We start from the raw sequence: 143,436 nt of genomic DNA on the forward strand, positions 1-143,436 counted from the left end.
CCCAGGCCCCACCTGTGTGGCTTCACCCAACTTGAATCCAACACATTGTGGAAATGTAGCATCGGCAGTGAACACGCATGTCACCCAGACCAGCAGGCCCTGCAGCTGTCGACCCTGCCATCACTTTGAATCAGACACGGTAACCAACTCTGGGAGGTTTTGAAATGCACAGCAGGGGGTCTGTCTGTAGGTGCCACGCAAACATGGCTAACGAGGGGCCAGAGCTCGGTGGACGTGGTGTCCTTGGGGGTCCTGCAGTCTGATCCCCCAGGGATACCGAGGGTGAAGGTCTCACAAAATTAAAATGTCCATTGGAGAACCATTTCTGTATCTCAGGTTTTGCTCCAAACCTCGGAGCTGTCTTCCGTGTTCACCCTCCATAGAGAGGAGACTGAGATGTACACGTTGTCACCTTTTCAAAGGGGCCACATTTGGTGATGCCCTGAGGAGCCCCCCAGTGTCCCTGGCAGGTGATGGCAACAGAACTCAGGCACAGGTTTGTGGCATCTGGGTCCTGCTTCCCTCCCCAAGGAGTATTCCAGAAGGACTGTTCTAAAGTAGCCAGGGTTTGGCCAGCCTTCACATCTGTTTCTCTCTGAAGTTCTGGGCACGAGGCTGGGGGTGAGCAAGCCCCTCCCGGAGTCTGGAGGGGCTCTGCCCTCCCCTGCTTGGTCACGGGCTCTTGGCCTCAGTTACTGGTCTCGGAGGCACATTGTTTTGCTCGGCGAGACCCAAAACTTCACCAAGATGAATGCTTGCCTCTTCTCACCTAACCACACACAGGCAGGTGGCCTCATTCTGTGAGCTCAATGAGACCAGGGTTTCTCCCATGCTGCTTTTTGTAGTGTCCCATCACCGGGAACTGTCCCCTCTGCATGGTGGAGGCCAGCCCGCCATGTCCTCCTCACAATCCAGAGAATGGAGGGCAAGGGGGGGAGTAGAGGGTCTCGAGAACTCACATCCCCTTTCCAGAAGGGTTGGTGACCACTTAGTCCAGCAGCCACTTCCACCAGCAAGGGAGACTGGGACAAGGGTCTCTGACCAGCACAGGCACTGTCCACACACAACAAGGCTGGGCTCTGCTGGGCAAGGCAGGCAGAAGGGACAGGCGGTCTGTGTTGAAGGCCATTCTGCCACCCCCCTGCTTCCTGGGAGGAGCAAATGAGGAGCACAGTAAAGTGCTGAGCGTGTCAGGCTGCCTTACTGTCCACACAGATGTACTGCCATCACCACCACCTTCATCATCGTCACCATCTTACTCTCAGATAATCCCCTCTGGACTCTGGCTAACCTGTGAGTCCTGCTGCTGGTTTGTTTTACCACCTGCTGTACCCTCCATTTGTGTTCAGAATTCCAGTGTGAATAGAACCTAACTCCTTGTTCCACGGGGGTTGGCAAATGGTATTTTGATACATTCATTCTCACAGGTTTTAAAAACAGTTTTGATCATCGAAATTCACAAATTCACATTTGCAAATGTGTGTATAGTTTTAAAATGGCAAACTCTGTGGTCCAACCACGTTGCTTTTGAGATTTTTCTGCAGAGGAAATAACCACAGAGAAGGAAGGAGATTTATCTGTGAGGGTGCTTCTCGCAGTGATATTTATAACCATTGAAAAATTGGAAACAACCTAAATGTTGAAGAATGGAGACCTGGTAAGATGAATTACACTCCATCCGTGCCATGAAATACTATATGGCTTAAAAATTATGTTGTCGAAGAATATTCAAATATATGGAAAAGTAGTCGTGATGTATCTGTTAAATGAAAACGCAAATTTCAGAACCGTGTGTGAAATTGTAACCGTGGTCTGTGGGGGGATCACCACTGTCGGTGAAGAACGTGTCTCTGAAGCCAAGATTCCACCCCTGCTCAGCCTGGCTCCCCGCCTAGGGCCCTGGCCACAGGACTTCCTGCCTCCATTTGTGCCTTTGCAGAGCATGGACTCTGACACTGCCCTCCTCAGGGGCTCCAGGCCAAACCCCGCCCCCTGCTCACACATGGCACAACTGCCGGGGTGCAGGACCTCCACCCCCACACCTCCTGCATGGGGCCTGGGCGCCTCCTGTGGCTCTCCATGAGGGGGCGCCTCTGAGGCACACCGGGCTTTAAGTGCACTGAGCCCTTTGGGATGAGCAGAGCAGGGGCGGTGGTGATGGGGCCCGTGTGCGGTGGTGGTGGACTGGGTTTCTTGTCTGGATTTCTAGAAGATTCCTGTTCATTGTTTGTGGAGCCCTGCAGGAGGCAGGTGTCTGTCCCAGGATGCAGGGGGCTGGGGGAAATGGGCTCTGCTCGTGCAACAGGTGATCTCTGAGCACCTACTGCAGCTGCTGGGCCGACTCCACGCTGCACACTGGGGCTTCAGAGGGGAGGAGAGTCACCTGAGGCCAGGTGTAGCCTAACTGCAGAATGAGGTTATCCCAGAGCCACTTCCTGGGGATCCCTGAGCAGAGCTGGGGCGTCCCTGAGGGGCGGGCTTCCCACAGGGCTACCTGCCAGGCTGCCACTTGAAGGAGGGCAGAGCCCTCGCCGCCCACCTCGTCCAAGTCATCCACACCAAGACATGAGGGGAAGGGCCCCTTGTCCTTCCCTAGCCCTCAATCCACATGTGGGTGAAGGCCCTGAGCTGGAGAGTGGACACTGGGGAGCCGGAAGCCAGCACTGGAGCTCTCGCAGGTCTATGCCACCCGCTGGAGTTCTCCAGGAGACCAGTGAGGAGTGGAGCCCGCAGGCCAGGCCAGCCTCTGCCCCCAGCCGCCATGTCCCTGCTGCATGCCATGGGCCTTTCAAGAGGAGCCAAGGTGCCACCAGGAAGACAGGGCAGTCACCTGACCAGGTTGTGCTTCAGGGGGATCCCCCACCCACAGCTGGGTGACAAGTCTGGAGGGGAGGGGTCTGGGCAGAGAGAGCAGCAGCCCCAGAAAGGTGATTTGGGTTTCTGAACAGTGAGAGGCAGGGGCAAGGGGCTGTGGTCAGGAGATACTTGGGAGGAGGGGTCAGTAGGGCCCGGGGTTGGATGGCCTGGCTGGGGGAGGCCTGGGAGGGAGGAAGGGGACTTGCCCTGGGCAGGGGACAGGTGGCAAGCTTCTTACTGCGCCATGGACTCCGAGGCTCAGCAGTGTGGCTGAAGGTGCAAAGACCAGTCCGCTCGTGGAGGGAGAGTTCCGACCCACTCAGTGCCCAGGTCACTAGCTGCACCCTCTGTGGCAAGCAGCCTCCAGCAGCCGGGGCGTCCTCATCGCTGACACCTGCCCCTTTGTTCCTGCTTCCAACTCAGGAACCCCAGAGACAGTCATGCTCCCAGCCAGCCCCTCAGGACACCCTGTCTCCCTGTGTCACCTCCAGTGGCCCAGGGCAGCAGTCTCCCACGGGGCTCCTCCCCTGCCACCCCTGGGTGTCTCCAAATGTCAGTGAGGCCAGTGGCCCCTCCCTGCAAGCTCTGAGCAAGTGGCCTCTGCCTCACTCAGTCTGTCAACGTCCACACGGGGCCGTGTCCGAGGTAGGACTGAAGCCTGGGAGTGGTGGGGGCCATGGGCAGCGTGTCATGGAGAATCCTGTAGGTCAGAGCCCCAGGCTGGAACTCCGGGGACCCCTGACCCTGAGCAGGTGGTGAAGGTCCAAGGGAAGGAAGGTCAGACTCTGGGGGGAGGCCTGGGCCATGGAGGGCGTGTGGCTGGGGCCCTCCCACTCTGCACCTCGGAGGCCTTGTCAAGCCACATGGCAGCTGGTGGAGGTTGCTGGCAGCTCCAGGGTCAGTGCCCAGCTGGGCACTGACCTGAGGGAGCCCCCATTCTCTGCCCACACCCGTCCCCACTGCACACTGATGACGTGAACCTAATTTAATAATCGCCCTGCAAGCATGTGCTTGGTGCCCAGATAGACAGGGTCCAGGCACAAACACAGGACTAAAGACCATGTCCTCCCCTCACCAAGGGCCAGTGGCCTCTCTCTGTACTCTGGACAGCTGGGAACAATGAGAGTCTTTCTTGATTGAAACAAACGTGCCCAGGGAGCATCCATTTCAGTCTTTGGAGGGTTCAGAGTCAGGGCCGCCTGTGCCAGTTGAGGTTGGAGGGTGGTGGGGAGTGTGGGTCATTGTAGTTAGAAGAGCAGGTTCAACAGCATGTGGGGACCACAATGTGTCCTTAACTGAAGCCTCAGATGCAGAGTCAACGCTGCTCACCACCATGCACCTGGTCATCAGCTCACTGGGCCGTCCCTCATATTTCAAACTCGGCTCCACGTACCATAAACATATATAATTTTTATTTGTCACTTTACAAAAGAAATTTAGGAAAGAGAAATAATGCCACTTGGATTCACAGGAACCAACCAGTGCCTCTCAAAGCCACTTTGATCCCGTGGAGACGTAGGATAAAAGCAAATGACCAGAAGGCCAATAGGGTGGCCGGCCCAACAGCGGCACTGCAAGGTCATCACCGAGCTTCCTGAAGGCCTGCGGGGGTGAGGGTGAGGGCTCCAGGGACCCAGGCTGCAGGGCGCCCCCCCGCCCCCCACACCCTCTCATGTTGTGCGAGGGAGGGAACAGGCACAGGGCAGCTGGTAACTCACAAAGCTCTCGTTACCAGGAAGTGGGTTCAAGTCCATGTCGGGCACCCCTAGTCGGGCACCCCTAGTCGGGCACACCGGTTCACCCATGGCGCTGGCCCTCGGGGGCCATGGGAGGGAAGTGTAGTCCACGGGCTTCAAAGAACCTGTCGAGGAGGAGCCGCAAGACCCGGCTGAAGGGAGGCGATGTTCTGTGTGGCTCCACTCTGCGAGTGATCGAGGAACCCCACAGCTGCTCCTGGGCAGGAACCATGGCTGCCGTGCGGACAGGGGTCCAGGCCTCAGTGACAGTGCAGGACCCCAGGTGCCCCAGCAGGACTACCGGGATCAGCATCCAAGCAGGGCTCCCGGCCACCCACCGGAGCAGGAATCCCGGCACGATTCCCACACAGGACACCCGCCACTGCCCCTGTGCAGGAACCCTGGCTGCCACCCCCATGTGGACCCCCATCCACCAAAGTGGGGCTCCTCCGGTCACCTCCATCTTGGGACTCTGCAGCCACTACCATATTCCCCTACACGCTATAGGTTGCCTACAACTGAGGACATCGCACAGGCACCCACATCTGGAGACAGCCGACAGTCACAACACTGCATGCCACAGAGCCACGTCTATGACACATTGCCCAACACCATGTCCACCACAACCCTCTCCTCATCGCTGAAAGCAGCCACCTCCATCTTGGGACACCTTCATCACCATCTTTAGTTGGGACAACTCCCAGCTTGGAACTCTGGCTGGGCAGGTCCTGACAGTATCCGGCCTCCCCGTCTGCCCAGCACCTGCCACCTGGCACAGTGACTGCCCGATACAAAACAGCTCTCCGGTGACAGGTGCGCAGTCCCCAGGGCTCAGCCCACAAGACCTCTAGGAGAGAAAGGTCCCCAGTTAGGAAGTAGAGAGGGAGGGGTGAGTGGGATACAGATTAGAGACTAAACTGGAGACCGGGAACCGTGAGGTCTACAGGTGATATAAGGAGAAAGACCAGGTGCCCACATCAGACCAGCGGGCCCCAGAGGAGATCCTTGGGGTGCTGTCTCCATCAGGAAGGGCAAGTGCCATCCCCCACCTCCAGGAGCCCCGCACCTGAGACCGGCTCTCCCACCCGAATAACCTGCACCATCCTGAGGGTGGAGAAACCAGCTAAGGACAGACAACTCCCCTGTAGGATGAGAAGGGAAGCAGGAGAGATACTGATTTCCAACAAAAATAATCCTAGTTTCCTCATTCGAGGTTTATCCTCTTGCTCTCTCTTCTCCTGCCCTCACGTCCCCAACATTTGTGAAACCAACTGCTTTTCATGAACCAGGCTACCGAGGACTGGGAGGTCTGAATAGTGCATTCCGGTGGTGTTGTCTCTTCTTTTATCTCCTATTTTTACATTTTTATTCTTCTTGATATTGGTGTGTGTTTGTTTCATGTGGTCTACTGTCCTCCTGCTCACTTGTCTACCCCAATCACTTCCGTTCTCTTCTCCTGCTACTAACCAACTCCCTTAGATTCCTTTTTCAGGCTTTCTAAGATGTAATAACTATCCTCACCTCCTTCCCCCTCAACATCTCATCCTAACCCCCACCCCTGGTTCTTTGTTCACATCAGAAACTGTAGACCCTTTTGCAAACCTACTGTTTATATTGAAGATAATAATTGAACTATTTCCAAACATTGTGACCAAACTGTATACGTCTTCATAGCAGCTATTTGGTTTCAGGTTGTACTGGTTGTATTGGGGTCTGTTAAGATTATCCTCCCCCTCAAAGGACAGGTATTAAACCCTGCAAGGACACTATAAGCCTGTAGTGTGAAAATGATAAACCCTCAGATTGCAGTACTAGAAGGGAAGGCACACAAACAACATAAAAAAAAAACAAGGGAAGAAAGTGTCCCCAAACCAACCAAGGTTCTACATTATTAGACTCCAGGCCACTACAGCAGAAGAAATTACAGAGAAGGAGTGCAGGGTTACGTGATTAAAATGTTCTGTGAATTAAAGGATGACATAAGAGAGCGAATCCAGGCAGCAAAAGACCATTTTAATAAAGAGCTACATAAGCAAATACAGGAAGCAAAAGATTACTTCAATAAGGAGACGAAGGTTCTGAAAAAACAAAAAACAGACAAATCCTTGAAATGAAAGAAACAATAAACCAAATTAAAAGCTCAATAGACAACACCACCAACAGGTTAGATCACTTGGAAGACAGGAGCTCAGACAATTCTTGTCAAAATATATCATCTTGACAAGAACGTTGACCACACAGAGAGGACGGTAAGAAACCATGAGCAGAACACTCAAGAATTGTGGGGTAACATGAAAAGACCAAAGTTAAGAATCATTGGGATAGAGGAAGGCATAGAGATCCAAACCAAAGGAAGGAGCCATCTATTCGATGAAATAATATTAGAAAATTTCCAAACATGAAGAATAAATTGGAAAATCCAATACAAGACGCTTATAGGATGCCAAATGTACAAAATCACAACAGATCTCTCCTCATACTGTATGTCTTGCATTTTCATTATGATATGCCTTGGGGTGGATCTGTTAGTTCCAAAAACAGCATGGTATTGGCACCAAAATAGACTTATAGACCAGGGGTACAGAATAGAGGACACAGAGACTAACCAATATAATTACAGTTATCTTACATTAGACAAAGGAGCCAAAAACATACATTGGGGAAAAGACAACCTCTTCAACAAATGGTGCTGGGAAAACTGGAAATCCACATGTAATAAAATGAAATTAAACCCCTGTCTCTCACCGTGCACAAAACTCAACTCAAAGTGGATCAAGGACCTAGGAATTAGACCAGAGACCCTGCACCTAACAAAGGAAAAGTAGGCCTAAGTCTCCATTAGGTAGGATTAGACCCTGACTTCCTTAATAAGACTCCTATAGCTCAAGAATTAAAAACAAAAATCAATAAATGGGATGGATTCAAACTTAAAAATCTTCTTCTCAGCAAAAGAAACCACCAGTGAGGTGAATAGAGAGCCTAAGGATGGGAGCAAAGTTTTACCAACACACATCACACAGAGCACCAATCTCCAGGGTCTATAAAGAACTCAAAAATCTTAACGCCACAAAAACAAACAACCCAATCAACAAATGGACCAAGGACCTGAACAGACACTTCTCAGAAGAGGATATACAATCAACCAACAAATACATGAAAAAATGTTTATCATCTGTGGCAATTAGAGAAATGCAAATCAAAACTACTCTAAGACATCATCTCACTCCAGTCAGAACGGCAGCTATTGTGAGGACAAACAAGAGTAAGTGTTGGCGAGGGTGTGGTGGGACCGCAAATTGGTGCAGCCAATATTGAAAGCAGTAAGGAGATTCCTTGGAAAACTGGGAATGGAACCACCATCTGAACCAGCTATCCCTCTCCTCGGTTTATACCCAAAGGACTTAAGAACAGCATCCTACAGGGACACAGCCACATCAATGTTTATAGCAGCACCATTCACAATAGCTAACCTGTGGAACCAACCTAGATACACCTCAATAGTTGAATGCATAAAGAAAATGTGGTACATATACACAATGGGAAATTACTCAGCATTTAAAGAGAATAAAATCCAGGCATTCGCAGGTAAATGGATGGAGTTGGAGAATATTATGCTAAGAGAAGAAAGTCAATCCCCAAAAAACCAAAGGATGCTGATCCATTAAGGGGATGGGTGGAGAGCATGGGGGGGATGGAGGAGCTTCAGATAGGGCAAAGGGTAGGGAGGGTAAGGGAGAGGACAGGGTGGTAGGAAAGATGGTGGAATGAGATGGCCATCATTACCCCGAGTACATGCATGAAGACATGGACGGTGACTCTGCGATGTGTACAACCAGAGACGTGAAAAGTTGTGCTTTATATGGGTAATATGAATTATAATGCACTCTGCTGTCAGGTATAACAAATTACAATAAATAAAAAACAACAACAACAACAAAAGAACTTGTGAGGCCCGATTATGTCATGGCCCAGGCTATGTGGGCAGTGACCAAACAGACTCCATTTTGCCCTGAGCCTCCACGTCATGTTAGAAAGCCTTCTCCCAGGGAAAACCCTGCCTCTGCGCCTGTCAACAGTTGCCTAGCATAGCATGTTTGCCAACACAAAATGGCGATTCTTACACAATGTAAATGTGTTCTCTCTTGGGTTCCCGTCTTCCCTGGACCATGTGCCCTGGCAGAGACTGACTCTCTAGACGTTGGTGACCATTTTGTAACTTGTACACAACTAGGGACCTTTTGGCCACTCCCTTTTCTGCTTATGATTTTAGATCTCATGACGTTTGTTTATGGTTTTGAATCATATCAACAGCCACTTCTACTTTAAGATGGTTTTGGACTATAAAAGGTGTATTCAGACCCCGAGAGGGTCGAAGGGTGTAGACCTGCAGCCTGCCCTTGGCCTGCCCGCTGGTGGATCTGGACCACAGGCTGGTGAATAAAGTTTCCATTCCCGGCTTAGAGATTGACTGAGTGATTTATTGCAATCCCACCTCAACATTTACAGGTCCCTTTGAAAGGATAAAAGAAACTGAAGTTAAAATGTAAAGGACCAGGTATTGTAGAGTTTCTAAGCTGCAAAGCCTGAGTTAAAATGTAAAGGACCAGGTATTGTTAAGTTTCTATGCTACACTCAAAGCCTGAAATTCCTGTAGCTGTTAGGACAATTCCCGGGACTGCCCATTAAATAATCCTCCTTGACCACTTAGTTGTTTAACAACTTGGACCCTGTGTAGCTAGGCACGTAGGCACCTCAGGGCCCAAACCAATCAGTTTGAATGTATCCCCCTCCTTAGGAGTGACCTATCACTCCTGCCCGACCTGTTCCCGCCAATGAATGTACTAATCATGTTTGAGAGTCGTTGTTTGATTTTCCCGCACCTCATGATGATTTGCTCTGATGTATGCAAAGCCCCCACCCTCCCCAAAAAGTGTACTTAAGCACTGCTCAACCCCTGCTCCGGGCTCTTGGCCGCTGTCCCTTCTTGAGTGAGCCTGGAGCCCCAATGCACTGGATCCTCAATAAACCCCCTTTTGCTGCTGCATGAGTCGGTCTCTTGGTGGTCTCTTCCTCCATCGTTCGCCAGACCCTTACACCTTTGTAGGAGTGGGAGTGGGTCACACCTGGTTATGGAAGGGGACAAAGCACCCCACCAGCCAGTGCTTCATTCCAAGGTTCCGAGGTGCTCCACCTTAAACAGAGCTGATGACTTTTAAAAAATCGAATAAATTAAAAGAGATGGACCAAGGCTTAATCAAGCAACTCATTTCAACCTCTCCAGAAATGGAAGGCATGAGAGTATGCAAATCCAGTGTTAATCTGCGCTCGGCTAAAGCATCATCGGGCAGCTTGCTTTCTATGCAAATAGGACCCAGAGTGAACAGAACCGGTGACTTTCTGTGGCTGGGCTTGTTTTCTTCGTAAATTGATTTTTACCTCAAAAGACTTGAAATTTCTCACAAATAGCTCACGTGCACACCCCCGCACTGCAGTATTTTTGGTCTGGATTTATTTCATCCATTTCTGAATCAAGAATTCCCTTTAGACCTGCCCAGGACCCTGGGATGCCAGACATGGCGTCCCCCGAGCCCCAGCATGACCACGGTGGCAGGGTGGGAAATTGCGGGAGATGGCACCAAGAGCCACGGAGGCTTAAAAGCCACCTCCCCAAGAGTGCTCAAGCACGAGACTGTACATTTCATATGCAGATCTGCCTCGTCTTTGAGAGTAAGTGGACACTTAACTCCAGAGCCTTTTTGCAATTCCCTGTTACCCGCAGGGAATCAGCCATCAGTAAAGTCAAACCCACTTCCTGAACAAAGAGTTCCGGAAAACTTTCCTTTTAGCGAGGCAGCAGACTCACCAGGCTCCTAAGCGCTGCTGAAAGATTCCAGTTTGGACCCAACTCTTGGGAGGCTGAGCGCCCCCTCCCAGGGCCCCGCAGGGCTGTGCTGCAGAACCTGAGAAAGCAGGCACACCCTGGCCTCCAGCTCAGCGGCCAGGGGCTTGTGGTGTGAAGGAGGAAAGAACCGGAGGAAAAGGGGGCCATGCTTCCTGACGCCGGTGCAGAAAGAGACCTTCTGGGTAGGACCCAAAGCACAGGCAACAAGCAAAACTCGACAAATGGTGCTACGTCCAACTAAAAGGCTCCCGCACCACACAGGACACAGTCAGCAGTGAGAAGAAATGACCTGGAAAACGAGAGGAAGTCTTGCCTGCCATGATCGGCCAGCGGGTCAGTGACAGAATCTGCAAGGAACCCAGGGCCTCGTGACAGAAACCCAGGAAGTCCCATTTTAAAAAAGGGGAAATGATCTGAGTGGACCTCTTCTCCAAAGAAGAAACACAAACAGCGACTTGTGCACAGAAAAGTGATGGGTTTGGTTGTCCACAGGGAATGCAAAATGAAATTCCAACCAGGACAGGGCCATGGAAATACAGCACCCGAAAAGCCCCTGGGTCCAGGTATGAAGGCATGAATGGTGTGACTGGACTTCGTGTCCAACCAGAGAAATGAAAACTTGGGCTCCGTTTGTGTACTACGAGTTGAAAGACATCCTGTCCTCATGTAGAACCAGCTGGAACAAGTAAATGAATACATTTTAAAATGTGAATTAAAAAAAAAACACAAAAAACAACAAATACTGGCAAGGGTGTGGAGAAGAGGGACCCTCGGGCACTGCTGATAGGAGTGGCAGTCGGCACAGCCTGGAGTTTCCTGGAAACTCTAAGACAGCCTGCCTCCTGGTCCAGCCAACCCACGCCTGGGTGGGAATCTAAAGGAAAGAAAAATCAGAATGCAAAAGAAACACTTGCCTGTGTTTATGGCAGCCTCATCCGCGGTTGCTAAGTTAAGGAACTGGTCCAGGTCCCCGTCAACAGATGGATAGACAGGAAAATTAAGGGGATACATGCACAATGGAGTACTATTCAGCCACAAAGAAGAACAAAGTCCTGTCATTTACAGCAAACTCGATGGAGTTGGAGGACATTAAGTGAAGTGAGCCAGAACAGAAAGGTGAACACTGAAGAAGCGTCGGCCTCCAAGTGGGAAAGTGGTGGCCAGGGCCTGGGAAGGGTGCTGGGGTGGGGTGGAAAGAGTGTGGCTGGCTTTGATCAGTGCACACTGTACACATGTCTGGAATTGTCACCCAGAGCCCCAGTCACCAGAACTCAGTCATCCAGAACCCAGAACCCAGCCATGTAGAACCCCAGTCACCAGAACCCAGTCACCCAGAACCCCAGTCCACAGAACCCAGTCACCTAGAACCCAGTCACCCAGAACCCAGAATCCAGCCACCAGAACCCAGTCACCCGGAACCCAGAACAAGCCACGTAGAACCCCAGTCACCCAGAACCCAGTCACCCAGAACCTCAGTCACCAGAACCCAGTCACCCAGAACCCCAGTCACCCAGAACCCAGAACCCAGTCACCCAGAACCCAGAACCCAGTCACCCAGTCACCAGAACCCAGTCACACAGAACCCAGAACCTAGCCATGTAGAACCCCAGTCACCAGAACCCAGTCACCCAGAACCCAGTCACCCAGAACCCAGCCACCTAGAACCCCAGTCACCAGAACCCAGAACCCAGTCACCCAGAACCCAGAACCCAGTCACCAGAACCCAGTCACCCAGAACCCAGTCACCCAGAACCCCAGTCACCCAGAACCCAGAACCCCAGTCACCCAGAACCCAGAACCCAGTCACCCAGAACCTAGAACCCAGTCACCCAGAACCCAGTCACCAGAACCCAGAACCCAGTCACCCAGTCACCCAGTCACCCAGAACCCAGAACCCAGTCACCAGAACCCAGTCACACAGAACCCAGAACCCAGTCACCAGAACCCAGTCACCCAGAACCCAGTCACCCAAAACCCAGTAACACAGAACCTAGAACCCAGCACCCAGAACCCAGGCACCCAGAACCCAGTCACCCAGAACCCAGAACCTAGAACCCAGTCACCCAGAATCCCAGTCACCCAGAATCCAGTAACCAGAACCCAGAACCCAGAACCCAGTCACCCAGAATCCCAGTCACCCAGAACCCAGTCACCCAGAACCCAGAACCCAGTCACCAGAACCCAGTCACCCAGAACCCAGTCACCCAGAATTCCAGTCCACAGAACCCAGTCACAAGAACCCAGTCACCCAGAATCCCAGTCCACAGAACCCAGAACCCAGTCACCCAGAACCCAGTCACCAGAACCCAGTCACCCAGAACCCAGTCACCCAGAACCCAGAACCCAGAACCCAGTCACCCAGAACCCAGAACCCAGCCACGTAGAACCCCAGTCACCCAGAACCCAGTCACCCAGAACCCAGCCACGTAGAACCCTAGTCACCAGAACCTAGTCACCCAGTCACCAGAACCTAGTCACCCAGAACCCAGAACCCAGTCACACAGAACCCAGAACCCAGAACCCAGAACCCAGTCACATAGCGCCCAAGTTGTGGACACCGCACCGCCCAGCTTCCCGTGCCAGCCTCTGCGCTGTGTGCCACCCGCAGCGCCAGGCTCCGGAGACGCAGGGCCAGGCAGAGGTGCACCGTGCGGGGTGCGGTTGTCTCTGCCTCTGGCCCAGAGTGGAGGTCACAGCCCTGGGCAGGAAGGCTCCTGGGGCAGGAGAGCGGGTCATTGGAGGAGGCAGCCCCTGGGCAGAGCCTTACGGGTGCCAAAGAGGCGGTGAGGAGAGGGAACAGGTCAGGACAGCCCTTGCCGGCAGGGGACGGCAGTGACAGTGTGGGAAGCAGCGCGCACACAGTGCCAGCTTGCCCGGGCGCTGGGGAGCAGGGCCCCTCCAGGGAGAAATATGCATCATACAGCCCTTCCTCCTGCTCCCGGACTCCTCACAAAGGCCCGACCTGGGCCCTGGGGACGTGGAGGCCAGGAGCTGGACTTTGTAAGACAACAGCAGGCGTGACAGAACCCACCCAGTGGATAGAGTGTGGCCCTGACGTGGCGCACCTGGGGTGGGAGGAGGATGCCCAGCACCATGCTGGGTCTGGGAGAGAAGCATCTGCCTTGGCAACAGGCGCCCACAGCGCACCTCACGTCCTGCAGGTGCACAGCGGGGCCCCTGCTGTCCTCCTGGCCGAGGGACTCCTCTGGATGTGATGGCCACAGACCCAGACCTGCCCTACCCATCAGGGCCCTCCCAGGGAGCAGGAGTGTCCAGTCATCCCCACCAAGGCAGGAGAGGACGAGGACCGTGAGGGCTCAGGACAGACGGGACCAGCGGAGCCACGGGAGGCGCCAGGCAGCCCAGCGGGTTAAAGTCACAGCTGATGGGAAGGAGCTGATCTGGGCCTCTCCCACACCCCCCAGGGGCCTGGCGGGAATCTCAAGCTCTGGAGCCCCCAACCCCAACCCAGGGACCAGGAGTCCCCCACCCAGCCTCCCAGTCTTCCCAGCGGGTCCACTCGTGACTGAATCACAACACACTCCCTGGCAGAAGGACTTCCCCAGACCGCGAAGCCCCGTTGCTGTGTCCTCAGATCCCGCACCTGGGGCCAAGAGAGGGGACCTCACAGAACTCAGCACATTTCGCAGCAGAGCCGGCGGGCTGGGGCGGGGGGGAGGGCAGTCGGCCAGACACGTCTCCTGTGGCTCCTGTCAGGACACGCGGCAGCGTCTGCTGCTGTCATGCGGCACCGTGTCTTGCTGCGGTGAAGGCCACTGTGGTCATGTCTCTGCTCAGAACACGCGTCAAGCACGACGTTCTGGGGGCCATGGTCATGGTCGAGTCAGGACGGAGAGGGACATGCTTTCATCCCCAGCCCCGGCTGGAGGTCTGCCCAGACTGCACACGGAGAAGCAGACCACCAATGCAGCGTTGGAGAGGCAGCAGCGAAGGTCAGCGCTGTCCATGGTGGCCTGGCAGCCACAGGGAAAGCCCAGGGAAACGGCAGTCAACTCTGGCCCAGATGAGAGGGCCTGTCCAGGCAGTGACCCGAGCCCAGCACCGATGCCTTCTGTCCAGAGATGAAGGACACCAAACCCAGCTCTTGGAACACCCATCCTTGGCAACAGGGGACAAGCCCAGGTGCGGACAGTAAGCCCCCAGAGACCGCGACGGGGCCATGCACAGAGCTCAACAGAGACAAAGGCGCGGTCTCTGGGCATCGCCCGCCGCGTGCATGGCCAGAGCCCACGCACTTCAGTAAAGACCCAAACAGGGCTCTTCACGGAATCAACGATCCTGCTCTGAGAGCCACGAGGAAGAAGAGAGAGTTGGGAACACGGAGGGCCTCCGAACACCAGGCAACGAAGAGGGGTGCTCCCTGGGACAGGTGGACAGGTGGTCCAGTCCTCAGGCACAGAAGGAACGCAGACCGCCACCCCCAGGACAGGGACTGCCACGGAGCAGCGAGGAGGCCACGGACCCACCAGGTCAGGGTGAATGGCGACAATGGAGAAAATGATGGAATTTCATTGACAGGTCACTGCTGCATGTCACCTCCTGGGGACAGAACGAGACAGCGAGCCCTTCACTGCCCTGACTCACGTGGATCAGGAAAACAGCCGCAGAACAAAGCTCTGCAAAAGCCAAACGTCACTTTATTTCTGGGGAGCACGGAGCTGGAGGGCCGGCTGGCGTGGCCTGAGGGTGTCCCCAGGACCCCAGGTCCTGGACTCTGGCTTCCTCTCGTGCCATGGGATGTCCCTCTGACACACGCTACCCCCATGAAGTCACGCACTCCTAAGCCACCTGATGGACTGCCCAGCCTTGGGCTTTCCTCCTCCAAACCTGAGAACGGAATAGACTTTCTTCTCTGATACTTTGTTACAGCTGCAGGAAATGGGCTAAGCCAGCGCAGGAATGAGCAATCCTCTAACGGCCTCCTCGAGGTGGCCGGGCCTCTTGTCCAGTCCCAGATACGCTGGCAGGCAGCCTCCCTCTGGTAGAGCATGGACCACCCTGGAGGACCAGGGAGTGCTCAGAGAGCCGCTCCTGAGAGCAGAGGAAGTTACCAGACAGGGCTGCTCTCCAAACCTGCGATCGGACGGCCCCAAACTTACAGAGGGGACAGGGGTGGCAAAGCGACCCAACCCAGGGGGCAGGGGCCAGAAACAGTGGGAGAAGAGCCCCTCTGTCACATGCACATGTGAGCGCACACACACACACGTGCGCACACACACACACACACACACACCCCTCAGGCAGACCCCAGAGGTATGAGAGTTGGTAGCAGAATCTCTAGTGAAACACAGAGGGTCATGCCACACAGAGAAGAAGTGTTTTTAAATGAGACGCAAGAGGAAAATCATTGAGAAGAAATGGATACGTTGACGACGTTAGAATATGAGGCTTCTGGAAAGATTCTCTTACAAAACGAGACAGTGTAATAAAAAAACCACAGCTTGACCTTTGTCTCTGTCTGTCCACTCCAGCTGCCATGACCGGGGCTGCGGACCCATGCCCAGACCTCAGGCGGTCACAGTCCTGTCTCTTCTCTGTGCTTGACCTGGGGAGACAGGAAGTCCCTCTCGTAAGGACACAGTGCTGTCACGCAGGCCCACTGTCACATCCTCATTCCACTTCAGTCTTCCCTCAGAGGCCTCATCTCCAAACATGGCCATCCTGGAGGTCCCAGCTTCACCATGTGGCCTTGGGGACAGGGGCACTCAGTCCATGACACAGGTAACCATCTCCCAGCCAATATCCAGGCTGAGTAGGAGGCCACGTTGGCAAGGCCTGAGAGGGGTCCACTCTGGGGCAAGGGAGATACGGGGTCAAGGGAAACCCCAGGTCTCTGGCACAAGCCACCGTGGATGGAGGTGCCCTTCCCCCCACGTGTGCAGTCACACGCTCTTACACACCATGTATATTAAAACACACGTTTACACTCACATGTGCACCACATGTGCACACCTAGATAACACGTGGGTTTCACGCACACCGATATGTGCGTACATGTCACACATGTGCATTCACTCACAGTGCGTGTCCACACACTCATAAGGCCTGTTTATACTCGCCCTCCACACACCCCACGTTGACCCACAGTCCACATGTACATACATGTATGTCCTGCACATGGCCACACACACCTTTCCCCTCCCTAGGGACAGAGGCAGGCCTCCTGTGGGGGCAGGGGACGCTGACTGTTTTGGACGTGGTGACATGTTGAGACACAGAGTATCTGTGGGTCACCCTGGAGAGGTTAGGGACAGGCCACAGAGAGGCTGGGGGCCAGAAGCCCACCCAGTGCTTTGGAGCTGAGGACGGGGATGGTCGGCCTCCGGGTATATGACACCGTCCAGGAAAGAGGTGGAGGGACTCTGAGGCCCAGGCAGCTGGCAGGGATTCCTTTGTCCCTCAGCCATGTGACCGCTGGCCAGGAGTCCCTGTGGGCTGGAGCCCCGGGCAGTGGCTCTTGTTCCCTGTGCTTCCCTGGCTCCAGGCTCCAGGTGCACCCCCTAGGACTCAGCCTCGGCCCACTTGGCTCTGTTCTGGGTGACGTTGGGCACAGTTGGTCACAGGCCTTCCCCCTCTGCTCCCTGCCCCTCGGACCTCCCGAGGCTGCTGTGAAACACGGGAGGACACGGGCAGTGAAAGGCTGACCCTGTCCCGGGCTCAGCCTCCGTATGAGCGCCTGCTGGGGGCAGGGATCTCCCTGGGCCTGAGAGGGGAGGCCCTGGGTGAGGATGGCACTCCAGGCCTCACAGCCCTAAGGGACTGAGGCAGAGCTCTTGGCATCTGTCTACACCTGGGCCAGCGAGTGCCTTGTAAAATGCAGACCCGCGAGCTGTTGTGGTGATTTTATCCCGGGGCTCTCAGATTTCTGACCTCTTTCTCACACCATTCTGTGGACACCATCCTTTGCTCCTCCCTCGGTGTGCAGACCCCACGGTCACTGGATTCTGTATTCCACCAGAGCTCTCATACCGTCCATCATCCCGCAGACGGTGTGGGTATTAGACTGGGGCTTGGTGGAGGATCCCGGAGCTTCTGAGCAAATGAGTGGTGGGATCCAGGACAATACAGCAGAACGGGGGGGGCACTGACGCGTCCCCCTCAGTCTCCAGCTGGCTGGATGCCTGGCAAAGAAGCCGACTCCCACGGGGGCCAGCTGCTCAGGACCCTCCCATCATCGGGGCCTTACAAAACCACGGCGGCCCAGCTGGCCCCGGGCTGGGCTGGCTGAAGGCTGGACTCACCAGGACGTCCATGGAAATGAAGCTGGGCGTCCTCACAGCTGGCCTTTTCCACTGAGTCTTCTGTCAACAGAACCTTGACCCTGGGCCTGGGGGTTGGTGGAGGAGGCCACTGGGCCTGGGGGTTGGTGGAGAGGCCACAGGCCCTGGGGACCCGGCCAGAAGGAAGCTGAGCCTGGGCTCACTCTTGTGTTAATGGGCGATTCCACAATCACAGCCACTTCTCCACCTGGTTTGGTTACGGCTGGTGCCACAGAAGCCACAGTCCAGGGGACTTCGACCACGCATCTGGGGGCTGGAGGTTTGGTATCGAGGTGCAGCAGACGGGCGTCTCCGGGGTCCCTCCTGGGCTTGCGGTGCCATCTTCTTCCTGGGTCCTCACATGGTCTTTCCCGTGTGTGCTAATCCCGTCTTTTAAGGTCATCGGTCCTGCAGGAGAGGGCCACACCACAGACCTCCTTACCGTTTGTGGCCCTGGCCTCCAAACACAGTCACGTTCTGAGGACAAGGAGAGGGCGCTATGGGGACCAGCTGCCCGGGTCAGAGCTGCTCTCAGAACCAGGGACTCGAGCCTCTCGTCCTCCTCCCCATACCCTGCCCGGCCCTTCCATGTCAATGACTGAAGACACTCTGCGGTGGGGCCGGCCTGCGTGCGCCTCTCCCGGGGCTGGGGCTAAGGGGCAGCTCGGCCATTTCTCTTCCCCTCCGTCCTCTAACCCCAGAGACTGCAGATGCAGCAAGTCTGAAGGTGCTTGGAATATTTGAAAAATGGCCCCCTGGAAGCCAGAGGGGGGGAAAGGCCAGGGAGTGGCGGGTAGAAGGAGCACAAATTTCGATAGGTCACCCTTCATGCGCTCTGAGTTATTGGGCTGCTCCTTCTGTAATTTCCTCCCTGGCGACAGCCAGAGCCTTTCCCGGGGTGAGGCTTTCCCATAAATCTGGGTGGCGCAGACTCTGGTCCCATCACGCCAGGACCTGGGGCACCACCCTTACTGGCCACCTGGAGTCCCGGAGACCTGTCCTAAGACAGGACCCTTGGGGGAGAAGGCAGGAACTGGCCTGCCCCCCAGTTCTCCCAAAGTGAGCCGAGCGCCTGTCACCACCTCAGCCTGGAAACCCACACGTCACCCGCCAGCGACCTGGGAACCCACCAGAATGTTCCTTCCCCTTGATCCAGTGGGCCCCGATGGCTCCAGGCTTCTAGCCATGGCTGGGCTCTTGTGGTGGCTGGCTACGCCCGGGAGGGCCAGCCAAATCCCAGGAGCCCAGGAGCCCTGTTTCACGGGGATGGAAAATGTTCCCTGCACTCGGCAACCAGCACGGGGTCGGGAGCTCTGCTGCAGGAACCAGGGCAGAGACCAACTATCCAACAAAAGGCTCGCCTGGCCCCTGACACTCAGGGAGTGACAAGTGAGGTGCAGTGTGACAGGAACTGGGGACAGAGATGTATGCACAGATGCATTTCTTATTTCACAGAGATCTTGTGAGATTAAAAGCTGAAAACCCAACTCGACACCAGACTGCAAAGCTCCCAGTCCCTTCCTGGCTGGTGTCACAATTCTCTGCCAGAGATGAGCCCTGGAACGTCCTCAGCCGTCCCCAGGCTGCACGATACAGGCAGGACCTGCTCCTCTAAAGGGTGCACCCAGCACAGAGGGCACAGAGGGCTCAGAGGACTCAGAGGGCTCAGAGGGCACAGAGGGTGCAGAGGTGGCCCTGTCTGCAGAGCCGCGCCGTGCACATCCTGACTGCAGAGAGCACAGCATGTCAAAGGGCAGCCCCTGCTCTGCAGCGTGGGGACCGGGCAAGGACCACAGGGCACTCGGCAGTGCACCAGTGCAAAAGGCTGGACTTTTTCAACATAACTAAATAGTACCGAATGTGGACAGTTGGTTTTGCTCACAAGGCACAATTGCTGTGTCTACGGTGAAGTTCCTGGAAACAAAGGCACACGACAGCCCGCGCCTCTCTCAGCAGCCAGAGAAGTCACATCAGGACTGCCCAGCCCACCCCGCCACGGGCCCAGCACAGGGCACACAGCACGGAACTCCAGGCACAAGGCTCTCCGGCACCACTGCTCCTCTGCAGGGGCAGGAGTGAGACTTCTGTGCATCGAGCAGCAGGGTCTCCCGCACACACCAGGTGTGTGCACAAGTGTATCATGTGGTGTTTACACGTGTGCAGTCACACATACTTACACACCATGTGTATTAAAATACAAGTTTATGCTCATACACACCACGTGTGCACACCTAGATAACACGTGGGTTGCACACACACTGATATGTGCACACATGTCACACATGTACATTCACACACAGCATGTGCCCACACATGCATAAGGCATATTTATACTCACACTGCACATACACCCCACGTTTATCCACAGACCACATATGCATACCTGTATATCCTACCCATGGCCACATGCACTGTACGCACCTGTGCACACACGTGTAACACAATGCACACACATCGACACCCACACCATGTGCACACTCACACTGCAGGGTATTGTTTTACACACACACATCATGACAGGATGCACACCATGCTGGGTGAACACTCACCGTGCACGTTGGCACAGAGCACACACCCACCTTACACGCACTTTCACACCTTCCTCACACCTCCGTCATCACACCCAGCATCTCTCACTCCTACCGACACACCAGGCTGTCACACACACATACACTGCCTCACACCCACCCACACTTCACTCCACACACGCCCTCATCGACACTTCCCGAGACTGCCGAGACCCAGAGGGCCCGCACACCCGCCTGCTCACCCACAGCCCTCACACCTGGCACTCTCCTCTCCTCCCATTCCTGCTGCACACACTCACGCCGGCTCTCACACATGCTCACGGCCTCTCACCATCACACGTGCAGAGCTGAGCCGTGTGTGCAGATCAAAGGAGTGATCATGGCTGATGGACGGGGTCAGGTGAACAGGGTCACCCTGAGCAGGGGACACGCACTGTCTAGGCTTCGGTTTGGGGGGACAATGATGCCAGAGGCCAATTGGGTAGAGGCCTTTTGGTTCAGGAGCCCAGAGTGTCGATCCCTGTGCCCTCGTTCCTAGGGCTGGTCAGGGGACAGACCTGGGACCAGAGCGGGCCGGCTGCCCTTCTGATAGCAGGGCATCTGCTCTTCTCGTGGACGAAGCTTAGGGCTCTTGGTAAGACCTAAGTCCTCCGGAGCAGCCAGGTCACATTGTCACAGGGTCCTGTCCTCCACTGAGGCCCCCAGGATGGCTTTGCCTGCAGAGGACCTATGAGCGGCTCCCGTGGGTGCCAGCCCTGCTCCAGTCCTTGACCCAGGGCCAAGTCCCCCCACCCCTCCAGGGTGTTCCAGCATGTGCAGGAAATCAGTGCACAGGAGACGGGTGCAAACCACCTCTGGGGTGACTCCCGACAGCAGAGAGCTGTGGGATGGAGCTCAGGGAGGCTGCCTCTGAGGGACAATGGACACTGACCAAGCCAACAAGGGAGGAGCCATGGAGCCTTCCGGGGATGGTGCACAGGGAGGAGGGTAGAGCAAGGGCAAAGGCCCAGGGGCAGACCTCAGGAGATACCGCGCTGGAAGGGGGCAGGTGAAGCCTCTGGCCGGCTGGGGGCAACTCGGGTGATCACCGGGGGATTGGTAACTACTAGAGGCTCTAGTCACGGTCACCAGCACAGCCCAACACTGGAGCGGACGGCTCTGGAGGGGAAGGTGTGGGGTCTGCTCAGCAAGGGGTCCCTGCAGGGGTTGGGAGGGGTCCACGGAGCCTTCAGTGGGTTCCTGGCTTGGGACACACAGGAAATGGGGGGTAGACGCACACGTTGAAATATTCTCACTACACAGGACACTCCTGGCTGGGCTTGAGTCCCTGCGGCCAACCGCTGATGTCTGAGCGCCACTTCTCCGTTTTCCTGTGACTTCCCGTAACCCTCTTCCAGAGGCACCCTGCCCAGGACCGTGGCCCCTCAGCCGTGAGTCTTGACGCTGAGGTGGCCAGACGTCCAACGGCCCGCGCTGTCCACTTCTTGCCCAATCCTGGGCCAGCAGCATGGAAACAATTCCCCCAACAAAGATCAAATATTCAAAACCAGAGCGAAGGAGGAAAGGCAGGCTTTATTAAAACGCCTCCATCATCCAAACAGGCGCCTGCAGGACCTTTTTAGTAACTCATCCTCCTAGATGGAAATTATCACCCAAGGAAGAAGGCTAATAAAACTGGCGTCCCCATCAGTCAGCTTAATTCACAGCGTAGTGCTTTCCCCGGCCCATCACGGGCCGCGACTGACAGCCAGCTGAGCATCGCTGCGGTTCCCCTGGAGAAGTGCCTCCAAGGGCGGGCAGCACGGTGCAGCACTGGGCGCTGTCTCTTTCAAGTCGGGGAAGTGCCTTGAGGAGCAGTCGGCGGGGAAGGCACCCTCCCGCCCTTCCTTCCAGACAGACTCGGGCTGCACATGGCTTCTCAAGGTCTCCCCAGGTGAGTGCTCCTCGCACACCTGCAGAGGGGGAGATGGGCTTTATAACGAGGCCCCTCTGCACACAGCCGGCAGCCCCTTCTTCCCAGTGGAGCCCTCCACCAGCCTGGGCTCCCTGAGCACCCTGCTGCCCCCCATCCACATCCTGCGGGGATGCAGCTCTGGGCACTGATGACCCGGGGCTCAGAGTTACCCAAGAAGGGCCAAGGTTGGGGGCCAGGCACAATGCCCGGGATGCACAGGCCAGATGAAAGACACAGTCCCAGGCTCGAGCTAGAAACGGCAACGTCGACGCCCAGAGAAGCGTCTTCAGGACCAGACTCAGACCCAGGCCTGGCCTGGGGTGACGTGAGAGTTGGGTGGAACCTGAGGTCTCTGACGAATGGGACCCGAGGCCAGAGCGCGGGTCCCTGGAGGGGATAAGAAGGGGGTGTCGTCAACAGCTGCAGAGGGACCCTAAGTAGCCCCAGTCCCACCACAATGGCACTCTGGGCACCGACCTCCTGCTGCGGGGATGGACGGCTCCCAGGACTCCTGTTCAAACCACTCACTCCCCTCCCCATGTGTCAGTTCCTCCACCACCAGCCGAGGGGGAGGCGGCCCCAGTGTGCCCCCCTCCTGGGTCAGCCTTCAATGAAAGTGCTTTCTTTGTGCAGAACCGAGTGCTGCAGGTGTCCTGCAGGCGTCTGGTGCCTTGGGCAGCAGGCAAGCCCTGCTCCATATCAAAAGTACCCCAGGCTGGGGGCTTCACCAGCAGAATGGGTCCTCGCCAGGCTCTGGAGCCCTGTGGTCCCTGGTCAAGGTGTAGGCAGGCTGGGCCCTGTGAGCCCACGAGAAAGAGCCTGTCCCCGAGCCCCCCAGCTCTGCGTGTTGCTGGCCCTGCTGCCTGTAGGGCCGCCACCCGGCCATGGCTGTCTTTACATGGTGTCTTCCCCGGGTGTGTGAGGGTCCTTCTCCCTCTGTGCCCTTTCCGTGTCAGAGAAGAATTGTGGACAGGAGAGAAGAGGACCCCAGGTGCCCACACAGAGGGGCTGCGCCCCACCTAGGGCAGCAGAGCCCTTCAGGGAGGGGGAGCGAGAGGCTCAGGGGGTTGGTGGATGGAGACTTCTAGAAAGCACACGGCAGGGTGGGCGGGCAGGCTGCAGGCAAGGCAGAGCCACGGTCAAGGTCAGGGTGACCAGGACTCAGGGAAGGAGTGTGACTGGCAGCTGGTGGAGGATGGAGGCCTTGACCAAGACACCGGGTCCTCCTGGGCTGAGGCCGCCCTGGACGGGCCCAACCTGACATTACCAAGACCCTGTTTCCTTCTCCGAACAGCTGCAGGTCCAGGGAGCCAGGACTTCCCCCTCACGGGGGCTGCAAGCCACCCCACCCAAGAGAGAGCTCCTTTACCTTTAAAATACCCATGGGGAGGACCTCTGCAGGTCAGGGCTGGACTCAGTCAGGGGCTGCTGTCCAGGGAAGCCATGCCCTTGTCCTGGGCCAGGGGGACTCAGAGGAGCGTGGCCCTGGCCTGGTCCCAGGGCGAAGCCAGAGCACACCTCTGCAGGGCTGTCCTCCCTGCAAGGAGAGGCTTCCACCAGTGACGGCTGGGCCTGGAGGGACGACCTCATGGCCTGGCTGCTGGGCTCTGCTCCTGTCTGCCGGCCCGGCCCCCCACGCCTGTGCCAAGCACGAGCTCCAAGGAAACCAAGGGACAGGGACGAAAGCCCTGGCTCCACGTCTTCCTGACCCTCCAGCTCGACGCCCTGAAGAGGCCTCCGCTGACCAAGCGCAGTTGACCTCAACTGAACTAGGCTACGCAAGGCAGGGTGCCCCGGGCCGTGAGGGGCCCTGCTTCTCCATGTCACCTGCCTCCCACGACCCGTTCAGAGCTGGAGGCCAGGTTCCCTTCCTTGATGGACAGTTTCCCAGTGACCTAACCCGGGCGAGGCCAAGCTCTGAAACGGGAGGAGTGACGCATCTCTTCCCATTCTGCCTTCCGAGTCTGGGGAGGGAGAGTTCTATCTCAAAAGGGCTTTTTTCCCAGCTCCTGAGGGGTGAGTTGGAAACCTCAGGAAGTGACATTTTGTGGCTCCTCTAAAATGGAACAAAACCAGTGTGTGAGAGTGCAGGAGGAACAGAGAGGACGAGGGCACTTTATCAATTCCTTTTTAAAGACCTTCTGTAAGCAGCCAAGGGTTCTTCCAAATTGTGAGACAGAATGACCCTGAATCTTTGGAGGATAAAATTTTGGGCTCACTTGAGAAAAAATCCTCCACATGTTTGCACTGCCCGGTTTCTATGGGAACCTGCGAGGAGCCCCACGATGCCCGGGAGGGCTATTTTTATATGAAGCCCGCCCTTCACGAAGGAAACAGACAGGGCAGGCGGGAGGCCGGGACGACCCTGGGATGAGGCTGAAAGATGGCGCATCTGCACTCCAACGAGAGGCCAGCGTCGCGGATCCCGCATGGGCAGGCAGACGGGGCATCCCTTCTGTTTGCAAGAAGACTCTGAGCTGTGGTCACTGTGTGCCATTGCCCCTCAGGGAGGACCGCAGTCCCTAAGCTGCACCTCCAAACTGGGATCTGCAGGTGGACAGGGACCCTGACCGTGGACAGGGACAGGTGAGGGCAGGAGGTTAGTTGTGGGCTCAGAGCCCTCAGGGAGGGTGCCCAGCTGACTGGGAACAGAGGGTCCCATTTTAGGAACTGGTGCAACCCCCCCACACACAGCAGCCTGCCCTGGGCCTGCCCTGGTCACCTGACCTGGAGATGTCAACACAGGCCCTTCCCTCTGAGAAAGGAAGAGAAGGAACTTGTGCAGACAGACAAAGGACACCAGCGGCGGCCAGTGTGTGTGGCCAGCTGCAGCTGGCTCCCTGGTTCCTCCTACCCCCGCCGGGAACACGCCCTCCCGCAGCAGCCCAGCAGCCGCCAGAGTGAATACTGTGGGTCTCTTCCAGGTCACATTTCCTCCAAAATAGACCTATTTTAAAAATAATAAGTGAATCAAACAGTAACAGGAAGCTGATGAGGCTAAATGTGAGCACCTGTTTTTTTCTCTCCTACACAAGAAACGAAAATAAACTCACTGTAATGAGAATCAAGTGCAGAAAATGGTGCCTCATTAATGGAGTGCCTGGCTGATTAGCCGCGCTCCCTAGATGTCCCTGTGTCTTCTCTACTGATTGACAGCGCAGGGAGAAGAAGGAAGGGGTTCCAGTCAGGGACGACCGGCCAGGTGCTGGGCTCCATGGAGCACTGCCCCTGCTCAGCTCCCAGCACCCGGGACCTGTGGCCTCCAGCCCCGACTCTGCCCACCTGCTGTGGCCAGCAAGGGAAGGTGGCCGGGTGGGCCGCAGTGTCTCAGTGACCGCTGCATGGCTGGGACCACAGAAGACTCCCCACGCCCTAATCCAGCACACATCCCTCCCAGATGTCCCACTACGTGCTGGACACGGTCTTCCCGTGGCACCGTGAGCTCCACACAAGCGGGGGCTCAGAGCCTGGCCTCGGCCCCTTCCTCCCACGAATTCAGCAGCTGCTACGGCGGCTGCTATAGCAAGCACTTGGCCAGTTTGGGCTGGACATAGGGAACTTGTGTCAGATTCCCAGTGGGTTCGTGTCTATGGCTGCTGTAACCAAGTGCCCCAAAACAGTGGCACAAAGCAGCCCAAAGCTCTGGAGGTCAGAGGTCAGAGGTGGGTCCTGGTGGGCTACATTAGGGTGGGGCAGGCAGCCTCTCCTGGGGGCTCCGGGGCAGGACACAGCCACCAGCCCTTGCAACGTCCAGTGGTGCCCACACCCTGGGCTCAGGGCCCTTCCTCCATCCAAAGGCAGCACACCCGCCTGTCTCTCCTGCCGCCCTCTTTCTGAGACTTTCCCCGGTTCCCTATTTCACTGTGAGCACCCTGAGGTTCCGCCAAACCACCCAGAGAATCCTGGATCATCTCCAGTTGCCGCATGAGGCAAGGTAGTCCTAGAATTAGGACTTGGGCGTCTTTGGAGGATCATTATCTACCGAGCAAATTTCTATCATCAGACCCAACTGGAGATTTTTGAGAGAAAGAAGAAGAGGACAATGTTGGCTTGGTGGCGTGGGCACCCTGTGCTGTCCCCACGAAGCAGGTATTTTATCAATAAATGTTTGTGATGGAGCCTTCCTCACCAACAGGACCTGCACAAAGTGACAGCACTGTGTCATCCCAGTGACCCCCCGTGGTAGCAGCCACCAGAGCTGCCATCGCCGGCCAGCATTCAGGGACACTGTCAAACCCGCAAGGTGCTCTGCAACCGTGAGCTTCGGGGTCTGTGTTCCCTTTTGCAGAAGAGGAAATGGAAGGTCAAAGACCTGAGGCACACAGTCGAGCTCTACCCTCAATTGCCACGGTGTGTCACATGATCTACAGGGAAAGCCGCTCCCGCTGGGCCAGAAGCTCCCGGGGCTCCGAGAGGAGGTCAGCCACCTCGTGCTGCCTGACCCGGACTCAAAGTCTGCAGGTAAGAGCAGCAGCTCTGGCGCATTGGCGGCCCATAGAAGGGCATCGTGCAAAGAAGGGCCAAAGGAGTTACCCATGGGGACAGAGGGTTCGGACTCAAGAATTCCCACCCTCTGTCCCCTGTGCTGTCTCTAAGTCACTCCTTGACACGGCCCGCAGCTGCCGCACGCTCTGTCTCACGTCTACTGATGAGACCCCGTCTACTGGAAAGTGCTGTAGAAAGTCCCTCCAGGCCTGGGGCCCTGACTTGCCAGTGGAGGTCAGTGACTGCAGGTACAGGTGGAGGTCAGAGTGCAACCTGGGGCGTCCTCTCCTGCATTGTTCCATCGGGGGCTGATCATCCCCCGGGGGGGAGGGGGAAGGAGAGGGCTGAGCAGGAGCTGCACCGCGCCTTTGGGTCCTGTTCTTCTGAGCCTGATGAGAACAACGGCTGGGCTTCCTGGGAGACGGAGAGAAGCCTTCTCCTCCTGCTTTCCCAGGGGCCCAGATTTTCTGATGGCACCTGCAGGAGGGAGAGCAGGGAGGGAACCCCAGATGAGGAAGCGGCCTGGCTTGCCCACCCCGACCCGAGGTGGCACTGCCCGGGGCTGGGGGTTTCAGGCACCCACACGGAAGCCGCTATCTCACTGCAGAGGGATCAACGCACTTCCAAGACAACGGCAGCCTGTGCTGACGTGGGCGTCCAGGGCATCGCAGTGGACGGTGACCCACAAGACAGCCCGCCCTCGGGAAGTGGCCCCCGCGGGGCAGGTCCCCAGGGTACATGAAAGGAGCAGGGGACATTGCAGGTCGATTCCCCAGGGTAATGGCTGAGGTCATTTCAAAGTCACCACCAAACCAGGCAGTTGACAACCCCCTGATTCATCGATTTGCTCATTTGCAGATGTGACCTGCTGGGGCCAGGCTTGATGCCAAGTGACCAGAGCACCAGTGCGTCAGGCCTGTCCAGCATATCTTAAAACACAGAACCCAGGTTCAGCATCATTTCCTGAGAGGATGAGCTCCAGCTGCAGGTATGCTCCAGGGGACGGGTCCTTGTCCTCCAGAGTCGGTGCAGGTAGGACTTCACAGGGGGCAAGTGGCTGGGCTTTGGCTGAGGCAGCCTCTACCTTTTTCCCTAAGTCAGATTCGCGGCTCAGCACAGCCTAACGCCGTTCAGTTGCCTGCAGATCCTCCCAGGATGGGGTTTGGGTTAAATGAGATTAAACTGATGGGATTTTTAGAAGGCCAAGGTGTGGCCACTGTTTCACTGGCCACTGATTCAGCCTCCGCTTGCTGCAAGTATGCCCGTCAGTCCCCTTGGCATGGAGAACGGATGTCACACTGTGCTGAGCATGCATGGTGCAGGTACCTGGTGCCCGTGCTGCTATCCCCCCTCCCACGTCCCCTGAAGTCAGGGCAGCACTGCCCCATGGCAGACTGTCTCCATAGGGCACTCAGCAGGGGCCCCTTGGCACAAATATTTCACCAATTTCCACGAAGTCCTGGGTTTGGCTCTAAGTAGGTGGGACACGCTGATCTGTAACTGCAACCTCTACCAAGAGGGGCAGCATGCCCGGCTTGGGGATCCACCTCTCCCTGCCATGGCGGACACCCTCAGCAGTCCGGCCGCTTCTGGCCAGCCCACAGCACTGACAGATCAAGTGTTTCTTTACCAGGCAGCAGCTGATTCGTGGACTTCAAGACGGGAATTGGCTGACCACCTCTTCAGGTCAGTGCAGTAGGTCTGGTCAGCTTCACTGTGCCCCATGGGAAAGGCGGCCTGGCTGGCCTGTCCATGCAGCCTCGCTGGGTCCCACTGCAGCAGAGCCTCGCACCCCATCTTCATTAGGCTGCCCAGCAGCCTGCTCTCAAGACACAGGCAGGAAACCCCGTCCTGTACTCATGATGGCCTCGGGGTTGGACATGCACCATGCCCTGGTCCCCTCTGGCACCGGAGGCTGGCTCTCTGCAGCCTCAACCTCAGAGGGAGTCGACCCAGAGCCCCTGGAGTCAGGGGCTTGGAGAAGTGGCTCCTCCGCATTCATTCAGCCCAGACACCTCCAGTGAGCAGGCCTAGGGTCATGGGGCTGGACTCCAGGACACTCGGCATCCAGTTCAGACTTGGAACTGAGCCTCCTCTCCAACGCTGCTCCCTCCTCGTCCGCACACCCGTCGCTGCTCTTTGGAACACCTTTCCTTTGCCATATGTTACATGTATATCATTTACACATATCAGGGATTATCGACACTCAGACGGCGAAGACGGCCCTCCCCGGACCGGAAGAAGAAGCACGTGGTGGAGAGGAGACAAGGGCTCCGACAAAAGTCCACCTGAAGCCGAGAGTGACCCAGCACCAAGAGTGAGGGCCAGGGACTGACCGCCCAGTGCGCTTTCTGGATCTCTTCACCCCCCCCACGTCTTGAGGTTTGCCTCCAGGTATTTTATTCAGAATGAGCTTCAGGGGCCGCTTTCCAGTTCACAAATTCTTTCACTTCCACTTGGGGTTTAAAAAATGATTTTCCAATGATTCTATTTTTTATTCCTAGGATCCTTAATTTGGCTTCTTAAAATAATGGATCTATGTTTAGTTCATATCTAATTGATGATTTTTTTTTTTACTTCAAATAGAGAAGAGATAGAGAAAATGAAATGAGCTTCCAACGTACACACGGAAAAGAATAAGAACATAGCAAAGGAGCGACATTTGAAGACAGGTGGCCAGAAATCCTCGAGGTTGGACAAAGAATCAGGAGCTCTGAGTTAATGAGCAGACCAAGTGCTAGGCAGGAAGTGTGTCGGTCACGATGACAGTTACAGTGCAGAAAGGAGGAAGAAAAGGCATTCCAAAAGAAGAGCAACGAGACTGCAACGCAGCGTCCTCAGCTGCGATGTGTGTGTGAGGACAAGGAGTGAGCAGCCTCGACGTGCCAGGAGGACTGTGGATATGGTCCTCGGAGTTCCCTGAAACTGCTGTTCAGGGGCAAGGGCAGAGGAGGTCCTCAGAGTTCAGAGAGGGGAACAAGCTTCCCCCTTGGAGATCATTAAGGAGAAAGCTGCTAGGGGACATAGTCCAGCCAGAAGATAAGTGACCGCAGGGGACAGAGCAGCCCGCTACAGACAATCCCAGGCAGAGGAATGGAGAAAAGGGTTGTGGCCAATCTATTGAACCCCTGACGAGAATTATTTATTTAAGAAAATTGAATCAAAATATGGGGTGAGAGCAGCGAGAGAAGGAGGTAAAGATGAAATAACTTGAGACTGAATTAGGAAAATAAAACATTGTCATATCAACAGCTTGTGTTTATTGTGGTTTAGGGAAGAGGTGCCCCCCAAAAGCTCATGGAAGAGACAGTGAGGCCGGTTCCCAGGTGAGATGACTGGGTCAGGAGAGCCTTAACCCATCAGTGGTTGATCCCCCATAGGATGGACCGGGTGTGGCTGAGCGAGGTGGGTCCCTGGAGGTGGCTTTGGGGTTTCTATATGGGTGAGCTGAGCTCAGTCTGTTTCCCCATCACCCTGGGAGCACTTCCCTCCGCCCCGCTCTCCGTCATGACGTGCCCAAGCCCTGAGGAGCAGAGCCGGCCACCTGTGGGCGGAACCTCTGAAAAGGCGAGCCTCAAATAGGTGTTTCCTCCTCTAAAATGGCCCTTGTCAGGATTCTCAGTCACAGTCGTGAAAACGCTGGGTAGAACCCTGTGTTGTAGTTGACTGAATACACGGGGAGAGGTAGTTCAATGGCTCCCAAACCAGAGCCAGACAGGATCACTAAAACTGCATCCCCGCGGCCAGAGCCATGGCAGGGAGACAACATGAGCAAGTACTGGGTAGAGCAGGGTCAATGCGGCCAAATGACCTTCCAAAGCCTCTGGAGTCTGTGTTACCTACTTAGATAATGCACGAACCTTCTATGTGCCCCTGGAGGGAGAAATGCTGGAATCCAAGTAGCCGAGAAAGTTGACAATAATTAGAAAAAGATTCACTAAACCATACTTCATGGATCACAGAACCAATCAGGGTGTCAATAACCAAATATCTAAAACTGCTGGGATGAAGTGCCACTTGGCATTAGAACTCCTGAGACAGAGCTAAAGCAGCCCTTAAAAGTAAACTCATAGCTCTTGATGCATTTTTAAAATAAGGCTATAAAGCCGACCAGTTAATTATTTGATTTCAGAACCTTCTAAAACAGTGTGATCCATTAGAGAGAAAAAGGAAATAATAAATAAGGGCAGAAATTAACAAAACAAAAAGTCAGACAAACTGTGGACGATCCATAAAATCAAAGCTATTTCTTTGGAAACAAATGGAAAAAAAAATCGACTGAGTAGGAAGGTCAAGGTCAAGGGAATAAAATAGGAAGCGCAGGAACAGGAGGAGTATAGAAAGGGTTCACAGACGCATCAGGAACGCTAGGCATCGAGAACGTCATCAGTAGCTGTTTCTGGTAGTAAAATTGAAAACTTACACAGCATTGTAAGCAAAACCAAATTTATAAAAATCATTCGGACGCCAGGTTCTGGTGATTTTTTCAAAGAGAATTTTACGAAAGCTTCAATGAACAGAGAATTGTTTCCCTTACACAGCTTGTACCTGAGAATAGATAAAACAAACAAAATATCTGACTCGGTTCGACACTGGCATGATTTGAGATCAGGATTGAACAAGGACACTGTGAGACTAGAAAATCCCAGACCAACCTCACCAATAATCTAGGTGCAAAAAGACAAAAAAAGGTAAACCCTATTTCACAACGTAGTAACAAGTCCGGAGTCAAGCTTGTTTCTCCAGGTAGGTGACAGAGAACTGAGGGCACTGGGACTCTTGTTGATGAGGAGGATCTGCCTTTAGGAGGATACAGGTGGCAAGTCCTCTGCAGGATTCAGTGTCCAGCACATGTAAGAAGCCAAGCAGGACAACATGCAGGAACCAGAATCCGCTGGAAAACCCGTAACAGAAGAGTGAAACCCTTCACTTAATAAAAAGGAACCAAACTGGCAAAGATGAGCTTGGTGATGGGACGTACATAATTTCTTCTCCTTACTGGATTCTACCTCTCGCCCTGTACAAAAGTAAACTCAAAATGGATCAAAGACCTGACACTTTGAAATTGCTGAAAGAAAACAGGGGTAGCCTTTCAAGATGTAGGCACAGTAAACAATTTCCTGACTAGGACTCCAACAGCTCAGGATCTAAAAGCAAGAATTGACAAATGGAATCGCGTCAAATTAAAAAGCTTCTGCAGAGCCAGGGAGACAGTCCACAGAGTACAGAGAGAGCCTGCACAGGGAGGAAATCTCGCCAGCCCTTCGTCTGACAGAGGGTTGCTATCCAGAGGATACAAAGGATTCAAAAAGGCTGAAAAGAATGAGAGTGTGTAAGTGATCTGAGCGCCCATCTCAAAGGAGTACAAATGGCCAATAAATATAAATCAATCAATCAATCAATTAATCGTGTCCATCTACAACTAAAAAAAAGTTTACAAAAGAGACACTTACACACCCATGTCCATTGCAGCACAATTCACAATAGCCAAGATATGGAATCAGCCTAATGCCCATCAACAGATGGATGGCTTTAAAAAAATATGGTATGCCGAGCACAGTGACCCACACCTGTAATCCCAGAGGCTCAGGAGGCTGATGCAGGAGGATCGAAAGTTCAAAGCCAGCCTCAGCAACTTAGCGAGGCCCTAAGCAGCTCAGCAAGACCTTGTCTGTAAATAGAATTTTAAAAAGGGTTATGGATGCCACTCCATGGCTAAGCATACCTGGCATCAACTCCCAGTATCATATGTATATGTATATGATGGGAATTGAACGAATACACACACACACACACAGTCACACACACACTCACATTTATATATATATGGAAACCTGCTGTTCGGGTCCCCTCTCACCCTGCGAGAGTCTTGCTCCTATTTCTATTCTTAAATAAATCTTACTCCTTTAACTCTTGCAAAAAAAATGGTAAATGTACAAAATAGAGTATGATTCAGCCACAAAGAATGAAATCCTGTCATTTTTTCAGAAAAACAGATAGGACTGGAGGAAGTCATATTAAGAAAAATTAACCTGAAACAGACAAATATCACATATTTTCTCTCATATGTGGGGAAAACAACAGGAAAATAGAAGAGAGAGTCTTGGGGAAGAGCGAGTGGAAGCCACTGATTTGTGCAATCAATATGGCTGAATAATTGTAAGAAAAATAAGTGTCTGTAAGGGAAAATGCTACTGTGTTTATTTATATTTAAAATCGGATTCACACTGAATCTAATTAAAACTGATTTGTATGGAGAGTTAAATCTTGATAGAAAAATTGTGTGAGAATCGTCGGCTCTAGATATACTAAAGGTTATATTTTGAAATAAAATATCAGAAACAATGTTGTCACAGTGCCAGTAACAGTTGTACCACTAGGAAAATCCATCCTAAAATGAAAAATTATCAGAAATCATTGTGAACTTCTGACTGATGGTGCTTTTTGTTTTATCAGCTAAAATTTTAAATTTAAATTTAAACAGTAGTTAAATTTGAAGAAAAGTGAGCCAGAAAAATCTTAGAATTGAGATCACGTATCTAATATGTTGTGTAAGATCATGACCAAATAGTATTCTGCAGTCTTCAGGGGTATGTCAGTATCAGGCATCATTATTACCCCAGTATGTCATATATGCAATGAAATATTTTAAAAAAGAAAAACTGAAGGATATTTGTTTTGTGAAGATGTTTTCTTAACTTATTTTTTTAAGTCAGACAAATTTAGTTATTTCATATAGAACAGCAATTTCTTATGCAAAGTATTTTATTATATGATCAAATTAAATTCACTATAATATATTGCATAATATATTAATGTTATTAATATATTAATATATTGCATAATATCTTAAATGTGTTGCATATAGATATTAAGTGTTAAGTATTTATTTTATGTGTTCTAACAGATCATCATTTGTAGCAATATTGAAGGTCATTCCTAACCACAGATCTAATAACTGTTTATCATTGTGAAGTTCTTTATTTGCACTTTTTTGATACGTTTATGTACAACTTAATTGTTTTGCCTCTTTTATCCAAAGCAGAGTTGGGGCTTCAGCTTTGCCAGCTTCCTTTCACTTGGACTCCAACTGCACTAAACTAACGTAAAGCACTAACAGCCCGGCACCCAGCAGCCTGCAGTGGGGAGCAGGCCGGCTGTGGCAGACGGCAACCCGGGGACTGGGCTTGGATTGGCAGGAGGCTGAAAGGCAGGAAGGAGCTGGCTGCTGTGGCCAAGGCCCTGGGCAGGGTCTCCACCCGTGGGAAACTCCCTGGAGAGCACCCTTCTAGTCTGGGGGCAGAGCAGCGGGAATTGGGACCTGAGCTGTGGGTCCCCACCGGGGCCAGGGCTCTGTGTCCTCCGGCTCTGCAGAGTCCTGACGTGGTCCAGTAGGTGTGGCCAGTGGGGGCGTCCACTGCGCGGTGTGAGCCAGGGCTCCCTGGTCTCCTGGGCTGCTCTCTGCACGCAGCGGGGACTCCAAGCCTGTGGTTCTGACGGCGGCCAGCACCACTCCGTCTCCACTCTCGGCTCTCGCCTCCTATCCAGTGGCCCTCTCCTCTTGTCCAAACCCTACCCACCCTGGGCCAGCGTGTGCCCTGTGCTGGCAGTGCCAGGAGCCTCTGCTCATCCCCGAGAGCCACCTGGGCCTGCCCTCATCCCTGCAGGGGCTTCCCTTGGCTGACGGTGGAGACAGCCCAGCAACAGCCACCCCTGATGGGAGAGTGAGGGCAGAGGCCACGTCCCGACCCACTTCTGGGGTCTTCAAACCCCACCTACAAAGTGGAGCCAAGTGTCCAAACCTCAGGCCACTTGCCTGTTACAGTGCGGAGCACTGAGTAGCCTCTCCATTAACAGCCGGCTCGTCTCTGGTGTGCTTTAATGGCCTCCGGTCTTCTGCGCACAGACGTGGAGCGAGGCAGGACTGTGCTCACCTCCTTCCACGCCCACCGTGTGCACAACAGGGGCTGGTAGTGTGAACCACATCACCACGCCCCGTGAGCTCCAATGACTGGATACCTGAGTGGATCCCACAGCCTCCACCAATGCCCTTGATGGGGAGGCAGAAGGGCCCGTGTCCAGGCCAAGCTGGGCCAGCTGGGGTGCTACAGAAATGACCCCATCCATTACTGACTCCAAGAGCTGTGTTCTGGATGCTGGCTCGTCTCTGCGGGATGGAAGCCCTGTGCCCGCAGCCACGTCAAAGGAGGTCCCAAAGATCCCGCAGAAGAAAGCAGCCTGACTGGAGGCAGCACTTACGGTGTCAGAGGTGGCTGACCTGACCTCGTTTGGGCTACCAGTCTGCACATCTGCTCTACATGGAGGTGGGTGCCCAGGGCGGCTGACATCCAGACGCTCAGCTTGTGTGGTGAAGGGGGAAATCTCAGCAATTGCCAGATCGAAGCCCCCAGGGAGCCCTGCAACGTGGGCCTGGCTGACTTTGATGTCTGTTTTCTCTCAGGGCAGTGTGGACAGAGATCGGCCACTCAGGACCTGGACTTCAGGTCCCTCGTTAGCTGAAATGCCCTGAAAGGGCCTTTTGTGTCAACTGCTGGGGATTTTTAAAGTCCCAGGTCCTTTCCTGACTCCGGGGACAGATGGGATCGATGGGCCACTGCTGTGGCCTCAAGCAGGACGCAGCTGGCCCAGGGTCCTGCACAGGCCAGAGGCAGGGCCACAAAGATGAGGACTTGCGGCCCTGCCTGCCCTAGAAGCAGCCCAGCAGCCTCTGTCCACCGTCTCTATTCGGGGTTCTGTTTGGAGCTTGCGTGTCCCTCTGAGTCCTATGAGGGGGAAGGAAGCCAGGGCTCAGCGCCCCCCCAGGGAGATGGACTTGTGCAGCCCGCAGCCCTGGGTGACGAGGCAGTCCTTAGTGCCAGAGACTGGGCAGTGGCTCCACTGAGCCATCTCGGATGGGCCGTGCCCAGGGGGACGACACTTCTGCAGCTCCTGATGTCCAAGGCCAGGAGAGGACGAGGGCCCCAACTCTGCCATTCCCTTCTATCCTGACCCCAGCGATGGCAGGGCGAGACCCAGGCCCTGCTCAGGGCACAACTTCCGGGCCACCCTCCTGGGGACGCGCCCTCACTGAGGCTTCTGGAAGCAGTGTTCCACCAGCTCTCTGGGTGTCCTCGTGCCCCGAGATGGCCTGCCGTCAACCCCTACAGCCCGCTGGAGCTCCCCTCCTCTTCCCCCCACGCCCACCCCATCCCCTTCCCCCACCCTGCCCTCTCTGGACGCTCTGAGGACCTCAGGTCCCACCTCGAGCCTGCCCCCGGCAGCCCTCTCTGCCACTCACCCCGGGAAGGCCCGGCTGGCGGACTGCTGAAGCCTCTGCTGGCCCCACCCCAGCAGGGCTCATCCTGGACCCCAGAGTGGACAGGTGTGGGCTGCAGGGCCAGGAGGGACCTGGGTGTGCTGCCCTGCCAGGTCCTCCTCTGTATCCAGGCCCAGGGAGGACTGGGAGGGGAGAGGAGTTGGACGGGCACAGGAATCGGGCAGAGCTTGCACTTTCTCCTTCCCCTCCCATGTCTGGTGAGACAGGAGAGAGCTTGTTGTCCCTTGCTGAGGGGGACAAGATGGGGAGCAGCTGACAGCCAGGCACCTGAGAAGGGAGATGAGCTTGACCGCCCCAGGTCGCTGCCCTGTGACCTCACCTGGCTGCCCTTGGTGACCCTGCCTTTCAAGCCACAGATCCTGGCAGTCCCGCCCCCCACCCCAAGCACCTGCCCCAGAGCAGAGGAGACCAAGACCTGGACGTGGGTTTTGTGAACATTCCCTGGGAACTTAGGGGCGCCACGCCCAGTCACCACAGGTACACAGTCAGGGACAGAAAGAGCAGTCCTTGCCCCTCAGTGGCTGGGTGAGCCCTGTGTCCTAGGCCACCCCCGAGGCAGCTCCCACCCCTCCCAGTGCACCCAGCCCCAGCCCCGCCTGCCCCCAGGCACTGCCCCTGCTCACTGAAGGCTTCTTGTCACTGGGCTGTTTGTTTAAAGGCACAGAACCCCTGATCACCACCAGCAACATCTCAGGTCTTCATGGCCCTCTAGGGACCAGTCTGAGTGTCCTTTCACTGTTTGGCTGGTTTTTATTGGCTGTGGGGCTGTTGGAAAGACAATGAGGACGACTTATCACGCCCGGAGGAAGCCTGCCACCAGCAGTGAATGGCTGTCACCAGAGGGGAGGGGACGTTGGGTGGGAAAGACACCGTGAAAGCAGGAAAGGGAAACTGTGAGGAAAACGGTCTCCGCACTCTGTGGCAGGGACGGAGAGGCCCAGAGCAGAGTCCCACAGCAGAGTCCCCCCATGAAGGTCCTGAAGAAGCCACCATCAACCACAGGCGGCCACATACCTACCTATTGGATGCTCCGCAGGACACTGGGAGGCTGTGAAGCTGTGGCCAGCAGCAGTGCAGCACCAGGCTGGGTCCACGGGGTGCTGACCTGCAGACAGGGGTGCAGATGCCTGGCCGGCACGTGCCTTCCCAGCACAAGACAGCACTGGGTGTAGACGCTCGTTCCTGAGCTGGGCACCCCAAGGACCCCAGGGCTTGGAGGACAGATGCCAGCCAGCGGGTTTCCAGAATAGCCCATAACACAGGGTGGGGCTGCAACAGCGGGAGGAAGGAGGGAATTAAAAACCATCAATCACGGCACACACACACACACACACACACACACACACACACACACACACACACACGAGTGCAGCAGGCCACCTCGGCCAAGGCTGCCTGCACCGCTCAGCGGCATCCAGCAGGCCCAGCTGCTGTGCCCCGTCCCCACACTCCACCCACAGCACTCCTCCGTCCCCATCAGACACGAGCTCCCGGTGCCCCTTCCCCAGCCCCTGGCAGCCACTGCCCTACGTCTGCGTCTATGAATTTGAACACTCTAGATAAACGGAGGGAGATTTGTAAGAAACGCTTTATTTCGGAGCAGTCATGAACTTACAGAAAATCTGCACAGTGACCAGCGGTCCCCCTGCACCTCACAGCCTGTGTCCCCTGCCGTTAGCATCAGGAGTCGGCTGCCGATCTGCGATACAGAAGGGGCCCTTCAGATGGGATACCATCCACTGAGGCCCAGGCTGAACCGGGACCTCCTCAGGCCTCACCTGATCCTCTCAGGTCCCACGTGACCTTCGGCTCTCAGACCTCCTTAGGATTCTTGAGGCTGGGACAGTTTCTCAGAGTTTCCTTGTCTCTTGTGACCTTGACAATGTTGAGGAGGGCTGGTCAGGTCCTTGCCGGGCACTGATTTTCCCACCTCAAAAAAAGAATCTCATTTTATTCCTTCCAATTGTTGGCTCTGTTGACACCTTGTCCCTCGCCCCCCACATTTACAGAACCCCCCATCTCAAGCACATGTCCAGGGTTCCCCAGAGGAGCAGTGAGTGGACACAAGGAGCAGGCCTGAGGACTGCCCCATGTGTCCACCCTTTCAGCATCCCAGCTACTGGGTTCTGCCCTCTGGCTGCCCTCGAGGGTGCTGTGACTGGACATCTTCGCCTCCACATCTCTTCTCGAGAAGGTGCCCTGAGCCACCAGCGTCCCCTCCCTTCCATTGACCATTCCTACATTCACCTCAGAGGGGCCAGCATCTCTTTTGGGGCTGAGCTCCCGGATTCAACCAGGGACGGGAAGTCACACCAACCTCTCAAGAGCTTGTCAATCCTGCCCGCCTTCTCCCTGCTTAGCCCTCCCATGAGCAAGAGCTGGGTTTTCCCCCTGAGTCCACACAGTTCACACTTCTAAGCTTCCAGTTGGCTATGGCAAAGTGGATGGCTAATTAACTGTGCTGCCCAGCATGCCCTGTCCATGAGCCTGGCTACTGGTGAGCCAAGCCGTGCCTCACCTCACCTACTAAGCAGCAGTAGCCAGTTCTTCGCCTCTGCTCTGCTGAGACTTCAAGAACCAGCATTCTGCAGGAAGCCTTGACTCTAGAATGGTTTTGAGATCAGACACAAGAGGGGGGGGATTCCCCTTCTCACATCTTCTGTAACATCACATGGGAGGCCTACACACTGCAAGGAAACAAAAAAGGGATTAAAGGTACACAGTTTGGAAAGGGAGAAATAAAACTGTCCTTGTGTACAGAAGATATGATCATTTATGTAGAAAACCCCAAAGAATTGACAAAAGTTCCTGGAGTGAATACCTGATTATATAGAGACATTGCACAACACAAAGTTAATTTGCAAAAGCCAATTGGTTTTCTATATTCCAGCAAAGAACAAATGGATTTTAAAATTAAAAACACATTACCATGTATATGAGCACTCGCAAAGGGAAATATTTTGTGATAAAGCTAAGCCCATTTTTACATGAGCCGTATGAGGAACGCTATGTGACTCTAGAGAAGGACATCTCCTGAGAACTAAATCAGTGGACATCCGATGTTCATGGATAGGAAGATTCGATGTGGCCAAGACATCAGTTCTTCCCAACTTGATCTACGGATTTGAACAATCACAATTCAAATCTCAGTGTTGTGGCTTGAATCTCTAATGACTCCCAAAGGCTTGGTCCCCAGTGCAGCAGAGTTCAGAAGAGGGGCTTTGGGGAATGATGACATCGTGAGGGTTCTAACATCATCAATGAATCGACCCATTGATGGACCCATAACCTGATGGGATACAGGGAGGTGATGGAAGCTACAGGAGGTGGGGCTCAGTGGAGGGGAGAGAGTCCTGGGGACTGTGCCCTTGGGAACCACACTTTGTCCCCGGACACTCCCTTAATCTCTCCTTCTTTTCCTCTCTGTTTCCTAGCTGCTGGGAGGTGAGCTCATCTCTTCTGCTGCACACTCCCCACCATGAAGTGCCGCTTCCCCAAAGGCCCGCAGCATGGAGCCAAGTGTGGGCTGAGACCTCTGGAGCTGTGAGCCAACAAACCTTTCTCCTTTAAGTTGGTTTTCTCCCATATTTTTGTCACAGTCATGGAAATGTGATGGCACACTCAGCAAGTTATTTTGTAGTCATCAACACACTGATCCTAGAGTTTAGCTGGAGAGGCAAAAGGGACACAGTCTGAGGACTGTCCATACCTAGCTCCAAGGTTGACCATAAAGCTACAAGACGGTGTGGGATTGGAAAAACAAAAGACAAATGATAAATGTAACAGAATAGAGAGTCCACAGTGGACCCCCCATAGATACAGTTAGCTCATCTTTGACAAAAGGGTAGAGTTGAAATAGGAGCAAAGATTGTCTTTTCAAAATGGTGCTGGCACAGCTGGATGTGAACACAGACCTTCCCCCCACTGAAATCAACCCCAAATGGATCAGGGGTCGAGGTGTGCAATGTAAAACTACAGAATTCCCCGCAGATAACAGGAGGAGACCCAGGTGATTTGGGTCTGGTGGTAACTTTTTAAACAGCAATATCAAAGTTACGATCCATGGAAGAGAGAACCGATAAGCTGACTTCATCAAGATTAAAAACCTGTGCAAGATTAAAAACATGTCAAAAAACGAGAAAACCATCTATAGACCAGGAGAAAATGTTTGCAAAAAAATGCATCTGATAAAAGACCGTTACCCACGTCGTGCCCAGGACTCTAATTCAGCAGTAAGAAAATGAGGAGAGAACAAGAAAACCTCACAACGCCTCGCCAGACATGCAGGGCACCAGGGAAGTGCTGATGCGATGCCAGCACAGCCCCATCAGGGCGACCAGATCCAAGACACCGCTGCTCCAGGGCCAGCGAGGATGTGGAGTGGCAGGACCCTCACGCACTGCAAGAGAGAGTGGGAAAGGGGCGGACCCTTGCGTCAGCAGGTACCAATCACAAGGCCAGGAGCAGGGCCTGGGAGGCTCACCCTCTGCTCATCTCAGGCTGGGCCAGTGGACCTGGGTTCCTGGGTCATGGCTGAGCCCAGCTACGCAGACCCTGTGCCCAGGCCTGCGGGAGGGGAATGAGAACCCACTGAGGGATGAGAACCCTCCCAAGGGCGTATGTGGTCTGTGAGTGAACAACTGCAGCAGTGATCTGTACCCGGGAGCCCCTTTCAGCCTCTGTGCTTGGGGTGTGGAGACGGTGGCTGGACGTCTCACCAGGGAGCTCCCGTCGGTGGCACCGCTAAAGACCGTAACTGGGTCTAGACGTTGGGCAGCGTATCATCAGCGTTTGTTGCTATAACTAAATACTTGAGGCAGGCTGCTGATAAAAGGAGATTGTTCAGCTCACAGTTTGGGAGGTTCAAATGGGGTTCCTGCGTGGGCCCAGCTCTGGGAGGGCCTTCTTGGCTGTGCCACCTCTCGGCAATGGCAATGGCGGAGCCATCACATCTGGAAATGGGAGGCCTGGGAGGCTGGGTAGGGCCAGGCACAGGCTTCTACCAGTAACCTGGTCTCGCAAGGGTTGGGCACACCACAGCGACCTGAGGACCCCCCACCAGTTCCACATCCACCCGGGGGGCCACCCCATCCAACCCCAGCAGGCAGGTTTCACAGGTGACGATACGGGAAGAGCAGACCAGGAGAACAGCAGTGGGCGCGGTGTGAGGGCCGCTACGGCCCCTCAGCATGTGCAGCCCTGACCTCACGCAGGGGTGAAGCAGGTGGGGCTCCGGGGGTGGCTCACGAGTCTCACAGGAGGGCTCAGCACCCTGATAAAAGAGGCCCGAGAGACCCTCGTCCTTGCACCATGTGAGGAGGCAGCGGGAGCGGAGGAAGAAGAAAGGGGGCCGCTTGCATGTGGGGTGGACGTGGAGGGCCCCGTGGGGAAAGCCAGGAGGTGCCAGAGGGGGAAGAGGGAGCCCTGGGGTGCAGGGCCCCTGCACAGGCCACACGGTGTCCAGAGGCAAGACTGGATGCCAGGGCAGGGGAGCCAAGGCAGCTGGACTGGGGGAAGTGGTCACCCTGCTGCTGAGCTGCCCTCTGGAAAGCAGGACCACCTTATTGTGCTTTGGGTCTTCAACCCTCTCGGCTGATGGACTGACGACGGTTGTGCATGGTTGGCAAGGAGAGGCCTGGCTCTCGGGAGCTGAGGTGGCTCCCTGTCTCTGTGGGACCTGGGTTCTCGACTCTTTCACAGGAGTAGAAGATGCCGGCCCGAGACGTTCCGAGGCAGTGGGCCATCCCCCACCGTGAGCCTTCTCTGCGGGTCCGTGGAGGGCACCCACCCTCGGTCTCTGTTGTCCTGACGAAAGCAGGGCTTGCCTTGCCCCAGGCCCCGGGGCCAGCGCAGGGCAGGTGGCAGGCAGCCCGCAGCCCCCACCCCTGCACCTGGGCTCCTGGCGCTCCCTCCTTCCCTGTGCAGCGGCGGATGATACTTGACTAGTTGCCAAACATTCTATTTTGGTCTCTGAGCTCATGTGACTGAGCCGTGACAAGGAGGCCGTCTTTCACACCAGCCGAGTCACGGGTAAGGCTCTGATGTGGGTATTTTTGGTGTGGGTCAGAACTGTGCTGTTTCTAAATGTTCTCTTTCTCCTCCCCTAAAACCAGCAGGAGGCCCGGAGGGGAGGCAGCTGAACTTCGGAAAGGGGGTCACAGAGGAGCCTGAGGCAGGGTCTGGGGGCCCCCTGCAGGGTCGGGGCGTCCCGGCTTCCCTCCAGCCCTCCTCCAACACGGGCTCTTCACACACTGACTTTGTGAGCTAAGCGTTCCTCATGCTGCAGTCCCTGGTCTTCTAAGTGACATTGATTGAGAAACCTGAATGGGCGGTGTTTATGAAGGACACTCAGCACTGACCGGGCACTGAGGTTGGGGCTTGCATATTGAGGAGGAGCATCCTGGATAATTAACCTCTGAGGCCTGGGGACCCCAAAATAGTCGGCAGGGAGGCCTCCAGGAAGAGCAGCGAAGTCAATGCGGTCAATTATTTGTCATTTACAATTTAAATAAACCCCCGTGATCCCATTAACATCTCAGTCAGAATCGGGTAAGCCGCTGTGTGAGGTGTGAGGTGTGCAGTTGTTTTTCTGGGACCAGGCCAGCTCCTTCCTGGACTTCACCCGGAAGGACTGGGAGGACTGGGGCTTCTCAGCTGTGGGCTGTGTCCGGAGTGGACTGGACCCGGGAAAAGAATCCAGGAAGTGAGGGTGGAGCGGAGGGTGCCAGGGGGTGCAGACAGGGAGGAGGCAGCTCAGGGGGGCAGCTGCAGGGCAGGTGGGGCAGCAGGTGAGGAGGAGGGTGTTAGAGGACCCCCCTCCCCCCAGCCGGCCAAGCACAGGCCCCAGCAGGAGCGCGTAGGACTCTCCTTTTACCACAGTCCAACCTCCACCTTCTGTCAGCTGCCTGGAGTAAGGTGATGAGCCCTGAAGGTGCACTTTGGGCAGGGCGTGGTGAGAGAGGAGTGGCCCCTCTTGGGCCACTGATCGGCTTGGGCTGTCCAGGGAAAACTTTCTGAAAAGTCTCATGTGCTTTTTTTTCATTTTTTTTTTCAGTATTATTTTCAAAGGACCAGCTGGCAGTTGACAGCTATTGAAAGGAGAAAAGATGATTACCAAATCAAAGTGGGACGCCAGCCGTGTGCTGTGGGGACTGGAAGAAGGAATCGGAGCCTTTCCACCTCTGTGAGTTGGGATTCCACCCCTCTGTGTGTGTGCATATGGGCGTGTGCATCCGTGTGTGTACGTGTGGGTGTGTGCGTGTGCTCTGGGGACCCACAGCCTCAGGGGTCGAGGAAGGCCTGTTCACACAGAGAGGCTGCTGAGAGGGGCCCCCACATGGACCCCCTGGGTGGTTTGCACCCCGAGAGGAAAGCCCTGGACAGCGTTTGTGAGTGCTGATGGGGCCGCCCACTGTGCCTCCTGCCCCACCGCCTCTTGGCTGAGCATGTGAGGTTTCAGCTCCATCTGTGGCATCTCCTGACCTCACGTCCAGCTTAGCAGCAGCCTGTGCTCCAGGCAGACCTTCACCCAGCCCGACCTCAAGAGCTTGATAAGCTCTCCATTATTGGACTTCCGGAGCTCTCTTCTGGTGGAGAGGGAAGAGAGAGGCTTACCCCACACAGGGGCCTCTGCTCCCCAACACCTGGGCTGTATTTCTCCCAGGAAGGCTGTGGGACCAGGAGACACCCCTTCAAGTCCACCAAGAGTTGGCAAGAAAGACCCTTGATCACCAAGGGACATAGGGGACTCCCCTCCAGGCTCCCCTGGCCTTCCATCAGGAGTCTGACCTCTTTGTCAGGAGTCAGGACTTTTCCAAAGCCTTGCTCTCGTTCTCCATGGTGAGAGTCAGAGATGGCCCAGTAGCTTGGTGCTGACACCCAGGTGTCCCCAGGAGAGTCCTTCCCGGCCTGCCTCCGGGTCACACAGCATGGGGCCAGCTCTGATGGTGCTGGATCTTCCACCTGGGGATGCCCTTGGGTAGCTGGAGATGACCGTGGACTCCCTGGATGGCTACCCAGGAGGGCTACCCCATGCACACTCACAGAATTCTGCAGCTAAGTCAGTGGCACCGTTGGGCCATCCAGGGCTGGGCTGACCAGTGGAACTTCCTGTGGTGTGGAACCACCTAGGTGGCCACTGTCCAACATGGCGGCACCAGCCACACATGGTTGTGAACACTTGAAGTACAGCCAGTGCAGGTGACCAAAGGCACCCCGAGAAGTCCACTTGGGGAGTCACAGCACATCTGTTAGGACCACAGCATCACGGAGCCTTGTGGCTCCTGGGTGCAGGACACACCCTCTTGTGAGGATTTGTTAGACAACCACCCCCCAGAGAGGGCCAAGCACAGGCCCCAGCAGAAGCGCTGGCGACTCTCCTTTTTCCACAGTCTGTCACCTGCCTGGAGTGAGGTGCTGAGCCCCCTGAAGGCACACTTCGGGAAGGGGGTGGTGAGAGAGAAGTGGCCCTCATGGGCCCATGGGGAACCCTAAGCTCTAGCTGACCACACAGCTGGAGAGGGGTGGGCTTGGGGGCAGCAGGTGTAGCATGGAATGTTCTGGACGAGCTTTGGTCATGGGGAGAAGGAGGCCAGAAGGAGAAAGCAGTCAGGGCGGGTCCCAGGCCGGGGCAGCTGGCACTGGGAGGTGATGGGGAAGGCCACCACCCTCTCCTCCTCCTCCCAGGCACCCACCTTCAGCCCCAGAGCCACCAGATCACGTGGCCTTTCCAGCGTCGGCAGGGGATGGCCTCTTCTGAAGCCAGTCAACTGCCCAGCCTTGCTGTTGGCACTGAGTTCCAGGCTGTACCGGTGACCTGCCCAGCCCAGGTGCAAAGCCATGACCAGCTGGTGGCTCCAGGTGGCCTGCTGGTGGCTGGGCAGGAGGGGCTTCTAGCTGGGGGAGTGAGGAAGCCAAAGCCAACCCCAGCTTTCTCAGAGGCAGGTCCACTTGGAGAGGCCAGGAGCGGCCCCCAGCCCCAGTGAAGGGGAGCACCGCAGCCTGGAGCAGGTGGCTTGTGGGCAGCTTGACTCGCATGGTCAACACAGCAAGCCCACGGGGACAAGGACACCAAGGCCCAGGAGGCTCAAGGGAAGGTGGGGCTCACAGCCTCACTCCTGGGACAGAGGATCCAGGCTCCGACCAGGCTCCAGCCCACACAGCCAGTGACCCAGGCGAGTCCCTAACCTCACCGTGCCTCAGTTTCCACGGCTGTAAATTGCTCAAGCCTGGGCCTCGTCAGACCCTGGGGATGGCCCTCCTGGGCCGGACCAGCCTTCCCGGGTCAGTCTAAGCACAGGCGCTCAGGCGGCTGCTCCACAGCACAGCAGGGAAGATCCGCTGCCCAAGGGCCTTGACCCAGAGGGGGCTGTCCCTCCTCTCTCCCCAAGGGCAGGGTCGAGGCCAAGGGGCTGGGCACGGGGCTTCCAGCCTCCTGTTTGAGGTCACCAGCTGAGTCAGTGGGTGTTCACCAACTTCATCAGGACCCCAGGTGACATCCTTGTTCAGAGAAGAAAAGCCAGGAGCCATGAGGGAGGGGGGACCCCCCTCCAGGCCAGAACCCCAGTGCTCTCAGGGGACAAAGCCAAAATGCATCCAGGAGAGCCCTGCCTGCCAACCAGAAGGCCCAGGGGACTGTCCACGGGAGTCCTGGCTTCTCCGAGTGGAAGGGGGTTCTCCCTACAGAGGCGTGGGGCAAAGTGCCTGCTGTCCCCTCCCACTGCGTGTTCAAGTCCTGGGGCCTGGTGACCAGGGCGAGCCATCATGTCAGTTGGAGTTCTTCCTGGGATCTGGCCTGTGGTAGGGACTGAGCTGCATTCCCCCAAAGTCCACCATTGACGTCCTCTCCCGCCCTTGCCGCCTCTGAATGTTCCTCTGTTTGGAAATAGGGTCCTCATAGATGTCACTGACCAGGACAAGGTCACAGAGGAGTGATGCAGACTTCCTTCCTCAAAGGCTCACGGAACACAGCCCGTCACCCAGGAGAAGCCGGGGGAAGACCAAGGCGAGGCCAGGCTGCTTGTCCCTCCAGCCAGGCATCCTGGGGACTGCAGCCAACCGCCAGAAGCTGGGAGAGAAGCTGGGAGAGAAGCCGGGACGCACTCTCCTCCCACCGAGGGAACGCGCCCTGCAGACACCTCCGCTCACACCTCTGCCCTCCAGACAGTGAGAGCAGACGCTGCCTGTGAGCCACCATCTGGCATGGAGCAGGCACAGCTTCCTGCAGCTCAGGCAGAGCCAAAGCTCCAGGGCCCGGGGGCCGCCAGGGACAGTTGTGCAGCTCAAGCTGGAGCACTGAGCAGCCAGCTGTGCTGAGGGGGAGCCCGGGCACCCTGGTGGCCCCCAAATCCTGTCCCCTTCCCCACAGCTCCAGGGACCAGCACTGCCCTCCCCTGGACTCTCTCATGTCCGGCCAGCTCCCTTCTCCATCTGCTGGGCGTGGGCACCCTCTGAGGGTGGAAGTGGCAGGGGACAGCAGGAGCTCACTGTGGGAGCGTTTTGATGAGGCTCGTCTTCAACGGTGGACTCCTGAAGGCCAGGGCAGGCTCCCAGAGCTGAGCACTTTCCCTGGGTTTCTGGCCCCAGGCAGCCCCCAAGATGTCCACCAGGGCAGACACACTGCCGTGTCCTGTCCCCAGGCCACTCCCATTTCCTCCTGGGCAGAAGCTCTGCAGCTAGGGCACAGGACTGCGCCCCGGTGGAATGGACGTGGACCCAGGTCTGCCTGGGAACACCACAGGTGGCCTCTGTCCCTGGATGGTGACATTCCTGCTGTGCAGTTGGTGGAAGAAGGAAAATGGAAGCCTGCGGGCCTTAGACCACACAATGGTGATGCTGAAACGGCAGACCCTGGACCCGGCCTTGACTGCTGGCTCCTGGGACGTGACGCGCCTGTCCTGGGTGCTCCCCCAGTGGGTCTCCCGCGAGGAGTGAGAGCCTCCCAGCCTCCAGGTGCACAAAGGGGACAGGCCTGCCCTGAGGGAGCTGCTGGGACGCTCTCCATGGTCCTGACCTACGGGCAAGGGAGAGCCCACAGCAGACCCTAAGGAGGGGCAGGAGGAAAACAGGAAGTCACCTCCCTCGTCACCCCGAGTCCTGTTCTGCAGCTCCCCACCCCAAGCCTGGCCCGGCAGTTCTGGGGAACCTGGCCCCCGGGGTGCAGAGCCCACCACTCCACCTCGCAACCCTGGAGTGAGTCTGTTAGAACTCTCAGCCACGCAGAAGTGACAGTGAGGTGGTGACCGTGCCTGCTACGTCATCTTTCTTGGTCACCTAGGAACAGCCTGAGCCATGGCTTCCCCCTCTGGCTGGGGAGGCTCCTGGTCTTCCATGGTGGGGAGATGGACCACAGTGCTGCCCAGCAGGGACACCTCAGGGGTCCAGCTCTTGGTGCCAGCAGGACCTGGGAGTCACCTGAAGGGTGGGAGGTTTTCAGAAGACACACACCCACTCCTTCACCCCTGTAGGGATGCCCCGGCAAACACGGCAGAGTGGGTGGCTTAGGTGACAGAAGGTATTGTCCCATGGCTCTGGAGACAAGGAGTCCAAGACAAAGGGCCAGCAGGCAACAGCTCTAGGGATCGTCTGACCCAGGCCCCTCCCCATCTCCTGGTGGTGACTGGTGATTTGGTAGCAGAACCCTCACCCCCACCTCTGCCCTTGGCTTCACACAGCCTGGTCCCTGCGTGGGTCTGGGTCCAAATTCCCCTTTTCATAAGGACAGTCACATGGGATGAAGGCCCACCCTGATGACTTTAATTCATCTTGACTTCCTCTCCAGGGAAGGTTTTGGGGGGTCAGGAACAACCTGTCTTACTGGGGACACCCTCCCACCCACCCCCAACTTAGGAACAAGTGGATGGTTTGGCAGGAAAATACGAGTCAGAGAGAAAGAACAGAACGGGAGCCCTGGCAGCTGGGGGGTTCCACCAGGATCCTGACTTAGAGCCACAGCCAAGGTGGGGCCCGAGTTGAACACGCCCCCAGGCCCCCGGGAAACCCACAGCCTGATGGCCTCACTGGTGGTCAGGCAGGTGCAGGGACAGCAGCCACCTGGCCCTCGGAGAATCCCTAACCCTGGGGCTCCTGCTGGCAGCCCTCAAGACCCACCTGCCCCTCCTCCATTCGCTCCTTCCCCCCAGCCCCCAGCCGCCCAGCAAGGCCGGGACAGGGAGGGGCGCCTCAGCTCGGAGAGGAGCCTGGTCCCCCCGCCCCCCACACATCTGAGCACAGCACCATAAATTGGGAGCCCATGACAGATGGCTAAAGCCGTGCAGCTCAAAATAAATGACACCATAATGTCTGTTCAGAGACTGAGTGACAGAAACGTGCTCTCAAGTCCCCCGCGGGGCCCTGCCTCCTGCCCACTGGCCTTGACCCCCACCTACCGACCAGCGTGCCTGAGTAGGCACCTGCTGAATACTGTTGGATGACACAGGTGGATCAGAGGCCAGTCTGGCCTTGAAATTAAACATTCTTTTCTTATGTTTCATAATTAAAATGTTTTTGGTTTTATGAACCTGAGTATGAATGGTAACAAGTGTGTGAATAAATTTTTTAAAATGAATTCTGTGAAGAGGCATCTCAAGGGACTGAGGCCAGCTGCGCAGTCTGAGGGAAGAGTCCTCCGTGGCCACCTTGCTTCATGGGCCAGCTACAAAGCAGGGGTCCCTGGGCACCCTCACTGCAGACCCCTGGCTGAAGATGTGAAAGTGTTCCCAAAAGTACTATCACGTAACTCCCCAGAACACTCAAAGCACAGGACAGCAACGCCTGCATTTAGGGTTTTGTGACAGCAAGAAATACCGTCTAGAAGCACTTGGGGGAGAGGTGGTGGAGAGGGAGGGTGGGAGAGTGCCCAGTGCGAAGCCCTGTGTCCCCCGGCCTTCTCGCCCCAGTACCAAGGTGTGACCCTCCACACCAGTGCCACCCATCGGGGAAGCCTGCCTGAGCATCACAGAGTTCCCGAGCACTCAATGGGCTGGTCACCAGCCACGTGGACACTCTGACTCCTGCCATTCCCCTCCAGGAAGTCAGCTGAAGCCCCTGTCCCCTACCCCCAGCCTCCATCCTGGTCTTTCTGGCCTGACCAGCGGCCTTCCTGAGTCTTTTCATAAGCATGGAGTAGCCAGGGGCCTGCCACAGGTCAGGCTGTCAGCACAGGACATGACAAGGGGCCGAGGCCACTTCCCAGGACTAGGACAACGGGCAGACCTGTGTTCAGGTGGGTCGCAGTCTTCGCGACACTGTGACCTCAGCTTGCGATCCCCGTGTGAAGGGTGCGTGTGTTCTGGACACCTAAGGAGACGCGTGGGAGAATTTGTGGCAGAGTTATTGGACATCATGGAGGTGTGGACATGGGTGACCACACACGGCTGCCTGAGACATTCTGTCTCCAACAGTCTCCTTCGACAGAGAGCTACCCCTGCAGTGTCGGGCCTCTCAGTCCCGGTGAGTGGCAGCCGCAGGCTGCAGGGAGGGGCGAGCCTCATGAGGACCCCTTCCCTTCAGAATCCAGGGTCAGTTATCAAACATTGCTCCCGATGAGAGCTCCTCCTCCCCAGCCTTGTGCAGGAACCTGAAGATTCACAAATCCATTTTTAAATATTCAAAAGGCGCTGTTATCTACCTAAGTAGATGGGCTGAAGCGCCAGGAGCCGTTGCTGAACAATCAAAACTCGCTCAGCGGGGGTTACAGGTTGAATTGTGCCCCCCCCCAATTCTTAGGCTGAGTTCCCGACCCCCAGGCCCTGCTGGGTGTAGGGTCATGTAGAGGAGATTAGTTTAGGCGAGGTCATGTGGACTAGGGTGGCCCCCACCAGTCCGCCTGGAGCCCTTATCAGAAGAGGAGACCAGGACCCAGGCTCACGGAGGGACGGCCCTGGGGTTCAGGGTGAGCCCCTGTCTGTGGCTGAGGAGAGAGGCCCAGGGATGAAGCACCCCCCACTTCCTGGACTTGGCCTCCAGGTGGTAGGAAGCAAACGGTACTGCCCAGGCCGCCCCCCAGTGTGCCAGGGCAGCGGGGTCAGGGGCACTGGCCTCGGGTGGAGGGAAAACACGTCCCACAAACACACCACGCCCTGTTGGCACGAACCTGGCTTCTCCCAGAGAGATTGGCAGAAAGAGCACTGAGCCCCCATCCAGGGTGAGCCCCCAGAGGCCCTGGCCCGACCCTCTCTGCTCCACCTGTTGATTTAGGAGATGGGGCATCACTCACCAGAGTTCTGCCCGCAGCCTCATCTTGGCATTTTGACCAATGCCAACTCCGGGGTGTACCTGGGCAGCCCACCCCACCCCAAGTCCTAGAGGCCATGATGAAATCACTACACCCAGCCCAGGGACCACCCAGAGAAGAGGGTTCTGAAAAGTGGGAAAAGAGAGGAATTGACCATCCGTCACTTGGAGAATCAGGCACCGAGGCGATCGCATCCATTCCAAGGATCATTGTTTCAACTGACCGTGTGGTTCCAGCCCTCAAACAGGGAGGCCGGAGAGGCCAGCAGGGAGACCGGGCAGCCCGGCCTGATGGGTGGCACCCCACAGTGTCTCTGACTACAGAAGCAGCGCGCAGGCTCACAGGAGACAGGCGGGTGCTGGGAAGTCCATCCACCCTCACGGAGATGAGCTTAGGGCACTAGTGCAGGACGGTGAGCTAGACATGCTGTGGGGAGGTCTCTCTGCCAGGAAGAGGAGGAAGGAGCCGGTTGACAAAATCAGCTTCTCACTTCTGCCCTTGGTTTAAGGGACGCTGCTCTGACCCTGTTCCCACCCAAAGCTTGGTTTGCCTCTAGGTTCATGTCAGCGGGAGAGATCCCCAGAAGGGGAGTCACCAATCTCAGGCCAGTCGCTCAGCGGGAAGACTGCCCTGCTCCCGGAGAGCAGCAGTGCCCAGGAGGGCCCCCCACTGACCCAGGCTAGAGCAAGGTAACAGTAGACCAGAGAGTTTCCCACTCGTCTCTGAAAGTAGTCACACCTGGGCGGCTGCCAAGGGCCGGAGCTGGGGATCGGCTCAGGACGCCCTCAGTCCTCGTCTGCACCTCTGGAGGTCATCTGAAGGGTCTGTGCACTTGACAGCCCATTCACTGGCCTGTGCTGGCCCTTCAGCTGAAGCCTGGTCAGTGCCCACCTGGACCCAGCCCTGGGAAGAGACCCCTCGGCCCCCGTGCTGTCCAGAGCTGTGTGTAAGCGCGATCCGGGCGAACAGAAACGCGTTTCCTCTCTCCACTGGCTCCTCTCCTCTTTGCCAGGAGACAGACTTTGCTCTCCGCAGGCAAATGCATTTGGCTCCTGAGTAAAGACGGGAGATTCCAGGTGTTTCCAGGCATGCGGGCACCCCCGACAATGGCCCCATTCGCTGCCGTTGCGGCCTCTTGCCTGGCTCCACGTCCTTGGTCACACATGGTGGGGATCGAGTCTCTCTGCTCTTTGTCCAACAGCAGGGCTCTGCTGAGCTTCCAGAAACCAACCCTGGTTGTGAGACTCAAAAGAGGCTGGGCACAGGGGACGGTCAGCCTGGCCAGAGCTTCAGGTGCTTTCAAAGGAGCAGGTTTTCCTCCAGGAGGCCACCGTCCATTAGAAGGAAAGATGGGCAGGTGTCATTCATATAGCCAGGGGCACGGCCAGCTCAGTGGTCTCCTGGGGCAGCCTCCAGGGACACCACTATGTCCACACGGTTTCTCATGCCCATGATTTTGGGCCAGGATAAAACACAGTGTCTGAGACAGACCTGGGCCTTGTGTGATCTGGATTTATGTTCCAGCCCTGCCACTTGCTGCAGTGTGACCTCACGGTGTCCTTGAGCATATGAACTCACAGCTTCCCATCAGGTTGAGGAACAAATGAGACGCATAGCCCACAGATGTCTCCAGTGGCCCCGCCACACACAGCCCTTGGTCCACCAGATCCCACTCACTGAGGACCTCACCCACTGGGGACCTCCTCTGGACTGGGCCCTGTTCTAGGTGCTGTGGTCACTGCAGTGAATAAGAGACCAACATCCCTCCAGCAGTGGTCAGCAGCACCCATCATTCCTCAGGTCAAAGGCCTGAGGATCATGAGGATCATCTGCTGTCCCTTCGTCCTGGCACCAGGGCTGACTAGTCATTTGGGGAACATTAGGTAAGACCTGCAGACAATTTTTGTTGTCATAACTGGGGAGGAAAGGATGCTACTGGTTGGGAAAGGGTAGATGCCAGGGTTTCTAGACAGCCCACAGGGCACAGGACAGACCCCCACGACAGAGATCCAGCCCCGAGTGTGGACAGTGCCGAGGCTGAGAGCCCTGCCTACTCCAGACCATCAACACAACCACAGGTCACCTCCAGCATGTACCCCAGCCCCACAACTCATCCCCAAACCATAGTCACCACCATCATTACTGTCACCACCATCATTATCACCATTGTCATCATCACCAACATCACTGTCACCACCATCATCATTACCACCACCACCATCATCATCACTGTCACCACCAGCATCACCATCATCATCTTATCACCATAAACATCACCGCCATCATCACTGTCAGCATCGTCATCATCACCATCATCATCACCATCACCACCATCATCATCACTGTCATCATCAGCATCACCATCACTATCATCACCATCATTGCCATCAATGTCACCACCATCATCACTGTCACCACCATCATCATCACCACCATCACCACAACCATCATTACCACTACCACCATCATCATTACTGTCACCACCAGCATCACCATCATCACCATTATCACCATAAACATCACCACCATCATCACTGTCACCATCACCACCATCACCACCATCATCATCACCACCATCACCAGCATCATCACTGTCACCACCAGCATCACCATCATCACCTTATCACCATAAACATCACCGCCATCATCACTATCACCACCGTCATCATCACCATCACCACCATCATCATCACTGTCACCACCAGCATCATCACTGTCACCACCAGCATCACCATCATCACCTTACCACCATAAACATCACCGCCATCATCACTATCACCATCACCACCATCACCACCATCATCATCACCACCACCACCAGCATCATCACTGTCACCACCAGCATCACCATCATCACCTTACCACCATAAACATCACCGCCATCATCACTATCACCATCACCACCATCACCACCATCATCATCACCACCACCACCAGCATCATCACTGTCACTACCAGCATCACCATCATCACCTTATCACCGTAAACATCACCGCCATCATCACTGTCACCATCACAACCATCATCATTACCATCACCACCAGCATCATTACTGTCACCACCAGCATCACTGTAAACATCCCACCATCACCACCATGTCTCAAGGGGTGACCCTGCCCCAGACTCTGGGCTGGGTACTGCTTTAGTCAGCTTTTTTGCTGCTGGGACTAGGAGACCCGACCAGCCCAGCTGCAGAGGAGGAACAGTTCATTTGAGGGCTCATGGTTTCCACGACCTCAATCCACGGATAGCAGGCTTCATTCCTCGGGGCTCCAGGTGAGGCTGCACATCATGGCAGAAGAGTGTGGTGGAGAGGAGTGGCTCCCATGGTGACCAGGACACAAGCAGAGAGGGGACCCACTCACCAGATAAAAGTCAGACACCCCCCAGCCGCAGCCCAGTGCCCGCCTCCTCCAGCCACACCCGCCAGCCTTAGGCGACCACTCAGCTCATCCCTGTCGGGGATGAGGTCACCGACTGGGGCAAGGCTCCCACAGCCCAGTGATGTCTCCTGAACCTTCTTGCGTTGTGTCACCCGTGAGCTTGGGAGGACACCTCAGATCCAAACCATAACAGGTGCTTTCCACACATCCCCCCATCGCATGTAAATCCCCCACTCCCGGCCACACACACACACACACACATACACACACGCACACGCGCACACACACGCACACACACACACGCACACACACGCACACGCACATAAACATGCACACGCACGCACACGCACATGCACACGCACGCACACGCACACGTGCACATGCACACGCGCACGCGCACATGCACACGCAAGCACCCCTCTGTGAGGAGGACATTGCTGCCCTGACTGCACAACCCACGTCCCACCAGCTCCGAGTGAACCTGCCTAAACTCTGCAATAGGCTTCCTGGCCGTCAGAGGACCTGTGGGACCTGAGGGTGAGTCACTGGCCTCCTGTCCCCCAGCTTGCCTCCCTGTACGTGGGGACATAATGGCCGTCAGAGGACCCGTGGGACCTGAGGGTGAGTCACTGGCCTCCCTGTCCCCCAGCTTCCCCCCCTGTACATGGGGACATAATGGCACCAGCTTCGCTGATTCGGAAGGACCCCATGAGTGGGCCCATGAAGCAACTGGAGTAGAACCCGGCAGAGTGAGTCCTGGACACGGGTCAGCCAGGCCCTGGGCTGGTTTTAACGAGGACACTGAGGCCTTCAGGGGCGAGCACCTCCCTCCGGGTCCTCTGGGAAGGGCTCGGCCCCCGCCCACCACTGCACGAGGCACGGCTGCTCTCAGGACAAGAGACGCTCGTCTTCCAAACGACCAAGACCTGGCTCCCGGCTCTTGTTCCAGGCGACCTCAGAGAGGAGGATGTCCTTCTGGTTTCTGTCCATGCTCTAGAAGCGGCAGACGCCCTACGCGAGGCTCCTGTGATCCCCACGGCTTGACCTTTCGGGAACCCCATCCTCCTCTCCAGCCTGCCGAGGCCATGTCCAGGAAATGTGAGACTTCTCGCCACCCCTCCCCGCCCGCCTCCCGGCCGGTATCCTAATCACCGCCCCCCGGCCAGCTTGCTGCTTGCCCAGCGAGTGTGGTCTACGTGGTCTACGAGACCAGCCTTCCAAGAGCAGCCATCGAGGCTCTGGTGGCATTTGCTCCTCTGTAAATCAGCCTGTCTGCAGGCTGGGAAGTGCTCTGAAGTAGTTCAGATTAAAGTTCTGATTACAGTGGAGAGGCAGTGCAGCCAGGGCCTGGGCGGCTGAGGGAGACGGAGAGAGAGAAAGCCATTATCCCCCATCGAGGGGATCCCCAGCCCTGAGGAGGGAGGGAGCCCGAAGTCTTTCCTCCACCCTGGAGGCAGGGGCTGGCCTCGGAGGTGCTCAGAAACCTCCGGCACAGAGCCCTGGGAACCGGCTACAGGGAGACAGACTCCCGCCTCCCGCGGCCCTCCCACCCCCCAGAGCCCAGCATGGGCTGTCTCACCACGCTGGCCCTGGACCGCTCTTCCCTCCTCCCCCTCACGCCTGTGGCCCTCAGCTGTGGCAGAGCCGCCCCCTCAGGAACCCTTCCCTGGACGGGGCAGCCAAGCGGCCACCTCTATATGGGCCTTTGTGTCCACTCACATCCTCCCGGGGATCACCCTGCTGGTTCCCTGGGGCATGCCATGCCTGTGTCCTGGACACAGCTCTGGGCATCTGGGGTCCCTGGAACACCCCAAAGAACCCCAGGAGAACAGCTGAGTCCTCGGTGCCTTCAAGCCCAGAGGTGGGGAGGCCAGAGCACTCCCTGGCCCTTTGGAGAAGCCCCAGGGACACAGCCATCCTCAGGGACTAAGCAGGAGGAGGAATGTGATGTCCCAGAATCTCAGGGACAGATGGGTGGGTCCTGCCCACCGCCCAGCTCTCCTCTTTCTCTCCTGCTTTGGGTCCTCCTCGCCTGGCGTGGGGTGATGGCCACTCCCACCTGGATTCTTGGAATGGTCCCTGGTTTATTCTTAAATTCTTCCACAGGGCAAAGCCAGACACGTTTGCCAAAACTGACCCTGAACCTGGCACCAGCTGGGCAGGGCCTCGTACTGTGGGTCACCCTGTGGGCCGTCCCAGCAGGCCCTGAGTTGAGAACTGCTGGCCACTTGTACCTGGGAGGGGACGGAACCCGCTGGGCCCTCCTCTTATCTGTGTGCCAGCCCCTGGCCAGCACCTGGCCACAAGGAGAAAGCTGCTAGAACCTCACTTTACAAAGTCCTCAGCCTGAGCCGCACTGGCCAAGCGGGCCCTCCTGGCCTGGGCAGGCACAGATGGTTCCAGAACTCAATTTGCAGAAACCAGACCCTGAAGACCCCAGCTACGTCCAGCGCAGCATCAGCGTGGAGCGGAACCCAGAGCTGGACAGCAACGCCTGCCCTGCCCAGGGCCTCTGTCAACAGGGCGTGTGGCAAGAGGCGTCCCTAGCTGAGGGGAAGCCATGTCCCATGGAGAACTGGCGTCATCTTCCAGACCTGTCACCTGACGGTGCCATATGGCGGGGGGAGGGGACGTTCCTTCTGCCAGTGGTGCTCCAGGTGACTCCTGTGCTTGGAAAAGATGAGCAGGGCTCCCAGAGTGTCCCAGACACAGCTGCCCACATTGGCCAGTAGCCCAGAGACCGCAGATGGCCTCAGCAGCCACTGGAGGTGGGGACAGGGACACGTGGGCCATGGAGCCCCTCTCCCTCACCAAGGGCAGCTTCCGCTGTGTCCTGTCATTCACCTTGAACTAAAGGCTGTGACGGGGGAAGCCCAGAGCGGCCTGTCCTGCATTTCCTGACGTCCTGCGGGCTCCTGGCTGGCTGAGGATGGAACCCTCCCAGGTGTCCCTGTGAGTTTCCAGGGCCACAGAAACCAGTGCCACCGACCAGGGGCTTGACCTCAGGAACTTCTCCTGTCCTAGCCTGGAGGGCAGAGGTCCAAGGCCAAGATGCAGGGGGAGGTCCATCTGGGGCCGTAGTGGCCTGGGCCCTGACAGTGGCCATGGCTGAAGTCCTTCTTCCCCAGTCGTCTGTGTCCAAATGTCCCTTTGTATTGGCACTTGTTCATGTGGGAGGAGGGCCACCCTCACGGGCCTGATGAGTTTCCCACAGAGGGGACTGGCTGACCTCTGTATGGTGTCCCCAGTAGGACAGAGTCACAGGGACTTCCAGATGCGGAATCCCCGGGGGACACTGTCTCTTAGGGTCTGATCTGGAACCGCTTGGTCCCCAGTGTGGTGCTGCTGGAGGCCAGAACCTTCAGGGGGGACCTGGTGGGAGGAAGAAGGTCACAGGGGTCATGGGGCCCCAGCCTTGGCTAACACCGTCCAGCCACAGCACAGCCCATGGGACGCCCAGCGGATGCCCCCAGAGCAGCTCAGAGGAGGGAGCTATCCCAGGACCTGGAGATCGGGACAGGCCAGCTGATGGGCTGGTGGGAGGGGCCAGGAGATACCCCCATTCCCCAGTGGCCAGGGAGCTGCATCCCAGAGTCCAGAATGCGTCCTGACCAGAGCCGCCCTGGACGGACCTGTGAGGTCAGTTCCCCTCTCAGGGCCACAAGCCAGCCTCACGATGCTCACGGGGATCCAGCTTCCGTGACCCGGTGTTTGTCTGACACACACAGATGCAAAATGAGCCCAGTGGAAAGATCCCCGGTGGTTAGACGGCAGCACCTGACGCTGTGCACTCCTTCACTGATCCAAGAAGTATTCTGAGACCCTACTGCATGCAGCCTAGCTCTGAGGGCTGAGGACGCTCATGATTTTAGGTCCTGGGAGCCCCCGATGTCCAGCACAAACAGCAGAGGCTGCACAGGGACAGCTTTACTTCTGCTGCCCAGGTTGTTTGGCAGCCTTGCTGCATGAAGTCCCAGGGGTGACCCTCCTTGCCTGCTGCTGCTCTGCTCACCACAGTCTTGTCTCCCAAGAGAGCCCTGTGGTTCAAGATGGCTGCTCTAGCTCGAGCCATTTCAGCTGCATCTAAGCCAGCATGAAGAAGGCACAAAGGAAGAATGTGTGCCTCTCCCTTAGAGTCACTTCCTGGGAGGTTCCACCCACATGCACTAATGTTCCACAGGCTCTAACACAGCCCTGGGGCCACATCAGCTGCAAGGGGAGCTGGCACCCAAGTCACCCCCTAACTAAGCAAAACCCCACGGGAGCAGGGCCAGCTCACATGGCCAGAGGGCAGCTCTCCACAGCCTGAGAGACACCCAGGCTCACAAGCCCCCACCCATGCTTGTTCCGAAGCATGGCAGGGTCCAAGTCCAGAGCTCACAGTGTCACCGCCCCATGACGAGAAAGGCGGGACAGGTGGTCACCTCCGTTCAGACCTCTCTCCTGTCCCGTCCTGTGATGTTAGGGGCAGCTGAAATGCCTCTCCAGGCCCTCTCCAGAGCCTCCTCTGAAACCTGCCCCTCCCAGCGTCACTCAGGGCTTGTCCTGGCCAAAGCAGCACAGAGCCCCGTCAGCGTCCTGGGGGCTGCTGCACCACATCACACCAACCTGTCGCCTTTGGACGGCACAGAGCCCTCCTCTGGTGCCTGGAGGCCGGAAGTCTGAAATCAAGGTGTCACAGGGCCATGCTCCCTCCAGACACTCCAGGGACACGTCCCCTGCCTCTTCCAGCTCCTGGGGGTCCAGGCCTGGCGTAGCCTGTGGCCACCTCACTCTGTCTCCGCCTCCATCTTCTTGGCCTTTCCTCTGTGTCTGTGTCCCTTCTGTCTCTTTAAGGACACCCGCCATCCACTGTGCCCTCTGCTCACTTCCACCCAGACTCGGTTCTGCAGGGGAAGCAGGGGTGGAGACTCGGGGGAGCCGGAGGGACCCCCCACAGCAGGGCACATGGTGGTCTGAGCTGAGAGCAATGGAGAGCTCGCAGGAGCTGGGACACAGCTCTGACGAGGCCAGCCGGGGGCCGGCTAAGGCCCTGACGAACACAATTACGAGAAAGTTCTAGATGAGCCCAAACTGGGATTAAGCAGGAGGGGTCAGCTTGTCTCTGAGGGGCCCCGGGAGGAGCCACAGCCCATCCAGGCACTGCCCAGAGCCCTTCTCAGCCGTGGCTACCAGCCCAGGTCATGTCCAGGGCCCTGACTCTGATGTGTCCCCATGACCTTGTGGCGTTGGCAGGAAGAGCCCGCACACCTGGTCCAGGTGTGTCTAGAACAGGTGAGGAGAGTCCCGCCACTCGATCCCTGCAGGAGCACTCCGACCCAGGGCTTGGACAGGGCAGGCCTGGGAGCCTGCATTGCTCCCCCGTCCCTGAGAGAACCAAGCCGCTGGGCCCCAGAACGACACCAGGAGAGGACTGCAGAGGGCAGTGAGCACGCGGAGCCTGCTGGGAAGGTGCTGGGCTCGCCCTCTGGCCCCGGCCCTGGGCCGCAGGGTCGGAGGGCAGCCGGGTTCCAGGGCCCTCCACCGCCCACCCTTGTCCAGCGCCCACCAGAGGCCCCAGGCCTGAGTCTCCTGGGTGGACCTTGCCCTGTCGGTCCTCCAACCCATATGGAGTCGTCCCTCCAGGTTGCCAGGAAGACCCTCAGACTGGAGCAGGGGTGCAGGAACCTCCTCCAAGCCCCGCGGTTGTCCTGGGCAGGCACCTCCCGCCCCGCGTGCTGACTGACGGCCCCATGTGTTTTCTTTACAGTGGGGCCGTGTCCAACCACCAAGTACACAGTGCTATTTCAATGATAATCACAGGCTCCCGAGCCTGCGCAAGCTCCACTATCAGCGGGTGCCTGTGCCACCTGGCAGGGGAGGACGCGACCCCCCACCTTGGGGCACCTCACAGGGCATCCCTGCAAAACAGACTGTGACTCTGTAGACCCACCCGATCCTCACGGACAGTCGACTCACAGCCCTGCCTGTGACCCGTGGCAGTGGGGGACTCGCAGCCGACGATCCAACAGCTCCCCGCAGCCTGTGTGCCAAGCCAAGCTGGTGGCCAGGGTGGATGGCCGGGGCCCGCCTGCACCTCCCTGCGTCTCCTCAGCCTCGAAGCAGATGAGAAAACAGCCTGCAGACTGCGCACAGGACCCAGCGAGGTCCAAGGAGACGAAGAGCCCGACAGCAGTACCCAAAGCACAGGGCAGGGTCCTCCAGTGGCTATGACCAGCCAGGTGGCCCTGTCAGTGCCTGCACTGGGCGGGTGGGGGGTCTGAAAACAGCGAAGCTCCGCCCTGCATCCTGGGGGGCCTCTGACGTCCAGGGCCAGCAGGGCCGGCTCCCCTGACAGCTCTGGGCAGGACCCTTCCCGCCCTGTCCATGGGCCTCACTGCAGCCCCTGCCCTCGTCTCTATACCGCCTTCTCCCTCTGCGCCCCTTCCTCTCTCTTAAAGGGGCACCAGTCGCTGGATTAGGGCCCCTCTCATCCAGTGTGACCCCCCTTCCTAAGGACATTTGCAAAGACACAGAGTAGCCAGCAAACTCAGGTGTCCAAGAAACGCCTCCAGAGTCCTCCTCCAGGTCCAGGCAGCGATGCTGGGCAGGCAGAGGTGGTGGCTGCCATGGTGCGTGGAATGGGGCTTTCTGTTACTTGCCAGCCTCCCGGTGTCACCTGGGCGCAGGTTTGAGAGCCTCTATCCAGGCCATCTCAACAGCTCATGGCCAGGTTTCTGACTCCTTTGTCACCTAAAAGCATAGCTCTGCTCTTCCCCTGCTCCATCACTTCCCACAGCTCCCTACTGCCTGTACCAGCCACTAGCATTAGCTCTCCCTGCTTCTCTGGACACCGTCCACTCCCACCAGGTCCAAGCACACCTGTAGCAGCACAGCTTGGCCTGTGGGGGCGGCTTGTCACTCCCCTTCTCCACCCATTTGTTGGCTTGGTCAGCTGACATTTAGGATGATTCACCACGCGTGTCCCAGGTGCTGTTCTAGGTTCTGGACACAGAGTAGCCAGTAAACCATCCCTGCCTCCCTGTCCTTGTGGAGTTCTGGGGAACCACCCACCCCTCCAGACCCACCGCTCTCAGCATCGGCCCCAAGGCCCTGGCCCACACTGGCTGCCCTGCTGAGGCCCACCTCCCCTAATCTGTCCAGCGCCCACACACACCTGGACCCCAGTTCCAGCCAGGGCCTTGGTCCTGCTCACCTCTGACCCCAGGTGCTTAAACTCTCCTGAGACTGGAGGAAGTTGATCAACGTGTCCAAGGGAGCACTTGGTGGCTGGCCCAGACTGTACCCCAGCTCAGGGGGCCCTGGAGAAAGGAACAGGACCCAAAAATGTCATGGACACGGAGAGGGAGGGTGCGACAGACTGAGAGGAGCCTCCTGTGGGAGAGGCCAGGGGCTGGCCGGTCGGCTCCTCCCGAGCCTGACCCAACCTGCTGCAGGGGGCTCCTGTGTGGAGCTCCCAACCTGGCCCCTCGGCCAGCGCTGAGCCGTCCCTCCCCTTCCCTCCCATTCTCTCCCTCCCATTCTCTCCCTCCCTCCCCTTCCCTCCCTCCCTCCCTCCCTCCCTCCCCTTCCCTCCCTCCCTCCTCATCTCCTTGCTCTCTAGCTGCTCTCTGCTCTCCACACCCCTTGTCCTTCTCAAGAGCTGGCCAAGAGGACCCGAAGGACAGCTAAGTCACCTCCGGGTTCCGTGAGCCCCTCCCTGCTCTGCACACTTGGGTCATTTCTGGGCAGATGAAGGATCCACAAGACTCAGACCCACAGGGAAGAGGCCCAGGGAAGAGGCCCTGCACAGGACAGAGGAGGCAGAGAGCAGAGCGGCGCAGCTCCTCACCAAGAGCAGCAGGGACTGGCCACTGAAGCTGGGCAGGGCAGGAGGACCCTCCAGTGCCTGCAGCGGGAGCTGGCCCTGCACACCTGGACTCCGGACTTCTGGGCCTCTGAAAGAAGAGCCTTCTGTGGTTCAGAGTCCCCTGGTGTGGACGTTGGTTCCAGCAGCTGCAGGACACGAGCAGAATAAACCCTAAAATGCCAATCTCCCCCTGGCCCTTGTGCTCAGGCTCCTCCCGTTTTCATCACACACAAAATAAAGATCAAATCCTCAAGGCGCTGAGTCTCCAGGGCCCTGAGTGGCTGCCGTCCACAGCCTGGTCCCTCTCCCGCTGGCCCCAGCCATGGAGGCAGTGCCGACTCGGCCCCTCTGCTGGATGGCTCTCCCCTCCCCGCTGCCCACAAACTCCCCTTCAACTCTGTCCCTTTCTCTCTAACAGGGTTTCAGCTTGGAAAGACTTAAACACATGAAAGAGAACCCCCTGCCTCAGACCCCGCCCGGGACCCCAGTGTAGCACAGGGAGCCCCGAGGCCCTACGGCCAGCCTCTGCCCCCCTGCCTCCTTCCTGCCCCTGTTTCCACCTCTCACTCTCCGCCTACCTCTTCCCTCTGCCCCGTGGGGTATCAGGAGTACTCAGCAAGTTTCACAAACAGCACCCTATCCTGCCACTACTCAGCAAGCTGCTTTGTTGTCAGGGTCTGACTGTGGCCCATCCACGTTGATAAACATCCATGGGTCCCTGTGTTTTCCCGGGCGGGCGCTGTCTCTCCTGTCTCTCGTGCCCCTCCCTCTCCTCGCCCAGCCCCCAGCCCCCACCGTCTCCACTCCCCGCCTGCAGAGGTGCAGCCCGGCCTGGCACCCCGGCTCTCCCTAGACGGGGCTGCCAGGCTGCTCTTTGCGGGTCTCTAAGCAGGCGTGTGGATGTGCCTCTGGTCACTGTCCCAGGAGAGAGGCCAAGGGTGGCAGTAAGTGAGCGGTTTCAGTTTTACTGCCCATAATCCAGTTACTCTCCTGGGGGCTGCATCAACTCCACGCCCCACAGTGGAGAGTCCGCCCGCCTTCCGGCCTCCGCTCGTCCAGCAAGTGCTTACTTAACTCCTACCAGCAGGAGATGACCCGCAGGTGCTGAGCAGCCCAGCACAGGACAGGCAGAGTGGACACCGGGCTGTCCTCCTGGACCACAGGCCCACAGCTGACCAGTTTGCCCTGGGGAGAGCCAGGCACAGCTCTGTGCCTCAGTGTCCCCATCTAAGGTATTTGATAAATTCTAAAACACACATGTAAGTAGAGATACCTGCACAGGTGTGCATACACCTGCACAGGTACGAACACAGACGTGGACACTGGAACAGACACACAACCCAAGGAAGGTGAGAACACAGGTGCAGACACAGGTGACCCAGCACAGATACAGACAGCCATGTAGATGTGGGCACGCGTGGCCCAGGTGGCCTTGAGCACACACAGGCCCTGTGTGAGTGGCCCCTGTGCCTCGGGTTCCCACCTACAGCACCCACCAGAAGCCCGAGGAGGAGGATCCCGCAAGATGGTGATGCACGGCACGGGTCAGCGTCGAGGCAGTGCAGGGCCCACATGGCCGTCTCCCCAGGTCTAGGTCCTGCCAGCACAGACCAGCAGGAACTCACCGTGGTCAGCGTGGGCTTATGGATCCTGGCAACAGAAGGATCACACACCGTGGGGAGCCCTGGGGCAAGTCCCTGAGAGTCAGGAGAGCGCCTTCTAGATTTAAGGTCACATTAGGAGATCTGAGGGTTTGGGGGACGCAGGGCTTTGCTCTGGATTGGGTGCTGCCAGAGAGTGGGGGTAATTTGGTGTCTGCTGTCTTCATTGTTTGAATGTAGAAGGTTGGGACAGTGGGTGAGGGTGGAGCTTTGATTGGTGAAGAATGTGCTGTCACTCCTACTGGTCAGGCTGGGGCAACTGGTCCTTCTGTGACCTGTGTTCAAAGTGGTCATGGAGTGACCGTTTACGCATTAGAGCAGGAGAACTCTGAGGCCCCTCCCTCCCATAGACCCTGCTGCTGTAGTCACTGGGGTCTCTGGAGGGTCCCCCACCCACTAAACAGGCTTCTGACTTGGATCCTTGCTCAGCGACCCTGTGGTCCCAGGGGTGGCTGGCCAGCCTCCCCCCCACCAGCCTGTGTGTCCCCCCACAGGGCAGACCCTGTGGTCCCAGGGGTGGCTGGCCAGCCTCTCCCCTCCCCAGCCTGTGTGTCTGGTCTTCCCAGAAATCCTCAAGGGAGGAGGTTCCCAGCCTCCTCAAAATCCAGAAGACCTGGACTCAGGCAAGAGGGACGGACACTGGGAGGGCCTCCCTCCACTATGTGCACCCCGTGTGACAAACAGAGCAAACCACCAGCTCATGTGGCCGGCAATGGTGCCCACGTGGACAGGTGAACGTCTTTTAACTCAGTGATGGTAGTGGGCAGCGCAGTGTCCCACAAAATCATGTCCACCCATATCCCAGGATGTGGCTTTATTTGAAAACAGGGTCTTTGTGGATGTCATCAAGCTGAGTCCATAAAGGATTTTGTGGCCCTTGGCCCAATGACTGGCATCCTCAGAAGAAGAAAGGACACAGAGACCCAGGAAAGCAGGCCACACGAGGACAGAAGCAGAGGAGGAGTGACACTCTTCAAGCCCAGGTCTCCAAGATGTCAGCAGCCACCTGAAACCCGGAGAGAGGCTGGGAAAGGGCTCGATCCTCCCTCCCAGCCTCGGCAGCACCACCCCAGCCCACACCGGGGCTTCAGGTCCTGAGAATGGGTTCTGCTGGTGTGAGCTGCCCAGTGCACGGGGACTTGACATGGCAGCTCAGGAAACCTGCATAGGGACCTTGGTGGCCGTTCCCCTGCCTACTCCCCGTCTGTCCCCGAGGGTGGAGGACAGGGACCCTCCCTGGCATGGCCAAGCCCCCTTGTCCCCGGGCTCTTGCTCAGGCACCCATCCTGCCTTGGCTAGGTGGCGGCTCCTGCTGCTTGGCCCATGGAGCCACCCTTGGGTAATGACCGTCATCATGTGACTGTGGTGTTGCTGGCACTGGTGATCTGTCATTGTTAACGTTTATGAAGTGACTGGTCCATCTGCAGCAAATGATAATAATAAAAAATAGGAATTGCTCCCCTCTGATGGCCACAACCCGCAGGGAACCAAGCGTCTGGAAAGGAAGAAGGGCCCCAATGCCCGGGTAGTGCTGGGACAGGACCAGCAGGTCACTAAAGACCCCAGGCTCCTCTTCTCAGCCCTAAGAGCCCCTGGAAGTTGTTGGCTGATGCTGACCTCTAGCCGTTCTAGGGAGGCAGGAGAAGGTGGCCATCCATTGGCCATCGGTCAGTGCCCGTGACAAGCCCAGATGGGTCAGGCAGACCCAGAAGGAGGAAGGAGTTGAACTCAGACCTGTGTCTGCCTCAAGTAAGACCAGGGCTCGGGGCCAGATACTCACGACTTCTACGTGGGGTCCTGGAGCCAGGGAAGGGGTAGGGTGACCGCATCCCCCAAGGCAGGCACAGGGAAATCACAAGTGCACGTCACTCCTGGATGACCAGTCCACCGCCATCTTCACTGCCTCCATGCTATGAGAGAGTCAAAATGACCAGTGTCAACAGGGAGCCTCACCCACTGCTGTTGGGTGACAGAAGCCCTGTCCCCCCACCCCCCTGGGGACCCCTCACAGGATGCGCAAGTCTCCATATGGGTTTCAGAGGAGACCTGCACAGACTGCCCTTCTGGGAAGCAGCAGGTGGCCTCTGCAGCGCTCCACTGTTGGGGTCAGGGCAGTGTCCCTCAGCTGTCCCTCATCTCAGGAAGCACCTCCTGCCAGCCCCTGAGGCTTCAGAGGCCTGCCCCTGTCCCAGGCCAGCCTCCATCACAGCGGAGGCCATCCCCTGTCCCAGGCCAGCCCCCGTCACAGCGGAGACCCTGATGGAATCCACACAGACTGGATTTGGGCTGGAGACAGTGGGTCAGGAGGTAACAGGGGGCTGGGGACAGGGCAGCTGAGGAGGCCAGGCCAAGGCCTGCAGGACGAACCGCCCAGGACCGTGCACACATTGGGTGGCTAATTCAAGGACATGCTGCCCTCAGTGTCTTTGATCAGGACCTAAAAGTTCCTGTGATGACCAGGTCCCTCCAGGGGCCAGGCCCTGGGGACAAGCTTCTGTGTTCACATTTGAGATCAAGACTCGGACAGCAGGTGCCGTTCCCGGTTTGACAGGTTCCAGTTGGATGGGGAGAGCCCCTGGCCCAACCCCTCCATCCGGCCAGCTGCTGTCCCAGTGTGGACCTCCCAGGGGGCCGGGCCTGGCTGAGGGAGGGCACACCTGGAGGTACAGCATAAACAGCGACCAGGCGGGGCCAGCAGCCTAGGACACACCTGCCGTGACACACCTGCCCAGGGAAACCATCTTTGCCTGGAAGGAGCAATTCACTTCAGAGGATGATTGTAAGAGAGAAAGGGGCAACTTTGCAGTGGGAGGGGCCGTTGCCATGGGAGGGACCATGCAAGAGGGAGGGGCCGTTGCCATGGGGAGGAGAAAAATCTGGGTGACTGTGACCAAGTCCCTCTCTCAGGGGAAGGGGCGCTGCAAGGGGCCTGAGCAGGAAGAGGCCGTGACTGGAGGCTGGAGTGGGAGCTGCCCACACTGGCCACACCAGAAAGCAATAAATCAAGCCACAGCTCCCTCTCAGCTTGGTACGATGACACTGGCACCACAAATTTTGGTCCCAGAACCCAGTTCTGCATATGCCAGGTCTCTCAGCAGCAGCTCAGGGCTGACAGCAAGTGGGAAGGCAAAATTTGCAAGACTGGGTCCATGGGGCGGGGAGGGGGGGGTGTCAGGGAGAGAAAGACACGCCTCTCCCCCATCACACCCTTCCTTGCTCACAGAGGTGCTTCTAGAGGAAGAGAAACCCCAGCTCCTGTCCTCAGCTGCATGGCTCACCCTTTGCCCCAGGAGAGAGCAGTTTCCTGGCTCCCTTAACCCCTCCCCCGCCCCAGACAAGACCCTCGTCTCCACGTGCTCCATGGCTGCCCCTGGGAGCCTCCGCTACTCAGCCTCCCCATCTTCTTGGGTCTTTTCAGCTTCCCCAAACTCCTGCACGTGGTCACACAAGTCCCAAGCTTGGGGGAGAGAAACAATGGGCCAGCTGACCACACGAGCAGACCCACACTCACCACCAGTGAGTTCAGGACTGAGGCCAGAATTTCATCCTCATTCGCTAGAGTCTCCTCTGGGGTGGGTTTCCTGGATCTACCCCCTCAGTTTACCCCAGGCCGGGGGGGCAGGAGGTGGGCATATCAGGGCCCACCTTTGACTTGAGGGTCCCTGTCAGTCATCTTTCTATCACAGGATGTCTGAGATAATCCACTTAAAGGAAGAAAGAGTCATTCTGGCCCCTGGTCCCTGAGGTTCACACCCCGGTGGCTTGTCTGTCACCCTGGGCCTCGGGTGAACCAGAACAGCATGGCAGGGAGCAAGTGGTAGAACAAAGTCACCTCGTGGTGACCAGGAAGCAAAGAGAATGAAAAGAAGGATCCAGGGTCCCTTCAAGGGCACACCTCCAGTGACGACTTCTGCCACTAAGTTCCCCTCCTAAAATTACCAGCACGTCCCAAGAACATCATTGGCTGGAGGCCAAGTCTAATTCATGAGCCTTTGGGTGACATTTAAAATCCAACCCATAACTTCCCAGCCCTGGTCCCCCAAAGATTCATGTCTATTTCAAAATGCAAAAGGCATTCCGTCCACCTCCAAGAGTTCCCACGTTATTAACTGTTCCAGCATTCTCTGAAGTTCAAACTCAATTTCTCTTCTGAGACTCAAGGAAAACTCTGAGCTACAAGCCTCAATAAATATTAAAAAAAAAAAACAAGTTACATGCCCAATGGGACAAAGTGAACATTCCCATTCCAAAGAGAGGAATGGGGCATAGAGAGAAAGGGTGGGACTGAAACCCAGCGGGCGAACGTTGAATCCTGTCGCTCCACATCTGTCACCCATGGCACACAGTGGTGTCATGTGAGCGCCAAGGGGCTTAGAGACCCCCACCACAACCTGATGGCTCTTTCTCAGGTTGCTCTGCTCGTGCCCACTGTCTCCCTTGGCAGATGTCACATGTTCCTGCATCTCTAACTTCTCGTGGTCCCTGCTTCGGCCTCACTCCCATGGCTGCATGCATGTCCCTGCCTGGAACTGCCCACAGGCACTCCAACCCCATCACATACTGCCTGGTTTTCCAGAATTGCCTTTGAAATCTCGGTGGAAATCTCCATGACCCTACAACTCCTGCATTCCTCATTCATGCAAAACAATTATCAAATAGATGACACGAATGTCCAGCACCAGTGGGAGCAGTAGCCAGGTCTCTGTGGATCACAGGTGCAGCAAACACTGAATGCCCAGGTGGCTGAGCAAAGCCAAGCACACCAGAGTCACAAGGGCTTCCTAGTAACCTTATGCACGCAGGGTGCCCCAGAGCTCTCTGTTCAAACAAGTTTTTGAGCCTGCTGTTTGTCTCGCTAATTCCTGAGACACCCTCCAAGCTTCTTTCCTATTGTCCTGATGTAAATTAATCACTTTCCTTTTAATGGTGCTAATATACTTAGTACCACATTCTCCTTATCTGCAACTATATATACACTTTGTGTGTGTGTGTGTGTGCACACGTGTGCAAAAATGAAAGTTTTTCAAATCTTTCTGCTTTTCTTTTTGTTCCTGATTCTCATTGTAAATATGGCCAAATGATATCATCAATATCCATGTCACTGCCTGAATGCCGGGCTGCCTTGAAATTTCATCCAGCAAATAAACTAGTCCATCACCTTTAAATTTAGCTTCACCCAAAGTCTCAGGGTTTGGACGACATGTAGACAAGTTCTTTGCCAGAAGGTAATGAAGATGGCCTCTAATCTAATTCTTAGTAGATTCTGCCTTTCCATAGGAGACCTCATGAGCACAGTCTTTACTGTCCACATTTCGGTCAGCATCCTGGTCTTCTGAGCTCCCACAGATATGACCATTAAGCTCTGCTTCCAGCATCTAAGACTTTTCCTAGGACACTTTCCAATATTTCCTAATTCCTCCTGAGAACCACTTCCAACGCTTTCTGAAACGCATGATCAGGCCACAGACCCACTCCTGGCACTGATTTTCTGTTAGTCGGCTTCCAACACTCGGATAAAATATCAGAGAAAATTAACTTACAAAGAGGAAATGTTTATTTTGGCTCATGATTTCCAAAGTTTTAGTCCAGTGGGTTACTTGGCCCCATTGCCTTGGGTCTCTAGAGAATCAGGACATCATTGTGGGGAGCATGTGGTGGGGAAAGGCTTCTCATCTCATGGCGGGCAGGAAGAAAAGAGAGCAGGAGAGGAAGAGGGACTGGCACACAATACCCCCTTCAAGTGCACTCTCCCAATGGCCTAATTTCCTCAAGTTTCCAACATGTGAACAGCACCTTCTGTTGAGGACCAAGCCTTCTACACATGCACTTTGGGATACATGTGAGATGCAAACCCCAACAGTCATCTATTTCAATAAAGGCCCCTGAGCATTTTCTGGCTCCACACGTCTCTACTTTCAACCTGGCTACTTACTGAAGACAATGTGTTGGTTTTTCTTTGCATCAAAATTTATCAACAGGATTCCTGTCAGAGCCAACCCATGAGGTGTTTTCTACTCCAAGGAGAAGACTCGAGAAGAACAAGGGATCTTGTGGGGGTTTTCAGGTACCCTGCCCGAGTCCCAGATTTATCAAAAGTGAAACATGATGAATAATTCCTGAGGCACAAGGTGAAACAATGGGCGGGGGGGTACTCTTGCTAAGTCTGAGATAGCCCACTGAGCATTGTACATAGATTTAAAAAAAATCTGTTTAACCCTCAAAATGACTCAGTGATATGGATCCTGCATCTCACAGGCAGGAAGTGAGACACAGAGTTAGGGTTGGGTATCCTTCTAGAGAGAAGCACAGCTCGTACGCAGTGTACCCCAAGTAGGATGCTGGCCATCCTCGGCGCCCTGTGCTATAGGCACAGCACCTCCACCTCTGCTTTCATCTCTCATGCCTTCCGCTGTGGTCTCTTCTCTAGCTTTTATGGGGACACTAGTTATTGGATTTAAGGACCACTTAATCTGGCATGATGTCATCTCAAGCCTTGCCGTAATTGCCTCCGCAAAGACCTTCTTTCCAAATAAAACCGCATTCTGAGGTTCCAGTGTCTAGGGGGACACCCTTCAGTCTAATACAAACCCTGTTTCTTCTGCCCTAACAAAATCCTGTAATCTAGGTAGTTATTTCTCAGAGTTCTGGAATTTAAAAGCCCAAGATCAAGACATGATTCCTACGTCTGCTGAGGGCTGCTCTCCTTCACGGTGGCCCCTCTGCTGCGTGCTCACGTGGCAGGAGGCGCAAACGCTGTTCCTCACATGGAGAGTTAGAAGGGCCAAGTGCCTCTCTGAGCCGCTTCAGTGAGGGCATAAATCCCCTTCACAAAGGCAGGACCCACCTCTTAACACCAGCTCAGTGGGCATTAGGCTCTGCATGAGCTTGGAGAGAGAAACATTCAAACCCCAGCACGTGCTAAGAGCAAAGCCTCTGGACTCTGGAGACGGTTAGCGGCACTCAATCCCTTCCCCTCCCCTCCGGCTCCCGTGGCACAGTTTCCTCCACAGTCACTGGCACGGGCTCCTCCTCTCTTACCTGCTCTCCCAAATTCTGTCCCCCCATACCTCTCTCAACAGGCACCCTCTCATCCCCTGCCAGCCCCAGGTCCCTACTAAGGGAGCCCCCTGGACAGCTACCTACCCGTCCCACTGCCCATCTGCCCAGAGTCTCCTTACCCTTGCCACCAGCCCCAACAAGCACTCCCCCTGCAGGCAGAGGTAGAAGCCTCGGGAGAACCTTCAGGATGAGGGCAGAGAAGAGATGGAGAGAGGAGGGGGCAACGTGGCTCAGGAGAATCACAGTTCTGCCTGCCAGTGCCTGACCACAGTTGGGGGGAGACAAGGATGTCAAGCTCCAAGGCCCTGTGGCCCCCAGCCCAGAGTCTCTGGAGACCCATCCTACTGACCTCACCCAGGAGACAGCCCCTGGCATGTGGCCTCAGAGGAACAGCAGGAGTGTCTGGAGGTCAGGAGTGGCCAGTCTCTGCCCTACCCTCCCTGAGCACACGCTCTGAGCTTCCTGTCTCCATTCCCAGGAGGAGACCCCAGGCCCAGGCTTCTCTCTGCAGGGCTGCCTGGTTTCGGCTCCTGCAGGACCAGCTGGTGGCTCTGCTTTCCTGACCTGGACAGCTGGCTGGCACCAACCATCCCCCGTAGCTTGTCCTTCAGGACTCCCCTTGTGTTTTAAGGTGTGGTCCCTCCAGTTAGAGGTAGGAGTCCCTGTGCCTGGATTCAGGCACTTCGGAGAGGAATGGTGGGGGGCACATCTTCAGAGGAGCCCGCCCCGACAGCTCTGTGGCCCTGGGAAGCTGCTGAAGCTCTCTGGGCCCAGCGTCCTCTTCTGGAGGGCGGACGTGACGCTCATGTCCCTCACAGGATTGCTCTGAGGCACCAGGAGTAGTCTGACGCAGCAGGGCTCTCCAAGCCAGTGAACTCAGGTGAGGAATAAATTAAAACGAGTGCTTTTCTGGTGGTGACAGTTTCAAGTGAGTTTTTCCCGAAATCGGTGAGGCTTCTAGTGTCCGGGGGCAGCCCCTCCCCTCCCTCCTCCCTGCCCAGCACTGTTGTGATGCTTACCTTGACACATGCTTGTCAACGTGGGCACGGGAAGGTGCCCATGGCATTTAGCAAAGCAAAATAAATGGTTCCTCCTGTCCGACTCAGAAGTCCTCCTGTCCCCAGGGACGGAGAGGCTAAAGCGTCCCTCAGTCACCTCTCCAGGACACAGGAAGATAAATACAAACCAGAGGCCCTCGTCTGGGAGCCCCAGGAAGGCTGGCAGGGTGGGCCGGGCCTACTGGGGTAAAGGTGCCCCTGGTGAAGTTCACTACTGCTGCCGCCGTGCCACCCAGGGAGCCCTCCCCTCCCTGGGTTCCCGCGTGTGCACTCGCCCTTCCCGCTGCCCCAGCCTCGCGGTCTGCCCTCTTGTACAGGCACAAGCCACCATCTTCTGCTCCCCAACGCCCCCCTTCTGCTCCACCCCTCTGGTCAAGATCGCCCCTGTTCCTGTGACACATATGCAGGAAGGCACCCCCACAGCCTGGCGGGGTGCAAGAGTGGGCGGGACACTGGCAGCCCAGATGAGCAGAAAGAAGATCTGGCCACCAAAGATACACATCATGCTTCCCGGTGTCAGAAGGTGGACAGGGTCAGCCTGAGTAAGTGCCCGTGGTGACAGACCATCAGAGCAGGGAGTCAGATGAATATGGGCAGTCACCTCTACAGGTCTCTGTGTCCTCACCTGTAAAACAGGAATAATATGAGGATTAAGTGAGGTCTTACACAGAACGCCTGGTAAGCACAGTGTCAGGGATTTAGTAGTGTAATGATTATCATCTTCTTCACCATCACCACCATCATCATCTTCATCACCACCACCACCATCACCACCTCCTTCATCACCACCACCACCACCACCATCATCATTACCAGCACCATCATCACCACCATCATCTTCATCATCAGCATCACCACCACCACCATCATCATCACCACCACCACCACCTCCTTCATCACCACCACCACCACCATCATCATTACCAGCACCATCATCACCACCATCATCTTCATCATCAGCATCACCACCACCACCATCATCATCACCACCATCATCTTCATCACCACCACCACCACCATTATCACCACCATCATCTTCATCATCACCATCACCATCATCACCACCATCACCACCATCATCTTCATCACCACCACCACCATCATCATCATCACCATCATCTTCATGACCACCACTTTGATCGACATCATCACCACCATCATCTTCATCACCACCACCACCATCATCACCACCATCATCTTTATCATCAGCATCACCACCACCACCATCATCACCACCATCATCTTCATGACCACCACTTTGATCGACATCATCACCACCATCATCTTCATCATCACCATCACCACCACCACCATCACCACCACCATCATCTTCATGACCACCACTTTGATTGACATCATCACCTCCATCACTATCATCTTCAGCATTATCATAATTGCTGTATCCTGGAAGATAGAAATTGAGCTAGTCTCTGGGAGACGGGCTACACTGGGATTGGAGAGAGGGATGGGGAGGCCCATGAGGCAGGTGGAGAGAGACGTGGAGAAGAGTAGCAGTCAGAGGACTCTGGGGACCAACTGGATAAAGACCCTGGGGTCAAGGTGAGCTGAAGTCGACTTGCCCTTAGAGGAGAACAGAGGCCCCTCCTCCCCGCTCAGGCTCCCTGCCTCCACCCTGCTCTTCCTCAGACCCCACACTCCCGCCATGCCACCCTCTACCTCCAGGGCCCCCCACCACCACCTGGAAATGACGTGTGGGACACCACAGCAGAGGTCCCAACCTCTGCACCGGGCACCCCAATGACCCTCCCTTTCAGAGGCACATGCCCCCCAAGGACTTCCGGCCTCACCCTCTGGCTTGGCAGAGAGTCATCCTGGGCTTCTGGAGAGTGACGACAAAGCCCTCCAGGGCTGGAAATGAGAGTCGTGTGATAATGAGCTGGCAGGGCGCAGCTGCCAGGCCACCAGCTTTGGACGGCCGCAGTCGGAACAGCCTGGGAGTTGATTTGTTCTCCCCAAATGAGCCATTATGGTGAGATTTCCCACAGGCTCGCTTTGGCAATAGCCATTTATGTCTCCTTCCCACCTGGGGGACTCCTGATCCTGTCCCGGGAGGGGGCCCTGCTTCGCGGGCTGGGCTGTAATTGCCTCGTCGCGGCTCTCGGCCGCACATTTGGTCTTGTTTCTCACTCTGGGTCACATTTCATTTTGGTTTAAATAATGAAACCAATAGACTGGAGATTAGAGCCGTTAGATGATTCTGCTCCTAGGAAGTGGACGTCGTCTGTCCAAGATCAAAACTCACCCACAGCTCAGTGGACCCTCTGTGCCAGCGAGGCAGAAGACCACGGCCCCTCACTGCCAGGCTGCGTGGGGGACAGACCTGGGAGGCACATCGGGGTGAGCTCCATATGAAGCCAGCAGGAAGTGGGGCTCTTGGGGAGGAGAGGCCTTTGGCCTTGGAGGGATGACCTATGCCGTGGTCAGAGATTCCTGGGGATGGTCACACTGCAGCCAGTCTGCCCTCCCCCGCCCCCTCAAAGCCCTTTCCCTCTTCCTGCAGGGAAACCAGGAGTCCAGGGAGGCCGGTGACAAGTCCCCAGCTGAGTGCACCCCCTCCCTGAAGGCATGGATCTTCTGCGGGAAGCCATGGAAGTGAAACTCAGGCACAGTCTGGACCCTTGAGCCTCAATTTCCTAATCTAAAATGACCTCGGCCCTACAGGACTGCTGCTGTGCCCGGGCAGAAGCCCCCAGGCCTGGCTGTGCGCAGGGCGGCAGTGGGCGGGGCAGCCAGGCCTGTCTCTCCTTTAGCGCTCTTGGGAGCTTGTCCAATCAACTGGGCTCCTTGTGTGGCTGGAGCAGGCCTGACCGCCTGAGAAGTGGACGCAGCGCTGGCCCCTGCTGCCCACAGCCTGCCCCAGGCTCGATTTTGGCTGCTTGGTGTCACGCCTCCCCAGCCCACTGGGTGGATGCGGTCTCCTTTACACACGGGTTTGCTAGCCATCGCCCGGCTCCGGGGAGCTTCGTCCCCCACAGCACAGGACTGTTGGCTTCCTGCAGCACTGTTGTCCAGTACATGCCAGACCCCTCGAGGGTGACAGGGACAGGCCATCCCCACCAGGAGAGCTCAGGCCTCTTGAAGCCACCTGCCTGGAGCAGCCTGGCTCCCACAGGCCTCAGTTTGGCAAAGGTCCTCACCAGGTACCTGGGAATCCCGGACTCTCGCTGCTGCCCCAGGCCCACCTGTTGGCCACCCCGTCACGCACCTAAGCCCACAGCTTCCGTCCACCTCCCCCACCCTTTGCCCCCTGCTGCACCTGGGCCCACCTCCCTCCTTCCTCTGCCAGAGCCACTCCTGGAGTGGCCACTGGACTAGTCACAGATCAGCCTTCTGGGGTGGTCACTATGGATGACTGGCCTCCTGGGATGGTCACTGGGCATGTCTGGCCTCCTGGGATGGTCACTGCAGATGGGCTGGCCTCCAGGGCTGGTCACTGTGGATAGGCTGGCCTTCAGAGCTGGTCATCATAGGCAGATGGCCTCCTGGGCTGGTCACTGTGGATAGCACCCCAGGCTGCTACTGTCCCTCTGGCCCCAGAGCCTGCCACCACTCAGACAGCAGGGCTCTTCCAGGCGTGTGCCGGGGGTCTGCTGTGGGGGTCGTCACCAATGCCTGGGCCGGTCCCGCAGCTGTGACATGTGGACTGGGCAGGAGGTGCACCATGCCAGGCCTCCAGCTGCTCCTGGGAAAGTCCCCTGCCCCCCAGTCCCAAAGGCCACCTGGGCCCTTGAGGAGTGGTGCAGAGAGGGGGGTCCTGGGGGCCGTGTGCTGTGGAGGAGGCCGGAAGGGACGGGAGGCCCTGCTCCCGGCTCCTCTGCAGGGCCGTCGCCTGCTGACCAGCGCTGTCCCTCCTCCTGACAGAAGGATGACTGAGACTAGACACACTGAAGGGAGCCTCAGCTACGAGGCCCTCGTGGAACGGGAGGATGCGCTCTGTATCCTGTGGCCATTACCCACTGGCTGGCTCCTCTCTGGGAAGGCAAAGGAACAGAACCCTCTCCAAACCAGTTTCCGCCCTGCCCGCAGGCTGGCCGCTGCGCAGCCGGGGGGGGGGGGGGGGGGGGGGGGGGGGGGGGGGGGGGACAAAGGCTCTTGTCCTTGTTGTCTCCTCCGGAGCTTCGTGTTCTGCTCTCCTGCTTCACCCTCCTTCTCCAACGGTGCTGGGGGGCCGGCTCCTCCCCAAGAAGAGCAGCTTCCCCGTCCTGTCCGGCCTTCCCCATGGCCTGAGGGTGGACCTGCTCCCCCGCCCCCCTCAGCAGCCGTGGCCCAGAGACACCGAGCCCACAGCAGAGCGGGCACAGCCATCCCTTGGTGGGCTGCAGGGCTGGTCCCAGGACCCGTGCGGACGCCAAAGTCCACGAGGCGCAGGCCCGTCACGTAAAGAGGCACAGCGCTGGCTTAGAAGCTCCGCATGAGTAGGCCATCTCTGATGACTTGCACCACCCCACGCAGCGGGGGTGGTGAAGAGCTGAGGTGCCGCGCAGTCTGGGAAACAGTGGCCGGAAGATGTCCATGCGTTCAGTTGAGACGCGTTGTTAAAATGCTTTCCCCTATACACTGTACTCACAGAAAGAGCTACGGGAGCCTCGGGCTCCATGTTACAGAGGCAGGCACACCCGGGATCTGGAGAGGGACTCGGCCATCACTGATCCAGGAGGGACAGTGATAGTGTGAGTGTTTTTCAGCCAGCGTCTTCGGAACCTGTAAGAGCTATTGTTCGTTTCGAGTCTGAGGCAGGAAAACATCTGATGACCTAGTCTGGAGGCTCTTAGGCATAGGAGAATCCCCTCTTATTTAGGGGAGGTTCACCCTTTAGGTTTCTTCAGGCTTTCAACTGATTGGGTGAGGCCCACCAAGAGAGAGTTCAAGAGCTGATCCCCTGAAATAAGACCTCACAGACACCCAAAGCCATGTGCTACCAAATGCACGGCACCCCCAGAGACACGCAGAGTGAACCCCCACTCCCACCCCGTGTGCCCTCCTTGTCACCTGTCTCATGTCCCATCTGGAATAAGGTGCTCTTTGCATCACTGTTTCTTCAGCTGGTCTTGCAGACCCTGCCACTCAGCCGGTCCCCTTCCTGTTCCTCTGCTGTCCCCCTCGTCCTTGTTTCCTTCTCTTCCTGCCCGTTTTCTCTCCTCAGAGGCAGGCTCTGCACAACGTGCCTCAGCCCTGGCTGCGAGGCCCCTGCTCTGCATGGCCGCCCCTCCCCGGGCTGTTGGCTTTGCAGGATTAAAATCCCCTTTAGGGGGACAAAAAGTCTCCCTGCGTGCCCCTGGGTGACTTCTGCTGACGTGCCTTCAGACCACAGGGACAGGCTGGCTCGGCTGACCACAGAAGTGGGCTGGAGACCGGATGAGGCCAAGCTGGCCCTGCGGTGGCCAACGTGGGGCCCACTGGAATCACCTCCACAGATGGCCCTTATCAGCCTGTGTCTTGCTGGCAGAAGAGCCGCGTGGCCAGGACAGTCCTTAATCACTGCACATTTCAAAACTGATCCTCGGAAACGCCGTGGAGCAGCCCTGTTGAAGGAGAAGGACGGCACTGCCCTCCCGCCGCCCAGCACAGTGGCAGGGCCCCTCTAAGCCCCGCCCACAGTGGACACGCAGACTCCAGAGGGAAATGACACGACCCTGCTCCTGCAGCCGGCAGAGCGCGCTCAGTCCCGAGTCACCACCCGCCCCACGGAGCAGAATGTCCCTCCAGCCCCAGAAAGCATGTCACTTGGACAGGCCCAGGAGGGCCTCAGGGTCTTTCCCACTGAAGGGACTTTGAGGGTGGGCTGTACGATCCCTGCAGAGGCTAAAAGTGGGGTTCAGTCCTCTGGAAGGAGCTCTCCACAGGGTCAGAAACAAGAGGCAGCCGTGGGCCCCCAGGAGCCAGAGCCGTGGTTCCGCAGGGCCCTCAGAGAGGCACCCTGGGCCTCGGCCAGCAACTGGGCTCCCTGCCTGCTTCAGGCCAGCCCCAGACCGGAGATGTGGTTCCAATTCCTCAGCTTCCCTGAGTACTCCTTCCCGGACCCTGGTCACAGGAGGCCAGTCTTCCCTCTTAGACGTTCCCAGGTCCTTCCCCACCTCCATGTCCCCCGCCCTGCTCACCTGGGGCTGCCCAAAGCCCTGGCCGCTATCTCCTGCCCCCTCCTCTGACGGCACAGCCCCACACCTGCTCTGTTAGGGACCAGGCCTTCCCACATGCCCAGGGCTTCCCGCACACGGAACCCGCCCTGGAAACCGCTGACCTGTCTCCCGCCCCAGCTGGAACAGCCTGTCCTTGGAACCGTTGTGTCCAGTGCTTCTGCCTCAGCACCTGTCCCAGCACATGAACGTGACCTGGTCTGGGTGGGCAGCCTTCTTAGTGTGCCCCCACCCCCCAGCAGGGCCCCCAGACAGCAGTACAGACTCAACCGGGAGCCTCAGGTCGCTCTTCCAAGGCCAGAGGGACTATCTGCCAGGAAGAGGGCACACAGGTGGGCACCGCTTACACCGTGGCTAGGACTGGCAGCCGGGGCTCTGCCTGAGCTGGAGGGTGACCACAAGCACAGACCCCCTTGGCGTCTGAAGTTGTGCCATGTGGAAGCTGCTGTCGGATCGTGGAAGAGGTCCTGAGGGGTGCTCTTGTCCACCTGGGTCTGCACCGCCCCGTGGGCCTGGACAGACTCCGGAGAAGGAACGTGGCAGTATCCTGCCGCCCGGTGTGGTCAGGCCATGGCCAACAGCCTCCTGAGACAAGGGGCTTCTTCGGACCGATGCTGTCACTTCCCGACACATTGTCACCCCACGCCCCTAAACACCCCAACTGCTGGGGTGAATCAGAGCCTGGAAGATGGCGGGAGGGAATGGGGCGCAGGTTGGCGCCTGGAGGGGGTCCTAACGGGAACGGGGGTGAGGCCCTTCACCTGCGCATGGTGAATGCTCTCCTACTCACTGCATGTGTCACCTTGTCCCAAGAAGGGCACAGTTGGAGAGGGAGTGGCCCAGGTGTCGTGGAAGAGTAAGAAGGCTGCAGAATACCGGGTATCCAGAATGTTCCGTCTAAGTGCAACAGACCAGCAGGGCGTTATCGTCCCAGCCAACCATCTGCTGTTCACTGGCAGAGGGACAGATCACCCCTGACTGGCGTCACAAGCCTTGGTGGTTCCACGTGCTGGGCCATGGCTGCCCAGGCCCTTGGTCCTGACTGTCCCCACCCTGTGCCACCGGCCCTCCCTCTGTTCATCTCACCCTCTCGCTGGGAAACAACCTCAGTAAACGCTTCTAGAAATAGGAAGCTCTGGCTCTCCTCTAATTAGATAATTTGAAATTGGGCCAAATTGACAGAACCATTTTTATGTGTCTCCTCGTCTTTATTCCTTGTTTGAAAAGTTATGAGCAGGACTAGTACTTTGGAGTGTGAAGGCTGGTATTTATCTCCTGCTGAGTCGGACAACTCTGTCTGGCTGGAAACAGAGGGTCCCACAGCACTGCTTTCCTTCCTGAGGTGGAAGTGCTCAGTTTAGGCCCCCCGTGGTCACCAGGGCCGCCCACCCACCACACTGGCCTGTCCTGGAGGTTGGTTCCATATGCTCTCCCACTCCCCGGGAGCCACGTCTCCAGGTGGCATCTCACACGCCAGCCTCCACTTCGTTACGCTGTTGTGATCCCCATCAACATGTGGGTGACCCCTCCACGTCCCCTCTGGGAGTGGACCATGAAAGATACGGGGCAGGTCTCAGGGCACAGAGATGGACAGCCTCGTCAGCCGGGACTGCAGAGCTGGGCCATTCCAAACACCGAGGGAGCCAAGCAGAGGTGGGTGGGCACAAGCCGCCTCACTCAGAGGGACCTCGGTGTCCTGCTGGAGGACTTCTTTCTCCTGTGTGCCCAGGGGAGGGTGCACTTGGCCCCTGGAAGCAGAAGGCTGCACAGGTGGGGCACATCAGTGACGGTGTCTCTGGGTAGCAGGGGTGGGCCTGAGTGCCTCCAAAGACCAGGCCCCAGCTTTGCCCAGGGCAGCACTGAGGGCTGGACACAGGACAGGATGCAACCCCACATTTCGTGTCCCTTGCCAGCTGCCAAGCAGCACCCTGGCTTGCCTGCACCAGCTCCGGAAGGCCCCAATCCTTAGCTCCAGCGCAGGGCACGGAGCTTGACACTGCTGAGAGGAACCAGTCGCCTCACGGGGGCGCGGGCAGGGGGAGGCAGAGAGCCAAGCGGCAGCCTGGGGCCTCATCCCACAGCTCAGGCCTGTGGCAGAGTTTGATCTTCTGCTTTCCTAAGTTGGTGCCTTTTCTTTAGGAAGTAATTTCTTCTTTAAGACTAGAAAGCACCACAGCCTGTGGGCCCCATAACTCACCTGCTGCCCCTTCTAGGTCTCCTGGGGCTAAATCCTCCTCCTCTTCCCCTGAGCTCCTTATTCACACAGCGCCCTCCCACCAGGCGATCCCATTTAAACACATAATAGGTTAAAGACTCAAGTCTAGCTTTGCTGTATCAGTCAGCAACAGCCACATAAATGCTGTGTAACAAACCCCCCTGGGTTCTCAGCTTAGCACATACCCTGAGCTCATGACCTCACAGGGTGACTGGTCTGGCTGACCCAGCCAGGAACCAGGAGATGGCTCCACTTCTCTGCTTCATGCAGCTGGAGACTGCGGGTCAGGTGCAAGTTCAAAGCTCTTCTCCTGAGATCCTAGACCACAGAGGCCTAACTGCACAAGTGCATTTCTGGCCTCAGCTTGCCTCAGGTTTACTCTATTCTGTCAGCCAGAATAGGTCCCGTGGCCAAGCCCAAGTCCAGCTGGGCAGGGAGGTCCTCTTCTCTCTCAGTGCCTGGAGGAGGGGTGAAGGTTTGCCAACAGCATCCCACAAAGCCGAGGCACGAGGACTGGCAATGTCTTGCTAAACTGCCCTCCTGCCCAGATGATTGATGGAATACGCAGAACCCAGAGAATTTGCTAAAATCAAGGTGTAAATTCAGTAAAGTTGCAAGATATAAGACTAATATACAAAAACTGCCATTTCTATAACTTACAGCAGTTACTGGAAATGAACTAAAATGAACCATTTATAATAACACTAGACGTAGCAAAAGGTGTGTAGGGCTCATCACTGGAATCCACAGAACTGTGCAAAGAGAGACGGAACTAGAACCAGATCAGTGTGTGAGCAGAGGCCTGAATTTAGAAATCAGAGAATCTTCTGAACACTGGCTGGGCAGTGCGGGGGGTCAGGGACTGTAAAGCAGGTGGGGAGGAAGGTTAGGATGCAGCGCTGTTGCCAGACGACCCGGCCACTGAGCCCCGAGCATCACCAGAGTGGCTGAGGAGTTTAATTTTGACTTAATTCATTCATCTAAATTCTTGTGCTAGTGGCCACCATATTGGATGGCAGGGCCCTGGAGCCCTGTCCAGAAAGCCCAGAGGGACCTGTATCCCTAGTTCTGTACTGAACCGCGAGAGACAAGGTCAGACACACTCTCCCCGTCCCTCCCTGTAGAGCCCCCTTGTGGTGTGAGCTCTGAGGAAGGGCTGCGTCTCTGTCCCCGAGGACACCTGCCCAGGCGGTGACAGCCTGGCTAGGCCCTGTCTGCTGGGGCCTTTCCAGCCCATGTTTCAAAGGCCTCCAGCTGGCTCATGTCCCCTCTGCCACCGGCTCCCCGCAGCAGGCTCCACTCAGGAAGGGAAAGGCGTGGTCTCCGCTGTGTCCCTCCCCGGCACTGACCCTGTCAATGGGAGGCACAGGACGGTCTCTCAGGTCCAGGAAAGTCACAGAAAGTGGAGTTGTTCCCCAGGGAGGCCCCCCAGCCTCTCCCCGAGGCGCACCTGCCCTGAGACACAGGATGCTCCCATCTAAAGCTGCACCCCCACCAAAGGAGAGGGGACAGCAGGGGCTGGGGACACGTCGCCCTGTCCCTCCACCCTAAAGACGCTGTAGCAGCTGCAGCAGGAGGAACCTTTCTCCTGTGGGCCACTAAAGGGTCCCCACGCTGCTGGGAGAGCAGCTGGCTCCCACCGGCCCCTGCCTCCTCCAGTCAAGGCCCGGGTTGACTCTGGCACTTGGCTTCCGAGCGGGCAACTTGCATGTGGGGTCCCTTTTACCAGATGAACACCCCTCAACCCCCAGGCCACGTGCTGCCATCACCAAAGGCCTGTCACCTCCTCCATGGGGACAGGAAGCAGCCTGGGCCGCATCTGTAAGGGCCAGGGAGGCTCTTCCTTGGCTCCCACATCAGAGGGGCCCAGTGTCCACATTCTACAGAAAGGTCCAGATGGTTGCTGAGAGGACTTGGAGGGAAGGTGAGAGAGACGCAGGTTCCAGTGGGTTCTGGCAGGTTCTACCAAGGTCTCGCAGCTCTTGAAGAGACTACAGAGAAAGGCCCTCCTTTAAACCACCCCCCAGACAAGCGATGCCCAAGGGTCTTGGCACAGCCACCAGGGGTCATGGAGGAACAGGACCAGATTTAAGAGAAGCACGTCACTTGGAGAAAGGCTGGCGGAAGCCCTGGAAGGGCACGAGGAGGGAGCTGGAGAAGCCGGCCACGCCACTGGAGGACCTGAGGCCCATGCTGTCCTCCCAGCACTGGGTCCTTCCCGCGGCAGCCCTGCGCGGAGGCCTGCGGCTCTGGGAGGGTGCGGGCTGCACGGAGCCCCCCAGCAGCTCCTGAGCCAGCAGAAGCAGAGCGCCCGTGTCCACTCCCATTCTGGGTCTGCTCTGTCCAGCGCTGTCTCCGTTCTCTGCCCCAGACTCCCAGCGGCCAGATTCTGCCACAGTAATGATGGCTGTCTGTGCTGTGTTCCGGAGCTCACCCCGGGGGCCAGGAGCGCCCGATGGCACTTGATTCTCTGTCCCTCTCGCCCTCCCCGCCGTAGGAGGGAGCCTGAAGGTTGCATTCTGCATGTGGCTTGGAGGCCAGCTGAGACCTCCCGGCGCTGCAGGCTCAGGGGCCTGTCTGGGCCTTAGTTGCTCACTCCAGTCCAGGGACACCAGGGCTGCCTGCTCTGCCCTCCTGTGTGCCCAAGGGCCACATGCCATCGGGTGTTCCAGGTGCTGAGAGCTGAGACTTTGATGTGTGGACATGGCCTACCGGCTGCTGCAGAGTCCACTGTGCCTACAAGCCAGGAAGGCTAGTGCGATGCAGCACCCCTTGCAGGTGAGAGCTCAGGTGGGCCTCCTGTGGTCTGCAGTCAGTGCCGAGGGCCAGGGGCTGCTGCAGACAGCAGCAGAGAGGGACACCGGGGAGCGGAGGTGTGGACCCACTCTGACCATGCTGGACAGCAGTGGGCTTGGCCGTCCCTCTGCAGTACGACTGTGCAGACGGGCCTGGAAGCTCCCCCTGGAGCCAGCCTTCCTGCGATCCTGGAAGTTGTTTGACCCTGTTGGGTCAAGGGACCCTTCTCTGCAGCTGGCCTCTACCCCTTAGCAAAATGAGAGTTGGGGTTACTGTTGGTCAGCCCAGCGGCACCCCAGGGCAGCACTGACTTGGCCAACTGTGGCCCCTGCCTGGCCCTGGGTCCACACACAGCAGGCCCCCACGCCTCCTCTTCCTTGCCTATCTTTCCTGCTCAGACTGAAGCCCAGGCCACCACTCATGGGCACCATGATGAGTGACATGCATCCAGCCCCCTTCTTCCCTCCAAGCCGGAGCCAGAGATGGAGGCCACAGGCCGGGCTGGCCAGGCTGACCACCAGGAGAGACTGCACTTCTGCGGGGTCAGGGAGGGAGAGACCTAGCTCACCAGCTCCACTGTGTCCTCCATGCCTGGCTTTGATCAGAGCCCGGGACACTGTGGGGCCATGCTCAGGGAGCAGCAGACCCCCATCTTGTGGGGAAAGTCACCCTTGTGTTGCGCAGCCAGAGCCATGTGACATGTAGGTAGTCACCGTTCTAGTCTGTGACTGCCCTGCCCATGTCCTGATTCCAGACTGAGCTACATGCACATGTGTGCACACACACACGCACATGCACACACACACACACACACACACACACACACACACACACACACACACACTCATGCCTGCAGGAACATGGGATTTGCTATACATAGGAAGTAACAGCCCATGAGGGTCCAGCATACAGCAGGCTCTGGGACCAGGGCCCCCTCCTGAGAGGTGGCACCTTGGTGGGCGCAGAGAATCCACTATGCCCTGTAATCTGCCAACCCAGTGACAACGTCCAGGCAGTGTGGGAGAGATGAGCCTTTGCTCTCACCTCCAGACAGACCTCGGGGGGCACCCTGGGGGAAGTAGCCCACCACCCTCAGGCCCTCAGCCCATGAGACCTGGGGAGCTGATCCGTCCCTGGAGGTTGGCCTGAGCCTGGGTCCACCTGCTGGAGCTGGCCTCCCCGAGCAGGCTGCCTCTGTCCTTGCTATAGCACCCCACCCCCTGGAGCTCTCTCTGGGCGCTCCCACCTGGGGGACTTCGGATGTCCCCCGGCTCTGGCAGCTCGTGGACTCTATAGAGCAAATCCCCTGTCCCCCATGTGCCTGTGGGCCATGCCCTGCCCTGGACCATGATGGTCTAGGAGAACCTAGTGCCCATCACTCAGGAGTAAGCCAGCATGGCCACAGGGGGACCCTCACTCCCAGGTGGACATCGATGCTGATGGCTGGCCCCAGGCGGGGAGGTTTAGCTGTGGAGGGGACAGTGTGTGTGATGGCCTCCCGGCACAGCAGAGGAAGAGAGAAACCACACCTGAGGACAGAGACTGTTTCCTGGTCTCTCGATGGGAGCCGAGCCAGCCTGGGAGACGCGGGCACGCCACTGCTGGACTTGAGGACGCGCTGGTGTCCTTGGGGGCTGCAGATCAGGCGGGAGGCGCGTCCCCTTTGGACCTCAAGAAGGCACTGGCCCTGCCAACGCTTTGGTCCTGGGACTTCCGCCCTCCAGAACTGTAAAGTAAGCCCCCGTGACTTCAAGTCCCTCAGCCTGTGGCAGCTTGTGACAGCAGCTGTGGCACATGCTATGGGGCCCTGCTGGCCACGTGGGGATTCTGGCCTTTGCTTAGAGAGAAACGGGAGTCATTTCAAATGCCTCGTGTGGAGAGGGATCCCACGAGGGCACCCTGCCTGTCCTGTGTGGCTGGGGCCCTAGAGGGAAGCCCAAGCAGCAAAGATGTGGTCAGAGGAGAGGGGCCAGTCTCCAGCTGCCTCCTTGGACAGGGAGGTGGCAGACTCATGGCCCCCGGGTCCCTGGGTCACCCCTCCTTCCTCCAGGGTGGGGCTGCAGTGCGGGGAGTGGGGGGCCAGGGCTAGGGCTCTATATGCGGCCAGGAGGGGAAGCGGCCCCATGTCCTACGTCCCTGGGCTTCCTGGACAAGTGTCAGCTGCTGCCCTGCTGCTCCCCGAGGGTGGGGGGCGCCTATGGAGAAACCAGCGAGCACCAGCCACACAGGAGGCTGCGCTTTTGCGGAGGTGGTGAATGGAGGAGCCTGGAAATGAAGTTCAGGTGGTGGCTCAGGTGCTCCATGCCCTGGAGGCCCTGCTGTGCCTTTGTCCAGACGCAGCCCATCCATCTGTGCAATTCCAGGCACAGGAACCGAGCCAGCCTGGGAAAAATTAGCATCTCATCCACACAAGGATCCCCGGGAGCAACGAGTCCCACTCCCTTGCACTTAAAAGGCCACATCTATCTAACAGCAAGGTATTGGTTTCTGTGGGACGCGCTTCGTGCTTCTCCCAGCCCAGGTCCCTGCTGGCACTGGCAGCCCCAGATCCTACTCGACAAGCAGCGGCTCTGCTTCCCAGCGCCTGAACCTGGGGGCCACTCGGAGCCCTTCTGCAGAGGGGACCAAGCTGTCAATCAGCTTAGCACAACCCCGACTCTGGTGGGATGGGAAGGGGTGGAACAAGGGGGGAGGTGGACTCCCCGTCCAGGACCTTGGTGAAGGTCACTGGCGGGGACTCCAGGCAGGGGATAGGGACCAACAATAGACCTGAGAGGCCACTTGTAGCAATATGACTGTGGACAGCCCACTGACAGCGTCTTCCTCGGCACAGGGCACAATGCTACCCACACCCCATGAGCCACCGTGTGCAGACCCCAGTGCAGCTTGTGCCCAGGAAGGGAGGGGGCCTGGGGAGCTGCCCCTGCCAGGGTGGCTGCCAGGGTTTTAGTCCTAGTTCCCTCACGTGTGCACCCATCCTACAGGCAGTGAGGGAGACGGAGCTGCCCACGAGGGCAGAAGGGTTCTGAGCCTATCCTGGAGGTGGTCCGATTTTTCGTCACAACCCATGATGACGCCTTCTGGCTGATTGCCAGGCGCCATCTTAGCCATGTGTGTCCTCAGAACCGGGAAGTGAGAATCAGTCTGCAAGTCAGGTTTCCTCTTCTCCATCTCTGATGTGACGTGCCCTACATCTCCCCCGTTTTGTTTTATTGGCCAGTGTCTACCTTTCACTGGAGAGTGTGCCTGTCTTAGGTTGTCCCCCTCTGGGGCTCTTACCTGTCACTGACTACCACTCTGGCTCTTCAGGCAGTTCACCTGCAGGATCGGCAGACCCAGTGGGAAACCTCAAGGAGGGGAGGTGACTTAGGCCTATGAAGAAGACCCTCTTGCCTCTGACTTACACCTGCACATCCTGGTAGGGCCCATGGCCAACCTCACAGGGCTCCCAGTCAGTATCTCGTAAGACGGCCTATCGCTGCCGGACCACCATCAATTGAACAGCTTTGGCTCGATCCTTGAGCAACTGGAGGAGCCTGTTGATTACACAAGGTCCAAATGTCAACACAAGCATTATAGTGACCAAGGGGCCTACCAAGGGGAGAAGGTAAAGGGGCCACCCATTTAGCCCAGTCCACAGAAAGCTTTATTGCAGCTCATTCCGACAGTTTTCAAGGTCTTTTTAACCTTTTAATCTTATCTTGAACAATACTAGAGTGACCGGCATAGAAGCAGCACTTCTCCTGAAGGAACAGGCACAGTCCTCCCTCTCTGGCCATAAGCAGGTCCAGGCCATGATGGCTTTGGAGGACTCCTGCAGCCAAGGAGTCGAGTTGAGATTGCAGGTCCAAGATAGGGCTGCAACATGGTGCATGTCACCTATCATCCGCTGAGAAAGCTTATTGTACATCTGCGAAGAAGTACCGAGGCCAGAGGTCAAATACCCATCCCCGTGGCCACCCGCAGGCCCAACAGCAAAGGAACAGCATGAATGGCTCTTCGGGGCCTGGAAAGGAAATCATCACCAGCAGTATAGGCAGGGACTGGTCATTAAGGAGGATCCCAGTGTCAGGAGGAGGAGGACCACAGTGCAGACCCTCTCCAATTACCCAGTAGGACACCGTGCGCCATATCCCCACAAAGGAAGGCAGTACCCTTAGGAGAACAGAGCATACCACCTACTGATCCGTCAAAAAACCTATTGCCTCCACACCAGAGGGGATTCAACGTCCCCACATCTAGAGTGCTGTCTCTAGTGAGACAGATGACATTAGGCATGGTCACCAAGGGCAAAAGGACTTCTGAGTGGGGTGGGAGTATAGGGCATCTACTAGGGAGAGGTGAGGTTATATTCCACCAAACAGGAATGGCAGTAGCCTTTAAGGGTCCATTCTTTCCTGGGGGCAGGGGCATATAAGGACCAACAAATTGGCTTACCACCACTTACAGCATCAAAGTGTGCCTCCCCACAGCATGTATCCCCCAACAAACATGAATGCCACGAGGGAGACAATGAGGAGTCCAGTCACAACCAGGCAAAGCGTCCAGAATGGTCTTTTCATTTCAAATGAGAAAATAAAGAATCATACCTCAAGAGGGGGTGCTCTTGGGAAATCACTTTTGTTCTGGCAAACAGTATTTTAGATCTCTAGCGGGGACCCAAATTGGACTTGGCTCCCCAATCGGGAATCACATCCAAATCCCCTCCCTACACTAATGAGGGGATCAGCACCGTGCTATGATCCAGTAAGGGGTCCCTCCATCGGACCTCTACCTTTAAATAAGGTGTCTGATTAGACCAATGTCTCTGGAAAGCAGTCAGAGGTTGCTCTTGGGAAAAATTTGAAATAATGTAAGCATGGCTGACCTTAATCGCTCATGGGGGTTGCTTCCGCCTTTTTGTTTTATTAGTTGGTCCTTTAAGGTAATCTCCCTCTTCCTCACCAATTGTTCTGCTCGGTCCCAGGTGGCCAATCCAAAAGACTGGCATCCACCAACCTGGGTGCAGTGTGTGCCAAGGTTTCCCAGTCCTTTCGGCCTGGGCATCTGAGATCTCTAAACCTCGCCTTTTGAGCCTGAATCTCAGAGCTTTAAGAGCCGGAGCACCATGCTTAGTGTGAGATTTCCCCATCTCTTCAGGGAGACCCTGACCTCGGAACTTGCTTGACTTGGCTCCCCGATACTTTCACTTTGGTGAACCGACTTCTCCATGTCCCTGTTCGGGCGCCAGATGTCGGGGGTTTTAGCCCTTGTTCCCTCCCGACCTGCGGGAGAGATGGAAAGAACACGCCCTGGCCAGGATGAGCCAAGAAAGGAGAGGGCCGACTGACCGCCCGCACTCAGCCCTCCCTCGCCAGAGGACAATCAGACGCATCAGGGAGACCAGTCAAGGCTGGAGCTCGTTTATTGAGGAAGCACACACAGCTAATATGAGGCCCAGGAGCCAATCAGGATAAAGGTCAGCAGGGTGGGGAGAGCTCACGTGTACACCCATCCTACAGGCAGTGAGGGAGACGGAGCTGCCCACGAGGGCGGAAGGGTTCTGAGCCTATCCTAGAGGTGGTCCGATTTTTCGTCATAACCCACGATAACGCCTTCTGGCTGATCGCCAGGCGCCATCTTAGCCATGTGCGGCCCCAGGACTGGGAAGTGAGCATCAGTCTGCAAGTCAGGTTTCCTCTTCTCCATCGTAGGTTTCTATTTCTCTGATGTGACGTGCCCTACAGGCAGCCAATACCTAGAGACAGCGAAGGCCTTTGGCGATGGCACCTGTCCCTGGCACCTGTTCTCTCCTCCCTGCCGCCAGGGGCTGGTGGCCTTCCTCTGCCATGCCCTGAGGCCAGCAGAGTGGAGTGGCCCTGCATGATGGGAGACCTCAGAAACCAGGAGCCCCTGGAGGCCTTTCCCAAGAGCCCACCCCCACCTGCTCTGCTGACTTACAGCCAAGGTCCACCTGTCCTGGGCGTACCAGGCCAGATACAGAAACAACCCTGTCCCACACAGGATCCTTAACCACAGCACAGGTGGCTCTGTCCTCGTCCCTCCCGGCATGTCCCTATGCGAGGTGCCCTGCCGGCGTCTCTGTGAGTGACGGGTTCTCTCCTCAGTCTTCTCCTTGTCAGTCTCACATCTGAGTAAACCAGACCGAGGCCAGCCCAGCGGCCACCCTCCCTCCCACATGTCCACAGGCAGATGCCGGCAGGAAGACCTGCAAAGGGCACGGCTCTGAACAAGCTTCCTCCTGGGAGGCCGAGGGGCAGGGACAGAAGAGGCACCCTTCCCTGGTCCTCCTCCAGGGAACGTGGCACTCTCCCGCTGGACCACAGCGACCTGGCAAGGGCTGCTTTACACCCTCTGGAAGGTCCACCTGGCCTTTTTCCTTCCCCCTGTAGGAGGCTGATTCAAACACGGAGCCCCAGGCGAAGGGCTCACCAGGCTCATGCAGAACCAAACACTCCGAGTGGACGTGACATGGGCAGGGCTGGGCGAGCCACTTGGGGGCATGGGGTTCCCTCAGAGGGAGAGCTCAGTCTCTGTCCTCAGTTAGAGTGAGAGGTGCCCCCAGGAGGAGGGTCACTGGGGGCCTTTGGCGTTGGCACCTGTCCCTGGCACCTGCTCTCGCCTCCCTGCCGCCAGGGGCTGGTGGCCTTCCTCTGCCATGCTCTCAGGCCAGCGGCGTGGAGTGGCCCTGCATGGTGGGAGACCTCAGAAACCAGGAGCCCCAAGTCAGCCTGTCTCCTGTGAGCTGCTCCCGTCAGGAGTCTTGGCCACAGTGGGGGAAAGCCAGCTGCCAGCCACCAGCCTGTCTGAGCCCCAGGACTCCAGGCTGTAGCCCAAGTCCTGCAGCCTGGGGCTTCCCTGTGACTGCCCCAGCTTTGAAACTGAAAGTCCCACAGCCTAAAGTCCCCTGAGGACTGGGCACACTAGAATGCCGGTCACTCTGCTGCAGGCCTTCCTGGAGAAGGGCTTCGGGTCACAAGGTGCAGGTGAGCAGAGGGCCTGTGTCCAGGAAGCCTATGCCCTTGTCCTGCAAGAAACCCAGAGCTCACTTCCCTCAGCCTCACTTCCCTCCCCCAGGCCAGTGTCTCAAGTCCCTCTGCTCCTCAGAGTACCATCCTGGCTGATGGGCCTGGACTCAGCACTGTCCCGGGTCCCAGGAGACAGACGGGGGCAGCTTGAACGCTCTGTGGGGCTCTCATGGCTGGTTTTCTCTTTATTAGTCGCAGACGTTTTTCTCTGCACTCCCTGAAGCAATTGCTGCTGATCTCCTCTGAGACCCTGAAGGCTTTTCTCTTTGACTCCCAGGTCAGGGAGCTTGGCCCTGACCAGGGCTGGTGGCTGCACACTGGTAGCTCCACATTGGCAGCGGAGGCTGGCTGGGGACACTGGGCCCCGCCTGGCCTGGCCTCCAGGTGGCCAGGCCTTGTTGCTGCATGGCTGGTGAGCAGCACAGGATTGACCTGGTCCTCAGCACACTCGCTCACGCCCCAGGTCATGACCCAGCTCCCACCAGTGAGCAAGTGCTGGCTGGCCTGTCCTGCGACCACTGACTCAGACCCAGGGAGACGGACGCCTGCCTGGGAGGACTGCCCTCCCGGGCACTTTGAAACCTCAGGCAGATGGCAAATAGGGTGTCAGCAGAGATTTCCATCAGGGGCCCTTCAAAGGGCACCCCAAGGCCCTGGAGAGGGGTTTCAGGGTCACAAGGTGCTGGTGAGCAGAGGGCCTGTGTCCAGGAAGCCCTGTCCCCTGGGGGTACCACGTCATCTCTCACTCTGACCCTGGCCTCTGGGAAAACCAGCACATTTCAGACATGCCCAGAGCCCACGCAGGTAGATCAAGGGAGGCTGGACATCCACAAGACCAACATTTGCTCCGATCTTTGGATGTATTTGTGTCTTCTCATATTGGCAGTTCTTTAAGAGTTTCACAGAGTCTCTTGTTTGGGCTTTCAATAGCCAAGCATTGAGTCTGTGGAGTCAGCAGTCCCACCTAAACCCACATGTTTTAACTCGTACAAGAGAGATTTTTAGTACCACCACCATCACCATTACCACCACCTCCATCACCACCACCATCACCATCATCACTATCACCATCACCATCATCACCATTACCACCACCACCAACACCAACATTATCACCACCACCACCAACAACATTACCACCACCACCACCACCACCACCACCACCACCACCATCATCAACATCACCATCACTATCACCATCATCACCATCACCATCATCACCACCACCATCATCACCACCACCACCATTACCACCACCACCACCACCACCACCACCACCACCACCATCATCAACATCACCATCACTATCACCATCATCACCATCACCATCATCACCACCACCATCATCACCACCACCACCATTACCACCACCACCACCACCTCCACCAACACCACCATCATCAACACCACCACCACCACCACCATCACCACCACCACCACCACCTCCACCACCACCACTACCACCACCACCACCTCCACCACCACCACCAACAACAACATTACCACCACCAACAACATTACCACCACCACCACCTCCACCACCACCACCACCACCAACATTACCACCACCACCACCTCCACCACCACCACCACCTCCACCACCACCACCACCACCAACATTACCACCACCACCACCTCCACCACCACCACCACCACCAACATTACCACCACCACCACCACCTGCACCACCACCACCACCACCAACATTACCACCACCACCACCTGCACCACCACCACCACCTGCACCACCACCACCACCACCAACATTACCACCACCACCACCTCCACCACCACCATCACCTCCACCACCACCACCACCACCAACATTACCACCACCACCACCTCCACCACCACCACCATCATCAACACCACCACCACCACCATCATCACCATCACCATGTTCACCACAACCCCATCATCATCTCCACCACATTCATCACCATCATCACCACCACATTCACCACCACCACTACCACCATCATCACCATCACCATCACCGTCATCACCATCACCATCATCACCACCATCACCATCACCATCATCACCACCACCATCACCACCACCACCATCATCATCACCATCACCATCACCACCATCACCATGTTCACCACAACCCCATCATCATCTCCACCACATTCATCACCATCATCACCACCACATTCACCACCACCACCACCACCATCATCACCATCACCATCACCGTCATCACCATCACCACCACCATCACCATTACCATCACCGTCATCACCATCACCACCATCACCACCACCACCACCACCACCATCACCACCACCATCACCACCATCACCACCAACATTACCACCACCACCACCATCAACACCACCACCACCACCACCACCATCACCGTCATCACCATCACCATCACCATGTTCACCACAACCCCATCATCATCTCCACCACATTCATCAGCATCATCACCATCACCATCATCACCACCACCACCACTACCATCACCATCACCACCATAATCACCACTATCACCATTACCACCATCATTACTACCATCACTCCCACCACCACCACCTTCACCACCACCACGTCTTCTTGGCCATCATAGTACACCACCTTATCAGCATTTGGCTCCATTTCCCACGGGCCCCCTGTGGGGTTAAGCTCTGGACACCACAGTGGGGACTGGCTTGCTATGTCCCTTCCAAATGCTCTGTTCCCCTCTGCCTTCCTCCTACCCTCTCAAATAAGCAAGTGCTCTGGGATAGGCCACTCAGGGCCTGCTCTGGGGACAGCCCAAGAGCCCCCCAGGTTGCTGTCAGGGTCGAGTGCGCTCGCTTGAGGAGAGCTTGGCCTACGGGAAGATCGGAAGACCTGGAGTGTCGTTGGTCTGGAGAAGTCAGGAGCCCCGCACTGGGTGACACTGCGGGATGTACGGGCCGTGAGCAGAGGGCTCGGGAAGCTCTCCGCACACCGCCTCTGGTCTGATTCCTGGTGGGTTTGTCATCTCCTCCCTTCCAGCGAGTCTGTCTTGTGGATTCTGGACCCCAGCACCCCGGGGTGCTGGTGCAGTGCTAGGAAGAAGCGCTGACCCTTCTCAGCGGCCCCACCTGGGTTCTCCCCGCCCAGAGTCACCCAAGAGGCCTGTGGAGCATCTCTAGGCACAGCCCTGAGCCACCTGGAGCTTGCCCTCGGTCTCCCCGGCCCTTTCCTCCTCCTCGCTTCCAAAATGGCATCATGGTGGCCACCCTGAGAGCCTGGGCAGCAAGCACATAGCCACACGCTCAGGGAACCTACCCTGCAGCAGCCATGCCACCTGCTGCGAGCTCGCTGCCTCCCACGGAGCCCTCAGCCACAAAGGTGACAGGCTTCACAGTGAGTGGCACACGGGAGCACAGCCGCTCCCTCTGTGGGACTCCTGTGCCACGTGGGGATGCCCATCCCCCGGGTGTTCTGCTCACTGGAGACGGCGGGTCCGCTTGGTCTCCTGGGCAGCCAGTGTCCCTGGTTCAGCAGGTGGCAGATGGTGACGGCTCCTTTCCCTGCCCCCGCTCCCCTCACCGCTCACAGAGAGCAGAGTTTGGAGACTGGGGTGCAAAAAAACTGTTAGAGAGAGCAGAGGTTGGAGACTGTGGTGCATAAAGACTGTTGCAGAGATCAGAGATTGGAGACTGGGGTGCAGAAGGATCCTTGGAAAGAGCAGATTTTGAAGACTGGTGTGCAGAAGGCCTGCTACAGAGAGCAGAGTTTGGAGCCTGAGGTGCAGAAACACTGTTACAGAAACTAGAGGTTGGAAATTGGGGTGCAGAAGAAACGTGACAGAGACCAGAGTTTGGAGACTGCGGTATAGAAAAACTGTTACAGATCGCAGAGGTTGGAAACTGGGATGCAGAAGGACTGTTGATTTTCAAACATATAAAGACAGAGGAATTCTTTGCTAGCAAAACTGCTCTCCAAGAAATGATAAGGGCAGCCCTTGGGCAGGCAGGAGGAGGTAGTGGACGAAAACAAGGATCCAAGCACAGGAGTGAGGAGCAGTGGATACAGGGCAGATATTGGGGGTTTTCATAGCTTTAAAAAAAATTAAATCATTAACAAAAACATACTGAGTTTAAGACAATAGAAGTAAAATGTACAACAGTAGCATACATCAAGGAGAAGATGACAGCAGTGTGGTGGTTATGCAATATGTGAAGGTATACAGCATCACTTGGATGCTGTATACCTGGACAGCACCATGTCAGAGATGTACACTAAAACTCTGAAATAACTCTGAAGTAACAGTGAAAAAAATTTTTTTGAATCACTGAATTTTTTTTTAAGGGAAGAAAAACAGGAACAAAGAAGAGATGGGACAAAGAGTGAGAAAGAAAAAGAAAAGATGGCAAGATGGAACCTACTCATTTCAGTAATTGTACTAAATGTAAATGCGCCTACCACCCCAACTAAAAGGCAGAGACCATGAAATTGGATTAAAAGGTATCACTAGTTATAGACTTTTGACTACAACACACTTAAAATATGAAACACAAAAAGAAATAATGCTGTCACTAGGAAACCAAGAAGTGAAAGTGAACAGGCTGCTTCAAGCAGACAATGCACTTCAGAGTATAACCTACTGCCAAGTAGGCTGCTTCCCAGAAGTGAAAAGATCCCTGAAGGAGAGGAGAGGGTATATGATCTGGAGCACATAAGTACAAACAAAACAACTTCACAAGAAATGAGCAAAACCAACAGGGCAGTGGGAGAAATCAACACGTCCTTAGTCAGGGTCACTACATAACTAGCCAAATCAGGGAACAGACACTTGAAAACATTATCAACAGTCTGACTTTCATAAAATTTACACCTACTCATCTGTAACAGCAGAATACACATTCTTATCAAATGTTCTCTAAAAATTTTCCAAGTTAGATTACATACTAAACCATAAAAAAAGGCTCAATATGTTTAGGAGGAATTGAGTAGCTCTAGTATGTTCTGACTGTATTCAAATTCCCCAGAAACTAGTACCAGAGAGCTATCTGAAAAATATGACTTACACAGCATCCAAATCCATGAAAACTAAGAGAGAATATGACCAGGCCATGGAAGATGTACACTGACACCTGCAAGTGCTACCAAGAGTCTACGATCACCTATGAATTGGAGAGAAAGACCCTGCTTACAATTGGGAAAACCATCGTGGTTAGTAGTATACTTCTTCTGACATTCATCTACAGAATCACATCAATGCCAATCAAAATCTCACAGGTTTCTTTGTACAAATCAACAAGCTGATTCTAAAATTCCTATAGAAATGTAATGAACTTAGATTAATCAAACAAAAAGAAAATGAAAGCAGAGGACTATCTAATTTCAATGAGTTACATTAAAGTTAAGTCATCAAAATAGTGTGGCACTGACCTGAGACAAATACATGCACACACACACACACACACACAATCTATTTTTTTTGTGTTTTGTTTTTCAGCACTAGGAATTAAACCCATGGCCTCATGTATGCTAGGCATATGCTGTACCACAGAGCCACCAAAACCTATTTTTGATAAATAGATGAAGGCAATCCAATGTAGAAAAAAATGGTCTTTTCATTTGAAACAAATGTGTTTTCCTAAAGGGAAAAATAAAAACTGAAATCCATACATATCATGTACAATATTAAAAAATTTTTTATGTAAACAAACCTATATGTAAAACCAACAATTTGAAAATTGCTAATACAGAAGAAAAATTCTGTAGATTTTTATAAATAAAATACAAATCAAAACAAGACAAAACTGAGTGATGCATGGTGACACACACCTGTAATCCCAGTGACTGGGGAAGCTGAGGCAGGAGGATCTCAAGTTTGAGGCCAGCCTCAGCAACCTAGTGAGACCCTCCGCAACTTAGCAAGACCTTATCTCAAAAAATAAAAAGGGCTGGGGATGCACCTCAGTGGTAAAGCAATCCCGGGTTCAATCCCCAGTACCAAAAACAAAACAAAGCACGAAAACAAACAAATGCAAAAACAACCGAAAAAACTGGACCTCATCAAAAACAAAAACTCTTTGAAAAGCAAAATAAGTATCTTACAAAGAACTTCTACCCAAAATATATAAAGAACTCTAACTCAATAAGAAAACAAGTAATCAAGAATGAAATAGAAGATTTGAACACACACACTTTACCAAGAAGATGTATAGATAAACCATGAAAAGGTGTCCAACATCATTAGTCATTAGGGAAATGGACGTTAAAGCCACAATGAGACACTGCTACACACCTGTCGGAAGGACTGAAAGTAAGACCTACCACACCAGATGCTGGTGAGGAGCAACTGGACCACCCAGTGCCAGTGTGAAGGAGACAGGTTACACCGCTGTGGACGAGAGGCAGGCAGTTTCCCAGGTCAAACACATAATCATAGTCATTGCACAATTAGATATTTGCACTAGAGAAAAGAAAGTATTTCTGTACAAGGACTTTATTTGTAATATAAAGCTGTTTTAGAGGCGTAGGCAAAAACTGGGAGAAATCTAATGTCCATCGACAGAGGAATGTATAAACAAATTGTATATCTACGCAACAGAAGACTACTCAGCAGCAAAAACAATCACTGTCTGTGCATGTGGTCCTAATGCAAAGTAAACATGCTGAGTGAAAGAAGCCAGACAGAAAAGAACACGTCATGTGGTTTCATTCTGCTAGAACCTTATACAATGTCAATCAATCTACAGAGACCGAAAACTGATCAGTAGGTGTCAGGGAGTAAGAAAGAGAAAGAGGAGGGGAGGGATTACAACCCAGCAAGAGGAAATGTTTGGGGGTTCCCTGTCCCAGGTGTGGTGATGGCCCACATGGTGTGCATGTGTGTGAAAACTCAGCACAGCATCCAACCCAGGATGTGCTTTTAGAAGCAGAGCCATTAGTCAGAGGGTGTGCACCTCTCTCATCTGATGGACCCCACCAAATGCCCTTCCGAGGAGTCAGGGGGTATCCTTGCTCACTCTAGTGCCCTAAGCACAGATGACTCTGGCTGCAGCCCAAGGCAGCCCTGACTTGCTGGAAACAACATGCAGGGTGAGATGTGCTATGTGCCACAGGTGACAGTTACCTACAGATTCACGTATGTGAAGTACATACATTATTTGGTCATTGCTGTCACTCCCCAGCTTAAAAAGGGAAACTGAGACTTGTGAGGTTATGTGGCAGGCCTGATCACTAGGCTGGTGAAGAAGGCCTGGCAGATGGCCTCAGGTTGACACTCTGGCTGCTGTACCGCAGGGTTTCCCATGATGACTCTATGGGCATGTGGCACAAACAGCCTCTGGGGCCATTCCAAGAAGGATCTTCTGCAGGGAGGCACTTCTCACTTTAGGAGAAGCTGAGAAGGACCCCTCAGGATGACATGCTAAAATTGGATAGTGTGCATTCTGAAGCTGCATAGGCAGAAGGCCTTGAGGGCTAAATGTCATTAAGCCACACTGGAAGCTACAGACATATCTGAATAGAATGGCTGGCCACACTCCATCCCAGCGAGCTGTCAGAGGGCAGACCCACATAAGACAAATTTGTTTGCTCATTTGAAAAGGGTGTGCTTTCTGTTGCAACCTACCTTTTCAGGCAAACTATTACCTCGCAGAGAGAGAGGGAGCAAAAAAGCAATAACGCATAACAAGTATAGTCACGTGCCATAGAGCCACTGGGATGGTCCTGTAAGATCACATTGCCTTGTGATGTCACAGCCTTCCAGTTCATATAAACGCAGCCTGATGTTCACTTCTTGATAAGAGAGCTAACGACACAGTTTTCAGAACACATTCAGTCACTAAGCGATACAGAACTGCACGCTTATGCACACTTGTTCAAAAGCTCATTGTGCTGCCCAGCTGGCCTCCTCCTTGTGGACCCTGGCCACCTGTTACATATAATAAGCTGTCTCCTACTGAGTTAAGACTAGAAACAAGACAGATGCCATCAAGAGCTGAGGTTTTTCAATGCAGGCTTAAGTGTGGAGCGCTGAAGGATGAGGGTGAAGTACTGATGAGGAGGTGCAGCTTCTGTGGTTTACTGCAATGGGAAAGAGTTGACCCAGGAGGCACAGTGCATTCCCTGGAGCCCCAGAGTAAGCACAAAAGTTAAACAGAGAAAAGAGTCCAGGGCATCGCAGTGAAATTTAGATGGAACGCCAAAAGTGGCCCAAATAACCGAGCAGAAAGCAGGAGGTGTGAGCAGACTCAGGCAACACAGAGGAAACAAATAATATACAGCAACGCTGAGCACGAGTGATAAGATGGGATTCCAAGACGGCCAGCTGCATGCGGTACACGCAGACCCAAGCAAAGAGAAACTGACCCAGCACAAGGACAGAACTGTCTATGTTGTGTGGACACCAGCGGTGTGGGCAGGCTGAGAAGGCCTGTATGCACCCACACCTGGTACCCCACTGTGCTTTCCAAGCACCCTCTGCAATAAGAAGACCCAGGCCTGCAAGGAAGGGGCAGCTCCTGCAGCTGGGCATTAGGAGCCTGGGTCCCTCAAGGTATCAATGTAAGGAAGAACAGCTCAGGAGACAAAAGAGGGGTATAAGAGCAGCAAACTACAGAGTAGACTGTGACATACTGGACTGTGACATAGGAAATCTGTATCCACCCATGCAGGAGACACGGCTGCTGTACATAAGGATTCCAAACAACATGCTCCCTGCCCCATGGCCCCAAAGCCTTGGCACCCTGCACAGGAGACCACAAGTACCACCTGCACCAGGTACCCTGATTTCCAGGGGGATTGGAGACCAAGGCAGGAGGATGGAAAATTTGAGGCCAGCATCAGCAACTTAGGAAGACCCTATCTCAAAATAAGAAATAATAAAAAGGGCTTGGGAAGTAGCTCAATGGTAGAGCACTTGTCCAGCATGTGCGAAGATTTGGGTACAACCCCTAGTACTGTCAAAAACAAAAAGGAGGAAGAAAACAAGCACCTACCTTAGGAAGTTAAAGGGGGAAAAAATAAACCTAAAGCAAGCTGAAGGAAAACTATACTATAAAACAAATATCAATGAAATTGAAAATGGAAAAACAATAGAGGAAAAAAAATTAAAGAATCTGAAAACTAGTACTTTAAATAGACCAATCCAATTGTAAAGTCCCAACAAGGCTGAAAAAGAAAAAAGACACAAAGTCATGATATCAGAAATGAAAAAGGTTTCTATTGCAGACTGCAAAATAAGACATATGAATGGCCAACAGGTTTATGAGAAAATGCTCATTATCAATTGTCAGCAATCATCAGAGAAATGCAAATCAAAACCTCATAGAAGCATCATCTCACACCTGCTGGAATGGCTATTTTCAAAAGGACAAAAGATAACAACTGCTGGTAAAGATGAGGAGGAAAGGGAACCCGTATTCACTGTTGGTGGGAATATAAATGAGTATAGCCATTATGAACAAAGGTATGGAAATTCCTCAAAAAATTAAAAATAGAATTACCATATGATCCAGAAATCCCACTACTGGATCCATGCACAAAATAAAGGACATGAGTATGCCATAGAGATATCTGCACAACCGTATTTACTACAGGACTATTCATGTTGAGAAATGGAAAGAACTAAATTGGGGCAACCGCACTGGAAAGCAGTATAGAGATTCCTCAAAAAACCAGAAATGGAACCACTATTTGACCCAGCTCTCCCACTCCTTGGTATATATCTAAAGGATGTAAAATCAACATACTACAGTGACACAGCCATGTCAATGTTTATAGCAGCTCAGTTCACAATAACTAAACTATGGAACCAACCCACGTGTCCTTCAACAGATGAATTGGTTCAATCTGGTACAAAAAAAAAAAAAAAATCTGAACCCAGGGCAGCAGGCCCTGGAAGTAGAACTGTGGTTACCAGGGGCTGGGGGATGAACGGGAGGTGCTGATCAAAGGATACACAGGCGTGGGAAGCTCAGGGACCTACTCTACACCATGGTGACCACAGCCAAGAACAACAAATGTATCAAACACACGTAAAGATTGCTGAAAGGACAAATTTTAATTGTTCTTACCACACACATATACACACACACAAAAAAAGAAAAAAAAATCCTGCAATATTGTTTAGGAATAAAAAGGAATGAAAGATATCCAGATCAGTCAGAAAGATCAGTAAGAAAGAAAAGGAACTAGCCTGGTCCAGTGGTACATGACTGCAATCCCAGCAACTTGGGAGACTGAGGCAGGAGGATCACAAGTTTAAGGCCAACCTGGGCAATTTAGTGAGACCCTGTCTCTAAATAAAAAATGAAAAGTAAGTCCAAGGATGTAGTTCAGTGGTAGAGCAAGTGCTTCACATACAAGAGGCCCTGGGTTCAATCCCCAGTTCCACTAAATAAATAAACAATCAGGACTGAGCATGTGGCTCAGGTGGTAAAGGACCTCTGGTTCCAATCCTTAATGAAAAAAAAGGTGGGGAAAAGGAGACGAACAACACTATAAATCACTTAGATCATAAAGACATACACCTAACAACAGAATAGCCATTCTTCTTAAGAGCATGTGGAATATTCTACAGAATAGATCACATATAAAACCTTGAAACAAGTCTTAAGTTAAACTTGTTAATGTAATGGAATTACTGCAATGAAATTAGAAATCAATCACAGAAGGAAAACAAAAAGCTCATAAATAGGTGGATATTAAACAACACTCTTAAACAACAATGGGTTGAAGATGAACTCACAAGGGAAATTAGAAAATACCTGGAGACCAAAACCAAGAAGGAAACTTACAGCTATAAATCCTAAATTAAAAAAGGAAGCTCTCAAGTCAATAATCTAACAGTATGGCTTTAAGAAACTAGAAAAAAGAAGAGCAAATTAGCTCAAATCCAGCAGAAAGAAAAAAACAATAATGATCAGAACGGAGATGAGCAAGACCGAGGACAGAAATGCAATAGAGAAATACATAGACCCAATAGCTGATGATTTGAAAAGGTCAATAAATTGGCAAATCTTTCCCAGATTGACTAATAAAAAAGAGAGAAGATTCAAATTATGAAATTCAGAAATGAGGGAGGGGACATTACTACTGGTTTCACTGAAATCAAAAGGATTATAAGAGAATACATAAACACATATAAAAACAAATGTGATAACTGAGACACAAATGAAGTCCAAGAAATACAAACTACCAAAACTGACACAAGAAGAAATAGAAAATATCAACAAATCCATAAAAAATACAGAGATTATATCAGTAATCAAAAGAGGACCAGATTGCCTCACTGTTGAGTTCTACCAAACATCCAAAGAATTAACACTCATACTTCCCAAACTCTTCCAGAAAGCTCATGAGGAGGGAACCCTGCCTGATTTGGTCTGAGAACAGCATTATGCTCACACTGAAGTCAAAGATTAGCTAAAGAAAACTGAGACCAACAACCTTGATGAATACAGGCATGAAATCCTTAACCCCAACTCAGCAAACTGGAAGGGGTGCTACCAGGTGTGCACAGCTGTCTCAATATCTGGAAACCAGCCAGTGTAACACCCAACATTAATAGAATAAAAGTCTCCTCTAAGTGGAGGCAGAAAAAGCACTTGACTAAATCCATCTCCCCTTCACAAGAAACACACAAAACAAACAGGAACAGAGGGGCTTCCTCAACATGATAAAGGGCATTTTTTTCCAAAACCTCATAGCTGACATCAATCCCAACATCGAAAGACTGCAAGCTTTCCCCTAAGATCAGGAATAAGGCAAAATGGCCCATTTCTATTACTTCTATTCAACACAGCCGGAGCAATTAGGCAAGACGAAGAAATAAAAGGCATCCAGCACACAAGAGAATGTAAACTGTTGTATTCACAGATGCCATACAAACACCACACATAATCTGCAAAAAAAAAAAAAAAAAAGAAAGAAAGAAAGAAGAAAACCTGGTTAATCAAAGAATTTGGCAAAGCTGCAAGATCCAAAGTCAACATGCAAAATAAAAAAATAAAAAAAAATCACTTGTATTTCCATACACTAGCCATGAACAATCTGAAAAGGAAATTAAGAAAATTCCATTTACAATGGCATCAAAAAGAACAAAATACTCAGGAATTAATTTATCCAATGTGATATTAGATCAGACCCTAAAAACTACAAACACTGCTAAAAGAAAACCCAAATAAATTTAAGACACTAGTGTTCAGGGATAGGAAAACTTATTGAGATGTCAGAAGCAGCAAAACAATCCAGAAAAGAGCAGTAAATCTGAAGATGCGTGCCATCTGATCCCAAAGCTTCCTGCAAAGTCACAGTGATCAAGAAGGGTGGACTTGTGCACACTGGCAATCAGGACGCTCAAGTACGTGATGCTGTGATGCTGTGTGGACGTCGCAAGCCTCAAGAGGTGACAGCAGAGGATTTGTCTCCCAGGACAGCAGGGCTGGGGAGCAGAGCAGTGGTGGGCAGAGCAAGAGGCACAAGGAATGAGCAAAAGGGAGAGCAAGGGCTTGGGAGGTGACAAAATTATTTTGTTCTCTGATTATGGGGTGATTAAAATTCACCATTAAAAAACAGTAACTTTACTACATAACGATTGAAAAAAATTAAGATGATCCTAGGACATGTCCTAAAACCTACTGTGTAGTGATCACATAATCTTGTACACACCTCTCAGAGCGTGACCATGGTGTGGGTGGAGTTGGGAGAAGAGTGATCACTGATGTTCTGCAGAAATGGATGCATGTAGTGATAGGAAAAGGTAGACTGAATTTGGCTTTTTTCATTCTTTCTTTATTTGGTACTGGTGATGAACCCTGGGGTGCTTTACTACTGAGCTACATCCCTAGCTCTTTTTAAGACAGGGCCTCAAACTTGCAATCCTCCTGCCTCGGCCTCCTGAGTCACTGGGATTACAGGTGTGCACCATCACACCCAGCTGCTTTTCTCATTGTTTTAGAGTTCAGAAGATGATATGTGTCTTAAGACCTGCTCTTTCACAGACAATTGCCACCACCCAACTCTCAATACTGCTGGTTAAACCACACTTGAAAATGGATGTACTCCACTGTATGGAACCCAGGCCTCCATGAAGTGAGCATCTTTCTTAGAAACTGTCCTGGGATGGTGTAAGAAGGCAAGAATGCACATGTGGGATGTGGCCCACGGTGTGCACCAAATAAGCGGCAGCAGGCAACTTATTACAATTTTGCTACTGACAGCTACTACTAAAGTGAGTAGTTGTCACCATTTTCAGAAACAGAATGATCAGAATCCTGGAAGCAACCAGACTCCCGTAGTCAAATAAAGATAGGCTCTAGGGACAGAGCACCTAAGTCCAACATGCCAGCAGTTTGCCCATGAAGATGCCATGGTTCCTGAATAGCTGAGAGCACGAAGTCACTGAAGCTCAGAAGGGGTTAATGGACCACACAGTGGAGCAAACTATATGGCAACACAAAAGGTCTGAGAAAGCAGAGAAGGTGCTAATTTGTAACATAAGGAGGAGAAACAGCCTTCAATCATCTGCTTCACTTTTCAAATATATACAGAAATGGAAAAACAAAGCCTTGAGCTTTACGACAGTGACTTGAACGGGTTCATTAACGCGCACTCCCTCAAAATGCTGCAAAATCAAAAGTAAAGGCTTTCTCATTTTCCTCAGGCCTACTGCTGAAGACAAGAAAATAACAGAGACAACATCACAAAGCCTTAGAAGTCAGACAGCAGACAGTGAGTGGCAGTGACCCCAAAAAGCTGAGTCCCTGACCAGGAGAGGATGAGCTCAGAGGCTTTATGCCACCAAGCCTTAGGAAGTGTCCCCTGGGGTGGGGGGTGATGTCTAAAAGCAGGAAGAAGGGGGTTGGAGCTGGAGAAGGGGTGAAGGCCTTCATTTAAGGCAGCATTTTAGGAATATTTATGATTCATAGGCACTTGCAGATTAATACAAGGAGGTTGCTGCCCTCTTCACTCAGTTCCCTGGATGGTGTCCACCTCAGTGGGGCATCAGAGCTAGCTAGCAGAGCTGCCACTGCTTTCCTGACTTTTGCAGGTCACGGGCTCTCAGGCTCCTGCCCCCCAGCAAGATGCCAACAGGCTCACCCGGCTGTCTCTGGTAGACATGGGCACTCCTCCCCACCCTGGCCATCTCCTCTTCTGTCTCCTGGACGAGGCTGAGTGACCTGCCACCAAAAGCTCTCTAGCTGTTCAGTGGAATTCCCCAGGGAAACCACTGGGGCCTGCAGAGACCTTTCTTGGGAGCATTTTAATAATGGCTTCAGGTTTTTAATGTCCTAGAACTATTCAGATAATCTATTCATCTTTTGGTATATATTTGGTACATATCTTTTGGTATGTATTTCATATTTTGGTATATATATTTGGCATACTTCATATTTGGTAGTTGAAGATTTTTGAAGAACTGATCTCTTGCTTCCAAGTGAATGAGTCTCTGAGCATGAAGCCGTCTGCCGTGCCCTGTGACACTACAGGATCCACAGCGGCAGCCCCTGCTTCAGCCCTGATACCGATGATGTGTGTCTTGTGGCTTCTTAATACTTGTCAGTTTTGCTAGCAGTTTATCAATTTTATGGATTTTTTTTTAAAATGGCATTTTGTTCAGTGATTTTTTCTCCGTTCTATTTTTTTATCAATTTCATTTCTTTCTGCTCTTCATTATTTCTTTCTGCCTATTCTAAGCTGCTTCTGCTCTTCCCTCAGGTTCTCACAATTAGCACATAAATAAGAGTCTTCTTTTCTTCTCTAATGTGAATGTCTCTGAAAGTTTCCTTCTCAGTGCTGGTTTCACTGTATCTGACAAAGTTTTGTATTTTCATTATCACTCAGTTGTGTATATTTCTCTTGAGAATTCCTCTTTGACATGTGGAGGATTCAGAAGCACATTTGGAGATTTTGTGTCATTTCTGATCGTTTGGAGATTTTTCTGTTGTTTTTCTGTTATTGACCTCTACTTTGAGCTCAATGTAGCCAGAGAACATACTGTACATGAATATGATTCCTTTAATTTTGCTAAGGTTTGTTCTGTGACCCAAGATAAAATCCACTGTGGTAAATGTGCCAAGTGGACTTTAAGAGAGAATGGATAGTGCTCTGCAAACACTGACCATACCTGTTAGCTGACAGTGACATTCAGTTCCAGATCTTTGCTGCTTTTCTGTTGGCCCCCCACCAACTGTGGACAGCAGTGCATGGGTGTCCTCTGTAAATGCTTGAGTGTCTGTTTCTCTCCTCAGTTCTATCTGCTTCTGCTTCCTGTGTTTTGAAGTTCTGTTGAATGGCGTGTATACACGCGACAGGGCAGGTGCAGGGCTGCCATGGGCCCTGCTGATACCAACCTGACAAAGTGGGATGCCTGCAGAAAAAAGGCCTCCCATCCTAATGGCAGAGATGCCTGCTAGCATCAGACATGGTTCATGAGGGCAGTAAGGAGCCCCTTCACCTTTGTCTCTCCAGTGCCAGATGGGGATAGAAGCTCAGCTATCTGGTCAGCCTGACTCAACCAAGGTAGGACAATCCTAGTCAGGGACACAGCCTGCCCACCTACTCAGCCCTGCTACACTGCCAGGCAGGGGCACTTGTGAAGGCTGGGGTAGGAAGTAGACTCACTGGGCAGGGGCTCTGTGGGGCAGTGGGGTGGAGAACAATTCTTTCCCTGGCATCAGCCAAAGTCAGAAAGGCATATTCAAGGTTACCCGCTATCAGGTGGCACCCCTGTGGCTGGGGGAGTGAACGTCTTTGGAGACTTTGGTCTATGTCTATGGCTGGTTGTGCATTCAACCTTTTGAGGGTTCCATGTCCAGGACATACAGCTGGTATTCTGGGAACTCAGGGGACTATCACCTCACTGTCCCCAGTCCTGAGGTCCCCACTGGACTGCCTTCCTCCATCTTGCAAGGCATCCTCCACCAGCTGGCTGTGTGTGTCTAGGTCTGCAGGTGTGAGTTGGACCTGGGAAGAAAGGGGACTGCCGAGGAACTGAACTGGATGTTGAAGATTCTTGAAAACTGGCACCCCTCATCCTAGCTTCACCTCACGCCAGTGATGCCACATCTTTGCCGAGTACCACAGGCCCCTCCTCTTCAAAGAACAGTGATTCTGGGCTTGGGGATAAGTCCTCTGCTAAGGTACAGCAGGATGACCCCATCCCCCAGGTCAATGGGACATTAAAGTTCCACCATGATGCTGAGCTTCCAGCACCATCCCCCACCCAGCTCCCAGGAGCTGGTAACAGGCTGATATCTGCCAGGCCCAAGTCTCCAAAGATATGCCAGGCTGAGAAGAAACCAAAGAATAATAATTCTGAGGGCACCAAGTGAAAGACCCCAGCTGGGATCTCCTAGCAAAGCCACGGGGACAAATCCCAGGTTTCTAGCCAGGTGCTTGCAACCTCACTCCTAAATGTGCAGCCAGGGCTCCAGGGTACCAGTGGGTACTGCAGAGTACCACACTATCCTCCGACATCTCCAGCACCAGCAGGCAGGGCTCCCTCAGCCCCCAAAGCCTGGGGTTGCCCACGTGGACTGGGGCCTAGCCAGCACATCCGTGGGACCTGGCAGGCAGTAAGCGTGGCCGTGACGGAGAGGCTCCGGAGTGTGACTAACAGGCATTGGCACAGACACACGAGCCTCTGGAATCACTGAAAGTCTACCCAGTTGCTAAATCCACAGACATTTAGGATTTGCCAGAGCTGCTATTTGACAGCAGAAATTAACGAATCCAGATTTGTTCCACTTGAAAGGGCCTCAGCTGTTGCTACTTAAATCTGTACTGACACTTCCGTTTTCTATGCTGAGATGATGTGGTGTGAGGGATATGTGTCACTTACACAAAACAAGTAAGTATGTCTACTCTCTTGTGTGTAGCAAATGTAACCTAGGTGAATGCACACACATATGAACTCCCAGTACCCAGGTTGGCAGTGCTGTCCCCCTCGTTCCCCCACCAGCTCTCCTGTGACCAGCTGGCCGACTGTGGTCATGGGGAAAGGCTGGCTGACAGCAGCAGGGCCCTCGTGTCCACTGTCTTTCTCTGAACCAACCACTTCAAAAACCACTCCTCAGAAACTTTCAGAGGACTGAAGGAAAAGCACTTCAACCTAAGAAGTGAGAATCAAAAGGAGAAACAGACCCTTGTTCAAAGGGGGTCATCTAAGTCTCCCCTCTCTTCTGCGGCTGCAGGGAAACAATGACGAGCCCTCTGGCCTTGACAGCACTGGTGTCTCCCCCAGGGGAGCTGGGGCAGATGCTTCTGGTGTCTAGAGACACTGCTCGTTCAGCTGGCCCCAGCCCCTCTGTCACTACTTCCCAGCCAGAGGGCTGCCTGATGTTGTCTGAAGAAAACTCACTACAACAATATGCTCCTCGTTCAGGACAAAAGTGAGCTACAAATATGGCTATCTCAAGAACACCAAGCCTACCTGTGATGCTATGGGACACTTGAGGCACAACCCATGTGCCTTCCCTGAGCCTGGATGGCTGGGGTCGTGGGAGGAAAGTGAGAAGGTACAGGGGGTGCCATCGCAGGGTTGGGCAGAGGCAGGGAGCGCCAGAGATGCTAGCCCACCCAGTAGAAGAAACAGACCTTAAGAGAGAGACAGGTCTGTGGAAGGAGAGGCGGGTCAGCACCCTGGCCAAGCAGGACTCCCCCACCTGCACAGGAATCTGTCCCTGAGAAGCCAGAGGAGCCACCTGGGCTCTGTGAGTCCTGGTTTTACACTGTCTCCCTGGCTGAGTGCACTACGCAGAGCCCCTGCTCACCTGGGGTTGCCTGTCACACATGACCCAAGTGTGGAGCAGCCACCCAGATGCAGGTACCTGTGTGACAGCCATCTCCACCCTCAGCTGCTCCTTGGCTGGAAGTCAGAAGTGCTGCTGCAGAACTGTGGTGCAAAACTCCACCAAAGCCTCTCGACACATGCCGACCAGCTCCCAGCGGCCAGCCACGAAGCTGCTTCTTTCCACAGCTGCGTTTTCCAAGTGAGACAATGGGGACAAGAAGCTTTGATCGTTGAGCAAAAGATGTCAACAATAAAGCTCTTTCTTGAAGTTTAAAAAATAAACCCAAAGCGTTCCAGCCCACACAAGCCCCACCCACGCCTGGCCATGCTCCTGTCAGCCGCAGCATGAGAGCTGTGGGCAGCCAGAGTCCTGGCAGAAGACAGGATGCCAGTCTGTGACAGGAGAGCTGAGTAACACAGTGCTGGCCCATGTTGACAGCCTCAGGCCCTTGGGGCAGACTGTCCTCTGCCCCCTTGGCTAACACCCTGAGGCGCACCTGCCAACACCCAAATCCAATCCCTTCACTGCATCACCTGATAACAGGATTCCCAGGGACACGGGGTGGAAGGGGGGGGGACAACCACAGGACATACCTGTCTTGCATGGCATTAAGGACTCTGTCAGGTGAGGGGCCAACTATGCTGATTCCTGAGCACTTGGTGCCTCCTCCATGAGAGCTGACCTGGGGCCTCCATCAGCCCAGCACTCTCTGGATGCCTCCTCCACGGCCAGCTCCTGGCCCTTGTTCCTCTCATGGCAGACACCAGCTGAGCTCTCCTGCCTTTGTGGCCCTTGGCGGCATGCACTCCTAAGCTGCTAGCCATCTTTTGGGGCCTCCCAGTCTCATTCAAATGCCTCTTGCATTGAACACCCCCCACACACACACACACCACCACCACCACTCACACCTCTGTGTTATGAGCTCTTCACCACAGATAGGGCTGCTCCATGAGCTGAGGGGTATATGTATAGGAGATATGCTCGGCCCTCCTCTGGCTGGGAACAGTCACTTCAGCTTGGAAGGGTGTCCCACAGCAGATGCTGCCTGGCACTCAGCTGGGGAGAGCTGCCCACCCTGGAGGCCAGTGGTGCTGGCTGCTGCAAATTCAATCATGTTGCTCTTCTACTTTCAAACACATAATGGCTTCCCATTGTTCAGAGAATAAAGACCAAACCCTCACTGAGGCCCAGGCCTGGCCTCCAGCTCCCCTGCCATCCTATGGTTAACCCATGGCCACACACAAACATATTTCCCAGGGGAGCCCCCTGCCCCCAGACACCTGCTCTCACAGCACCACCACATTCCTCTCCATCCATAATTACAGAGCCAGGATTGCCTGTGAATAATGTCCCCCCAAGTCCCCATTAAACCACAAAACTGATGAAGACGGAGAGTGTGCGTCTTGCTCACCACTCCATCATCCTCAGTGCTGAGCCCTGACGGTGCCCACGGCGCACACGCGGTGTCTACCGAGTGAATGACGGAACGAGTGCAAAACAAACAGCCTGGGATCTGGCAGGTCTCCAAAGTGCTATTTATAAGGCCTCCGTCCATATATTAGAAATGCTTCAGAAATGAGGGAGGAAACCTCAAACCTGGAAGGGACCATAACTGTTTTTGGCTCAACACTTCTGGGCCTGGTTGGACCAGAGGCAGCGCACATATTTTCTTGCTTTTACTCAACAACCCTGCAAAGCTGGGGTCATCCATACACTACCCACGAGAAAACGGAACCCACAGGGGAGAAACAGCTGAGGCCACTTTAGCCCTGGGTACCAGGGTTTGTCCCAGTCTGCTGGGCCTTGGCTGCACAACCCAGGGAGGGCCATTAAAACTCCAGCACCAGTGGCCTCACCAAGGGCCACCTGGTATTCACTGGGGCTGTCCTGGTTCCCAGGTCTGTTCTCATTTCACTCACCAGAAACAGCTCCCTGGGTGAGAAGCCCTGGATGCCAGACACTTGGTCCATGGCATACACTTAGGGCAGAAGGGAGGCTCCCCAGGCACGGCCACTCAGCCACACTCACTCTGCATCCACAGTTGCTGTCTCCCATGAGAGATGCCAGAACTGGAAACTTGCCACTTCGACTAGAAACTGAATGGTAGGGCTGAAGTGTGCATCAGGGGACAGTCAGGAGGGGCTGCTCAGCACCCCACCCACACATCTGGATCTCCTTTAGGACCCTGACATGTCTTGGGGAGAAAGGAAATAAGATCTGGGAACAATCTCAGCCCGCGGTCTCTGCTTACAGAGAAGTGAGGGGTGCTGGATGGCGGAGGTGCAGGAAGCGCATCTAGGAAAACAGTAGCTCAGGGCGAGTGAGCGCGTCCTGAATAATAGACAAAGGTGCCCAGCTGACAACAGAAAGCACATCTCGTCGGGCTACTGCTTCTGTAAGCAGTTCTCCTCATCTGCACCTCCCAGTATTCCACTGCTCATAAATTCCTTGCTGCCTCTAGAGTTGCACAAGCCAAGAAGATGGGCCTGTTGCTTTACCTTGCTGGCAGCAAAGGCAGGTCCTACCAGATACCCGACAAGAGTGTCTCCGAGCTCCTGAACATGGGGGAGGCTGCAAGGCCCAGCTGTCTGCCAGTGCTGGCCAAGAAAAGGATACTGGAAAAGGTCCAGCCCAGTGGAGATGAGTGTCCCTGCAGAGGAACCCAAGCGGATGGAATGTGATTGAGGAACAAAATGCCATCCAGGAGGCAGTGGAGGAAGGGGTTCTAGTAGACTCCCACTGCCAGCAGCCCCAGCCCCAGCACAGTGTACCTGAGTGTGTCCACCTCCTCTCTGCAGAACGGGAAGCTCGACTCAGCAGAGCCCGGCTGGGACTTCAGCATCTTCAGCTCCATCTCCAGCTGCGAGAAAACACAGGGCCAAGGGTCAGCAGGTGCAGGGGGCTCTGCAAGCCTACAGACAGCACAGAGCCTAGAACCTTGCCTGGCCCCAGAGGTCCCAAAAGCACCATTCAAAGGTTCCCCAGACCCAATCCCCTCCTCCTACTAGGGAACATAGGACGGGGGGCTGTTTTCCTGGGAATCCCAGCAGCCTGAATCTGCAAGGCCACCAGCATGCTACCTCTTGCAAAAATCACCCTTTCCCTTCCTTAACACTTCTGTCTGCAGATTAGCCATGGAGTCACAGTCATTCTGGGAATAATGTGGAGAGACACCAAAATCTCTGGGGCAAAAAGGGACACAGTAACTGGAAAGAACATATTCTAAATTTGCCACTGTTTTGAATGAACAGTCACAGTATTTTCTTTCTTTTGCTACTTCAGATTCCTCTATAGAATACAGAAGCTGAAGGCCTCCTCCAGGAGGAAAGTGAACTGTAATAACACTTGGACACATCAGGGTGGGAGGGTTAGGGAGTGGTGGATATGAGGAGTCCCAGTAATTTCAGGCTTGAGAATGGGTACTGTCAATGGCCAGCCACTGGCCAGGGACCTCAGGAGCCAGAGGACATGCACTCAGAGCTAACCTCCTCTCTCCACCCAGACATGGGCTAGCTAAGGAGGCCCCAGGATTCCAAGGAGCAGCCTAGAAGGAGCCCGAAACTGTGCCGCAGCTGCAGCTCAGAGGCTGTCTGCTAACAAAGTCTGGCTACTCCTCAGTGCAGCTCTCAGGTGCCCTTACCCTTCTCATCCTTGCCAGATGTGGTCCCTTGACCTTGGACTTCTCAGCCTCCAGAAACGTAGGTGGCAGAAATAACTGTTTATTATAAATTATTGTCCTCTGGTGTTCTGTGATAGCAGCTACCGATGGACCAAGACAATCTATTTCAACTTGCCAATGACATTCACTCCTAGCATGCTGACACTAACATGCACTAACATGTCTCCTCTGTGAGGTGTGCACTTGTGCAAGGCCTTGTGCAAACCACAGTTGTTACCGACACAGTTGCTCACTACCAAAGAGCCCTCCCCCTTCCTCTATACTCGGGCCGTCCATATACCTTGCAGGTGCCTATCCTGAGAATCTGGTAGAAGTTTCCCTGAAACTGGCTCCGCCTGATGCATCTTCCATTTCTCTTTGTTGGGAGAGGGCAGCAAGACAACCGGAGCTATTTCGTGCCAACTTTGCTCTTTAATAAGTGGCCTGTTTAGAATTTTCTTTTCTGGGTTCAGAATTGATGAGAAACTTTCTAGGAAAATATTATCTATTCCAGATGTTTGTGTTTATTTAAAAGGACTTGCAATATGGTTCATAATTCTTTCCACAGAAGTCATGTAGAAACCATATTCTTTTTAGGGTTATTTTTTACTTGTCACTTACCTTACTATAGAGGTTTGACATATGCAAAGAGGTCTAAGCCATGGGTGCAAGCTGGGAATATTCTGTGTAGGGTGTGGGGGCCCCACCTGGCCACATAGAGTTCTCAGCACCGGAAGCTTTCTAAGCCTTCCCCAGCCAGAAGCTTGAACATAATTAGTCCTGCTTCTTATTTTGGGTGGTGATGCTATTACATTTTACTCGAGTTGTGAATAATTCATCTATTTTATTGGCTTCATTTCAAGTAACAGGCACCTGGACTCTTATTATTTCTACTACTTCTTGCTCTGCTGTTAACCACTGCTTTGACCATTAGATTCCTAACTTTTGTCTTACTGGGGTTTTCTTTTACTGCATCTCTGACTTCTGCAGCTGGAGGTTAGTCCATGTATATTCATGATTTCTTGTCCCATGGTATAAATATTTAAACCATGAATTTAGATGTTTCCACTGGCTCTGATGAGGACTGCTTTCAATACAATTGTTTTCTAGATTTTACGCACTTTTGAATTGCATTTCTTCTTTGAACCAAGAATTAAGACAGAATGTTTTGTTCTGTTTGTCTTTGTTTTGTTTTTGAATTTCCAAGCAATAGGATCCTTTTCTTTTTCTAGTTTTGTTTGTGACTTCAAATTTCGTCACATCACCATTAGAAGAGGTTTTATTTGAATTTACAAAGGTTTATAAAGTTTATAAAGCTTCTCTTTATTACCCAATGTGTGATTAATCTATGGACATTTTCTACAAACACTCTTTAAAGAATGTGTCCTCTAAGTCTGCGGACTGGGGACTCACAATACAACTTGCTATGTCACAGACAAGAAGGTAAACTCACTTGCTGCTCACATCCTCAACCGTCTCTCCCTGCCCCTCTGCACATGTCAGTTTCCTGAATAGTGGCGCTGTTCTCTGGCACACTGATATCCATCCTGTATTCTACACTGCTTTATGGCTGGAATTTAGACTTGAACATGACCAAAACGACAACCCCTGCTTCTGTGTTTAGGACTAACAGATGGCCCCACAACCCACATGTTTCAGCCTCTTGGTTTTGCTTTGTAATTCATCAGGAAGTCTTTTCCTTTTAATAGAAGAGTTTAACCCACCTATATTTTGATATATGTGTGTCTATTTCTGTGTATGTTCTTGTACTTCCTGTCTTATAAAAACTGTATCCCTCCGTGGCATTCTAATCTTATTTACTGTTTTATGTGTTAAGTTTTGATACTCAGAACAGTTTGTATTTTTCTTACTGGTTGCTCTTATAGCAGAGGCTCTCTGGTACTGTGCCTATACCGCCCCGTGTTAGGCTGTGCTCATCACATGTCCTGTGCAGTGTCTGTCTGGCCCATCTCTTGTTCACCTCTGTGGTGTCTGTCACTGTTAATTTCATGACTGAGCCAGATGTGCCCAGGTGAAACCTCACATCCTAGTGTGTCTCTGAGGCCACGGGGTGGATCAGCATTGGAATCAGTGGACTCAGAAGACTGTCCTCCCTGACACTGACATGAGCATCAGCATCCAACCCCCCAAAGGCCGAACAGAACCAAGAAAAGGTGAGGCTCTCTTTTTCTGCCTCCCAGTTTAAGCTGGGACATCTCAGCCTCGTGGACCAGGCCTTCAAACCTGGATTGAGTTCCACCACTAGTTTTTCTAAGTCTCTAGTTTTTAGATGCCGACTACAGGACTTCCTAGCTTCCGTATCACATGAGCCAATCCCTCATAACCAATCAAACCACTAGTCTCTCCAGGCAGACAAATGAATTGACAGGTTTTGTTCCTCTGGAAACCACTAACACCCAGTTAAACACACTTCAACAACTCAATGCTCTCCTTAGGATATGTCTTCAATTTCAGCTACTAATGATAAGAAACCCATTTCTCCCTTCCTCTCCTATCTCAATACTTTCTACTAAATATCCAAGCCCTTTGACACCAGAACGTGTAACAGGTACACTGCTACTATTCTCTTAACTCCGTGCAGCTCTTGTGGCGGGTTTCCCGGGGGTACTACCTTCCTGTGCATCTCCAGTCTGTCCTCTTTCCTGCCTTCCTGCCCCTCTCCTGTTCAAGGCCCTCAGGTCCATGGCCTTCTCCTCTGGCTTTGGGGGCACTCACACTCTACTGGATCATGAGCTTTTACTTCTTGGCAAAATGTGTGCATACAATCACATGTTCGAAGTCTACTTCTTTTTCTGTGACTTTTCCTGCTTCTCTCCTTCTGTCTCATAAATGGGCATCCAGATTTTCACTGCTCATCATGCAAGATGACTTTTATCACATCCAGTTTAGCATGAGGTCACACTGGAGAGGGGCTGGGGCCATTTTCTTTTCTTTAATCCAACCTGTTTATTGTGTTGTGAATTCAATCAAGAGCCACTACTTGTCTCCAGCAAGAAGGGGAAGCTTTGAACTCTCATCAGAGCGACCACTACTCTTCTCTGCTCAGGCACAGGGTGCAGGGGCCCCTCACACAGCTCCCTGCTATCTTGGGAGCCACACAGGGCCAAGGGACCCACTTCACCAAGGCCTGTTCTTGCCTCTCATGAGGTCCTGTCCAGCAAGGTGAGCGTCATTTAGCCTCTTAAGCTCTTTTCCTGCGCGCCGTGCCCTGGCGGCTCCCTGTGCCCATACCTACATGCTGCTACGTGTTCCTCTACTCGGGGCTACCTGTCTCTGCTTAGGGTGTGGACTTAGCTCTGTTCTTATTTTGTTGTTTTGGTTTTCATTCTTCTTACTTTTGAATGATTTCCGGAAATGGAGTGATTTATGTTCAACACCAACATGGAGCCCTTTAATTTTAATCTGTAACTTAGACTCATAACTAACACATGCTCAGCTCTGTTCTTCTCACTGGGCCAATTCTCTTCCCCCTGAGCCTATACCAGAAAACCTCCCCAGCCCTGTCAGGCAATCCATCTCCTCACACACCCACAGGCCCGCCCTGCCCACGCTGCCATGCTGGCTCACAACTCTATCACCCTCCTCCAGTCCCGCGGTGCGAGACAGTGGCCATCAAGATACACCCAGGGCTCAGGTTTGCAGCTGCAGCCCACTCCTCCGTCCAGCCTCAGGGTGAACTGGGACACCAGCTCCTCCCAGGAGCCTGATGCCCAGACACACTGTCTAGCTCCCGTTGTCGCTTCTGCCAGACAGAGTACACATGCAGGGAGTTGAGCCAGCACTGGAAGAGAGGACCTAGACTCAACACACTAGCCACCCCATTTAAGAAACAATCTAAACCTACCAGTTTTTAAAAGGGAGGCAATGTGTGGAAAGATACTGAGATGAGACCTGAGGAGGGTTCCCAGTGACCCAGCAAACAGCTCTCAGCGTTAACTACCTGCCATCGGCCATGGGGCTTTGCTGGCTGTGCAGCCAGGGCCACGCTAAGGAAGCCCTGAGATGCCCCGTATCCCCCTCCTTGTCCTTTTATCACTAAGGTTCAGCAACAATCTGGGGGCTCCACAGGGCAGGCCCAGAAGAGACTATAACCAAGCCAGCTGGATTCTCACACCTGGGCAGGTGGGTGCAGGGTAAACACAAGGTCCTTGGGGTCGCTCTCACAGATTGCACCCCACTCGCCACCTGTGGATGAGACCACCTGTCTTCGAGGTTTCAATGCCAAGTGGGAAACCCTAGACTACAGGCCCTGGGTCAGGGCACAGGCTCGAGCAGGGGATAGACAACAGATGAACCTGCCCTGCCCCATATGGCGACCCAGGCCTTCTTCCCCCATCCAACACACGCTCTTACACTCACTGTCTAGAGCTCTCACACTCATACAGTCAAACTCATAGACGCTGAGTGTGTCCACGGCCTGTCTTTCTTCCTCTCTGGGCCCCAGTACATTGCACATGAGGCTTCTCAGGTCCCAGGGGATCTGCCCTCACTCTGAAGGCCAGCCTACACCAAGAGAGCATCCATTACCAGCTTTCTTTCAGACACACCAAGCTAATCCACGCTGCTATTACTTGGCCAAAACGAAGGACAGAAAAAATTGAAAATGCATTAATATTGCAGGCTGCAACTACCTATTTCATACTTCACTGAGAAAAACTTGTGTTTAGAGTCAGTTTAAAAGAACAGTGAACACAAGGACTAATTGGATTGTGCCTTCTGAGAGACTCTGCCAAATGCCTTAGAACCAAACAGCCCCACACTGAAGCTCTCCTCCCTGCCAAAGACCCCAAAGAAGCGATATTCTTAGGTTTTTAACAGGCTGGGCCTGAGCACAGGCCACCAGGTGAGCATGGACACAGTAGGCAGGGCACAGGGGCAGGGGCTCACTGCCTGCCATGGCCAAAGAGCAATTTGTGCACATTACCCTGAATGTCTCCTGTTCCACTCAAATTTAATCTCCTAAAGAGAGGGCTTGTGCTGCCCAACTGCAATCTCTGAGGCTAATATACAAATTGATATTCCTTTCTCTGACAGGCTCTTCTAGATTAAGAGGCATGATTCCCAACAGTGCCTGGTCCAAATGAATCACGGGCCCGTGGAAAAGAGCTGGCAATTGCAGCCCTGGGGCAGTGACCAATGGGTAGCAGCAAGTCCCTCAGTAAGTTGGGCTCAAGCACCTTGGGGACTACACCAGGGGCTACGTCGTGCTGAAAGCTCTGACTCAGGAGCAGGAGTTGACCCAGGTTGGCTGGCAGGGGAGAGGGAGGCTGACCAGCCTTTGAAACCAGGCACCCATGTGCTCCACCACTAGGGCTCCTCACCCACCACTATGTCCCTGCCAGCAGCCACACAGGATACAGGTCTTCAGGACCCGCTGAAGGAACATGCCCGTCCCCAGGGAGAGCTCAGCAAGCCTAGACAGGCTGTTCTGAAAATGACAGAAAAAGTGAAGTCACGGAGAAATGGAGACCTGGCCCACCATTCACCCAGATGCAAATTACAGAGAACTTTCTGGGCTTCTGCTTTGTCTATTCCCTAAAACGGGCCCAAGAGCCTTATCACAGGGCTGCTTATGGAAGAAGTCAGACAGCAAGTTGAAGAGGCCAGCAAACGAACCTATCTGCCAAACACCCTGGAGGACAGGGGCTGGCAGAAGACCACTTATTCCTGTTTCTCCCCTCTCTTCACTTTGCACCAAGTTCATATGTTGTTTGCCAAAACATAAGTAAACACGAAACACACACATTCCCAGCATGGGCAGAACCTAACAGCACACACACTACCATGAAGGCTGCAGCATGGATACACTCGGGTGGCCCATGGAGTTGCACATGGCGTGCCTCCTATGCTGCTTCCCAGCAGCAGAATACCATGAGGAAACTCCTCGAGCTGTGTCTGGGGGATGATGGGCTCCTGGAGCCAGTTCACCACCTTGCCTCTCTGCCTCCAGCGTGGACAGATGTAACTGGGGGTGGGTAGCCTCATAATCGTGGCCTATTCTGTGGATTCTGACCACGCTGCAGGGAGGGGCCGTTAGCAGGGTCCCTTGTCTCCCCTGGGCACCTGTTTCATAAACCGGGATGAAGCAAAGGTATCCCTCTGCTATGGCCCCCCCTAGCCACCAAGTCATTTAGCCTGCTCATTAATCTCCACCAAAAACTGGTAATAAAGCAATGGTGGAGCTGCAGAATGGTGGCCCAGGTAAGCAGGAGCACAGGTGGAAAGCATGGGTTGTGGCCCTGCAGAGACCGCCACATCAGAGCACAGCAAGCCAGGACATGATGACCTGTCATCTTGTGGTGCCCCAGCCCAGGCACAGTGCAGACACCTGCACCACATAGCACCACAGCCCAGAAAGCCTGTGCATTCATGGTTTGCCGACCTTGACCTTCCTCTTCCCCATGAGTGGCAGGGAAAACAGAAGTGGGTCAGACCCGAATGGGATTGCAGGGCTAACCAGTAGCATTGATACTTTTCCAAACACTGAATAACATTAATTTGGACTAATTACATTGACCCAAGTGCTATATAAACCCCTTGACTAGCACATGCAAGCAGCAACTACTTTAGGGTCCCCTCTCACTCTTTGGAAGTTCTGTTTCTACTCAGACTTGAATAAATCCTACTCTTATCTGCACTCATCCTCATCAGTGGATTTCATTCTTCAAATATGTGAGACAAGAACTCATAAAGAAATTGGTGGTGAGCTGCTGAGGTCTGCTGTAACACTGGAGGGCAGAGCCCACCATTTAAGAACTGCAACCCATTTCTCAGCTACAGAGGCCCTCAGTTTATGCAGACCCCACCCACCCTAGCAGAAGCGAAGAATCTAGTTTCATCCCAAACTCTGGTTTCAACTGATAGCTTCTGTTTGGGCAAGAATGGGCCTGGGTGTGTGCAGGGCAACAGCGACAAGTGCTGCCTCTTGAGCTCCTCTTGGGTCTACCAAGAGCCAGGTCTTGGGGGACCCAGACCCCGCCACATTATGCTATGTCTTGTCAGGCTAGGGGCCCTATTCAGGAAGCCTCAGTAGAGGTGGCAGGACTCTGGCTCTAGTTTCAGACACAAGAGCCCAGGCTTACAGTTGACATCAAACCCGAAACTGAAGGTGTTGCCACTTGTATGTATCACCTAGACCAGGGTCAGACAGCTTCTGCAGGAAAGGGCCTATGGATTCCACCTTGCAGACTACATGGTCTCTGCTCATGCAGTGCACAAGCTGCTAGTGAACCAGTACAGCTAAGTTCCAAGAAAATTTTACTTACAGAAATTGCATCAGGCTGGGTTTGGCCTGTGGGCCAAAGTCTGCTCACTCCTGACCCAGACCAAACCATTACCATATGGATGAGAAAAATGTCAATCAGGACAATGGCCAAAAAGCTGAAGAGCACAGTTTGTGGAAATAGCTGGAATGACAGCACTCAGCACTTACCCAGCTGCTCCACACGGCAGCCTTCCTAACAACCCTAAACCTGCATGCGCTGACACAGGGGCTCACAGGACAGCGCTTCACTCAGACAAGAAAGGGTCTCCACTGGCACTTCCAAGCAGTCCACCTGTAATGCACTGGACATACCTGAGGAAGGAAGACCTGTCTTGCACTAAGCACAACTTTTGAACGTCCTGCCAACATTCACACTGGTGCCAAAGCTATTTATAATTATCTGAGACTAGCCCGAGAAACATCGCCTTTGGTAAAAATCACAAAATATGTTCTTGTGCACTGTTAGTATCAGCACATTCTTCAGAGCAGCAGCTGTAGTCGTGCTGAGGAAGTACCAGTTCTTTTTGTTCAGAACTCAGCCACGAGCTACTCATCACTGCAGAAACATGTGTGGATGGCAGGAGGTGCAAGTGTCGGCAGCTCCCGCAGAACCCACTCAGCCAGCAGTCCTGAGAGCAGCTGCAGTGCAGCGGCCCCACAGGCGCAGGGGACGTTGCCATGAATCCTGGTGACCTTGTCCCCAAGTCCATACACTGACACACACAGTACATATAGATCACTCTCCTCTTTACTCACACTTAGGACCAGTACAGATGTTGCTACCCCTAATACTGCAGGTGCAGGAGGCAAGGAAGGGGACATTACAACTTACTCATTCTCAAGGGGGATGCTGGGGCCAACAGGATCGAGGGATACCCTGCCAGGCCAAGTCACACACAAGAACAAGTCATAGAGAAGATGGAGATCCACATGTCAGAGTTTTCCAGTCCAACTAGACTACTCCATGGAAAAAGAAACTCAGCGCTTGCCTGGTACTAGGTTTGATCCTCAGCACCACATAAAAATAAATAAATTAAATAAAGGCATGCTATCCAACTACAAATTTTTATTTATTTATTTTAAATAAAGGGCTGGGCTGGGCAACTGGGCAGAAAAGGCATTTGACAAAATCCAATGCATTTTGAAGATAAAAGTACTCAATGAGTAGGAATAGAAAGGAACTTCCATAACATGTTAAAGGACAAAGATGAGCACACATGGCTAACAGCATATTTAATGATGAAAAACTGACTGACAGTTTTCTCTTGAGATCAGGATCAAGAAAAGGATGTTCATTTTTACCATGGTTATGCAGCACTGTTCTGAAATCCAGTTAGGGTCACTGGCAAAAAAAAAAAAAAGGCATTCAAACTGTAAAAACTACTTATAGATAACATTGATCTCACATGTTAAAAAAAAAACCCTCTAAAATTAAATCTATTAGAACTAATAAATGAATTTAGCAAAACTGTAAAATACAAGATTAACATAAAAAAATCCAGAGGCATTTCTATGGACTAGCAATGAACAAATCAAAAGGGAAATTAAGAAAACAATTCCATTTTTAATATTACCAAAGAGAATAAAATACAAGTATGTTTAAGTAAGAGGGTGAAAGACTTGTAATGCTATGAACTATAAAACATTGCTGAAAGGAATTAAAAGAAAACCTCAATATAAGTAAAGACTTTCTGTGCTCATGCTCACAGGTTAGAACACTATTACTGTTAAGACAGTAAGATTCCCCAAAGTTACATACAGATTCAATGCAACCCCAGTCAAAATCCCAAATGAAAACTTTTTTTTTCCAGAAATTGGGGGGGGGGGGACACTTATCCTAAAATTCATGTGGAACTGCAAGAGACCCTCAATAGCCAAGATAATCTTAAAGGAAAGAACATAAAGTTGACAGATTTTCCCCAACTTAGTACAAAGCTACAGTGATTAAAACAATCCGGCAATAGAATAAGGAAAGATAAACAGAACAGAACTGAGTCCCAAAATAAACCTAAATACCTATGATCGATCACTTGATTTTGTTTTGTTTTGGTTTTTTGGTACCAGAATGTTTTAGTCAGCTTTTTCACTGCTGTTGACTAAAGGATCTGACCAGAACAACTATAGAGGAGGAAAGGTTTATTTGAGGGCTCACAGTTTCAGAGGTCTTAGTCCACAGAAGGCCAGCTCCATTCCTCATGGCTGGAGGTGAGGCTAAACATCATGGCGGGAGAGGGTGGTACAGGGAAGGAACTCCCATCACGGTGATCAAGAAGCAGAGAAAGACTCCACTCTCCAGATATGAAATATATACCCTGTAGCCATATCCCAACTCCCACCTCCTCCAGCCACACCTACCACTTCAATTAATCCCTATAGGTGAATCAAATCACTGATGAGGTTAAGACTCCTACCATCCAACCATTTCTCCTCTGAACCTTCTTGCATTGTCTCACATGTGAGTTTTGGGGGGACACCTCAGACCTAAACCATAACACAGAAATTGAACCAAGGGGTACTTAACTACTGAACCATATCCCCAGCCTTTTTTATATTTTGAGACAAGGTCTGACTAAGTTGCTAAGGCCCTCACTAAGTTGCTGAGGCTGGCCTTGAACTTGCGATCTTCATGCCTCAGCCTCCTGAGTCGCTGGGATTACAGAAATACACCACTGTGCCTGACTCAGTTGCTTTTTAACAAGGATGCCAAGACCACTGAACAGGGAAAGAAGAGTCTCTTCACAAATGATTTTGAGGCTACTGAACATCCACATACAAAGAATCAAGTTAGACCCCCTACCTCACACCATATTAAAAAATTAACTCAAAATGGATTAAAACCTATATGTAAAAGGTAAAATTACAAAACTCTTTAGAAGGAAACATAGGAGTAAATCCTCCTAACTTTGGATCAGGCAATGACTTATTAAGATATGGCACTGAAAAAAAATGATAAAATAAGACTTCATCAAAACTAAAACTTTCTGTATAACCAAAGCATTTTATCAAGAGAATAAAAAGACACACTACAGATAGGGAGCAGGTATTTGAAAATCATAACCCTGACAAAGATTTAGTATTCAGAATGCACAAAGAACTCCTGCAACTCATCAACAAAAAGATGGCCCAGTTTAAAAATGGGCAATGGAGCCGGGCATGGAGGCACACGCTGACCACCAGGGAGGTGCAAATCAAAGCCATAAGATACCACTTCACATCCACTAGGATGGCTCCAATCTGAAAACAAACAAACAAACAAAAAAACAAACCATAAAATGAGTGTTAATTCTCTCACTCCTGATATGGTACTTTCTGTCTTCCCACTTTCTTTCCTGATTGCTTTGGCTAAGGGTTTATCAATTTGGTTGATCTTACGGACCAGATTTTGAATCTGATTTACACAATCCAAAGGTACATGCAAATAAGATGAAAACAACTGAATTTCAGGTAGGACAACTGCAGTTTTTCTAGGAGAGGAGTAGAGAGTGGGGCCAAGGCCAGGACAGTCCAGATACCCAAAGCAGGAAACAGCTAACACTTTAAGGTGGAGCTTTCCAAGCAGATGGCATAAAACCCAGACTGCAGCAGAACCAGGCATGGACTCCTGTGAGAGCTGCCCACACCAGCACAGAGCCCAGGAGCCTCCCTAGGTCATGATAGCCCAGTGCCCTAAACCTGCCTGGTGCTCCTGTCCATAGGTCCCTCCTCTCTGCACAGGCCTAGCCTGCCAGCTGTGCCCTTAGGCCCAAAGCTTCATGGAACTTTAATGCTAATAGTGCTCATGGCTGCCTCCCCCACATGGCAAAATCTTTAAATAGAGACTGTGTATTCCAGTTTAATTTGAGAGGATGCATGGTTTGATCCCAGAGGCCTTACCTAATTCCACAAAGTAAAAACCAGTGGAAAAGCTGGGCAACTTGCTCCCCCACACTCAACAGCAATTCTAATTAATGTGACCACTGCTGGGCACCAGAGGCAGCATTGCTCTTCCATGTGCACACACCCATGCAGTGTCACATGAACTTGCGATCTTCGTGACTCAGCCTCCTGAGTCGCTGGGATTATAGGCATGCACCACTGTGCCTGACTCAGTTGCTTTTTAACAAGGATGCCAAGACCATTGAATAGGGAACTCGACGACATATGTGAGTCTTCATCTGTGATAAATACCACTGGAGTGTTGGTGACACCGAGTGCTGGGTCTTAGAAGGCCCTGAGGCCACAACGGGCTCCCTAGGGCACAATCTGGGAAGAAATGGCTCAAGTCTCCAAGAGGTGATTTTGAGATCAGGATGGGAACCTTGCCCAGAGGCCACCATCCTGCTCTACGTCCAGCCCATCACCAGGAGGGTCTCTGGAGAGGCTTCTGCTTCTTGGTAAGGTGAGGGAGGGATCTTAAATTAAGCCCTCGCTACCATTTCCATTCCAGCTTGGAAGGAGACATGGGCTACAAGAGGCTGTATAGCCAGTGACAGCTCACACAGACACCACCAGCTAAGCACAGCCAGTTCCTGAGCTGGGAAATAACTGCTTGTCAGAAAAAGAAGCCCCGCTAGAACCCAATAGTTTCCACCCGGGACAGCCAGCTCGTTGCTCTGAAGTGGTCCTTGGTGCCACCCTAGGGAGGAGGCCTCTGCAGAGCAGAGTGACTAAGCTCCAAAGGGATGGATAGTGCTGTACTGTCAGCGTTGGAAGGTCTGGGGTAGGTACATGGCCACTGACAGATAAGTCCTGAGCCAACTGTGCCTCTGCTCTAGGGCAGCAGAAGGCAGAGCCGTCGAGACTTGGAGGAAGCCAGTACTGAGAGGTGAAACAGAATAAAATCAACAGCAGTGCATGTCTAGAAGCAGTGCTACCTGGCACATGGAGGAGTGCCAACAGGCTTTAAGGGGGTTCCTGCCACCCCATCCGCCCTCGAAGAACAATGGCTCCAGGGCCTGATGAGTGAAGTCGGTGCACATGTGCTTCCACTGACTCTGATGCTTGACCAGAATCAATGAGGTGCCTCCTCCCTAGAACAGCAGGTAAGAAGCGAGGGTCTGCAGCTAACTTCCTGCCTGCTGGATGCAGGACAATGAAATCTACCTAGGAGAAGCAACTGAACATGAAAGCCCCTATGGAAAGGAGCTTCCCCACCAAGCAGTTGCTCTAATCCGGAGGCTCCATGTCCTTGGAAGACCTTGCATGCATAGGTTACCCTGGCAAGGGCTCTCTGGAGCTTAGTGGCAGTTGACACAGGCATCCACATGGCCCCATGCTCCCTGGTTGGAGGGAAAGCCCAGGTGCACAAGGATCAAGCAACACTGGGACTGCGGAGCAGTGTGGAGGGCAAGACGTGCCCGGGAGGAGCTGCTGGCAGGGCTCAGGAACGAAGGCAAGTGACTCTGGAAAAGCTGGCAGGGCAGGCTCTTCAGAGAAAGGAGAACTGCTCCTGCACCAGGCAGGGTCACCTGCCCTCTCCGAGACACTCCACCCCAAGAGGGAGCTCAGGACAGTGAGTGAGGGGCCTGGGGGCTTGAGCAGCATAGCAGAGGAGAAGTGCTGAAGGCTGACACAGCATGAAACTGGTAGCTGGAAAAGAGCTGAGCAGAGAGCGCCACCAAAGGTGCCCAGAGTTGAAATCACAAAGCACTGAGTACCTAGAACTAGGATGAGGGCAAGACCCGCCCCTTGGTGGAATTACTCCCAGCTTTCTAAAGATAAATTAACCAATTCTTCTTTTTGTGATTATAGACTAAATCTTTTTACCTTTTGTCTGGTAGAATCCACAGGGGTTCTTTCTGCTAAAGCATACACCTTCTCCTCCTCTCTCCTCTCCCTCCCCTAAGCCCAGCAGGGGTTATAAACAAGCAACCTGCCAGCAAAAGGAACTACAAACACCTGGGAGTGCATCTGCCAAGGGACACACACCAGAAGTACACCTAACAGAGGGGCAAGAACCTCCAGGTGGAGGGAAGGACAGAGAGGCCAACATGGGGAAGAAGCACATGAGGTGTCCATACTGCAAAGACCTCATGGGAGTCAGCCCATGGGTTATACAATTCCAACAGGGTTTCTAGGAACCCTGGGAAGCTGACTCTGAAGTTCACTTGAAAGAGAAACCATGAGGATGCCTAGGGCGATTCTGCAAAGGAAAACCACAGAAAGGTCTCACAGAATAGACACCACACACAGCATAGGGCTCTGCCACTCAGAATCTATGTCCTGGCGGCAGGGCTCCTTCCACAAGGGAACTTTTCTTCTACTTTTCTGAAGGTGAGTGGGGATTCACCTACCTTCTATGGCTAAGGGCCAGAAATTAAGCCACTGGAAACTTATTTTCTGGGCTAAGGTAACAACTTCAGACTACTGTTTCTAAAGTGCACCCTTGCAAGGTGACAGGGTCTTGGACCTTTGCTGACCTGATGGGAAGAGACAGAGGTGCATGGACAACCTGCTCCTAAATGTCCACATCTAATCAGTCAGCTGCTGGCCTGGCCCTGGCCCGTGCTCGGAGGCTGAGTTCTACTAGATCCCCCATTTCTGTGGAGCTCACAGGACACTTGGAAATGGCACCTCATGGCTGCAGTACAGGGTTCCCAGGGTTTGGAGGCACCTGGGAATGAGCTCCAGCAGGCTATCTCCTAACTATGTAAACATGGGCACATCACAGTCCTCACTGAGCCTGTTCCCTCCTCGGAATAATTGGAACCACAATTTGACCAACTTACGGGTTTGCCAGGAGGGTCATGGTAAAATAAGCCACATAGAGCACTGAGTATGTGACTGGAACAAAATGTGCAGCAGCAAACACTGGCTACCCTAAGATCACTGTGCCTAGGAAAATGCGATGGTGAGATGATGGTGGTGGTGATGACAATCATGTCCCACAAAGGCAGTATGAAAAAAGCGTGTCTGCATCAAAAAAATTGTGCACCATGATCAAGTAGGATTCATCCCTGGGATGCAAGGATGGTTCAATATACGGAAATCAATAAATGTTATTCACCACATCAATAGACTTAAAGATAAGAACCATATGATCATCTCGATAGATGCAGAGAAAGCATTCGACAAAGTACAGCATCCCTTTATGTTCAAAACATTAGAAAAACTAGGGAGAACAGGAACTTACCTTGACATTGTAAAAGCTGTCTATGCTAAGCCTCAGGCTAGCATCATTCTGAATGGAGAAAAGTTGAAGGCATTCCCTCTAAAATCTGGAACAAGACAGGGATGCCCTCTCTCACCACTTCTATTTAATTTAGTCCTTGAAATACTAGCCAGAGCAATTAGACAGACAAAAGAGATTAAAGGCATAAAAATAGGAAAAGAAGAACTTAAATTACCACTATTTGCGGATGACATGATTCTATACCTAGAAGACCCAAAAGGGTCTACAGAGAAACTACTAGAACTCAGGGCTGGGGATGTGGCTCAAGCGGTAGCGCGCTCGCCTGGAATGCATGCGGCCTGGGTTAGATCCTCAGCACCACATACAAACAAAGATGTTGTGTCTGCCGAGAACTAAAAAAATAAATAAATATTAAAAATTTCTCTCTCTCTCTCTCCTCTCACTCTATCTTTTTAAAAAAAAATTTAAAAAAAGAAACTACTAGAACTAATAAATGAATTCAGCAAAGTGGCAGGATATAAAATCAACACGCATAAATCAAAGGCATTTGTGTATATCAGCGACAAAACTTCTGAAACGGAAATGAGGAAAAACACTCCATTCACAATACCCTCAAAAAAAATAAAATACTTGGGAATCAACCTAACAAAAGAGGTGAAAGATTTATACAATGAAAACTACAGAACCCTAAAGAGAGAAGTAGAAGAAGATCTTAGAAGATGGAAAAATATACCCTGTTCATGGATAGGCAGAACTAACATTATCAAAATGGCGATATTACCAAAAGTTCTCTATAGGTTTAATGCAATGCCAATCAAAATCCCAATGACATTTCTTGTAGAAATAGATAAAGCAATCATGAAATTCATATGGAAAAATAAAAGACCCAGAATAGCAAAAGCAATTCTAAGCAGGAGTGTGAATCAGGCGGTATAGCGATACCAGATTTCAAACTATATTACAGAGTAATAGACAAAAACAGCATGGTACTGGTACCAAAACAGGCGGGTGGACCAATGGTATAGAATAGAGGACACAGAGACTAATCCACAAAGTTACAACTATCTTATATTTGATAAAGGGGCTAAAAGCATGCAATGAAGGAAGGATAGCATCTTCAACAAATGGTGTTGGAAAAACTGGAAATCCATATGCAACAAAATGAAACTGAATCCCTTTCTCTCGCCATGCACAAAAGTTAACTCAAAATGGATCAAGGACCTTGACATCAAATCAGAGACTCTGCGTCTGATAGAAGAAAAAGTTGGCTCCGATCTACATATTGTGGGGTCGGGCTCCAAATTCCTTAATAGGACACCCATAGCACAAGAGTTAATAACAAGAATCAACAAATGGGACTTACTTAAACTAAAAAGTTTTTTCTCAGCAAGAGAAACAATAAGAGAGGTAAATAGGGAGCCTACATCCTGGGAACAAATTTTTACTCCTCACACTTCAGATAGAGCCCTAATATCCAGAGTATACAAAGAACTCAAAAAATTAGACAATAAGACAACAAATAACCCAATCAACAAATGGGCCAAGGACCTGAACAGACAGACACTTCTCAGAGGAGGATATACAATCAATCAACATGTACATGAAAAAATGCTCACCATCTCTAGCAGTCAGAGAAATGCAAATCAAAACCACCCTAAGATACCATTTCACTCCAGTAAGACTGGCAGCCACTATGAAGTCAAACAACAAGTGCTGGCGAGGATGTGGAGAAAAGGGTACACTTGTACATTGCTGGTTGGACTGCAAATTGGTGCGGCCAATTTGGAAAGCAGTATGGAGATTCATGGGAAAGCTGGGAATGGAACCACCATTTCACCCTGCTATTGCCCTTCTCGGACTATTCCCTGAAGATCTTAAAAGAGCATGCTACAGGGATACTGCCACATTGATGTTCATAGCAGCACAATTCACAATAGCTAGACTGTGGAACCAACCCAGATACTCTTCAATAGATGAATGGATAAAAAAAATGTGGCATTTATACACCATGGAACATTATGCAGCACTAAAAAATGACAAAATCATGGAATTTGCAGGGAAATGGATGGCACTAGAGCAGATTATGCTTAGTGAAGCTAGTCAATCCCTAAAAAACAAATACCAAATGTCTTCTTTGATATAATGAGAGCAACTATGAACAGAGCAGGGAGGAAGAGCAGGAAGAAAAGACTAACATTAAACAGAGACATGAGATGGGAGGGAAAGGGAGAGAAAAGGGAAATTGCATGGAAATGAAGGGAGACCCTCGTTGCTATATAAAATTACATATAAGAGGTTGTGAGGGGAATGGGAAAATAAACAAGGAGAGAAATGAATTACAGTAGATGGGGTAGAGAGAGAAGACGTGAGGGAAGGGGAGGGGGAATAGTAGGGGATAGGAAAGGTAGCAGAATACAATAATTACTAATAGGGCATTATGTAAAATTGTGGATGTGTAACCGACGTGATTCTGCAATCTGCATTTGGGGTAAAATTGGGAGTTCATAACCCACTTCAATCTAATGTATGAAATATGATATGTCAAGAGCTTTGTAATGTTGTGAACAACCAATTAAAAAAAAAAAGAGCATGTCTGCATGAAGGGAGGGACTAGCAGGGAAGAGGGATGGCGAAGTACATCTTCACCTGAAGGGACAACTGGGCTCTGCAACACTGAGCACATTCCAGGAGAAGGGACAGCACGAGAAGTGTGAGAAGAGGGCTACTCAGAGCAGGCAAGGGGCTGGGGGTCAGCGCAAGAGGGAGCGTGTATGGGTACGCCCTTGCCAGGTGGCAAGGACTAGGTGAAGACACAGGCTGGCCACACTCAAGATGAGAACATGCCAGACTGCTTGTCTACGTCCCAAATCCACGTGCTAAAATCTCACCCAGGGCGGTAGTCTCAGGAGGAACCTCTGGGAGATGATAAGATCCTGAAGGGTGACCAGTGCCCTCAAGGAAGGGGCCCAGGAGCTTGATCACCCCTCTCAACATACTAAGCAACAGCGAGAACCAGGGAGGAGCTTCACCAGACACTTAACCTTGGATATCCAGCCTCCAAAACTGCCAGCCTTATATTTCTTTAAGCCACCCAATGTGTGGCATTTTTGTTATAGCAGGGAGACAGTCCTGAGACACAGTCACAGCCTCCCTGAACCTTCAGAGTGAGATCCAGAAGAGGCACTTGGTAAATACTGCATCAGGTAAGTTTAGCCTGAATGCAAGAGGTGCTTAAAGGGAACCTGTTGTCTGCCTCAGTCTGTAAAAGTCCTCCCTCGCACCGAGGAGCCTTGACATGTACGCCAGAAATAAGACTAAAGGCAGAAGTCAGACTAATGGGCACAGGAAGAGAGCCCTGTGCCAGCTCCATGGCGCCCAATGAGGACCAGGCTACGGTCACCCCCAGCAATGCTGCACTAAGAGGCCTGGGTCTTTTCAAACGCACACATTCAGGCAGATTTGCCAGACATCCAAGGAACTTCCTCTCCCTCCAATTTGGGGACGAGGCAGTGAACGTTCAGGGAGCTACAACATGTATAATAGGAAAAATGAGAAATTATCCCCCATTTGTGCATGATATATCAAAGTGCATAAATGCATTCTACTGTCATGTATAACTAATTAAACAAACAACAATTAAAAATAAAATAAAGCTAAGAATAAAATGAAAACAAAGATTCTATGTCATACTTAAAAAAATAAAAATTAAAATAAATAGAAACTCAGCAAGCAAAGTGCCTGCCTGTGGCCACACTGCAGGGAGGGCTGCTCCTGTGTGCACGTGAGAGGCTCTAGGTGTGAAACGGGCACTCCGAGGATGGGAGGGAGGCCAGTGGAAGGAGGCCAGAGACTCAGACTTCAAACCTTTCTCCAGACTCACTTGGGACACACTTTGTGTGGCATAAAGTGAACTGGCTGCCCAAACCAGGGGACAGCCCTTAGCCTTCAGTGTCACCCATCCATCCTGCAGTCAGTTCTCCTCTAGAGCTCACCAACATCAATTTTCTCCAGCCTGGTGCCCAGTCACAAGCAGGACCTTCGCATAGAGTAACTGCTCTGCCAGTCTCCCTACCAGGAAGGGCTCACAGTTACTGGCTGGGCGGTGGGGGCCGAGCTGGCAGGTTGTGACAAGAGCAGAATCGTGATGGACAGGTAACAGTCACAAACACTGAAGAACCAGCTTGCTTCTGGTCCAAGATCCAACCTGGCATCAGCACCAAGGAGGACAGTGTACCAGCAAGGCCACCTAGGATGAGTCCAGCTCTTCCTTGCATATAACAAGAAGCCTGAGGCTCCAAGAAACCAAGTGGACTCCAGAGATGGCACACTCCTGCACATGAGGGCCCGATGCCCGGGGCCTTCACACAAGACACAGGGCTGCCTTACTGGAGGTCCCAGACGTGGGACCCTCTGTAGAACACTCTCTACCCAGGGCAAGCAGCCTCCGTACATGAAGGTGACTGTGGAGGGAGCAGACTAGGGTGACGGGAGGGCTGGTTGAGCCCTGGCTCTGCTGCAGCCACAGCACTTTCCTGGGACAGACTCACCTACCTCAGAGCTCTTGTGGGAGTGAGGAGTGAGGAGTAGGAGCCAAAGAAGAACCCCACTGGGGGAGACTGGAAACTGAGAGAAACAGATGCTTATTTACATCAAGCTGTGAGGGGTGTCATGCCTCTTAAACCAGAAAATAAACTCTCAATCCTCACTCTCTCAAGTATATAAAATATTTGAGGACTTTTTATAGTTGTGATGAAAACTTTCATCTCTTCAGCCACCACTAGCCATATCTAATTAGGATGAGGTGTGTTAGTGACAGGACTGTGGCCCGGGACTTCTTTCCTTGTGATATTAATTGCACTTAAAGAAAAAAGCATGAACTGTACTTATGTTCACTAATTAGTATGGTTTGCTGGTTAATAATGGGAAGTCAAACTGCCTTTGTCTTGTCATCTGCAATTAGCTAGAGATGTTTAAAGTTCTCCTTTTCCTCCTGGCAGATGCGCTGAGAGAGGGGCTGCAGACATGGAGGTAGGGCTGCCTCCCCCAGCAGCCTTGGACACCTTGCGTAAGGAGTTCTCCAGATGGGCCACCTGACCCCACTGTTGAGGGCCCAAGGTGCCAGATAGTACCCCAAAAGCCATCTCTGCCATAGGGAATGGGGGCCTCAGAGGCAGAGCTGGTGGCACAGTGAACTCTGGCTGCCTTTATCCACGCCCATCTCTGGATGAAGAGCTGGTCCTGTGGGTATGGCAGCAGCACTCTGGTATGTATTCTACTTCGAATTCCAGGAGTGAGGGGTTCTGGTTTAGCCAGGGGAATGAGACCTGGAGTCCACTCTGCAGAGCCCATGGCTGTGGCCTCAGACCCAAGGCAAGCAGGATGGAAGGGGTGGCCTTGAGGTCAACAGCTCTGTCCCCCTGCCCCACTGTGGTTCCCATGGCCCCTCTGCTCTGGACTTTTCTCCCCAGAGGAGGAGGAGCCAGCCAGAGATGTCAGCCTCATCCCCTGGGAGCCAGCACAGAAGAGACCACAAGTCAGAACAAAAGAACAAGGCTGGGAACACAAGCTAAATCCACAAAAGGAGCAGAGCAAGCCAGCAGCAAAGGGACCCGGGAGCGCAGGAAGCGGGAGGGTGGAGAGAGCATCCCACATGGCCTCGCTGAGAGGCGCCTAGAGAGGAAGGGCACAGAATGTCCTGTTGGGATCACCCAGGCAGCCTGGGCAATCTGGGGCCACCTGCTACACGGGGCTACTAAAATAATTAAAACTGAAAAGTCAATTTGAGTTTCAGTAGGACTAGCCATAGTAACACTCATGACCAGAGACTCCCCTAACAGCTGGCACAGATAAAGCACGTTCCCATGGAGAATAGCCCCATAGGATGGGGCTGCCTAGCCTGGGGTCTGTGGCTCAGGGGAAACCACCTAGCAGGCTCAGTGAGGACAGACAGTCCCTGCTGGAGAGGAGCCTGGGGCCAGTCACACAGCCCACAGGAAACAGTGGCAGAGTCAGGATCTGAACACAGATGGCCAGGCCCTGGGTTTCTCCCCTGCCTCCCCGCCCAGCCTCCCCAAGGGCAGCATGAGGCCTGACTTAGCAGCAGATACCCCTTGGCCCCAGGTGCGCTGGTGGGAAGGTCAGAGGTAAGAGCAGATGCTGTTCCCCTGGCCCCCAGGCACTGCCATGTCTTATTTTCCTTTTAACTAGAAAGAAGGAGAGAGAAGTAAAATAAACAAGAAGAAACAAGCTGAGGTCTGGGCAGTCAGAGGCAGAGAGAAAAACCTGCGGTCAACATTCATCTGAAGGAAACCCACATGAGGAACCTGTACCCTGTCCACCTGCACCCCAGGGACATGCCCGGTGCAAGGTGCAGAGCCTGCTCATGGAGGAGACCTGCACCACCTGTGCCACAGGGGCTGCCCATGCCCACTCTGGCCTAAGGGCCCAAGAAGCTTCTATCTTCTCACCTCCCTGAGAAGAGACCCAGGGTTAGCAGTTTCTCCAAAGCCACATGGAAACAGGGGAGGGCAGGGGTCAGGGTCAAGGCACTCCTGCTCCTGAGGAAAAATAGAGGGTCCAAATTCAAGGGCAGCAGTGAGTGACCAGCCAGCTGCTTAGTCATAAAACCACAGGCCTGGCATGTGCTTAGCACAACTCATTTCTAATTCCTCTTGGCTTCGTGCACATTATGAAAACAAGGCCCTTGGGCTCATTTCAATTCAGGTCAACACCAAGGAAACCATGCATGTTGACACACAGAACATCAGGGTCTCCCTGGGGCTCAGTAAATGGATGCACCAGTCCTCAAGGAACACCCGGCCCCTACCTCAACCCTGGCTTCCTCAAAGTCAACGCGAAACAGGCCCTTGTTGAACTGCCTGGAGGACTCAGTTATTGAGGACAAAGTGTGGAATGTCCACAGGCCAAAGAAGAGGGGGTAGAGCTGCCCACCATGATGCTGAAACCTGGCAGCCAGAGTTCGGAGGATGCCGCAGACTATGAACCACAGTGCAGCAGCAGCCAGAGTGGATGCGGGAGGTTTCAGAAGAGGTGGTAAGAATGATGCTCCTGACGCTGAGCTGTGCTGCGGCCTGCCACCTGCCTCCTCACTGGCACCCAGATGTGGTTGGCCTGCAGCCCCACCCTGGCCCTCCTGGAAGGCTGCCTCAGCACAGCAGCGTGCTACTGCACCATCCACCATGAGGGCAAGGAGTCCTCCCAGGACCCCTTGCTGTCCCTCTACAGTTGACCTCCTGAGGCTTCAGGGCTGTTACCTAAGTGCTGCTATCCACATTCACTTCCGAAAAACCAGCCCTACCTGCCCTGGATGGCGCTTCTGGGGATCTCCAAGGGACAGCCTTCTCCCCTCATGGCTTCTCCTGATAGGGTCTGGGAAGGAGCCTCTCTCCCAGGAAACACTTCCTTCTCCAGGACTTGAAACAAAAGTGCCCCCTCGGAGCCCTGGCTCACAGCTTCTGCCTGGATACGAGGCCAGGATGCAGGAGTGCCCAGAAACAGGCTCCGCTCTGGTTCCCTCCAGCTTCACACTTGCTCCAGGATAGAAACGCCACCCAGGGCACAGGACTCCACTTAAACCTGGCGCAGGTCCTCAGGTTCTCTACAGCACCTGTGCCATTTTCCCTACAGCGAAGCCAGCCCTGCTTTCCATGGCCCTCCACCATCATCCTATCACCATCCTAATCCCCTGCCCCTCGGCCCTGGCCCCCTCTCCCTTTCCCTGCAGTCCTGTCTTCACTAGCAGCTCAGATCTTGCTGTTTATTCTCTGCGCAGTCACAGTTGGAACCCTCCACTGTGAGCCAGGAGGGCAGGAGCCTGTGCTGCTGGCTGCTGCATCCCCAGAGAAGCCAAGACTGTCCTTTAGTACTTGCTGAGTGGACAGCGAACATGCCAAGACTCCGCACAGCTTCCCACAGGCGTCTCCGCTCTGCTCAGCCCCATATCTGGGCTTCTGCCCAGCAGGGACTCAACCAGACCTCTCTGGGGCCAACCCCACCTGTGCTGCTAGGGCCAGCAGGAGCCCAGCCCCCACTGCATCGCCTCATGGCTCACCTGAGCATCTCTGGCATCACGTGTCCTTCAGCGCCTGCTGCACATGTGGGGCAGTGGGAGCTACCCAGCAGAGGCCAGCAGTCTGCTACTGGCACAACTGGAACTCACTTTCCATCACACCACTCTTCCATTCTCCACACCATTTCCAAAGACAGGGAAGGACGCATGCCTGCAGGACAAGCCCTGACAGGGATAGGACTCTAGACCCAGGATCAAAGCAGTAAACTGTGGGCGGCCCTTTGCCACACAGTGACAGCTGAGCACCATTTCAGGACTCACCATGTCAGCTCTCTGTTTCTGGCCTCCCAGTTCCTCCAGAGCCTGCGTCAACTGGGCCTGCAAAATAAGACCAGGATGGTCAGAGGCTGTGTGTGAGCACTCCCTCCCAGGGCTGCAGCAAGGACCCTCTCCCACCTTCACTGCAGCCTCCTCTCCCTGCTGGGCCAGCAGGGCTGGGAGTTGGGCAGCAGGCAGCAGACCAGGTCAGCCAGGGTTGATTGCCCCTGCAGACAGGACAGGATCCTTGTTTGATGAATGTAACCGAGTGAATAGTCTGGTAACATGACACCCAAAATCTGTCCCAAACCCTGCTGCTGGGTTATGCATGGAGATAGGAGACACTTGGCATGGGGTGCTCAGTGCCCTCAGTTGATGGAGGAAACCATCCACCTCCCTCTGGCACATGCACATTCTAGAGAAACTGACTGATGTAGCTGTGCTGATAGGCTACATGCCACACAAACCTAAAACTCCAGATAGCCTGTTCTGAGTGGGCCATGGAAAGGCCAAGCAAAGAAGCAGGGAGTTCTTGACCAGATGAGCCAAGGGTGGCTGTACTGGGCCTGAGCTGTACTCCTCTTGACCAAGAGCCTATGAGCACGAAGGCACCATGTCTGCCGTAGCTGTGGGGCTGACATCACCAGCTCCGACTCCAGCCAAGACCAGCACCCCTGAGGCTGCCTGGAACCTGCTGAAGCAATCTAGCAACGAGAAGCTGTCTATGTGAGGCCCAGCAGCAGTTCCTGAGGCCACCTGGGAAGAAGCACAGACTAATCCCAGAGTGGCAGCACAGGGACCCAGCCCTATGGGCATGGTTGGCCTCCAGAGACACACGTGGCCTCTTCACTGGCCATGTCCTCAGGTCAGGGTAAGATCACATAGTGAGAATAGATCACAGCCCCCACAGGCACTGTCCAGGCTGCCTCTAGTGGACAGGAAGCAACACATGGAGAAAGGGAGGATGCCGGCAAGGGAACATCCCCTGCCCTAAAGCTAACAGCATGGGCTCTGTCTCTAAAGCCACCATAAAGTGACTCGACCACATACAACTATGGTCATCTTCACAGAGCCAGGGAGAAAGCCCACCCCAGAAAGGCAGACTCCTTGTGCTGGAAGTTCTGCAAAAGGCTAAAAGGCTAGAGGAACCATCCCTCCAATTTGACTCCTGGGCAGCCACCTTCAGGAGGTAGCACCAACTGGACCTCCTCCTCGAGAGGCACCTGCAGACAGGGAGGGCAGCCGAGCACCTATGGAGGCTCCCAGCATGGCGACTCCTGACTGCTGTTAGCCACCTCTTCACAATCCTGGCAAAGAAGGAAAACTGAAGCCTAGAAGCCAAATCCCACCGCAAGCCTGATCAGTGGTCAGTGACCAGGGCAGGGGAGCTGGGGGCCAAAGTCCCGGGGCCTGTTCTCGGTGCACAACTCTTCCACTCTGCCCAGAGGAGGAGGCTGCTGTTTCTTGGGCAAGGGAAGCACAGCAGATGCTGACACCCCCACCACACTCCAAACATCTACAAAGCAATACAAAAACATAAGCTATGCGACAAAAAAGCGGGCAAGATGCACACTTCCCAGAACAGGAAACATATGACGGCGTGCACTGGAAGGCAATTAACATGGGCAGTAATGAGGAAAATGCAAATCAGGACCAACCAGGAGACACAAAAACTGCAAAATTCAGAACTCCTAGTTACAATACTAGAAGTGGAAAGGACGTAAGTCAATGGAGTCTTGTCTGTGGACATGGGGAAGGAAAACTATTGGGAAAACAATTTGGTCTTAAAGTTTAAATCTGCATAACCTATAAGTCAGTAATTCCACCCAAATATATATTCAAAGCAACTATTACACATGCTTTGACCACCCTACCTCTGTCCACTGGCCACTGAAAGATGGTGAGCAGCAGCTGCCTTTTCTGACTACAGTGCCCGCATCTGAGAGACAAACAGTGCCTGCTCGAGTACCAGCATCAGCAGGAACCCAGAAAGCTCCCCCAAATCAACAGACATGTCCCATCGATTACTACCAACTCCAGACAGAGCTGTGCCTCGGTAGGACAGTCAACCAGAACCAGACATCTGTGAATGTGCCATGTACATATGTGATGAGCACTGGGCGATATGTCACATCTTGTGGCTCAGTCAAGCACTTCTGGCAAAGAGGCCTCCTGAGCATGTGGCCTGGGCAAGCAGCAGGGTGAAAGGCACCTACTGGGGGGAAGAAAACATGGGCCCAACCAGGCCCTGTCTGCTCCACAGTGGAGGCCCTGTCAGTCAGCTTGTCCACATCTGGATAGTGACTAGATCCTTCCTAAGGTCCTGAATCTCGTTCACCTGAGGCACTTGAACAACAGGTTCAAGACCATCACCCCAACAGCCCTGTAGGGTCTGTGCAATAAGGACCCTCTCACCTTAGACAGACATATAGCAGCAGTCACCAGGAAAGGGCAGACAGGGGAGGCTCTTCTCCCCAAGCTCATGTGCAGTACCTTTAGCAATGCTGTTCCTGATGTGGTGGGGAGTCAGCAGAGACAGTGGGAGCTGGGCTCAGCTCCACAGTATCTCCTCCATGCTCTTAGGGGCATCAGTGTGCCTTCTTCTTGCTGCCTCTGCAATGACCTCAGGAAATGAAGCCGGCCACACAGTCCATCTGCTGCTGCCTTCTCCTTAAAACTTCCTGCTAGGACCAGGCTGCCTTCTAAGCAGAAAAACCCCACCAAGGTATCTTGCCCACCAGCTGTTCCCTGAATGCCACAGCTGATGTGCACATCTGAGCCAGTGGCCTGGTGTTGATGGCCATCAGTTATGTTCATTCCACTCAAGCTGAGAAAGCTTCTGCTCTGCCCAAGATATCACCACCATGAAGAAAGCTAGACCTGACCTTAAGGCTGCAACTGACAGGGAGGCTGAGGCCCTAGAGTGGGGTGCTGGAGTCCCCACGGCAGCCCCTGTTTATTCTCTGGAGAGGTGAAGAGCTATCTCAGGGACAACTGACAAGGCAGGTCTCAGTATGAAGGTGTTGTCTTCAGGGACCGTGTGGCAAAGGTGGCACATTGCCAGTACAGCATCCACTGCAGGAACACACATAGCCATGATGGGGTGCTGTGTGTGCTCGGACACAAGCCCTAGACACACGCATCATTTGTGACACGTGGATGCTGTGCCAGGACCTCAACAGGGCTATTTTTATCCTCACTCAAGTGTGAAGTGGCTCCTGATGATCTCGCACCCCTGCTAGCACGCAGCAGGCCCAGGACGTGGCAAGAAAACCTGCAGGAGGACGCAAGCTGGGACAGGACACCTCAAAGCCCTGATGGGGGCTGGCAACAGCTTCTGTCCAATCACAAGATGGCTGGCTGGAAGGACCCTGAGAGCAGAGTAAGCCCCACGTAGAGGCTGTAGCCCATGCAGGTAGATCTCCCCAAGGTCACAGTTAACACGGGAGGGGCTTGATGAAACTCAAGCCACAGGCCGCCCACTTTCCTGGTCTAGCTGACACAGACCTATGACAAAATGTGACAAGCTAGCCATCCTGAGAGATCTTTCTAGGCCATAGAACCAGGTCTCGTTTGAGGCCGAGTGCCTTCTCTGCAAGACAGTGGCCTTGGGTTATGGCTATGGATGCAGAAGTACTCTTGCCTATGAATGGTGGCTAGAAGACAGTTAGCTTCCACTGGCTGCAGATCGAGCTGACTCCCAAGCAGGCAGCTCCATGGCCAGGTGCATGGTCTGCAGAGCCTGGTTAGGGTACAGGCTGCCAGTCTGGAAACTTAGTGGGCAGGAGTGGGCTTTGCTGAGGTGGAGGACATGAACCCTGCCCCAGAATACCCTAGCACATTCAGCTCAATGTTAACGATTCTGCAGGGCACTGGGTCGAAGGTGTGGGCCTGGGTTGGCTCCCCAGCATTACCAGGAATTTGTTAGAAGCACAGGATCACAGGCCCCAGTCCTCATGCTCTGAGTCAGAGGGAGGGTCTAGTGTTCTGACCAGCCCTGTAGGGATGCTGATGCAAGCCCAAGTCTGAGAATTGCTGCTGGGGAGACTGAATTTAAAACCACACAACCAGAATTCAAATTCCGATGTTTCTTCCTGTCAACAATGTCATACTCAACCAATGGTAATTTCCACAAAATCTGATGAGCTCAGCTGTCAGAATCTTATTGTTCCATCTATAAGATGGGCATACCATCCCTATCTCATGGGGTTGTTTTTAGAATTAAAAAGAATGTATGTGAGAACTTGGCTAAGGCACAGCAGGTGTCCTTGCTGAAAGGCAGTGTGGAGAATCACGCTCCACCAGTGGGAAGGAAGAAAGACTTCCTTTACCCACGAGGCTCACCTCCTGGCACATGCCTCTGTCCCAGTGCGCTGGAGCCTTCCGCTACGTGCTGAGGACCAGTGCTTTCAACCTGTCCCCAAGTTCCTAGTTGTGCTCAAACACAGACAGCTCTCAGCCTGGAGATCAGGTGTTTTTTCCTTGGCTCGCCCTCTCACCGTTTCAAGGTTTCCCATCATGCTTCGTCCCTGCTTTTCACGGTGTGATCTTCTCTAGCTCTTCACACAGCAGAGCAGTAAATAAACACACTCAGGAGAAAGGAAAGTCCTTTGCGAGGGCAGTGCCATCTGAGCCCCACAGAAGTAATGGGGAGGAAAAGAAGAGAGGAAATGGTCTGATTTTTCTAAGCTGGAAGTCAGAAATTATTCCAGCTCCGCTGCAATCTGAAATTGGGATATTTCCACACAACACGCCTCACAGCCAGCAGCACTGTAATCTGTTTTAATTAAATAAACTGGAAACGCAGATCAGGCCGATGAGTGGAATGAAGGTGCCACAAACTTATATTTATAGCTCTTTCGACAGAGGACTCATGACATCTGCTACCAACTTCTGCAGCTGTTTTATAAATGGAATAAATAAAACCCATGCAGAACAGCACCAACCTCACCAGAGACGGGCTACTGGGATTCTCCCAGCTCAACATTTCCAGTTTGTTTTACTGAAATGTTTTTGCCCACATTAGAGCAGACGGAGGAAGCTAAGTAGGCTATGTGAGCACTGAGAGGAGGGGAAGTGAATTCCCCGTGGCTGCCAGGCTTGGAGCCTGCACTTGCCCATCTGCGAACATGAGCCCTGTGTCCTCAAGCACTCACACAGGCCCCAAGGGCACACTGGTGGGCACAAGCCAACAAAAAGCCTGCTGACCCCAAATTAAAGCAAACAGGAGCCTGGGTGAAGGATGGGGTGGGACGAGAAGGACAGAGCAGAGCAATCAGACAGACATGAGAGCTAAAAGTAGGGAGGACGGGAAGCCTAGAGACAAAAGAAGAAATGAGTGGGCCGGGGCGGAGGCAGAGAGTGGAGGGAAGCAGCAGCCCCACTCCCATGAGGGCCTCTGAACCCCACCATCCAGTGGCACTCTTCTACCTGATGCCCAGAGCCCACCTCTCAGACCAAGATACTGGGGGGTACACACATCTGTTTCTTGACTGCGGATCTGGATGCCCAATCAGATCCCTGCAGCTGTAAGGAGTGTCCCCATAGGCACCTCAGCCACCCTCTGGCTCTTGAGGACAACTGAGCACCACGAGGGATGTGAAGCCTCATTTGCAAGCTTCCCTGCCCCCCAGAAGAAGCTTGAATCTCAGTCACTAGTGAAGTTTGCCCATTTGAGAGGCCCTGAAGGCCCTCTGGGTTCCATAAGGTCACATGATCTCACTGTGCGACAGTATAGGACCCTCGACCAACAAGCTCCTAACAGGCAGCTTGGAACAACTTTTAAAGTGCTCCAGGCATGGGTGGCTTCCAGAACTTAGAATGTGTGAAATTTTGCTATTCAATAAACAATTGAAAAACTCACCCACCAAAGACTTCAAGGGCACTAGCCCTGCCACCTGCAACCAAGACCAGTGTCCAGTTGCTCTGGACTGCCAGGTGATGTTGAGCTGGCCTCTTAGGACTGCAGCCCAGCAGTGCAACCTGAGCAGGGGATTCAAGTAGCACAAACACCTGCCCCACTGTCCCGCCCTACACTCAGTGCCCATGTCCCTAGGGCCAGGACTGATGGTGGGTTCAGCACTCAGACCTGGGACAGGGACTGGGGTGTGTCCGATGTGTTGCCCCCAGGGCAAGGCAAGGATCAGGAAGTTCTGCTTAGGTGGCTTCAACTGTGACAGGCTCACCCCTATCCCACATGGATGGCAAGAAGTTAAAGGAGATTATGCAGGCCACAGTGTGGCACCCACAGGACACTCAGTAAGTGACATCTTCATTAATAGGACCAGCACAAAGGAGACAGCAGACTTCAGTAAATGGGCTCATGGTCCAGGGATGACCTGCCCAGAGTCCCATTCGCTAGAAAGAACCGGGCTGGAGATGGGAAGGTTCTGACTGTGGATCCCCTACTGGGCTGGGCATTGGATCTATGGGCCAGAGTGTGGGTGGGCTGATAGCAGGTCACAGGAAAGAGCAACCTATAACCTCACAGCTGGCTTATTCCTGGCCCCTGGCTGGTCCTTGCCAATCCAGGATTCTATTCAGTTTCCCTGGCAATGGGGCCCCGGACACCCCGGGAGGTTCTGCCACAGCAGCCTCAGCACTAAGAATAGTCAACTGGTGGCTCAGAAGTCAGAGCCCTGTGGGGAGAGACCACAACTCACGGCCTCATCTGGAGTGGGCAGGGGTTGCTATGGCCACTGGACAGTTCCATGGGATATGGGAGCCATGAGACCGGAAGCTTCCCACCTTAGGTGGACTCAGCTATTACAGTTTGCACCAGCCACAGATACCTTCTAGGTTCTCCATTTCTCCTGTGTGGGAAGCAAGCAATCGTCCTCGCCATGGCTGGAAGGAGGACCCAGGTCAGACCTCTGCCCCACAGCCCTCCTCACCAGGCCCATGCAACCACCAGATCTCACAAGACATCAAGGCCTTTTCATAGTAAGTGGAAGCTGGAGATGTGGACACCACCCTGAGTCTTGTGACTGGTACCCCGTCCCTGAGGCTAGCCTTAACTGTGGGGGCATGGCCACTTCAGGCAGAGCCCAGCCCAACTCTCACTGGACTCCACACCTCCCACCAGGCTCTGCCTCTTCTTTGTCAATGTGCTTATTGGTGCCCATTGTCATGGCCGTGTTCTCCTGAAGTCTAACCTGTGCCATGCCTATGAGGAGGACCAAGCATAGGGTACCCCTGGGCAACTGCCTGGGCCCAGGGACTTCCTCAAAAGCTCCTGTGGCCAGCCAGTGGCCCCCAACTAGCCTCTCACTGAGGGCTGCCCTGCAGTGGGAACAGGAGGATGCGGGCCTGCCAGGGCAACACTGCCTTCCCAGGGCAAAGGGCTGGTGCTAAAGGCTGGAACATGGGGTGGGGGACAGAGAACATCTAAGAGGCCCTTCCCCTGAGGGCACTATGGACCTGAAGCTGCCTGGGGAACCACACCTAATGCCAAGATCAGAAGTACCCCTACTGACCTGGCTCTTGCTTCCAGGCAGCAAGGCCTCTACCCTGGGGAGCCGCTGGACAGTGCAGGAGCCCGTGTTTGCCCTGCTTTCCCCAGTTCTTCTCTAAAGCACCACGCTTCCACATAAAAATGAACCACCCTTAACAAACTATAGGAGAAACAGCCACCACCTGTGTGCTTCCCTGTGTGGAGGTACTTCTGTGATGTTACCCAGGGCTGGGAGAAAGTCCCCCAGTTCCACTGGCCCTTGCTCAGTCAGCATCCCCAATCTAGACAGCCAATCTATCCTCCATAGGATAAGGTTGTGTTGCCACCCTCACCTCACTGTGAGTGAAAGCAGATCTCTTGGGAAAGTTAGGGAGTTCTCAAACCTCACACCTCATTTGGTCCTAAATTACCTGAGAGCAACCGCTCTGCATGAGGAACTGCAACCAGGATGGAACTGTTGGGTGCCTCTTAGGAGCAGTGCTATGCCAGGCAGAGACCTCCTCTAGCCTCACTGGGACCCTAGGACCCCATACACACCTCCCATAGAATAGAGTCCAGATGACTCCTCCGTCCAGTTTCCCAAGTCTCCCCAGAGGAGCTTCACCCTCCACAAGCACAGGCTCTGGCGCCTCACTCCCTATGCCTAGCAGCAGACCTTGACCTGTTGTACCCTCATTGAACAGGGAACTCCACAGCACCTGACTCAGCACAGCCACAGAGGTCTGGTCCATGGGAGAAGGACCCAATGGGGAGGAAAGATGAAAAGTGGGGGCAGGGGAGAGGCAGCCTTCTCCCCAGCAAGCTTCCTGTCTGGGAAAGCACAGGGGGTGTTCCCGGTTGAGCAGGAGAATAAAAACAATGTTGAGGAGAAACCCTCCCTGGGGCTCCTCCACAGCAGACCCATCTGAGGGCTCTCAAACCTGCCCCAGGCCCAGAAGCAAACCACAGGGCTGCAGCTGCTGCCACCTGGTGGTGGCAGGAAGCCCACAGTTTCCCACCTCTGTGGATCTAGGTACTTGGACAAGACTCAGAGGGGCATCCAGTATGTGCAATATAACCATCCATGACCACACCCTCCCCCATAGTCTCTGGTCCAAGGAGGATGACCATCTGGGGACATGGGCCCTTTACCCACCCATGGCTCAGACTTACTTCCATCTCCGTACTGTGGGCATGCACCTTCTGCACCATGTCTTCAGCCTCCCGCACGCGCCGTGTCAGCTGGGGTGAGTACTCAGCCTGGGTCATCTCACTGTCATAGGACCCCAGGATGGCACGCATGCCATCCCGCTCCTGTGGGCACAGAGGACAATTGGTCAGCAGAACATGGAGACAGGAACCTGGGGAGCTCCCTTATGCAGCACCTCAAAGAGTTCAAGAATTCAGTTTCACGCTTACCTGCCAACAGTGCCCACCTCCAGAGCTCCTGTCCCAGAGGCCCAGGTGCTCAGAACTCCCAGGCCTTTCACCACCTAGGCCAGCAATCCCAACAGCATGTCCTAGTCTCAGTGCTTACTCTCCCTGTGTCAGGCTGAATACCCACTTGCTTTGACTTCTCACCAGATCTCAGACAGTAACACTCAGAGCAAGGACATCAGCCAGCATTCTGGTGGGTGAGGAGGCACCCATACGAGTAGGGATACTTGGCAACCTATTGGGATAAGAAACACTTTGCTCTGCCCAACTACCCTGACTCTAAACACAAGGCCAGGATCCATCAGCAAATGACTCCTCATGGATGCTTGAGGCCACCAGAGTGTCACTGGGCCACCAGCCATGCCAAGCAACCTGCCTCCTCTCTTGACACAAGATAGCAATCACAAGAAGCAGTGACCCAAGTTTCCTGAGACAACAGACTGATCACACAGCCAGGAGTCTCAGCCTAGACAAGATCACTGCTTACCTATACCCTGCCAGAGTGAGAGTCAGGAAGTCAGGAACCCTGGGAGAAATGGGTGGCTTTTCCCCTGCCAAGACTGAGACTGATTCCTTCCTGAGACTGGAAAGATCCATCACACATGCCTGAATGAAAAAGTCTTGCTAAGCCAGCAGGGGGGCCTGCAGAGACAGAGGATGCTGCCTGGTGGGGAGCTGAACTGCTAAGGAAGGCCATGCCTCACAGGAAGCTGCCTCCTCCTCCTCCTTTGACTGAGGCTGTCAGATGTGAACCTAAGGCCACAGGGCCACGGGGTTCTCCCGGCTTCAGATACTCGATTCCTAGGTGGAGAAGGTCCATCCAACAGATCCAGGACCAGGCAGGGGCTCCTCCCATCTGTCCTGCTGTCCCCCTGCACTCAGTGGACTACACAACTGGGGATAGGGGAGCCCT

The 143,436-nt window shown here is 53.9% G+C and overlaps 4 long non-coding RNA genes across 9 annotated transcripts; 2 read left to right on the plus strand and 2 right to left on the minus strand.

Annotated features, from left to right (window-relative positions):
- Nucleotides 1–15,915: 15,915 nt before the first annotated feature.
- Nucleotides 15,916–18,104, minus strand: LOC144369541 (uncharacterized). The gene is made up of 2 exons (XR_013429335.1): nucleotides 17,757–18,104; nucleotides 15,916–16,060 (listed from the first exon to the last, which is right to left on the minus strand). It is a non-coding gene; the product is annotated as an uncharacterized LOC144369541 (long non-coding RNA).
- A 9,548-nt stretch (nucleotides 18,105–27,652) lies between these two features.
- LOC144369542 (uncharacterized) lies at nucleotides 27,653–29,129 on the plus strand. Its single transcript, XR_013429336.1, has 3 exons — nucleotides 27,653–27,729; nucleotides 28,375–28,427; nucleotides 28,935–29,129. It is a non-coding gene; the product is annotated as an uncharacterized LOC144369542 (long non-coding RNA).
- Nucleotides 29,130–41,958: 12,829 nt separating this feature from the next.
- LOC144369066 (uncharacterized) lies at nucleotides 41,959–46,874 on the plus strand. 4 transcript variants are annotated; one of them, XR_013428508.1, is made up of 4 exons: nucleotides 41,959–42,108; nucleotides 42,192–42,627; nucleotides 43,133–43,261; nucleotides 45,966–46,874. It is a non-coding gene; the product is annotated as an uncharacterized LOC144369066 (long non-coding RNA). The 4 variants fall into 4 exon arrangements; XR_013428509.1 differs by having other exon boundaries at nucleotides 41,969–42,781; XR_013428507.1 differs by having other exon boundaries at nucleotides 41,974–42,627.
- Nucleotides 46,875–50,504: 3,630 nt separating this feature from the next.
- On the minus strand, nucleotides 50,505–64,488 carry LOC144369064 (uncharacterized). Of its 3 annotated transcripts, none has more exons than XR_013428504.1 (7): nucleotides 63,040–64,488; nucleotides 61,526–61,689; nucleotides 60,890–60,995; nucleotides 59,653–60,426; nucleotides 58,303–58,580; nucleotides 54,310–57,066; nucleotides 50,505–54,225 (listed from the first exon to the last, which is right to left on the minus strand). It is a non-coding gene; the product is annotated as an uncharacterized LOC144369064 (long non-coding RNA). The 3 variants fall into 3 exon arrangements; XR_013428505.1 differs by adding an exon at nucleotides 57,379–57,777 and having other exon boundaries at nucleotides 50,505–57,066; XR_013428503.1 differs by having other exon boundaries at nucleotides 50,505–57,066.
- Between the last annotated feature and the right edge of the window lie 78,948 nt (nucleotides 64,489–143,436).

The sequence above is a fragment of the Ictidomys tridecemlineatus genome, chromosome 12 (genome assembly GCF_052094955.1).
Source record: "Ictidomys tridecemlineatus isolate mIctTri1 chromosome 12, mIctTri1.hap1, whole genome shotgun sequence".
Lineage (NCBI taxonomy): Eukaryota > Metazoa > Chordata > Mammalia > Rodentia > Sciuridae > Ictidomys > Ictidomys tridecemlineatus.